General features: G+C 46.1%; 2 protein-coding genes across 2 annotated transcripts; both read right to left on the reverse strand.

The window, feature by feature from the left end:
* Positions 1-13453: 13453 nt before the first annotated feature.
* On the reverse strand, positions 13454-14271 carry LOC120840060. Its single transcript, XM_040210503.2, is given in 3 exon segments — positions 13454-13562; positions 13564-13589; positions 13591-14271. Coding segments are annotated over 3 exon segments (816 nt in total).
* A 6513-nt stretch (positions 14272-20784) lies between these two features.
* LOC8039131 lies at positions 20785-78724 on the reverse strand. Its single transcript, XM_002413156.5, has 4 exons — positions 75627-78724; positions 52664-52934; positions 38913-39131; positions 20785-21060 (listed from the first exon to the last, which is right to left on the reverse strand). Exons 1-4 carry the CDS (start codon positions 77192-77194, stop codon positions 20848-20850), a joined length of 2271 nt encoding a protein of 756 aa, XP_002413201.4. The 5' UTR covers positions 77195-78724; the 3' UTR covers positions 20785-20847.
* Positions 78725-144179: the final 65455 nt, after the last annotated feature.

Consider the following 144179-nt stretch of genomic DNA (forward strand, 5'->3'; position numbering starts at 1 on the left):
AGCTTGAATGTCTTGTTTGCATCTGCAATGGAGCCTTTCGCCTGGTTCCAGACATGTTCAATGGGGTTGAGTTCGCAGTGGTAGGGTGGCAAACGCAGTCCACTGTGCCCATGCTGCTCAGCGGTGTCATCGATGCGGTATTTCTGAAGACCTGGCATTGTCAACCTAGCCCTCTCCACAAAGTCCAGAAGTTTTGCCTTCAGAAATGTTGGATCCCAGACGATGTCCTTGTCAGTGAGCCATTCCTGGATTGCTTGTTTTCTTGTGCTACAGCTTGGAAAAGTGTGGAGTCTGACCGAATGGAAAGACGCATTGTCCATGACAATCATACTGTTCGGTCTCAAGTTTGGCAACAATTTATCGGTAAACCACTTTTAGAAACATGCGCTGTCCATCTCCTCATGGTAGTCGCCCCTGCCTTTTTTTCCACGACGAACTTCTGCAGCACCGTCAACAAAGCCCTCGCGGCTTCCTGCGTGGACCATAACAAGTTTTTCTCCCTTCCTGGGCAGACTCTTCAGCCCAACTGTGATGCCCTTGTTGAATGCATCTCTTAGGGTCTTTACGGTCGTGTCCTTCCACATCTTAGACCTTGTGTAACCAGCGTTGACCCAGGTCTCTTCTAAGTAGTAGATGGTCTTGTCATCCAGGCGATGTTTCCTGATTGCCCGGAGGTATGTGGCACGCCAGAGCACCAGGTGTGTGTGCTCCACCAACAACGAGTCCCTGTTGCGCTTGATGAAATTGAATCCCAGATCCACCAGAGCTCTCCACAGCGTTGTGCGGCTGGTCTAGGTGAGCTTGTCATTGTCCCCGAGCAACCTCTAAGACCTGTAAATGTAAGTCGAAAATATTGTTTTTTTAACTTGCCTTGAAATATTGGTGTATACAATCACTTTGACTATATTATACTTGTAGCAATTTATTTTAATGTCAATTATTTTTGTTCAAGGCTTCTGCGAACAAATGAAAGCATGAAAACTGCTAGGATACCAATGTACATATGTGCATAATTTAGCTTTGTTCGGTCTCGCGATCTAGCGCTGTGGGGTGTTCAGTTGAAAGTAAAAAGTGGTTGTTATAATGACAACGCTAACAGCTTATCTCAATCGACTCAGAAGTTCAAATGGGTCGTCAAATACGTGCAGCTTTAAAATCATGTCTGCGCCATGTCATTGGAAAAACTCAGGCCCATGCAATTATGACGAGTGGCGCTCATGTGATTTAAGTAATTTAGCATATATTAGTGACCGTGTCTAAAAAACAATAGGTAGTTGAAGGTGTTAACGCGTTTCTTTCCCTCTAGTGAAGTATGTTTTGTAAAAAGCGCCCTTACCTTTGACAACGTCGTACACTCGTTGCGGCGAAACAAATCGTGCACGATGAGCCGCAACGTTCCGCGGTCGAAAGAGTCCAGCAGACCGGTTGTAGGCGGGGCAGATCTTTTTCTTTTTCCCTTGGGTGAAGGTACCGACGGCGTGCCATCAGGACTCGACTGAATGAGTTTTTTCCTCTTCAAGATCTTGGAGTAGCCCACTCTTGTCAGCTCAGACGTTCTTTGGACGATCGCCTTGGAAGACTCGTTCGGAGACTGACAACGGAGCTTGTAGTAAACGTTCAGCACAACTTGGCGCGCCTCTTTTCCAAACGAGGTTTTAGCAAATGTCGTCTGGAAACGAGCTGGCGATGGAAGTACCGGCGCCTTTGACGGCGACACGCTTGGCGATGCCGCAGCCATTAGGCAAAAAACGGCAATTTGTCAGGTGACATCTTAAACATGGGCAAAAGGTATTTGTAAGTTTGAAATGATTGCTTCCAATAAACATTTAACAATGTTTTACAGAGTGTACAAATACTCTTAAATAAAAGCTTCTCTTTGGAAGAAACATTTTTTTTAAAAATCAAGTCACGAAATGGAAAGTAAACTTGAACCAAACGCATGAAGAAACAAGCGCAACGGCAGCGTTGCCAACCAAAAGTTTATTTCTCCGAACATGCTACCTATTTATGTATTAAATATCAGGTTTGAAAGCTCTTCTCGAATACAAGAGTTGTCTTTTGCCGGTGGTACACGACACAAAAATATTAAAGTAAGGCTAAAGTATATCACGCTTCGTACTGCCCCAGGTCTTTGACGCACTACTTCGCGATGCGCAGGAACAACTTGTCTGGGTCGCGTCACAGCCCCCAGCCTTCCGCTGCGGTCCAACGTAAGGTGAAACGGAGTATAGTCTTGCACAAGTGTACTTTCAGTACGGTCTACAAGTACTTCTTTTGCAAATTTAAACCATACTTTCAGCACGCTGCCCTACTAAAAGCATCCATGTAGTATACTAAACATACTTTTAGCATTTTGATTTCTGAAAAAGCGCAGGAGATTGAGCCCAAACCTTCAAATACGATTTTCCAAAACTTTTTAGACAATTTTTAATTGTAGAAAAACGATAAAACCGAAACCGAAACTAACCTGCGAAATCACTCGTCCGCCGTCTTGTTGGGACGTTAGATGTTGCATAAACATTAGCACATGGGCAGCTTAGGCCTGCTTTGCCCAGCGTCAAAAGCACTAGTCAGGCCGTAGAGGTCGTCCGCGGAAAAAGAATGGACTACGATTCATTAGGTTGATTTCGCGCGCTGTTCTCATTTGATATGCCGGCACCGCCTTTGAGTGGACCACCCATGGCGGCTGCATTCACGATCCTTCAACATGTAGACCCAGACGCTGCTTCAGATGCAGAATGGAACAGGTTATTTTTAGGGGTGTGCGATTACGGAATAGTAGTTTTCAAATCGAATACCGAATCGAATCAAGAAAAAAAAAAGCCGAATATCGAATCGAATATAGAATAGTGATTTTATTTGTAGGATTCTTTTAAAGTGTGCTGCGAATGAGACTATTACATTTCCAGAGTATGCGCCTGGTGCAGAATATGCATCTTGTGCTGAACAAAAGCAAAAAGTGTAAAAAAAGTTCTCGTGAACAAAAAAAAGCAGTTGCTCTTGGACGTTGGGCACTAAAGATCCAATTTTATGGCGCAAACATAATCTATCTACCCTAAACGTCACAAAAATACTAAAGTTACAGCCACGCGTGCTTTTTTGTTCTCGTAAAAACACAACCTAACAACGCGACTTTTTTTAATATTTGTATATTCCAGAAAAGGGGCATTTTACGATATTTGGTCTCCACTTTAAGGAAAAAAGGGCACCCGGGATTTTAATTCATATAAATACATAGATAGGTGTTAAATCTGAGTAAACAGGTTTAAACAATATAATCCGAAGTAAGAAAACAAAACGTGGTTAGGTGGCGCAAGTCACCGTCCAACTGCCGCCATGCATCCATTTTTCCGACTATCTATCCTGCTTTAGAGAGCTAGATCTAAAAAAAAGAGGGAGCAAGCGAAACTGAAACCTTGGAGACGGCTCCTGCGCAGATTGGTCGTAAGTGCGCATGTATTGTTTTGTCGCGTAGAGAGAAGGTGAGCGCGAGCAAACGTAAGGGCCTCGACGCCTGCCCGATCGACGCTTACGCTTTCGTCTTTTCGTCACCTTCTCGGTAGTCGTAATTCAAACGCGGCTATCCGAACGGTTGGAAACCCTCTCAAATCTTGGCACACTATTTTTCCGTTCCGTTACGTTCCGATTCGGAATTTGCGGCTTGCGGTTCCAAAAGAACGACGGTGATAACTCGGCTGGTTTCATCAGCGTGGTTAACGTGGTTTTCGTTCTTGTGAGTGCGGAAAGTGTGTTTTACATCGGCGCTTAAATTTTAAACTAGTGAAAGGCTTTACTCGTGAAAGGAATTAGGCATGGCGCGGAATTCCGGCTTCCAAACAATTCCTCTCTAGAAGCGGCGCAAGCGGAATGTTTCGGTTGTGATTCATGGGTAAAGTGTGTCACGATCGTGAGTAAATCTGCGTGCTATAAAGTTCGTGGCGTTCGTTACTTTTCTTTTTTCTAACCTGTGCGTTAGATTTTTGTGGAATGGTAGGACCAAGAGGGGTTTCTCGCATGGTCTATCTGACATCACGGCGCTTACATCGGGAGAAAAAACGGCTTTTTTTGTCAGCTCCGCGCCGACCGCGCGTCTTTGGCCGAATATATCGAATACTCGAGTGACCAAATACAAGGAACTCGATTCGCGAATCGAATTATTCGGGAACTGTCTATTCGATTGGAATTCGTACTGTTCGTACGGTGCGAACTGTTTTTTAGCACGACGCGAACGATGAGCCTGCGTTGGCGACGGAGTGCGGGAATCCCCTTCCGTTGCAGACATTTCTCGATCTGAAACCGCCAATGAGAGGTCACTCTGCTGCATATCTTCGTGGTCTTTATCGCACCCCAGAGCACATCACCCATTCTCCCTACCCGGCTCTGCATGCAACATAAAATAGCCTCAACCACACACAGTTCGCAAAACCACAGACGCTCACTAACGCAGCAACGCAAAACGCCGTGGAGAAAAGAGCGTCGCCTGCTCTCGGACACAGCATTTGATGTCGCGAAGGCCCCTGCTCGATGTCGCCAGTAGAGCGGCAGCCAGCGATTCAGAAGTGTACTCTTAAGGGCCGCCGACCGGACGCGAGATTCCGCCAGGCAGAAGATCCTCCTCACCATGGGGAAGGAGGAAACAGGCAACTATGGACAGGGAAGAAGGGAGGAGAGGAGGAAGCGGGGGAAAAGTGGAGAGCGCGAACTGGTGGCCGGTCGTTAAACGTTTTTTTTCGAAATACAACTATTATTTTTACGAGATATTTTGTGAACATAATGAGGGGTGAATATTTCGTCCCACTAAAACCTTACCAGTAATTAATTATGATAAATGTTCGACTGGAGTTTTCCTTTAAGAAACCCAGGGAGTGGCAGGTGCCGAGCATCTCATTATAGCGCCGCCGCCAATGGGACTGCTGCATTATCCCAAACTACGAGCGACAAATCGGGAAGCGAGAAGCGTGAACACAATGAGCCAAAAATTGCATTTCGTAAGGTGCCGCTGTCTACGGGGCTGCTCCACATGACGTACCTTCTGCTCAAAACCTCCTCGGACGCCATGTTGATGAACTATCGACCTACGTCTTTCCAGTGTTTTTTTTTCATACGCGTTCCTTCAAAACAGGAACAAAAGCTTGTTTATCGTTTCTTCTCAATATTAAAACGAGTTCACTTTACAAGTGCCAGCGGTTCCAAAACGCAAAAGGCTGGAGTGATAGGCGGGACGCTGCAAAACTCCAAAACACCACTCATACAACAATATATGTCTAACGGATGGCCGTATTTTTGGAAAAGAAATGCGCGGTTGAGCACGGCCGACGAGGCCAACGAAACATGTGACGTTGATTCCCTTTCCTCCTTGCTTCATCCCGTCGAGCTGGTAAGGAAGACATATAGACATGCTCTCCTTATCCCCCCTCACGCCCCAACTCACTGCCTGCTCGACCTCGGCATACACAACACAATACGCGAACACCTGGACGCCCACCACATGTCCCAACTCACCCGCCTCGCATCCTCGCCCACAGGGCACTACATTCTAAACACTATAAACATACTCCCTTCCACCATCCCAATCCCCCCACTCCCCATTCCACCGCACATACGTAACCGCATCTGAGTCCACCCAATCCATCGCCACATGCACCCAACTTTCCATAAAGCCCGGCGACTAGCACGAGCCAACATCCACGCCAATTTATACCCACCATCACCACACTATACACTGATGCCACACCCTACCCTCACAAACCTGCACACTGTGTAACTGTTCTCGGCCAACATCCATCACCAAACGTCACGGCGGCCACCATCCTCACTACGAACACAACCACGGCGGAGGAAGCAGCCATTGCCCTTGCGCTCGTCCAGAGCCCCAACCCCCGATTCGTCCTGTGGACATCGCACGTCTAGTTTCGGTTTCGCCACACGTTTAGTTTCGGTTTCGCCTCCGGCGTCTGGCAACTAGAGCCTGCTGAGGTATGCCGCCGGAGGGCGCGGGCGTTTGAGTAAACAGTTTCGAGTTACACTTTCGGGATCAGAGAGACACGCCCGCACCGGGGCCAACGCGCTCATGTATTGCTGTACCTTGTGTAGTCAAGTATAATAAATAGTTTTATGTACCGGACATCTCCACTACATAATTGGTGACCCTGAGTTCCGGACAGCACACCTCGGTCACACGACCCCAAGCAACCACCGGTGAGCAAACATGACTTCCACCAACGGTTCCGCGGCTGACACGGCCGCCCAGGCACCGCTTTCCCCCACCGTCTCCACCGTCGCTCTCAAACTTCCGTGCTTCTGGCCGGCGGACCCAGCCCTCTGGTTCGCGCAAGTTGAAGCCCAATTTGCGACGAGACGTATAACCTCCCAACAAACGAAATTTCACCACGTAATCGCCGCCCTCAACCCAACGGAAGCGGCGGAGGTGCGCGACATCATACTCTCTCCCCCGGCCGACCAGCCATTCGACCGGCTGAAACTCGAGCTCGTCCGCCGCACCACCCTCTCCGAGCAGAAGCGCCTGCAACAGCTCCTGACTGCGGAGGACCTGGGGGACCGAAAACCGTCCCAGTTACTCCGCGGGATGCGCCAGCTGCTCGGGGAGAAAGCTTCGACGGTCGACGACTCGCTCCTTCGGCAGTTGGTTTTGCAGCGCCTACCAGCTAATGTGTGCATGGTGTTGGCGGGTGCCGGAGACATGACGCTTGAAGATCTCGCTGCCCTGGCGGATAGGGTAGTGGAAGTTGCGTCACCCAGCATCTCTGCCATCGACAGCTCGGTTCAAACGCTTCCAGCCTCAAACGAAGTAAAGAACCTGGTTTCCTTCACGGAATTCAGAGCCCTGCGCGACGAGGTCCAGCGCATCGCGCAGTCACTTGCAACCCTGGAAAAACCACGGCCGAGACGCCCTCGCTCCTTTTCTCGCCCTCGTAGGTCGTCGCGCGCGCCTGAGAGTACTGGAGTTTGCTGGTACCACCACCGCTTTGGCGACAACGCCACCCTGCGCTCAACAGGGAAACACCCGGGCCACGCACTGAAAGCGGCCGGTGCCCCTGGCCTCCCGGCGCGCCGCTTTTCTCCATCTTCCACCTGCCCAACTAGCCAAAATGAGCAGCGGGGGGAGCCTACAATGAATGGTTCTCATAATAACAAAATTAATTTGAAGAGTGAACATTTGGTGCCATCCCGAACGCAAATTCAACCTGGAAAATTGTCTCACATATCAGGAGTGCCTTCTCAACCACGCCTATTTTATGTTGTGGATAAAGTATCCAAGACCCGCTTTCTGGTGGACACAGGTGCAGAGGTTAGTGCAATCCCAGCTTCTCGTGTCGATCGTCTGAGGCGCCCAAGCTACAACTTCCAAGCTGTGAATGCTACAAAAATTGCAACGTACGGCCAGCGCTCTCAGACGATGGACATATCGGTCTACGCCGAACTTTTCGCTGGGTTTTCTTGGTTGCCGACGTCAGTCACGCCATCCTCGGAGCTGATTTCCTCCGCCACTTCGGTCTCCTCGTTGACATGCGCAACACCCGACTACGAGATGCCACAACGCTCCTGTCCGTGCACGGCATCGCGGAGGCCACGGGGGCGGTGACTTCAACACTACTTCGACCGCAAGTCAAGTCAGACTTCGAGGATTTGCTGCGTGAGTTTTTTTCCCTGACGTCTCCAGTGACCACAACTCGCCCCATAAAGCACAACATCAGGCACCTCATCATCACGTCGGGACCACCCGTTCATGCACGCCCTCGCCGACTACCACCTGAGCGACTGAACGTGGCTCGGCGAGAGTTCGAGCACATGCTTGAACTCGGAATCGTGCGACCGTCCTCCAGCCCATGGTCGTCCCCACTGCATATGGTCCCCAAGTCCACTCCTGGAGATTGGCGCCCTTGCGGTGACTACCGCTCCCTCAACCAAGTGACCCAACCAGACCGCTACCCTGTGCCCCACCTGCACGACTTCGTAGCCACTCTTCACGGAGCAACGGTGTTCTCTAAGGTGGACCTTGTCAAAGCCTACCACCAAATACCAGTGGAAGAAGCTGACATCGCAAAAACGGCCATCACTACGCCGTTTGGGTTGTTTGAGTACACCCGGATACCCTTCGGACTTCGGAATGCGTCGCAGACTTTCCAGAGGTTTATCGACGAGATAACACGAGGCCTGGATTTCTGCTACGCGTATGTCGATGACATTCTCGTCGCCAGCACTTCTGCCGAAGAACATGCAAAACATCTGCGACAACTCTTCGCTCGCCTCGAAGAATATGGTGTGCTCATCAACCCAGACAAGTGTCAGTTTGGTGCTAGTGAAATTAATTTTCTTGGACATCGCATCAACTCCGACGGTCTTCGCCTGCTCGGCGATAAGGTGCAAGCAATTCGGGATTACCCTCAGCCACTTAACAAACGAAAACTTCGGCAATTTCTGGGATTGATTAACTTCCACCGAAGATTCCTCCCAGGTTGCGCACGCACACTGCAGCCTCTGAACAATCTCCTGTCATCCCCGGGACCGAACACCGCTCCGTTGGAGTGGACGGACCAGGCCCAGGCCTCGTTCGTGCAGATCAAGGAAGAGCTGGCGGCAGCTGCGCTCCTCGTCCACCCTCAACAAGATGCAGCTACACGCCTCATGGTGGACGCATCTGATGGCGGCGTTGGCGCGGTGTTACAGCAGCTTGTTGGTGAGACTTGGCAGCCTCTGGCATTTTTCTCCAAGTCCCTGTCACCTGCGGAAACTCGCTACAGCACCTACGGACGCGAGCTGCTGGCAGTCTACGTGGCAGTCAAGTACTTCCACCACTTCTTAGAGGGACGGTCATTTCACATCATGACAGATCACAAGCCCCTGATCCACGCCTTCACCACCAAAACGGATGGGCTCTCCCCAAGAGAAGTTCGACATCTGGCGTTCATATCGGAGTTCTGCACCGACGTCCGCCATGTAAAGGGAACTGAAAACACCGCAGCTGACACTCTCTCACGCGCCAACGTGGGCAGCCTTACGTCCGCTACTCCCATTCATTTTGACAAGATGGCAACGCTTCAGAAAGAAGATGAAGAGCTCAGAGATCTACGTGCTTCTTCAGCCACGCTAATTTTTCAAGACGTGCCCCTACCGACATGCACTCAGCTCCTCACATGCGACATTTCCACTGGCACCGCGCGCCCGTTCGTGCCGAAGTCCTTTCGACGCTCAGTGTTCGACTCTCTGCATAACCTCTCCCATCCCGGAATCCGCGCCACACAAGTATTGGTGAAAGCCCGATATGTGTGGCCGGGCATGAACACGGACATTCGAGATTGGGCTCGCACATGCACCCAGTGTCAACGCTCTAAAGTGCAGCGTCACACTGTTTCTCCGCTCTCTCCATTCCTGGCGCCCGATGCCCGGTTCAGCGAGGTTCACATTGACATTGTGGGACCTCTGCCACCCTCACAAGACTGTTCCTACATACTCACTTGTGTGGATCGCTTCACCCGCTGGCCGGAGGCTATCCCCCTGCGAGACATGTCCGCGGAAACCGTCGCTAAGGCGTTTCTGCAGACGTTGATTCCGCGCTTCGGTGCACCTTCTAAGGTCACAACCGACCGTGGTCGCCAGTTCTAATGTGCCCTCTTCAGAGATTTCCTAACGCTCTTGGGAACACATCGTATTCGCACCACCGCCTATCACCCCGCAGCTAACGGCCTGGTGGAGCGGATGCACCGGCACCTGAAGGCATCAATCACCGCTTACGGCGAGCCCTCACGCTGGACCGAAGTGCTGCCACTCGTCCTCCTGGGCATGCGCACAACACTCAAGAGTGACCTGCAGTGCACCAGCGCTGAGTTGCTCTACGGCACTACCCTGCGGCTCCCCGGCCAATTCGTTGCAGCCAACGTAGACGAGCAGCTTCCAGATCCCCTCCAGTACGTGTCACGCTTACGGACAATCATGGACAGCCTCCGTCCGACACCAACCCGTGCTAAACAGAGTCCTACCGTGTACCTGTTTAAGGAACTTGACACTTGTACCCATATATTCTTGCGCCGCGATGCTGTGAGAAAACCCCTCCAGCCGCCGTACGACGGCCCGTTTAAAGTCATTCGTCGTGGTACGAAACACTACACAATCGAAGTGCGCGGACAATCAGAAGTGGTTTCGGTGGACCGATTAAAGCCGGCTCGCCTCGAACATTCAATCACCACTCCAACTAGTGCGCCGGCGAGAAATTCTGCAGACTCTCCGACGACGCGTGGTGGACGAAGGGTTCGTCAACCCGTACGATTTGTGCCGTAACGATTTGTGCATGTATTATTTTAATTTTTCAACATTTCTGGAAGGGGGAGTAGTGTGGACGTCACACGTCTAGTTTCGGTTTCGCAGCACGTTTAGTTTCGGTTTCGCCTCCGGCGTCTGGCAACTAGAGCCTGCTGAGGTATGCCGCCGGAGGGCGCGGGCGTTTGAGTAAACAGTTTCGAGTTACACTTTCGGGATCAGAGAGACACGCCCGCACCGGGGCCAACGCGCTCATGTATTGCTGTACATTGTGTAGTCAAGTATAATAAATAGTTTTATGTACCGGACATCTCCACTACAGTCCTATCTGATTCTCAGCAGGCCATCAGCAATTTTATTCGGAGCGCGAGTGACTTCTTCGCGCTCCGTGACGTCACGTAAACAAACAAGATGGCTGCGCTGCTGTTGAGACCAGTTGAGACCGTCGAGACGAGAAGGCGTAGCCGGACCGCGGCCCCTTTTTGGTTGATTAGTACTTAATCCAGCGGATAAAAAAGATTTGATTTGAAAGCCAAGACAGCAATTAGCGTTCCGAAGAGGCTTGTTCGTGCATCTCGCCTCAAAAAGGAATTCATCTATCAAACGGTAGCGTGCATATTGGACAGAGACAGACAGAATGTCGAGTTGAGGAGACATTCGGACCGCTCTGACCCTTTTATAATGCTTAGCCCAGCGAATAAAGATACTTCGATTTGAAAGCCGAAACATCAGTGAGCGTTGAGGTAAAGGTTTGTTCGTGCGTCTTGCCTGAAAACGAATTGATCTATCGAACGAGCGCGCCGATAGCTCGGCGACTAAAAAGTTGTGAGGAAAAGACAGCCAGTCTGCTGGCTGTCCTGCTTAGGATGCTTAGCCCAGCCGTAGCGAATAAAGATACTTAGATTGGAAAGCCGAAACACCAGTTAGCGTTGCGGACAAGGCTTGTTCATGTATACCACTTAAAAACAAATTGACGTGCAATCGTACGACGGTGTGCCGGTTTCGGCGTAGCTTCAGTCTCGCTGCGAGACGGAACCAACGGAACCAGGGAACCTCTGACAAATTTTAGGGTTTCCTGCGTTGACGAGCGGGTTCAAGAATGCTGTCTTTAATTTAAATCGGAACATGGTCAATAAATAGATCGGCCAGGTAACCTTCCGGATATGTGCACGAAGCGACTGTTCTAACCTTTCAGGAATATTAAAACGTTCGTAGAAGCTTCATAACGTCGCCGTCTCATTTGTTTTACGATCTGTCGCTCCACACGGGCCTAATTATTTATCTTCGAAATATTTTCGGCTTCTGCCACCCGTATCCATGGTCGGAAGGAGCCCGTGTGGCCCTTCGATAGTTTTCTGGTTTCTTGCCCTGTGCCCTGTTCAAAACTTACTCGATCTAACTCTAGGGTAAAGGTGGTTATCGAAAACCTACCCGCGTCCAACGTTTCTCTATTTTTGTTGTCACGTGACATAAAACGCCAGGGTAGCTCGTATCATTCGAGTAGGTTTGGAACGCAGCCTTGGTGTGTCGCGCTCCTGTCCGATATGCGCCGTTTAGTTGCTGCGCTCGGAGTATGAAACTCGGGGCGTGAGAGTAGGAGTATTGGAGCGCCGACTTAACGTGCCCATTTTCAACTGTTCCGAGAAGATCGTGACGTCATAATCCTGGCTTGATCGCGCCCTTCTTTCCCGAAAATACGGCCGTTCGTTTGAAATATCGATGTATGAGTGATGTCTTATAGTTCGTAGCGTCCCGTTCAATGTTTCTGCGGCCTTAATTTGCGAAATCCAAATGTCGGTTCTGAAATATTGTGCCGGATAATTTGCAAATAGTAAAGTGAGCGAGTGAAAAATGCCCGCGCTGGAACTAGGGATTGAGTGGCCAATATCACGTTTGCTCCAGTTCTTTGTTTGGTACTATCTTCTCATCCCTCGAAATCGGTGGTTGAAAGAGTCGCGGATAAGAAAACTAAATAGCGACTAAATTCTGGTATAACAGAAAAAAAGGAACGCCGTTCCTTCTGCCGTTCCCTGCAACACTCGTCTTTCACTGTAACAAGGCACTGTTTTCCAGCTGCTTATAGTTCTTCCGCTTCGTGGCTGACTTCTTGAACCGAGTAGTCGCGCGCGGGAAATTAAAAAAAAAAGAAAAAGAAAGACGTGTACAATTCTCTGTAATGTCAAATTAGAGCGCAGCTCTCTTGGAGGGGAACGGGAGGGTACGGAGGGGAGGGTCACATGTGACGTCACGTCACGTGTGACGTCACGAGGGTAAATTTTCCCCACTAAATCTAGCGGGAGAATTACCCCGCTAAATTTAGTTGAAAAGTTTCCCGACGAATTTAGCGGGAAATTTTTACCCTCGTGACTCACACGTGACGTCACGTGTGATGTCACACGTTACGTCACATTTGACATGAGACATGACATCACGTGTGACGTCACGAGGGTAAAACTTTCCCGCTAAATTTAGCAGAAAAATTTCTCCCTTTTTATTTAGCGGGAAAATTTTCCCTAATTGATTGGCGCCACGACTTACATCACGAGAGTAAAAGTTTCCCGCTAAATTTAGCGGAAGCCTTTTCCGTGGGTCTTAGCAGGAAAATTTTGCCCTCGTGACCTCACACATGACGTCCCGTGTGCGTCATTATGGTAAACGTCCCATAATGCAACGCGTGGTTACGCCAGCGGCGACGGCGACGCTGCTCAAGCCGGAAACGGGCGCCTTAGAGCTGCGCTCTAAAAAGAGGATCGAGTGATGTTACATTCTTATAGATGCCGTATTTTATTTTGACATTAGACAAGCCGGCGATCGAGAAGCCGACCTGTTGGGTGGCCGAGATGGCCACAGCAAATGCCGCCACAGCGATTTCAAATGAAAACAAGTAGTAGTAGTTAGTGGTGAGGGTAGCGGAAAGCCGGAACATGTTGGCCACTCCTTTAGTGGGGGCGAGTTAGTTCCGGGGAAGGGAAGGGGATGAAAGGGGAGATCAGAAAAAGTTAAAGAAAGAAGAGAGGTAAAGAAAAAGAACGGGGATTGAAAAGACAACAGTGGAAAAATGGCATGAAAAGGGATAAAAAAAAAGGAGAAAGAATAAAAAAAAAAACGATTGGTCAGCAGTTTTTGTGACTCAGTGGTTGATGTGTTGCCATCGCCCAGTGTATGTCAGACACCGGAGTTAGAGGCGGTCAAATAAACTGGTGTCCTCCAAGAACTTGAGAAGTGCGGCGAATGTTCTCGAGACATCACCTGCAGAGCCTGGGGGGAAAATAATGTTTTGTGTTGTACAGGCCGTCGAGAAACGATTTTTTTTTTGTCCGCTAGAGTAGGGCAGGTCCAGAGGAGATGGTCCTGGTCCTCGGGAACATCACAGGATGGACAGTTTGGGTTTATTGTTGGGTCCATACGGTGAAGGGCGTTCGCAGTAAAGGCACTACCAGTGCGAAGTCTGTGCAGTAGAGAAGCGGAGGCTCGGGACAGCTTCGGAGGCACGCGTGCGGGTGGCTTCCCGGTAGAGACGCGCGTGTCTGGATGTAGTTTCTCTATTTCTTTGTGAATAATAAGTCTGGCCTCATACATCTTTGGTATAACAAGTGTTGGTACATGAATGTGGTGAGCTGCATTAGCGAGACGATCGGCTGTCTCATTGCCCGATATACCGACGTGTGATGGGAGCCATTGGTATGGTATGTGCCATCCTTTAGACTCTAAGTTTCTTGTCATGTGTCCAATGTATCTGGTATATTGTGGGGCGTCTTCAAGGCTACCGAGGAGTTGTAAAGCTATTCTGGAATCTGTGAGGAACACTGCTTTTCCACTGTGAGGGATACTGTCGAGGATGTCAAGGCCTAGCCAAAGCGCGGCAAGTTCGGCAGTGGTAGATGTAGTGTGAAAGCTCAGTTTCCTTGATTTGGCCATTTTTAGTTCCGGTATAGAAACTGCTGCAGTGGATGATTTGCGGCTATGAAGTACCGAGCCGTCGGTATATACACGCATCCATCATATAAAATCCACCTCAATTCGGTATTCTGCGGGGGTCCGAGCGACAGCGTTTGCTTCTGAGTTCCGGAATAGATTCACTGATGTTCAGCGGCGAGGCGTAAGGTGGTGGTGCCGGGTAGATAGTATTTAAGGTGCCCACAATTCCTTCAAAGTCTCTAGCGAGAAATCCAAGGCGAGATTGAGGGCAACTTCGAATATGGTTTAAGAGGGGCCCTGTTGACCGGCAGGAGGTTGTTTTTGCGATGTGGCGAAGTGTCAGCTCTCTGCCGTGGTTCTCGACAAGGTTGACCCTCGCTTCAACCAGCGTTGGAATGTTCGCGGAGTATCTCGGTAAACCCAGACAGAAGCGAAGTGCAATCCTTTGCAGGGTCTGAATGGCTGCAGACTTTGCATTGCTCACGTGAGTCAGCGGCAAGGCGAATAATAATCTCGAGAGAATGAGGCCTCTGTATAACTGTAGCATCATGACCTGAGACGTTGCCCACCTGCTGCCCATCATCATTCGAATGGCGTTGAGGTGGCGGCGACGTCTGATCAGTGTTGCCTTGACTGCAGGCTTCTAGGAGATGCGGTCATCCAGAAGAAACCCCAGGTATACGAATACGTCCGGACACGTGCTACGTCTGTTCCGTTAATTGTGTAGATTCTGTTGATCGATGCTCCAGCCGTTGGATGATATTGAAGGGCAGCTGTTTTGGAGGCGGAAAGCGTAAGGCCTAGTCTAGAGATCCCGTCTACAACTATAGTCAATCCGTCCTGGAGGGTTTGTTGCATCTTGGTATATATCTTAGTCGGGGCGGTAGTCCAGAGGGCCACGTCGTCAGCGTATATAGCGATGTTAATGACTGGTCCCGATGACTTCATACGCCGGAGGGCCTCAGGCAGTGCCGCCATAGCAGCGTTAAATAAGAGAGGGCTTATAACACTGCCCTGGGGAACGGCTTGGGTTATCGTACGTTGAGAACTTCGAATTCCACCTAGGCGTACGTGCATAGACTTTCCTGTAAGAAAGGCGCGTACGAATGCCAGAGCTCGGCCTGCAACCCCGAGCCTTGTAAGCTGAGCAATAATGGTTTCATGTGGAATTTCATCGAATGCTTCCTTAATATCGAGAAATATTGCTGTTGTTGCTTGCCTTGTTGCCTTCGATTGTTCCATGTCTGATACGAGGCTGCCGATCGCGCCTGTCGTACAACGTTGTTTGCGGAAGCCAGACAGCTGATTAGGCAGGGCGCCCGATGGCTCGAGCTGCCAGTGAAGGCGCCGTAGTACCATTCGCTCCATCACCTTCCCTAGACTACACGTAAGACATATCGGTCTGTAGGAGCTGGTGGCACCTAGCGGTTTTCTTGGTTTATGGATGGGGACAACCTCAGATCGGAGCCAGGCAGGAGGAATATCAGACGAGCGCCAAATATGATTTAAGTATTCCAGAAGGCCAGGAAGCGTCGTATCGTCAAGGTTACGAAGCGCTTGAAAAGTTATCCCATCTGGGCCTGTTGCGGTGCTTTTCGAGAAGAACGCTGAAGAGCATTCTGTAGTTCACTCAGCGTGAAATCGGAGTTGCCGGCAGCCTGCGCTGGCGTGCTGGTAGCAGTGGCTACGACAAATCCCGGTGGCGGGGCGGGAGCAGAGGTGAATTCATCAGCAAGGAGTTCCGCGGCTTGAGGCAACGTGATGTTCTGCGCGATAACAAGGCCAAGGACCGCTGAGCGGGGAACAGCATGACCCGCCAGGATGCGGGCCATTCGCCATGCTTGCCTTCGGCCACTGGGAGAGTGAAGGGTCTCACATCGCTGTCGCCATTGTTTCCGTTGTTAGCGCTTGGTATGCCCTACGAAATGCCGCATCAATCCTTCGATACCGTTGTATATCCTCTTGTCTTGATGTTTTCAAGGCACGTCGTTGTGCTTTGCGGCGCGAGGCACGTAGCCTTAAGTATTTTAGGTCTGGGTTGGGTCTATATATAGGAACCGTAACTCTCCGTGTCGCTTTGCAGAGCGCCTGAGAGATGGCGGTCGTGTGATCAGTGGTGCCAGTAGATATTATATCTTCGAAGTACACTCGGAAGGCATCCCAGTTTGTTACACAACAAGTCTTGTGGGTGACAGGTCTTTTCTCTGGGGAAGTAACTATAATAGGGAGATGGTCACTGCCCCAGCTGTCGGGTTCGGCGAGCCAGAGCGCACGTACTGCAGCGGTGGCGAAACTTAGGTCGAGCACACTACACCAGGTCTCACAAAGGTTGCAGTGCCGTCATTCAGACACCGGAGGCCAATAGCTGTAGTGGTATCCTCTAGAGACCGGCCACGAGCGGACGTTTGCTTGTCCCCCCAGGCCTCGTTGTGGGCGTTAAAGTCCCCAGGGATCAGCGTGGCCGGCTTACACCGAGAAAGGATAGTGCGTAAGATGGAAGGACTCCATGGAGTACTAGGCCGAATATATACCGATACGATTGTAATGGCGTCCGAGTTGTCTTTTTGTATTGTGACAGCCACGTATTCTGCGCTTTGGTCGCAGAGATCTGAAAGATCCACTTGGAACTTAGGTAAGTCTCTGTGTATAAATAGAGATGCCTTAGGTGCGTCTGTTGTTGATGTTGTTCGGGGAGTACTAGTGTAGATAACATAGGGGGATAGTCGGATCGCTCCTGACTTCAAGTTGGTTTCCTGAAGGGCGAGTACCTCGACTTCGTGTCTCTGTAAATGTTGCCGTAAGTCATTTATCTTGTTCAGAAGCCCATTGGCATTCCACTGTATTATTGTGGGAAATAAGCTGCTTTTATTGCAGCGAGAAAGTGTATTCTTTGTATGTTTCGTTTTTCACTTTGCGATGTGTTGTTCCCGATGAAGCAGTCTAGTTGCACCAGGAAGTGGCAAGTGGAACAACAATGTCGATAATTGTGATCATTGCTTGAGCGATGGGTGACTGAAGAAAAGTGAGGAAGGAGCGCAACAACGTGGCAATTGTGCACAACGCATTACCAACGCTTTGAGACTTGGGCGTTGCAACTGATCTTGGCTTCTTTTGAGCTGGGTATTCTCTTGCCCATTTTCTTGGTACTTCTTGGTTCTTAGAAGTATTTTGGGTCGAAACAGCTTCTGCATTCTTGGCTGAAGACTCTGGCTGCTCTGCAGACGGGATCGTTGGCTTCGGCATGATTTCTGATGACGGCGTATCCAACGGAGGAAAATCGGTTTCATTCATCTCTGGGATGATAGCTTTCTTGTCTCCTTTCAAGCTTTGCTTTTGCTTGTGGGGAGGTGCGGTGCTTCTCCAGTCCTCGAACCTTTTGTTCATTCGTGATGACAGTTTTGGCAGACATATAGTCGACATTGTTCGAGCTTCTGTAGTTAGTTATCTGCTTTTCAGCTTTCTAGGCTGGGCATTTCCGGGACTTGGCATCGTGGTTTCTCTTGCAGTTTATGCACCTTGGTTGTTTCGCTTCGCACTCGCTGACGACATGTTCTCCACCAGATCGGCTGCAGCGTTGCGTTTTGGAGCATGTGCTCGCCAGATGTCCGAAGCGGTTACACTTGGGACACTGCCGCGGTTTTTCGAGGTAGGAAAGGACACTGTATCGTGTGTGCCCCACAAAGACGTATTCTGTTGAGGTTCTGGTGGAAAAGACAAGCTTTACCGCCTCTGTCTTGCCGAGTCTCCTCACTTGAATAACTGGTGCTTTTTCCCTTATTGATGCCCAGAGGTCCGCGTCTGTGATTTTGGCTCCGCGAATAGCGCCAACATTGGAAGATGGGGGTGCTGGCTCGTACGTCTGAACTTGGATTGTGCCGAGCTTCTTCAGTTGAAGAAGGGACTTCGTTGATTCTATATTTCTTGCATCTATCACCAATAGATTAAAGCGATAATTTGGTCGAATTTGGATTACTCCGTCTGGTGCCAGGTTTTCCAGCATCTGTTTCAGAGCCAGAGGATTCATGTTAGTGATGATTGTGGTCGGATTAGTAGGTTTGATAATGACCACAAGGTTGTGAGTCGGCTGAGTGATGATCGTCGCCTCACTCGAATTGGATCCGTGGCGTCGTTTGTTTGCTACTTTGGTGATCCATACACCTTCGTCATCAGACCCCTCCATGACGTTATCAGGGGAGCACTCAGAGATGTTGGATGATTCGGCTGATTGGTCTGCGCTGCATGCTTGTGGCGGTGCGTTTAGATGGCTCATTTTCCTTAATCCCCGTTGGTCGGAGACGAATCACTGCTTCAAGACCGAGGACAGCTGCCCCTCGTTGAAGAACGAGGGGTTGCGGCAAAATCGGTGGCAGATATATATATATATAAAATTGTTATTTACCTCTAGAGCAATGTAGACAATGGTCCTACCGCACTCGTCGTCGTCGTCGTTTTTTTCCAAATGAAAACAACAATAACAACAGAGGGTTTAAACGGTCCAAATACGTTCCCGACTACCTTACTGAGTTCTGTCACCGACGGAGTCACTCGCCGCACTTGCGCGTTTCACCAACTCCAAAAAAGGCGCCAATAGCTTAGCGTCTGGATGTAAAACAATGGGGAAAGGGGCGGCTGCTGTTCATCAATATGGCGGAAGTAAAAACGCGTTCCGTGTAACCGCCCTATACTGATTTTGAGTGCCCATGAAAAGGCATTAATGTGTGTCCAAATAGTCGCTGAAACATCACTAACAAGTGTCAAAGAATTAGTAAAAACATAAATGCGACTCAACATTTGGTATTTTTTTCGCGGTTCATGTTAGTGCTTGAGAATCTGCCGCTAAGGGCTTCATTAACTCACTCCGTCATTCTCAGTCTGGGGAGTGACGACACTGCTCGAGAAATCTTGGAAGTGTTAATGAACACATTGAGGCACATCTTTGTTAATGAAAGAAATGTATTTCGTAATACGTAATATTTTGCACCTCGCGAAGGTGAAAAATATTCCGCACGATGCATTCTGGCACAGTCAGTGACGGAAGTCCCAACAACACCACCGCCTGACTCATTTCCGGAGCGTGTCTCCTTTCCCCTCCCAAAGTCATCGGACGAACCCACACCGCAGCACCCTCAGAACTGCGCCAGTCAGCACTCGTTCGTCGAGTCGAACTTCAACCAAGCACCCGTCGCCACCAGGTCACGACTCGCTTTTCGTGTGGCTACCGCATCTGCAGCCAAGCACCGCGCAACAGACGTTGAGGGTGGCAGAAGAAAACCTCCAGGAATCCGAGTGGTGCCCTACGCCAGGCACCATGGGCAGCTGAAGTCGCCCAGTAACAGTCCCAATGAAATTGACTTCTACTAATGGTCGCCATGATGACTGTGCTCATTATGAGTTTCTCAATAATTAATGTCCGGATTCTACAGTCGATGGTGAAGCAAGATCAGTTGAAATGACTTGTTTCGTGAGCAACTCGATTTTGCAGCCCTTAAATACAAAGCGATCCACCGATGAGCACACTTCACGTGCTTTGGAAAACTTTCTTGATAGAGACGAAGTTTGTATTAGTGATGTAGCAGCTGTCTTTGCGGGTTGTTTTTGTTCCTTAAAAGGTCACCGGATTACCCTTTCCTTCCTTACGCCGTTGATAGCTTGAGGAGATTTATTTGTTGCAATTATTTGTTCAAGGAGTTTTACAAGTCGGTGATTTGTGCCTATGCATTTAATGACTCCAAAATATGTTTATTTTTATTCAACGACCTAGCAATAGGAGTCGACACTGTTGTTTTATTTGGTTTGTTGTTTTATTTTGTTGCTTTATTTAGGGATCACAATTCTGTATGCTTGCGACCGATCGGGACAAGCCCTTTTCTGCCAAGGATAGCAACGCTAAAACTGTATTGTCTTTCCTGTATAATTAAATCTGCCTATATGTTGGAGCCCGATGTGATACTAGGGTCCAGTATACGAATTTTTAAGGTTTTTTTCTTCTTCGCAACTTGGTCGAATCCATGATCCCAATTTTTTTAGGGATGAAGGTACTGGCTAGCGTTTCGCTCATTCTACTCCCCGATTACAGTTTTGTGACGGTACGTTTTGGAACGCTTAAATCAATTTCGCGCTTTCGTGAATGGAGGTTATGAAAGGTCAATACATCTCTCTTTGGCGATGGCACCTTATTCAATAAGGTTCGGGAACACACAGATTCAATTTCAACATACCACCCCTATTAGGTCATTTTATCATAATGGGTAAGATGCATGTTCAAGAAGGTAAAAAAGTGTAGTTGAACACAGTTCGGTTTGCTCGTTTTTTCAACATTTCAAGGAACCTTTGGCGGGAATTGTGCATCCTTGAGAGCGCACGCCCGGGTTCATGCATGCGAAAGATATGTGCATTAAAAGAAAGTTTTGAGGTATCGCCAATAGTCTCTGTGAGTAAATGTGGTCTTCGTTCAAAGTTGTCTTTGTGCTTTCATTATTACAGTGCTCGCATCGCTTGTTTTGTTCTGAATTTATTAGGGTGTACCAGCCGTAAAGCGTTTAGCTGTCGGTGGACATCTTCAGCTCAAGAATAAATGCATAAATAAATAAATACACAGACCCGTGAAGCATTTTATTTGCAGAGGCTGGCAGTGTTGCGTCAACGTATGACGCTTTAGGCCTTGGGCAGGAGGGGTCTTTGGGCGTCGATAAATGCTTGCGGTAAGGAGCGCCTGGGGGCGTCCGGCATGGCCCTGCCAGTGGCCACGGAGGCTAAGGCCGACGATGAAGCCGACAGGGACGCGTGCAGCGTGGTTAGGTTTGTCGACGCCGAGCGAGGACGGCGCTTGTCGCGGGTCTTGTCTCGGCATTTCAGCGTTTCGAGTACCTGCGGATGGGCCGAAGCACAGTTTACGAAAAGCTCCCATTGTCAAATCGTAGTCAAATAAGGCAAGTGGTCGGCTGTATTGCAAAAGTAAGATGTTGTTTTCGCTTCTATACTTCGTATCATCATAGATCCGAGCGCAGTACGTGACAGGCTCGAACCAATACAAATGCCAACCCACCTACTACACGTCGTTTCACTGTAACCTGGCAAAACATGAACGATACAGCTCATTGGAGCCAATTGGAGAAATGGAGGCGACGCACGGTGACAGCCGCCACATAAGGTACAGGAGCGAGAGCGTAACCCAATTATTCGGAGAAGAGAGAAAGGGGGTTACTCTTTCTTACACTCTTTTCTGTGTCCCGGACGTCGTTTTTGTTTCCCTAGAAGTATAGACAGTCCTTCCCACACCGGAAAGATTAGTTTAAATTGCTCTCCCCCTCGCACACCGCGAAATGGTAACAGAGAAAAACTTTGTTCATGAGCTAGCGTCACGGGTCAGTTGACACGTGACTCATTGGGGCACGACACAAGTGACCACGCAACCCATGGTGGCACGGAACATCTTACCCGGTAATTATAGGGGAAGAAACCACTTGACTCTTTTAGGTATTGTACTTAAAACACACTTCTTTACGTACGACCATAGTGCTGCAAAGAATATTTTCAGTGTGTAAGGTAAGGTATCAGGGTAGCTATATTTGAGCAGGAAGACCTTGGGCTTATTGCATGCCAAGCACTCCGTCCTTTCTCGCATGGTGCTACGAAAGACAGCTTGGACCGTTTATTCTACTCAAACACGAAATTCGTGTTTCCGGAAGCTCTAGATGTTTTATTGTGGCCGTCATCAGGACCTAAACGGCATCGATATGTTAACGAAATTTGGCTTCATGTTTGGCGGAGGTAACCTAAAAAAAAAAAAAAAGAAACAGTAAAAATTGGGGCATCAATTTATATTTCGTTTCACCGTAAAGGGGTTTAGGACACAAAAATTAAATGGGTAGATCATTCTTAAAAATGGATGCTCATTAGCTACTTAGTATATACACCAAGTGTGGTGATCTTTATATATCGAGTATTTTCAATAATGAGTTTAAGACTTTTGATCATTTTCATCTGACGACCACGCAACACTGCCCAAGTTCATCCCATCATAGCGTTCATAAACCATTTAATGATCAACGCTCTCTCATTCTATGCGGCCCCATGATCGCCCAAGCTGGCCTCGCCACCGGTACGAACGAAACCGCTCACACAACTCGGCTGTTCCAACGCTATTCTCGCTCTCGCCCCCGCCCCTTTGACCTTCCACCTCACAGGCACCTTCGAGATTGTCACGGACGACAAGGACCACGGCGAGTTCGTGCGTGACTCGTCGTCGCTGGAGCTGGTCGCGAGCGGGTCGTGGTAAAAATGCCCAGCTTCCAAAATCTCTCGATAACAATCCCTCTCATTGCTGCGGCGATCAGCGCCCAAGAGTTCGACGAAGCCAGCGATTCCGTAGATGTAATCGTCGGGAACCGCAGGCACGAAAGGCGGAAGGTAAACGAGGAAGCTGAAGCTGGGGTCGACAAGAGAGCCAAGGTTGGGGGACATGCAAGGGACGCAGCACGTTGGGCAGGCGACATCAACAACCCAACAACCGCGGCGCCCTTTTCGAATGGGGTCAAGCTCAGGGTCCCGCTTAAGAATCCATTTACCGACCAAACTATCGCGCCATTAAAAAAAAAAAGAAAAATAGCACACATATAGGAACGTACAATGGACCCTAACAGTATATCATACCTTATTTCTGGATCGTCCCGACCCTTTTAAGTCCGGACGTGGCCGTGGCTACAAGATGATCGGACCAATGAAAGAGCCTCAAGAGAGCACCATCACGGTGTATTGTTTATTTATGCATTTTATATATATTGATAGTTTCAGCTATTACAGGGTTATTACAAAAGTGTTAGTATGCTATCAAAAGGAGAATATTGATGCACACAGAATTAACATAAAAAGCATCAGTACATTCATACAGTGTGGTGTTACCGTGCCTCGATAAGTTTTTATGAGGCACGCATCATCTCTGTCAAGATGACTAGCATGCATTACGCGCATGTCCATCCGTGATCGCACGATATCCAAGCTGGGAAGATGAGAGCTGTGGAAGAAAGAATTATTCTGGTTCGGCCGGGGTCAACCCAACCTTCGGACGTCTCAGGTCTTGCTTTCACCCCAGTGGCCTACGCGATATGATGTCCGAAGTGGGATGACACCCCTGCCGTTCCTGGTCGTCGTTCACCCTTCCTTAGCATTGGTCGCCGTTTAAGGGCAACCAGGCATGGTCGGCGAAGAAAGGGACATGGGCGCGAGCCAGGCCTGTCAAGTTTTACACACCTCAAAGTTTTAGCTTCGATAAAACGTCGGTATGGCCAGCCTGGGTGCTAGAATTCGACGACTGCCGGTTCGCCTCGGGACTGAACGAGCGGACGCAAGAAGCAGAGGTAAAGCTGCAACAGAAAAGGATGAGCACTAGTGGCCCAGGCAAAAATCGGCCCATTTCCAGTTGGATTATGGAACTGAGAATGAGGCAGTCCAGCTGGATTCCGGCTGGACCCGGCTGGACCCAGCTGGAATCCAGCTGGACTGCCTCATTTCCAGTTCCATAATCCAGCTGGAAGTGGACTGATATTCACCTGGGAGCCGATGACCGGTGCAGCAAAATCGCGACACGTGGCTCTGTTGTTCCCGAGCGCGCCGATAGCGAGAGTCCCAGTGACGTTCCATGTCTCAACGCGGGGGTTTCCGGTAGGCAATTGAGGGGTACTATAGCGTTCGAAATGCGGTCTTTAGGATGGGCTGCTCTCTTCCGGCCACCCCCGCGTTGAGACTTGAAACGTGACTCGCACTCTCGCTATCGGCGCGCTCGGGAACAATAGCGCCGCGTGTCGCGATTTTGCCGCTCCGGTCGTCAGTCACTTGTGCTAATTTTTTTTCGTTGGAGCTGTGCAAACTTTGCTGTACACGCTGGGACGGCAGGCAAGGAAGATTTTTGAAAATTTCAACTTATCCAAAGAGGAGTCTAAGGGACTACGCCGTAGTCAAGAAAACGTTCAACGACCATTTCGTCGTGACACGCAACTTGCTCTACGAAAGCGCTTGCTCCCACAGCTGTTCTCAAGAACCAGTTGAGACGGCGGACCAGCTTGCCAGGGCGCTTCACACGTTGCCCGACCGGTTTGACTTCAAAGAAGTTCAAGAGCACATGATTCGTGACCGGGTTGTGGAGGGCCTGATGGGCGCGAAGCTGTCCGAGGTTCTGAAGATGGACGCGACATTGACGTTGGCAAGCGCCCTCACCAGGGCATGCCTGAAGAAGACGGCGCAACGGCAACAGATGCTGCCCTTCCGCAGAGCATGCTGCGCTGCCCTTCCGCAGAGCATGCAGAGACCGCCTCGTCAACTGCCAAGGTGGACGCAGTTCTCGGGGAACCGCAATCTACGGGGCGTCGCCCGTGGAACAGTCGGCGAGGTAGACGCAACGACAAGTCTGCTCACGGCAAAGGCGGTCTGAAGTGTTCTGCGTGGGGAAAAGGTCCACACTCCCGGCCTGCGTGAGCGGCCAGAGGAGCGGTCTGCCACAAGTGCTGCAAACAAGAACACTTCGCCGCCGCTTGCTTCACGCCCCCCAAGGTAGGCTTCAACGATGCTGGATCAGGGACAAGGACTGCTATGCGGTTGAAACGTAACGGTACTTTGGCTAGTACTAGCTCTGCACTGTTAGAAAATTCCATCAATCTACGTGGAAAAACCGAATAGAACATGTCCCGTTTTCTGGCAATGCATCTAATGTGCTGTTTGCGTTCAAAAACTGGAACGGTACCATATGCATTGAAACCTGCTACTTAGGCAATAAGCATAAGCTGATCCGAATAAAAAAAAAAGTCTTACAAGGTTACAATTTATAGTCGGTTCAACTGGTATACAGAAATTTAACACGTCCAGAAGTTCCAAAAACCCAGCAATTTTTATGGAACTCTATCAGACCGCGGAAGCACAGCGCCCGTGAGCCGTGGTTCGCCGCGCGCAGGAAGACATCTCTCTCTCGCGCAAGCGCATTGCGCTGGCGTCTGGCGCGGAACCGCGGAGTAGGCCCGCTGCTGGACTTCGGAATCCGAGCTCGACGTAGCTATCGCGTGTCAGCGGCGTTGACGGCCTCGTTTTCTAAGTTAAGTAAGTAAAGTTTAAGTTTTGTTCCGAATGCAGTGTTGGCTTGCTCTCTCTAAACGTTTCGTATATTCCAAGTTCGGTACGCCCAGCGTGTAGCGTCTCGCCTTCCCATGCGCATATAGCTAGGCCTTGTATAGGCCACAGCTAAGTGCGCGACTGCTTAGCGCGAGCTAATAACGAGCTACCACAATTCATTTGCAACGTGCATCCGGCACCATCAAGATTGCCGGTCCTAGCAATGCGAGCTCGTTTTGAGCACGACCACTCAAGCAGGCGATGGAGCCGACGATGTAGCAGACGATGGTGCTCATCCGGGCTACCTAGGAGGCGCTGAGGGAATCTACTAGTGATGACGTTTAGAGGAGGAAACGCGCACGCCTTGTGTTCTAAGTGGTATTGGCTATTGGGGAGGAGGACAGACCGTTACGCCCCAAGCGCTTAACTTATCAACTACACGGATGGGGACAACAAACACAATGACGCAGCGCTCGGCCGACATAACCGAACGCGGCGTCAGCGTTCGACCGGAGTTCGTGTTCTCCGGCGAGGGGGAGGAGGGGCTCTTTTGTTCCACGACGGCCTGCATGAACAATGCAGCATGCACGATCCCAGCTTAGCACAAAAGCCGAAGTGGGTCAAGCTCGCATTCTCAGAAGATAGATCCGGCACTTAACGTCGCTTCGTCGATTGTTAGTATTTTTTACATTAAACTGTGCCCCGCGCTGTATTGTAGAAGATGGCATGGCCATGCCCATAAGGCCTGTTGGAATGTGCACAGGCCTTGTGTTGAGTAAACACCGAGCGTGGGGAAAACAAACGGGTCAGAGCGCCCCCTATAGTTCGATCTCCTGCCCAATAGGCACGACGCGAAACTCGTTTAAAACGAATGGTTGCGAGTTTCCCAAGCGGTGGCGTAGTTCAGTGGTTAGATGTCTGCTTGATTCGCAGCGGACCCTATATATAGTTCGATCGGGTGTAGCCCGAAACAACCCATTCCCGTTTGAACCCGTCCCGTTTTGACCCATTCCCGAAACGACCTTCCCGTTTGAACCCGTCCCGTTTCGACCCATTCCCGAAACAACCTTCCCGTTTGAACCTGTCCCGTTTCAACCCGTTCCCGAAACGCCCTTCATATTTGAACCCGTAGCCAAGAAATAGTTTACGTTTGAATTCGTCCCGTTTGAACCCGTTAATTGGTAGAAAACCCCGCGCATCTCAACCTCTTCGCAAAAAGTGTCCATCGTTCTAATCCTGGTTTGAGCAGTTTTTCTGCTTAGGAATATGTCCCGAAATCATGTTAATGCAATTAATAAAAAGGTGCAGGCGAGCAATTCAGTTATGTTGTGAAATATATATGCTTGTAAACGTATTATTAAAATATGCAACACTTTCAGACAAGCTCCAAGGAAATATATTTCTACTTGAACCACTTAAAATGTTTCTTTCAAGATGGTCCCCAAAATGTGTAATTACGAAATGGACTATGTAAACTGCGCGACAACGTTACCACGAACACGATCTTGGCGATTTTTCGAATTTTACTTCGAAATGGTATTAGAAAGTATCACATTTTACCGCTTTGGTTAGTGGCCCAGATGAGCACTTTCAAATACACTAGTAATATTGATGGCAGTCTTCTGACTTTTTTTGTAGACAAACAGCTAAAACCAACAATCACTTGTTCGCGCTAACGGTTTCGCGCTCTGTACAATAACACGGAGCTTTCGTAGACCGTTTTCGAAGTCACGCGACGCTCCTTCGCAACCCGCTACGATACCCAGAGCTCTACAGTCAAGGCCATCGGCGCGCAGGCGCAGTAGCGGCTTCTTCGTTGCGGAGAGCTTAGCGAAAGGGGAAACGCGGTCTACGAAAGCACCTAATGAAGTCTTAGAGTAACGCAGGCAAGCACGTTGAGTAAGCAAAAATTAGCGTTGCCTAAGTTTTTATATCGCGACGCTACTTTTAGGTTACCCAAAGCGCTTACGTGCGTTATTCTAAAACTTCCTTATAGTGAATGGGATCCTTTTTAAAAGTGATAAATCATACAGGCTCGCGGGCATATAATTGCGACTTCATTTTTTTACAAGTTCAAACACAGAACCATCGCGTACACAGCCAAAACTCATAAGCCACAAAATGCTGTCGCCTTGGTTGAGGAAGTCGAGAAGGAAAATCGCGCCATCAGAAAGGCGGCACTCCAATTGTGATAGTTTGCAGCAGTCACCTGGCCGGCACGGCACCACCATTTGCAAGCTGCTGCAGCGATATCCTTGCAGGTCGATGAAGTTGTAAATGTTCGGGTGAGCCCTCCCTGACACAGCGTTTTTCTTACGGTGCCATGTCTCCGAGGTTGTTTCGGGAGAGGGAGAAGTGATGTGAGCAAGGAGAACAGACTCTTGATACTTGAACCTAATCAACTGTTAACGAACAATACAAACTAACCAAACGATGGCCGAAGCGGGAAGGTTGTTTCGGGAAAGGGCGAAATGGGAAAGGATGAAATGGGAAGGTCGTTTTGAGACGGGTCGAAACGGGAAAGGATGAAACGGGAAGGTCGTTTTGAGACGGGTCGAAACGGGAAGGTAAAACGGGAAGGTTGTTTCGGGAATGGGTCGAAACGGGAACCACCCGTTCGATCCCCCGTATGAGCTTAAATTCTTTTTTTTTTTTTTTACATTTAGTTTTGTCGAGCATTTGGCGATATATACATTTCCCATTTACAATAAACACTAAAAAAAAAACGAATGTCATCATTGAAATTCGGCTTAACTAAATGGTATGGGACTCCTTTTTCGGTGGTGCAATCGAGGACAGCGGCGCGTGGGTTGCTGGTGGATGCCGCGGTAAATAGTTTTGTACTTAGCAGCCGCCAGGGATGGGCAGTATTTCAAATAGAAGTATTTGAAATAGGTATTTCATATACTTTGTGTATTTCGCATGTGTATTTAATTATAACTTGGGTAATGTATTTGACGATTGTATTTAAATACTGAAACGTGGGCATTTCAAATACAATTGTAATTAAATACAATATTGTGGGCAAAAATATATCCCTCAAATTTATTGTCACGACCATTCTTGTTTTTATGCTTGTGGTTGTAAGATATAGTCTCCATCCTTTATTCGGCCATGGGATTTTTCCTTTTTCTCCTCTGGCTGTATTTTAAAGGCGCTGCCCAGAGCAGGAAGAAAACTACGTTCTGCACTGAATGCAGTGTCTCTCAGTCAGGCACAAGTGTTGAATGCTTTGCGATTACGGTGCGAGTCCAGGGCGAGAATAGTGACGAATCGACGGTCACAGGCAGACTGGCTAAATAAGTGTCTGTGACAACTTGTGATGCTTTCCAGCCTGATTTCCATTCATATTTTTGCCTGGAACATTCTAAATACGCGGTCGTCCAGGTTTTCATAACAAATTCTTTAGGTAGTGCTGCGCGTCTTGGTCGTCTCGGTCTTTGTTGGTCTATAGCAAAATGTAATCGACAAAAAAGCTGATTGAAGCTCCGTACTTTTTCACCTATTACGTTCAAGCTGATCACATCTTTTTTTTTTGTGATTAAATTTCTGTTACGTTACTAGACCCTCGCACACTAACTCCCGAGTGTACGATGCAAAATTAAAATGAGGTACCTAAAAACCCGTTGCAGGTGCCCTGAAGTCGCTGACGTAAATTTTGAGGAATGTATTTGGAAAAGTATTTGAAGGAAACCAAATACGTTTGGTTGTATTTGTATTTTGTACTTAAATGCTTTTTTGAAAATGAGATTAGATTTGTTATTAATTACATTTTTGACGAAGTATTTTGTATTTCGATACATATTTGCATGTCTTTTGCCCATCCCTGGCAGCCGCACACTGTCGCCGCTTCGCGGCGTGAACGCAGGCCGGGGGGGGGGGGGGGGGGCGAGGGTGGGGAGGAGGATGAGGATGATGATGATGATGATTAACGAGCTCCCCGGTGATACACGCGCCGTCCGAAAAGGGTTACTCAAATGGCATGACCTCTGCGCGTCATGCGTACAGCCATTTCCGGTCAAGTTGCACGACGTATGGCATATGGCTTTACTTTAAATGCATCTGAAAGCATGGTGGAGCACTGGTTTCCTCTGCTACTCGACAGTGTGGTTGATCTTGGCAGCTTGCTCAACATGCGGTCAAATAAAGGTGGTATCTGCTTGATGCAGAGAAATAATGCAGACTTTTGCTTCTTAGGGATAGTAACGGATTATCGTCCAATATTTTTAGTCTCCGAGTGAGCTTATCCACGCTAAGCCAGTAATCAGTTATCGTCTTGTTAATACTCGTGTGCGTGTTGCGGATGCTCCGTGGCTTCGGGTGATCTGTGTACTAAATGGACGCTATTTTATCGGGACTGATATGCCCGAAACAACTTGACCTTTTAATGAATGTACACACTTCGAAGCTACCCCTGTCGAGTTGAAACCTCTATTGTAAATAGTGGTATTCACTGGACGCCACGCTGCAGCTCTATTGCCTTCAGCAGGCGCTCGGCAGCAAGGAGCACATTTATGGCCTCCAGTGCACTTCTTGTGTTCACCGCCCCGGACAGAACGCCAGGGTTATCCTCTCCAAACAGTTGCTCCTAATGCTAACGCATTTTAATGCTTTAGCATTAAGAGTGTCACAGTGGAAAAACGTGTGTGTTCTTGTGTCTTTGTGTTCCGGCAGCCGAATGACAACTCATAAAAGTGCTAACCTGTAGACAGCCGAATGACAACTATGACTTGGTGCTTAATGCAACAATTTTGTGCGCTAGGTCATGGATTGATGTAATTTTCACGAGGTAATACAGTCAGATGTTATTTTGAACACTGAATACTGTACGTCTATAGCAGACGCATAATAATTCCTCGAACATATGGCAGTATTCCAATGTAAAGATTAAAGGTTTCATTCAGCTTGGTCACACTGTCGCTGAGGCATAGTCAATTACTTTAAGCAGCAATTCGGAAAAAGATTTGCTTATAGAGCAGGCACGTTCAACAGCAACCTGGAACATGTTGAAGCATGTTTTTGTTCATACTTTACACTAAGAAAGGCAAAGGCCTGCTGTTAATGTGCTGCTTTCTACACATCCTTATTTACAATTCGCTTGGAAATGTTCTTTGCTCAGATTAATTGGAGGTGCTGCAGTAACTGCGTGACCTGCTCGGGAGGACCATTCCTCTGTAAATCATATTGACCATGTTGCAATATAATGTGAGTCAACATGAATCTGGTGTTCAGATATATTATCATATAAAACCAATACTATAGTATTGGTTCTATAGGTCGTAAGATGCGTCGTAGGATGCATACGCTCTATAGAGCATATGCATCCTACGACGCATGCGACCTCTATTTTAGCCAGTCTTAATATCACTAGGCTGCAAATGCAGGAGCCTTTGTTCTGCAGGCGCACATAAATATACTTTTGACCGGGCTATGCTTCTCAGTTAGAATTAGTATTATAAACAAAGACATGAAATTTCAGCATTCTAATAATAACCACAATATTCTGCTTAAGCACTTCAGGCAGACTTTTTTGCAACATTGCATTGACGGGTACTGTGAATTCTTTTTTTTAACTGAAGTATCTTGTACAACTTTATAGGCAGGCGAACTGGTTAATATGGAGACATTCTACAACCCAAGACAGAGGCTACAAAGAAGGACAAACACACACGTCTCAATTGAGACATGCGTTTGTCTTTCTTTGTCGCCTCCGTCTCGGGTTGTAGAAATGTCTTATCGTTGTGGGCTGACATGTGTCCAGTTATTAATGAGAACTGACGCCAGTGGGCTGAAACGTTTTTTTTGTGTACAGTCTCAATCCGTCTTGATGGAAGGGTCAGACTTTAAGCTCGTAGTATGCGTACGGACTATCCAAATTAAGGACGTTTGTCTCGGCTTCAAAGTATACTACAGACACGATTTAGAACTCGTCCGGATTGGATTACTAACCGGCACCGACACTGAAGTTGAAAAAGGAGCCAGGAACTCCTTAGCTTCTGTTATACATCTCCCTCTAAATATTCCAACCCATTATTTAAGTCCTCTTTCTTTCAGGCAACTGGTGGGAATGAACCCAGAGGAGGGGTCCCGACAGACATCAAGAAAAGTTGCTCTTGTGCATCCCAAGGTGCAAGGAGCCCTTCAAGAACTCTCGAAGTTCAGAAAGAAGTGGGAAGAAAATTCGGCGCTTGTCTAAATTAATCTTCATTTTCTATTGTTAATAGTTCTATTTGTTTTCATAGGCCAAGATGGCTTATGAAACAAATTTTTTTTTCATAGGCCAGCCTAATTTTTTTTTTACATTTTTCTTTGGGAGACAATGCTCACTTTCATCTTTTTTTAAAGCCTAATAACATTGGCTCAGCTGCCCCAAAATATTTGTGGCACGGTGTGTTTTCTAGTAATTTAAACGAAAAATAAATGTTAATACTTATGAAGCAGCAAACTGTTCGCTCTTCTTCACAATGGGTTCGTTGCTATGGTTTGGAACCAACAGCATCAAGCGTGAACTTAGTTTCATGAGGATGTTTACAAATGTTTACCTGCCTTTATCCCGGTCACTGCATGTACTATGCTCCCTAAAATTGAAGTAGCATGTGAAAACCTTCTCATAGCATTCCTGGCTGTTGAGTATATATATGTCACAGATTCATTGTTCTGTTTTCAGGATAGTGCTCGCATTAGATAAAACAGTTCAAATGTTTCATACAAGTTTGGGGAACATTTGCGCATTGCAGGTAATTATATGTTGCAGACTTGCATCAAGTTGCGCCTTCAAACCGTCAGGACATCCCTGTTTTGCATGTCACCTATTAACCTTTTCAAGGAGAAGCTTGGCATGTGACATACAAAGCCCGGATGTACTCGTGATTAGCGGTAGTATGGTGCCTGGATCGTGTCTCCGACTGGTGTGTTTAGCGTCCTATCCCGCCCATACATCATAAGTGGTCCCAATGTGGCAACAAATGACGTCACAGAAGCCGGAGTGTCATGCTGTTGCCTGTCGCGATGCTGGAGGTTGGCTTTAGTAATGCTTGCGAAAAGCACGAGCGAACGCGAGTGTCGCTGTCGTCACGGCGTCCCAGACGTCCCAACTTCCGGCTGCTCTAGCTTCCGTGAACTGTCACAGTGGAGAGCGACCTGCAGCAGAACAGGCACCTGCCATATCCACCACAGCTGCTGAGACACCACCAGGGTCGCGACCGGCGAGAGCATGACACTTGTATGACGTCATCAGGCGGAAATCGAGGGACCACTTTTTTGGCCACGGTAAACACACCAGTCGGAGACGCGTTCCAGGCACCATAGCGGTAGTAATGTAAAATGGGGCGAGTACCATCACAAATGAGACTGAACTTTTTCCGTACGTACAAGAAATGTAACATTTGCTGTTTTGAACGCATTGGAACATGTGATGTACCTCGTAAAAGTGGTATGTGTCCTGGCATGGCTTGCAACAGAATATGTACTGCTGTGTGCCATGATGGTACATTTCCTGTAGCATACAGTACTTGTTCGGTAATGATGATGTACGGAACTTGTTGTGGCTGCCCACACAGCAACAACATGTCCCATACTAAAGAAGTATGGAACATGTTCTGTAGTCCGGTAACACAGTACATGTTGTGGCAACAAGGTTAGCATGTATGTGTCCCATACTTTGACAGGAGTTTTTCTAACAGTGTAGAGCTCTTATAATACAAGTGTTGCTAAACGATACAGTTGTATCCGCTTAAGTTAACTCTGGAGCTGAAGTATGAGTAGTTTTCGTGTAATTCCCTAGCTTGCAAGAGAAGCTTCAGCGTTCCGATGCCATTTTAAAAGGGCCAGGGGATGGCGAGTGGAAGGTGAGAGGAACGTTTGTCGCCGCCATAAGTGGAAGCTTACTTAACGATTTTTGGTGGAATAGGTCACGTCGGTCATACTGGTCTCACCAGCGATCGAGGCCTTGGGGATCATGAAGTTGATTGAGCTGGTTTTGGTTTACCGTTCGGTGGGGACACGCTTTCCTTCTTTGTTCCATGGTCTCGGAACAATGAAAAAAGAGTCACACATTCGTCTCAAAGCAGACAGTGAGTCCTATGCCATTCACACAGCCCGTCCTATTCTGATCCCGATGAGAACGAGGGTAAAGAAAAAAACTAGACAAAAGGGAAATGAATATGGTCATTCGAAAAGTTGAAGGCCCGAGTGAGTGGTGTGCGGGCACAGTGCCAGTCTTAAAACCCTCGGGCCAAGTGCGTATTTGTGTCACCTGACCCAACTACACAAGGAAGTAAGATGAGTTTTATATACTTCCGACGGGTTTAGTTGCATTGCTCAGTGGAGCAGCGAGGTTTTTGAAACTGGACGCAAACTCGGGAATCCATCAAGTGAAGCTGGCGAAAGAGTCTCAGCTGTTAAAGGAGCTGTGCAACGATATTCAATTGGAATGTTTTTCTCTCTACACGAGCTTACTGGCACACCTGGGACTCAAGGATAGTCACACGCAACGCCATTGGCCAAGAAACTCCTTTGTTGCGGTGTAATTTCAAGGACAAAAGCGATTATTTTCATTAAACCTCTCCTTTGCAAAATTTGATGACGTAACTCGGGGATCGCAGTACACCCAAGTGACGATATTCGAATGCGGTTCATAGATTGGACCCGAGCATTGCGTGGGCACTCGACTTGGGCTCGTGACAATTGCTAGCTCGAGAAGCATTCGGGTTGTGACCCGTGTCCAATCGCTGCAACGACGACAACAGCCGAGCCATAACAATGTCTGGAAATCAGCGCGTGTCCTGCGCTTTGCCAACCCCAGCGCGTGGCTATGATCAACACTGGCGGCATATAATCGGTTCCAGATCACGTGGCCGCTTGTTCTGGCTGCGAGGTGAGGGGGTGAACGCTGCTCGTTTTTCTTAAATTTTTTTTCTGGGACTTCTATTGCGTGAGGCGAAAAACGAACGCGTGTTTCATAGGTCATTAACGTTAGGGATCCGTTTTAAGCGGTATTTGCGCAAAGTACAAAAATTGTTGCATAGCTCCTTTAACGACGTCCATCACGCCGTACGGCTGTTACTGCTTCGAGCGGCTGCCGTTTGGCATAATGTCCGCACCGAAGTTTTTCCAAAAATGCATGAACGAAATCCTTGATGGAATGCCGGGGGTTGTAAGCTCAATGGACGATGTGCTGGTCTTTAGTTCTGATCAGAAAGAGCACGATGAGCGGTTGTATCGCACACTGGAGAGCCTGGCCCAAGCAGGTGTAAGTATTAACAAAGAAACATGGGCTTTCGGGTAGGCGAAGACGTCGTACGTCCAGATCCGGCGAAGAATCGTGCGATCGGTGGTATAAAGGCATCTGAAAATGTGTCCGAACTGCGCAGGCTTCTTAGCCTTGCGCATCGGTGCTCGCGGTTCATCTCCAATCTTGCGGATAAGACTGCGCCGGTATGTCAGCTGCTGCAAAAAAATGCATAATGGGCATGCAAATCCGCACAAGAGAGTGCACTGTCTTATCTAAAGGGGCTATCTGTTGAGACAACTTCGTGGCAAAATATGACCCTCAGTATCCCACGACTTTTTCAGCGGACGGTTCGTCATATGGTCATATGGCTTAGGCGCGATTTGGATGCAACTGTAGCCTGACCAGAGCGAAGGAATATGGTTTTTGTTTCGAGAGCAATAACCCGCGCTGAAATGCACTACGCGAAAATGGAGAAGAAAAATTCTACTTTAACAAGGGCCGCTGAGCGCTTTGAAGGCTCATTGAGAGTCTTGCATTTCACAGTGGAAACAGACCATAAACCGTTGGTCCCTTTGCTGGGAAAACTCCACTGGATTTGCTTCCGCGAGGCATTCAAAAATTCAGGATGCGTTTGATGCGCTTTAGCTTCGAGGTTGAGTACATGCCAGGAAAAGACCTAGTTATTGTGAATGCACTCTCACGAGCACCTTCTCGTGGAAAGCGAACAGTGAACTTCCTTTTAGTGGAAGGAGTAAGCAGCTTTGTTGCAACTTTGCTGTCCGACGTGAGTGTGACAGACAGCATCGGGTTAGTTGCTAAAGATCAGGCACGTGATGAAAACCGCCAACCTATAGTTCGCTACACCCGCAAGGGGTGACCCAGCCTAGCCTTTTTACTGGCAGCTTTGAAGCCCTATTGGCAAGAACGTGCGACATTCAGTGTGCGCAAATGTGTTCTGAAAACCAGCCGTCTTCTTGTTCCACAAGCACTATGAAGTCGTGTATTTAACCAGCTTAATGAAGGCCACCAGTGCACTGCACAGTGCAGAACGAGAGCATATGAGTCCGTCTGGTGGCCAGGCTTAACCTCTCAATTCGCTTCGTTGGTGACGAACTGCTGTGTTCGTTTGCAGCTCCGTGACCAACTGTCGGAGCCTATGAATTCAACGACGACTCCCTCTAGGCCGTGGCAAAAGGTGGCAGCATACATCTGCCATATTAAGGGGCGTAAGGACTTGCTATTTTAGATTTCTTCTCTCGGTTTCACGAGTTGTGTCTTTTAGAATCGCTTGATAGTGCTCAAGTCATCGTTCATTTTAAGATTTTATTTTTGAGACACGGTGTACCTGAAGTGCTGAAGAGTGACAATGAGAAACAATTTGTGAGCCCCGTATTTCAAAAGCTGACATAAAACTACGACTTCAAAAGCGTTACATTTAGCCCGAGGTATCCGCAGACGAACGAGGAGGTTGAAAAGATGGTCAAGACAGTGAAAGGGCTATTGTCGAAGTCTCATGATCCCTACTTGGCTTTGCTAGGCTACAGAGACACCGCGGGACCACTAGGAAATACGCCAGCGGAGCTGTTGATAAGTCGGCGGCTTCACACCACCCTACCTCTTCACCCCAAAAAGCCGGAGCCAGGTACTACCAAGCTGAAGGAGCACCGTAGGAAGGACATTCTCCTCTGGGACTCACAGCGCTGCTTCTACAACCGCCGCCACGCGGCACGACACCTGCCCGAGTGTTGGGATCTGGTGACTGCGTCTGGGCGAAAGACTATAAACAGAATGGCGCCATCCTTCAGCTGAACAATCGACGCCGCTCGTACGTGGTGAGGCTGCATAACTAGCGCCAGATCCACCGAAATCGCAGAGCCTTGGTGCGGCTCAAGTGTGGCAGGGAGAGGGTGATATCCTGTATAGACAATCACAATTTTCCAGAAGGAGATGCTTCCGATGATCTACCGACGAAAGAGTGCATGGCTGGTCACAGTTCCCTAATTGGTCAAAATAGTCCGCTTCAAGAACAACAACCTAGCGTCCCGTTAACTGCGGTCGCTCCGGCATATGTAATGCGATCTGGTCAACAAGCAAACAAAGCAAATTGGTATAGTGTCGCTGAATATAGTGTGACTTTCAGTTTGTTGTGAACCTCGAGTAGTAGCGTGTTGTCTTATATTGTAAAAACATTATTTTGTCTCGGAAAGGAGGATTTGGTGTATCGTTGCTCGAGAAGTTACCATGAGGCACGCATTACCTGGGGGTGTCAAGATAACTCGCATGCATATACATGCATGCCCATCTGTGATTAGGCGACGCCCGAGCTGTAGAGATGAGAGGTGTGAAATAAAGGATTATTCTGGTTGTGCCGCTGCCAACCTTCGGACTTCTAAGTTCTTGCTTTCATCCAACTGGCCAATATGACGAACAGCATAGAAATCAAATTAATGCCATGTAGTCAAACACCATGGTTTCTGTTTTTCACAAACTCGCAAACATTTGTCAAAACGTCAGGCTCATTAGGAAGTTCGTTCATTCTCTTATTGCCCTTGGAATGAAATCAAATTTAAAACAATGATTTTAACGGCTTGTTCCTTATTGTACTTATATGCTATAACGGTGCCGCGCACATTCAACAAAGCACACATCCATGTAGTTATCCTTCGGTATTTTACCTAAACCATAAACAATTCCAAAAATGAATCTTAAGTGATCACACTTCGTTCTTAACTCAAGAGGAGGAAGTTGGGAAGGTCTACCAGATTCAGGTGTGAATGAGAACGATTGTATTTGTTAAATATGAACCTGGATGCAAGCCGTTGGACTTAACCAATTTATTACGAATTTGTTACCTGTAGGTGGATCCAATACTATTTTTGCATATGCGAGAACAGATCTGATCAAAGTTTTCTAATTCAGTTTTTTTTTCATATTTTTAGTGAAGCACTTCCAAGAATTATTCTTAGATACCAGCTGGTTAGCTTTCGTGGAAACATTTTCCACGTACTATTCCATCGCCTCGTGAACGGCGATCATAAATGTTTATTTTTGTTTACAAGGAAAAGTTTAATATCACCTGTTACTTAAAACTTGTTTTTTTTTCTCGTTATTGATATAAAGAAGGATGTCCGAATGCTTAGTATTTTTGGCCAATTGTCGCACCTATGCTTGATTTTGAGTGGATTATCGTTTAGAGATTAATTTGATCTTGAGCAGTTTTGGTTTTGTTGTAAAATACTGGACAATCAGCAAACAACTTAATTGGGACTGATGTACCGCAGCAAATGTCGTTTATGAAGAATAAAAACGAAATTGTACACTGTGGCAATCCTGGAGAAACAGGAGCGAGCCCAAAACCCCAGCCTCCAGACCTCATAAACCGTAATCTTGATGATAGATGTAAGCGAAACCAATTTGTAATCCTTAGGTTTCTAAAAGAGGCTTCAATTGTGAGTAATGATTTAGGCTGATACACTTTATAGAAAGCTCTATCTAAGTTCGATAGTATTATGTCTGTTTGACCGCGACCATTCATAGTGTGGGAATAATCATGCAGGGTTTCAATCAGTCTGGTTGTTGCAGAGAAATTTCACGGTATCCGTCTTGTTACTGACACAAAATATTGTTATTGTAAATGAACGTTAAAAGATGCTTCGAAACAATGTGTTCAAGAAGCTTTCAGCATGTACTAATTAGATATATGGGCCGGTGATTATCCACCTATGAACCCGATCCTCCCCTGAGTATGGGAATATCTTTGGCAATCTTCAAGCGTTTTGGTGCAACATCATTATTTATTGAGGACAAAATTTGTAATAAGACACTTAGCGGTCCATTCAGCGTACAATTTTAAAAATACATTTGGAATTTCCGTCAGGACAGGGACTTTCTTTCATGACAATATTGAGTAAGAGATTTAAAACTCCGTGCTCTAGAATAATTGGAGGATAAGCTGAACAATATCTGTCTACTGGAAAAGCTACCGTATCATAAGTAAAGGCAGATAAAAAGAAAATTTAAATTCGCTAACTCGTTGCTGGCTGTTATCGGAACTACGTTTTTTCTTAGCTTTGGGATTAATATATGGGCAAAATTTAGCCGGGGCTTTACTAAAACATTCTTAAAGAGTGATATCGCATAAGTTTTTCTTGAAATATCTGGTGAGTCTTTACAGTCTGTGGCTTAAGGTTCCAAGTGTCGCCTTTCTATCGCCACTTGTTATAAGCGCCTTCGCTTTCCGATGACGCTAACGCCACCGCTGAAATCTTAGCCCGTCACCGACTATAGTTACTTCGTTTCAGTATCATGTCTGCTATAGGACGCTAAACACACCAGTCCAAGGCGCATTCCAGGCACCATGGACACAGCCCAGGCGCTGTCTAAGACTCACCATGTTGGCTACACTCTTCTTGAAGGTGAAAGCGAGAAAGATGAAGGCTCCGTGGAGACCGCATAGCACGATGAACGGGAACCAGAGGAAGCTGATGCCGCTGATGGCAGCCGCGAAGCCGAAGACCCACGTCAGCCCGAACATGACCGCCAGCTTGACGTACAGCACGAACCGCACCTGGTCGCCTTGACGACGGCTTTGCCGGTGAGCCACCTTGGTCTGCAATGCGGGCAGGGGACACGATCGATGAGGAACCCATATGTCTACTCCGCCATCCCCAGATGGCACAATACAAAGCAGAAACGAGATAGCTTTTCTGAGATAAACATATGCGATAGCAAATCCAGTAGATCCGACAGTGTGTATGGTACTACAGTGGCTTAAAGGGGTATAATGTAACGAACGAAACCGGAGTAGCGGCACAGCGTTGGAAGACGACCGCCTGTGGCGCTGGTGATTGCAGTACCGTCGTTCCGGCTAAGGCTACGGCTTGACGCTTGACAAGCTTGACTCCCGCCAGCTCCGGCGATTCGCAGCTGCCGACTTTGTTGCCAGTTGCGTGGGCGCTTTGTGTGCATGTCTTTGAACGGCGGGCGGCGTTTTTTTTTATTGCCTGTGATCATCAGAATGAGCCATGGTCACTGACGCAAAAAAAATGTTTTAACGTGATAGCGAACTACTCCGACAGACGCTGGAGCAGACGGGACAGATCGGCCTGGATGTATTTATCTCAAAACACTTCGTCTTTTACAGACCACTACAAGCGCGAAAAAACAGAAAGCTCTCAGACCGGACAGAGCACATGATCGACTTTCCGGCTACAGAAATTTCGTGTGCTAGTTTCACATTTTTATTCACTTACGAGCACATACCATATCTAGGAAGTTCACTGGAGACAAATAACTGTTTCTGAGGTATTTATATTAATTATGAAGCGTCTTAGGGTGCCTCTATCTATCAGCCGACGGAGGCAACCTATTGGAGCTGCGGATCGAACCGCCACCTACACTGTTTCCAAGAAGCGGCTGTTCCCGATGCATGGCGGGGGCTAGGCGGTAACTACACTACACCTTTAAGCCACTGTAGTGGTACCATCTCTGAGGGGGGGAGGGAGGGGGGTGGCACGTGCCCTATGCGCCACGTGAGGTGGACGCCGGGTTGGCGAGTAGCCGAGGAGAAACCCCTAATACCCGTGCAGCACTGTACCAGTGCAAACGGGGGACTCGAATGCCATTTACAACGAGTGACATTACTGTGATCGGGGAATCAGCTCACAATCTGTCGCGCGTGGAATGCGCTACGCCCGGAGTCTCGCGCGCTGATTGGCCGTCCGCTCAAATGGCATTCGTTGTAAAGGGCATTCGAGTTGCCCGTGTGGCACGGGAATTAGTTAGGCTTGGCCGGAGGGCACCGACAGACTTTTGTGATCGCGCTCAGTTGACTGTACAGAGAGAAGAAACTTAGCAAACTAAATTTGCTTCAGCGCAATCAAGAATAGTTTGTTGTATTAGTTAAGCAGGGCCATGGTGTATTTATTTTTTATGTATTTAAATTATGAAGCAGTTTTTTGTTTATAATCCTGACTTTTGTTTCTTTTGCCACAAAAGTGGGCGCCAGGGGTGGATTACGAGGTGGTTTCACAAGAGCTTATCAAGTTTGGTATATTTCTTACGTGTCTGTTGAGTATGAAATGTATGTAGTTGAAAGAATGTGCTTTGACAAAGCTAAACCACTTTTATGGAAACGAGGAATATTACATAAAATAATCATCATCGTTATCATCAAGGGCGCCAAAAAACTACTTGCCTTGGGGCAACCATCTCTAGGTAGGCCACTGCGCGAAACAGGCGGTTTTTAATTTCTTGGCTTTCTGTGCATAGGTTTTCAGTCAATCTGAACGCTCATTGAGCCGTATGAGACGGAGGAGGGGGAACACCGGGGCCTTTTCCGTGGCTTCCGTGCTTGGACAAAACGGCACATAAAGAAAGGAGACTGAAGACAGGATTTTTTAGGCTTAGATATTTTTCCCCGAACCTCCACTCGTGAAATTTGAGTACGCAGCCACCTAAAGACATCTTTGTGAAGTTTCAACGCGCACCGCTCATTGGTTTCTTTACACAAGATCGTTTACTCAACAAGAGCGCTCAGAATAACGAGGTAAGAAAGCGAGATGCCATCATCTCGGGAAACACAGAAAGCGGTAAACATTAACGTTATTAGCAAACAAAAAAGATGTGCTATCGGTATGTATTATTTTTAATACAGCAGCCTGTACCCAATGTAAATACAAAGTACCTTTCTATACACAAATAAAAAATAAGTTTTCATTCGTCGTGTAAATTATTCCATTCAACGCGGCACCAACGTCGGAGCCTAAATGTGATTAAGTGAATCGATTGCTTCGGTGCCGTCGCTCTATTCGAGGGTATAAAATGGGCCCTACGTTTCAAGCCTGAGAACACGGAAATTGCGAAAATTGGAATAACTGTATGGTGTAAGTGGACGTAATTTTTTTAGTACAACACAGAAATGTTACTTTTTCTATGCTAGAGAGCAATCTCAAAAAGGCGGACTTTTCGCTGAGCGTGCATTGAAGTTTCTGTAGCTCCTTGTTGGGCTTTCTTTAAGAAAATAAATATATTTTTTCTGTGGTTAGGCAGCTATATACTTACCCTGAAGAAAAAAAATGATTAAAAATAAAGTTCCTCACACAGATTCTGAGAAGCGCTTTGCTTTCTCTTCGTTTTGGTCGTCTAGAGTATTCTAGTAAATCGTACCTTGAACTTGTCCAGCTCTAAGCTCGTTATGTTTTCTCTTCCTTGTATCATTATACTTCCCCGCCGGAGGAAATGGCGTCTTGCTGTTTTGCGAAAGAAAGCACGGTTTCAGTCTTGGGACGTGAATAGTCTGAGATTGGTCAGCGTGTTGGCTCTCACTTCAGACACCACACAAAGCTCAAAAAGGTAATTGACGTCGGCGACTTGACGAAAAAACCGATATGAGCCTTGGTAGCGTGGAGCGATCTTTTATGCAAAGTCAACGCGTCGTTGGGGTGTCCACAGCAGGACCTGTACACGTTTCTAATAAACGCTCCTAAGCCATGCCATGTTGCTGATGGTGATGCCTTTTTTGTGACTCTCGCGTCCCGTAGCAGCGAATCATCTGCCACTATCTTGGACTGCTGAAACCTGCTTAGCGCGATTCTCAACCTATGTTTTTCGGCTTCGCATTTAAATCTTTACGGCCTTTCTTGAAAGGTGTCAGCTCATTTTCCTTGTGCTTGCTGCGTACCCTTTTTGTGTTATTTTGTGAGAAATAAGGCTGGTCGAGCGGAAACATTTTAATGACATGCCATTCAAACGTTTCTGCTCGACATTCACGGGAAATGAAGGAAGGGAAGAACGGCCCTCGACGCGATTTTGCGAACAACGGCAACCATTCTTCGTAAAATCCCATAGACCATTCCATTCAGCCTTCACAGGGTGGCGCCATTTTCTTCGACCGCAACGCCGTCTCCACACATCTGATAAGTTTAGCAGGTTCGGCGGGGTAAAACGAGAGAGAGAGCGCGCGCCTGATTCCGTTAGCAGACGAGAAACCGGAAGGTTGCTGTTCTCCATCTTTGGGTTGTACCGGCGGGCTGTAGTACCCGGTATCGAACTCTCGCCCTTGGCTGCCGTTGTGAAGTGGTTCGCGTTCTTAGAATGTTTGCGAGTACCCCCAGATCAGCCTATAGCGCTCTGTTGTTTTATTTCAGTAAAGGATCAACTAGCGTATCTTGGTTCCGTTACTTAATGGATTCAGCCGTGAGTACTAACCTCAACCACTGCGTCTATTGCGTCAGGATAGCACGTTTTTATTTAATATTACCGGCTTCCCCTCAGTGTCGCTAAAGGCCTACAGCAGTGCAAACTCTGTATAGTGAAAAAGCTACAGCAACCGGAGTTACTTTTTGTCAGAGCGACCGGCCACTCTGACACAAATTTCCCATTTTTTTATTTGCACGCAGGTAACAGCGCAATAGGGCCCGGTTAGCTTTTTTTTTTTTTTTATCGAGCATAGCACTACACGATTACTTGCATATCAAAATCCTAGCTTCTGTGGTTAAAATTTCTAATATGACGTAATTTTAATCCGAGTTTGAACACCTGCCGGATGTTAAGTACAGCCCACTCGGCGGAGCGCGCGACTCGCTGAGTGAGAGGGGGAGGCCATTTTTCCTCTCTCCACTCTTCTTAGTCGAACGGTCTATATACTCAAATGTAGCGTATAACTCCTCTCTCTACGTTTTACTCCTTTCCATTGAGGGCGACCCGCGAGGTCCACAGGCGCATGCGTAGGCAGGCGCCTATGGGTGTCGAGCTGTACTTCTTTGCTATTGCATCGGCGGACTAGGAAACCTTTATTTTTTAAATACGAAGACAGTTTTTATTAACGTGAAGAAAGTAGAGTTTGTGCACCTTTATTGGAGTTCTAAAGCACTAGAAGGTGCCTTGATCGGAAAAAGCAATCACGCGAGCACATTTGGAGTCTATCGAGTGTGAAGACAAGCTTTCTCCAAGCCCGCTGAACGCAGATGATTAAAAGAAAAGCGATTGTAGTCCGAGTATTTTGGGACTTGGACATGCGCTGCAATAATAAATTGCTTTTATCCGTTTATTCCAGCAAGTTCTGAGAGCAGGCACACGCTAAAATGCATATCTTCCTGCGTGTAACTAGAGAGTTTTAGTGGATTGCAGGCACTGGCGTTGCCAGGACTCCTTTAGGTGTGTGTGTGTGGGGGGGGGAGGGGGGGGCTGCTGAGGTGGCTTGGATGTCCATGACTTGGGGTGTGGAGAGGTCAAACTGCATGTGTATACACGTTTCCACAAAAACGCTCCTAGGCCGCCGCAATGTTGCTGATGCTGATGCGGCTGGTGCGACTCTCGCGCCCTTTATCAGCTACAATTTTTCTGCCACTCTCTTGGACTGTGAAGACCCGCTCAGCACGGTTCTCTACCTACGTTTTAGCTGTTTTGCATTCGACGTTTTCTCGCCCTTCTTGAAAGTTTCCACTTAATTTTGGTTATGCGTGCTGCGTACCCTTTCTGTGTTATCTTCCATTGTGAGAAATAAGACTTGTAAGTGCCTGCCATTAAAGCTTTTCTGCTCGACATTCACAAGAAACAAAGGAGGTGAAGGACGTCGAACGGCCCTCGACGCGATTTTGCGTCGAGGGCGGTTCGTCGGGCGAGGGCAGTGTACAGATTTTTGAATGCATCAGGTTGTAGTTTGTGCGTTATCTAGGTTATGAAACCAAGTGTGCGCCTAGCTTTGGAGGCCACCTCGCAGATATGGTGTTAGAAGTCCAGTTTGTTATGGAGAATGATACCAAGCAATTTAGTGTGGGACACTGGGAGTATGGAGGGGCCACCTAAGGGGGTTTAGCTTGTTTCTTTACTGTGTGGGAGAAATAGAGAAGAGAGTTGCCTCAGGTACGCTGCCCTGGGGGACGCCGGAGAGATTGGCGCTGGGGGAGAGGCTGATGTCTGAAAGACCGCTCGCTGAATGTTCCTGAGAAATGTTCATGTATCAAGTGGAGCGGGGCACCCTGGATTTCTTTGTAGAAATTTAACTGTATTAACTAACATCTTCTAAGGGTGAGATGTTGGTGTGCCCATCCTGTCTCTACGTTAATCCTCCCTTGTCTTTGCGCTAATTTTACAAAAATGTGTACAGACATAGTTAAGGTTGTCTCGTATCTTTGTCCTTGCCAGAAGCCGTGCTGTGGCTTGCATAGTATATTGGTTGCATCAAGATATTGTAGAGACCTCTTGTTTACAATCCTTTCCAGGGTCCTGCACACAGCTGATGTGGAGGCAATGAGGCGGCATGAGTTTGTCAGGTCGGTACTGAGGTCCTTTCTTTTGAGGACCGGTGTGATATGGGAGTGTTTCCAAGCATATGGGACGGCTCCAGAGTCTACAACGTTTTTAAAACTGGCGGTCGGCATTTGTGTTAGGGAAAAAGAGGAGAATTTTAGGAGGGATAATTGGATGAGATCAAGGCCAGCATTTTCGGAGTCCTTGAGTAGAGCGAGAGAACTTGTGAGGTCTTCTTCGGTTGTTGGGATCGATGATAGGGAGCTGGTTACTGCAGGCGAATCGACAGAGGGTGCCAGGAGGGGATTTTTCGGAGACCAGGGTAGCTAAACTCGTCAAGCACAACTTCCTGCCCGAAGTTTGCGGAACGCGCTAGTTAGACTCTCGCAACGCTGACGTCTCGCCGAGCGAGGTGTCAATCATTCGAACGCTCATTTCTTTGAGAGAGGCAGAATGTAGCAAAGTTCATCAAGGCGCGCGTGCGGCGCGTGAGGGGCGCGAGGAGCCCGCTGATTGAACGGCTTCGCCGATGACGCAGCGCCCGTTTGTCCCTACATCCCTACGCCAAGCTAAAATTAATGATTTGCAGATTGTCCCTAGCCGACCTGCTGACGCTCCAAATCCCTCCAAAGTTTGTGTAAAAAAAAAGTGATTAGAAACCTGGTTTGTCGAAGTTGTCGCTGACGTCAAAGTGACGTTTCCGAACTTTGCGAGAGCCTTGGTCTAAACTCGAGATCTTCACTTCGGATCGAGGCGAAGTTAAACTTTGTCAACATGGCGTGCCGTACGCTGCGGCCAAGCTTATCTTCCGCCACCGTCGGCGTCGCTACCGAGACCACCGGGACGCCTTTCAACTCCCCGACGACGACTTTCGGCGACAGTACCGGCTATCGAAAGCCGCTGGGCGCTGACTCTGCGACGAGCTTCGTTCGGCGCCCGGAATCCGAGGCGGCGGACAATCGCGTTTACCATGACCGTGGAACCACAGGTTCTCTGCGCGCTCCGGTTCTTCGGAACCGGTAGCTTTCAAAGCATGGTGGCGACTTGCAAGCACCTGTCAGTCTCCCACATGTCTGTGAGCCGGGCTGTCAGAGTTTTTGCGGCTGCCATCGTTTTTCTCTGTAATAACCGGAGAGGTACTAATAAGCTGGTATACGATTCAGAATGTTGGAAAACAAACAAGAACCGGGGTAATTCGTGAGTAGGGTCGAGTCTCCCGGCAGCCGGCAGAATTATTTCCCCGAACTTCTACTGGCAGTCGTCACTCATTGGCGGCCAAATCAGTTCATCGAATGACGTGTCATCGACAGATCGTTTCATGAGCACGCGATGCAATCACATGTAAGAGATTTTCTTGCGTTAGATCTATATACACATTAAACCTTTTCACACATTTATACACGTAAGTGGGGTGTCTCATACCTAACACCCTAATAAGTGTAGCGATAGACCTTATAAAAAATGTAAACCTCACACCTTTAAAAATATGATTTGTTAAACAGGTTTTTTAAAACGTGTGATAATGCACTACACCTTTTTATAAAGATGTAAAACAGCAATACCCCTTCTCGTCAGGCACGTAGTCAGGGGGCGGGGCCCATAAGGCCCGCCTTCCCCCGCCCCCAGAAATCTTCCCTTTTGCTGGGGCCTCTCCCCCCTCTTCCTCGTAAAGCACTTTGTCGTGGGCGCCCCCCGCCCCCCCCCCCCCCCCCCCCCTTAAACACAATCCTGGCCACGTGCCTGCTTCTCGTCAAGGTGTAATTACCACAGTGGCCCGGGACCCGGGCCACTGTGGGGTGTACACAGTGGCCCGGGACCCAATAATATGACTGAAGAAATAAATTACACAAACGAGTCGCCGAAATAGCACGTTGCTTCTTGGCGAGTCTCGAGGCAATTTCGGTGGAAAACCGGCTTCAATATTGGCCGGATGTACGGTTTTGCGCCTCGTCCCGACATCCGGCAGGTATGGGTGTACCGATACAAATAAACGATTTATGCCTGATAGCACTGACACCACTGATCTTTTAGGAGGCTGGATCGCGGATAGAGGCCTGTATTGCTGGGGACGAGCGGCACCGCCGGCAGTCATCGCTTGACACGATCTAATGCATGCTATAGGAGAAACGGGAAAACTCAATTTTATTACTTTAGTAGGTTGTTCTCGATCATGAAACTTCTATAGTGTTTCCGCAAATAACAGTAATTATTGTGGGCAAGAATATTAAACGCGTTAAAATACCAATCTTGTTTAAATAAATGTTGTGTGGTTGAGGGTCGAGGGCGACGTTGTTGGGAGTTAACTGTGATGTGTTTAATGAGACAAGGGCCACCGAGAATTATTGTGGAGTCATCCGTGATTTCGGAGTCGTCAAAGCTCAGCAAACGATAAGTTAGAAGGCCTTCGCTGGGGGAAATTTGCATCGTTTTAACCGCTTGTACATAGTACTTTATGGTGAAAGCTTTTTCTTTGAACTGCTGTGGAGGGCTTCCGTGACAAACTGAAACTCGGAGCGTGCCGTTCAGTCGCTGAACGTGCCATTTATTTAGCAACCGAAGCAAGCGACGTCGGTAAAGCCGGTGGTGCTCCGGCCCATTCTTTTTTGTCTTAAATTGATGTTCAAACGTTTGACGAATGTCTATTTGATCTCCAAGAACCCAATATAATCATCGCAGCACGTCATAAAATGCTCGCCCTCGAGCACCACGTACCCTCGGAGTGCTGCACGGAGGGAAGGCCCCGAACGAACTTGCCGAATGCACCGAGTGCAGACTGATGCTGTCGCCATAGATGTAGAAAGTACCGACCTCAAACCGAAACTAGCACCTTTTTGTTCAACGTGATGGGCGGGAATGCGAGAGCGCAGTCGCTGCCATTGTTTATCTATAAACGTTGGTTGCTGCAACATGTAACTCATATTTGCGATGACTTCCAATTAAGTAACTCGGCTGTCAAAGATATCTACAGACGGCGTAAGTTTCCGAAACGAACTGACTACAAAACAGCATAGACTTGAGAAAATTGATGGCACTGTACGCGCAAGAGCTTGCTTCGTTTTAAGCATAGTATTATGAGTGAACCATTGAAAGGATTCGGCTTAACTCTAGTTCTTTGGAACATCTAGCAATACGTTTCGTAAGACTTCTTATTTCCCTGGTGAGGGCATTGAAAACGAGAGCTTTCTCAAAACAAAATACGACGGGGCAAGATAACTGCCGTTCAGATATGACTTTGATTGAGCCTCGGACAACGTCTCCATGTTTAGCCTTCCCGGACGCTGAGTGAATGCGTCGCAGATTTCTGCTGTGGGAGCTTTGTCGAAAAATGTTCCACTTTGCATCCGCACATAGATGATGCGAGATCTCGCGGCCTCTGTGTTTGTCCTGGGCCTTTCATTACACACTGCTAGGTTTCAGCGTCTGTACGGCAACAAAACGACTCAAATTTTGCAAATAAAACACGGGCCGTCGATTCCTCCCTTCGTGAAATATCAGACGCTTATAATTCAAGCTCGCATTTGAGTTTGTGGTCCGCGGGACGGGATTTCGAGCAGAAAACCAACTTTTTCTTTCACTTCCGCTGTACGAATGCCGCATTGTAGCAGACGAAATTTCGTCGTCTGTACTCGCTCCTTGCCTGGGCGAGGCATGACGGGATTGTAGGCGCTAGAGAGCTCAAAGACAACGTACAGCGAGCGGCGAGAACGCTTGCCTCCCCTCGCTGTCTCGTGCTCTCGTGCACCGCCTAGGGATCGCGGGGGATTTTTCGTCAAAAGTTGCGAAGTTGAGAGCGCGCAGGGAGGAGGAAACTTTGCGACGTTCTTTTGGCCGCTCCCCCCGCTACGTCAGAAAGCGAAGAATGTTTTGCTCCACGAGTTTAGCTACCCAGAATGATGAAAAGTGCTGGTTGAAGAGATATTACCCAGGCATCAAGGAGAAGGCAGGGATCGGTGTTCCACGCGCCACACGCGCACACCTTGCCCGTATAAAAGATTCGAAGTAAATAACCAAATAATGCGCTGACGAACGCGCGTGCAAGATGTCATTTGTTTTAAGTATTTGCTTTTGAAAAGTTACTACTGCTGAGGTCAGCACGTGCGGCGCATGGAGCACATATCCCAGAATTCCCCTTAATGCTTGGCTAACATTGCAATTGGCGACGTGCGCGACCGAAAGCGTCGCTGTGGTCGGCCTTCCACGATTGGCCCAAAAGCTGACTATGACGTCGGAAAGGGTATAGCATCGACAGAAATAAGAGGAACAAAAGAACTTTAATTTTGACGGTGTTGGCAGTGTTTCTTTCAGAGCGCAATGATTTCAGGCTTCCACCATGCTATTTACAAACACCATCGAACTTGTTGTTCGCAAGGTAATGACGTCACAAGGGGGAACCATAGGAGGGCGCCACCAAAACATCTCGCCGCTAATAGGTCTAGTGAAGTTGGGTCGGTGATGGACAGGTTGTTGTAGGTGAGGTTCGGTCGGATGTTTGATAGTGCCGTCCGGTAGTAAGGAAGGATTAGTGGTGATGAGTAGGTCCAGGTGAATTTTCGTGATGAGGAGGACGTACATGTGGGATCCGAGCAGCGCTGGGTGAAGCTGAATGATTCAGTGAGGTCAAAGAGGCTCTGCCAGAGTGGGTGACAGGGGATTGGTGACGTCATGTCTGTCCGGTCTATGTGCGTGTTAAAATCACCCGTCAGATCGATGCTTGTATATCGTGATCGTTGTATGTTGCGGATGAATACTAGCAGAACCTCGAAGGAGGATGCCTGAAATCTAGGAGGGGCATAGACGCATGAACGCCAACCAGTGGCAGAGTATAGTTGCCGCTTCTAATTTAAATGAACACGGCCCCTGAAGCGTCCTGTACGAGGTCGCGTCAACGCCTGCAGGGTAAGTTTTTTGGAGTTCTGAGCATAACTCCACCACCGCGAGGGGTCATGCGGTCTTTCGAAAAATTTGAAAATGGTTACTGTCCGCTATTCGACCATCATGAGCTGACGGGTCGAGCGAGGTTTTGGTCAGTTTGAAAGCGGTGCTGGGCGAAGACTCGACTAGAGTCACTGTAGTTTGCCTGAGTAACGCTTTCGATAGCGTCCGCTGTCACTCTTGAATTTTAGCTTCGAACGGCCATTTTGGCGCCGAAACATGTACGGTGCTAGGGGTTACCAACCCCTCACTCCCTATCAGACGCGATGTGAATTATCGCCGAAGTTAGCAACCACCCAGGTGGGGACGTGCTACCAGAAATCAGCGGTTATACATGGTTGCATCCAAACAACATTAATTGTGCCACAAAACTTTTTAAACTAAAATTTTATGAAAACATCACGCTCTTCTGATTCTGTAGCAATCTCCATTAAAAGTTCCTACAAAAAAAAGATTTTTCGTTTTTTTTTTTTTTTTTTGCAGAAACATGCTTTTTAGGCGCTGACATAGACAAGAAACGTTTCCAGAACTTTTGAGCCTAAATAGTAGGTCGGAACTTCTGACAAGGCCGTCTCAATGGTTCTCATAGCGACTAAAGTTAAAAAGGAAAAAAAAAATATATTGAGCTGTCATTTTGGCGCCATTGATCTGGGAGCTTTTTATACTCTGGGAACCCATATAGTGACTCTGGACTCGACAAAAGAACTCAGTTCTCGAAGCTTGTTGTTTATGCGTACAGCCTTTCTCGGTCATCGCAAAACGAGTTGTTCAGGTTGCTGTGGGGAATGAACTAGTGGCGTCCGTACTTTGCTTTGGTGTTGTGAATAAATGGAACATCTCCCCAAACGTGCACCAAAAAGTCCTCTTCGATTCCATCCAATCGTCGAGATATAACTATCGTCGACATTGCTGTTCTGCGTTATTTCATATCTTAAAAAAAAAAAAAAAATAGATTCTGTCTTGCATAGCGCTGCACCGTGTGGCACGGACAATATATTGTTGGAACGTTGATATTTGTAAATTTCGTGTCCGAGTCCTGTCGTGTAGATCGGCAATCACTTCATTTAGGCGCGTGAAAAATGCATGCCTTTCGGGTTTCCTCTAAGCGCTTTTGCGGATTAACATTGCTGAAAAGGCGGGGACGTTAAATTTCAGTCGCAATTGATATGCTGCGTACGTAGCGCCTCGCTACACCCCAAAATATTACTTTACTTTTTTTGTTTAAATGCGGTACAATGCTTTGTGAATGTCCTCGGGAAAGTATATATGATATAACCCCCCTCCCACCCTTCCTCAAAATAAGAAGAAAGACTGTGGGAAAAAGCGAGAATTTGGCCACAAGCAATATCTGAAATGTCACCTATCGAAATACACAGGCCACTCGATCAGTGTTACTAGGAGCGCTGGCGAGAAACTAGCCGCAAACGCAGTGAGTGGGCTATAAAAAGATTATCTTGTCCCATGGACTGAGTGTTTCTTAAAAAGGTGCGTAGTCTCCAGGGGAGCAGGAGATGGCGTCGTGGCGAATTTGCTCATAGTGAACACATGGGAGGTCTTGCGAGTCGAGCGTTCGGAAGAGTGCCAGTTGCCGCAGTTCTTCAGCACGACATGTTGTTTCAGACGCGCAGTCCGTAAACGTTGACTGGTGTTACAATGACAGAAGAGAGTCAATCATGAGGGACGGTTCACGGCCTACGAGATAGTCAAAAGGGGAACAACCGGTTGTGTCGTGGCGCGAACGGTTGAAAACAAAGGTAGTAGCGAGTTTTAGTAGACCGCGTTCGTGCGCCCGTTCCGCTCATAGGGAGCGGCACAATCGGGACTGCGCATGCGCGGCCGCTGTGCGTTGCCGGCTGCGCAGTTGGGCAGGCTCGGAGAGGAGCGGAAACTGAAAACGATATACTCCCTAACATATGGAAGAACAGCATTCCGAAAACGGTGGTCAGGTAACATGTACATACAAATCATATTAGACTGCGTACTGTTGTTGCGTTCTATACCATCTAGTTGGTTTGCGGGCGGTACGCCGTTGTACGCTTGCGGATTACGACGCAGAGGCGTAAAATTTTACCAAGGGGTTTTGAAAAGAAAGGACGACCATGGCCGAAAAGGAGTTCTCTTGGTGTAGCATGCTTCAGAATGACTTCGAGTAGCATCAAATGGGTGACGTCGACAACTGTCCCAATCAGAAGTGGCCTTGTAATCGCGTAGCGATGATTATGATAAACTGCTACCGCGACCCAGCAATTACCTTCCTGCTGATGTTGCGGACGGCATTTTCTGACATTGCCAGGAGTCGCAGGAAGCCACGTGCTGCTTCATAGTACAGTACATATTTTCTCAGAAGAACCGTTCTTGTTTCCCGACGGCGTATGTGCGAATGACGCCCGAATGGCAAGAGTATGACGAGTCATAAAGCTCGGTGAGCACTGTGGTCTGAAAGTGCTTGGGAACTGCTATAAGCCGAGGAGCACTGTCAGTCATAACATTTTTTTTTGGTACAGGGTGCCGTCACGAATGAAGTAGAGGCCACGCAATGAGCGACTTGAAAAAAGCTTGCAGAGCGCTGTCGCGGCGTTTGTCCCGTGTGATGCCATACTGGCGCACATGCAAAGCAGCGGGACTGTTATACTATCTGATGAGGAGTTCGTTGGAACAACCAAGTGTGGAAAAAAGCAGTAGGCATTGTGGTGAAACTTCATCGATTTCGTAACGCGCGACTGCAACACAACGACACTTGTCAAATTCAGCAGCAAAATTAACCGCTAAAAGTAAAAAAAAAAAAAAAATCCTTCCTGCTAATTATAGCAAAAAAAACAACAAAAAATAACAACAACATATTGTTTGCTTTGTTTGTGACGTCACACACGTAAGTGATAACATTTCATTCACGACGTTACTCCCCTTTTCAGGACCTGAGCAAAGAAACGTATTTTCCAGAGCTAAATCGGTTCTCACCTGTTGCTCGGTTCTCTGTATGCTGTGCGCCGTGAGTGCGAAGAGCACCAGGTTGGTGAGCAGGAGCAGCAACACTGGCGCCCCGAAGAAGGCCGCCAGGCTGAGCGGTCTGTTGAGCCAGCACGAGGGCCGTCCGTACGCGGGGCTCAAAGGGGACTGTGGGAGCAGGTGGTCAAGCAGCGAGGCGGACGCGACCAGCAACACTGGGCCCAGCCAGGCGTACAGGGAGTAGCCCAGGAAGGATCTCCAGCTGCCGGCGCGAGACGAACCCCTACGGAACGGAGAAACAAAAATTGAAGTAAGCTTGATCGTGCTGAGAAGGACTGTAGGGAGCACCAAAACGTGTTCAGCGCAAACTATCACCCACAAAAATTGATGTCACTTGACTTGAGGTAATATGACGTGGTCGTCGCTTTAATTTCATCACTAAAGTTAGAAGAGAAATTGACTTCAGGTGGTATCACTTTCCACGTCAAATTTACAGGGGAAATCGAAGCCGCGTGACATGAAGTCGGTTGACATCACGTGACTCGCTAAAGTTATCGGGAAAGTTAACATCACGGGAGAATAATTTCACCGCTAAATTTAGGGGGCAAGTGACGCGACGGTGTTTCATGATGGTCTTCTCATAAAATTCGACTGATAAACCATTGTCTTAAAAAACTGAAGTACGGTACATAGAAAAGGGGCTGTATATTGCAATGGGCCGTACAGTCTTAAAAACAAAAGGTATATATATTCCTTCATAAAGAGAAGAACGATCTTGTCTCATGTTTCTTTAGAAACGAGCAACGCTCGTCCCTGCAAGCGGGAGCAACGTTCCTCCCTCGCCCGCGTAGCAATATTGCGGCTCCGAATCGAGTGAATCAAGCTCAGTAAGGCTTAACGAGGACGCCAGGACAATACGCATAGCGGAGTTCTTTACGCGCAACAGTGCCGCGATTTAACCGAAACGAGCCAACCTAGTCTTCGGATAGGCAACTACCTCGCGCAACCGCCGCCCCCAAGGCTTGCTAAGCAGCTATCGCAAGAAACGTGTTCAACCGCTTCTCGCACATCCAACCAAGTCTCTACTTTCGGAGTGAGAGCTCTAGAAAATGAAAACGCAACACAAGCTGCTAACGACCAATATTTGCTGCCGAAGCCTGCTTCCTGCGCCGATAAGGAAATGTGTATCGAACGCTGGCATTCAGTCGTTTCGTTTTTAATACTGCGATGTTAAACCGAGACAACCCCAACCCGGCAATTGCACACACAAAAGGTCTAACCTTTCCACATCCCCTCAACACATTTCATTATTTAGCACCGCACGTCAGAGAGGAATGGTAGCCATTCGTGAAACTAAAAGTCGTTCCCTAAAGAGTAAATTTAAAGCAACACGTACTTGGCTCATTGCACTGCCTAAAAAAATATTCGAAACATGAAAGAAGGTTAAATCGGTATCCACCAGAATGCAGGGACCGGCAGAGTAATTGCAAATGTCTAGGCTAGGTGGCGATAGATAAAATCCAATTCAACAGCCAGAAATAAATGTTTTGCTCTTCTGTCGCGATTTACACGTCTAAATCATACACACGCCTACACTTCGCATGCCACTACATATGATACAGCACAGTTCACATAGAGAAATAACATTCATAAGCACAACACATACAAACATCAACATGACCGCACACAATACCCCCTTCACTGACTTGCTACAGTACGCTTCCGCCTGCTGTACTGGTCGTTTTGGTAGTACGAATTTGCTCGATGACCACTTAAGCGCTAAATATTTTCCCCAGCGTGTTGATTTTTCCTCAGAAGTGTCATACCTCCGAAAGTATATTAAATGGCTCAGGAGATGAATATCTTAGTAAAAAGTAAACGCTCATGTCGTGATTATTCGAAAGCCAATAAAACAAGCCGCTCCACTGCAGTTCCAAGCCATGCGTTTGCTTCCCCGCATGGCAGTCGTAGAATGGCGCCAATGGATCCCAGTTTGTATATCTAATTATTTGTTTTTATATTTTCGCTGCTCCCGTGCGGCTGGAGTTGTCGTCTTGAATATACCTTTTGCCGAATTACCCGAGCGCCGAAGAGAATGCCGGGAACGTAGGTACACGTGCTGCGGGTGCTGGCGTCTGCAGCTGTAACTGTTCGGCAGCAGAAATCTAAAACAAATGGCAGTTCGCAGGCGTGTTCATCAAACGCTTTATTTTGGTTATTTACTTCGAATCTCTTATATAAGGAAGGCGAGAGCGTGCAGCCCGTGTACCCATGCTCCTAGCATTCTCTTTGATGGTTGGGTTTTTTAGCGAAAGGTTTATTAATCTCTGTAGAGGCGGCATTGACTCAATTGGAAGCGATGCTTTACGGGCACAGAATTTGCATTTCGACCAACATTAGCGCAGTCAAAGCCGCGACTTGTGGCGAGCGTTAGGTGTACGGAGCAACACGGTGGTGAGCTCGAAAGTTTCTAGCGCTAATCTCAGTGTGCCACTATAGAGGAAAGTTTTGGTCAGGAACTGTAGAATATTTAAACATCAAAACAAAAGATAGCTTTTCTTTTACTTTTTTTTTTTTGCTGAGTTTAAGACTGCTCAGTCCTTCCCCCAGAGCGCTATCGCTCTGAGGGAGGGAAGAAGACATCGCAGACGACACTCACATTGGCCTTACAATTGGAGCTACGCTTCAGAACAGCGTTCCACATGACTATCTACAAGTCGATCGATTGCACCGTAGTCACTCAAGGCGTGCAGACGTGCTCTTTAATGTAGAGCAAAATGCCAACCTACGACAACCCACCATATGGGATCACGGCCCGACCAGCGGCATCAATGCCCGACAGTTTACGTGATCTCATCTTTCTCTTACACCAGATACGCGAACACATGGTGCTCGGTAACATCGGCGACAATTCCAGTCTTCCTTCACAGCTCAGGGCACTGCTTGCAATCACGATGTTGCTGCTATGTTGTTGACACGCGGACGCAGTTTCCGAGATTTCCATAACACCGTCAACGTCGTAACGTCGTTCCCCCTGGTTCCGCAATCTGGAAATTACAATCTCAGCCCAGTGTACAAATTAAATCACATATTTAACCTCTCGTTAAAAAGTGGTGTTTTTCCATCATCGTGGAAAATGCCTGTTGTCATACCAGTGCAGAAAAGTGGTGATGTTTCTAACGTAAATAACTACCGACCAATATTGCGACTTTGCTGTGCGCCTCTTCGAAGGTATTTGAGATGGTCATCTACACTCGTGTTTCGTATTATTTTAGACGGAAATTTAGTAGGGCTCAACATGGTCTTTTAAAGGGACGCTCCGTGGAAAGTAAACTAGTTCATTTCTTGGTTACTCAGTTCCTATAGTTCTTTCTCGAGGCCAGGTCGATACTGTTTATTTTGATATGACAAAAGCCTTCGACAAAGTTAATCATGATTTACTATTGCTAAAGCTCTAATTGTATGGAGTATCGCCGACCCTTTTGAACTGGTTTAAGACTTACTTAACTGATCGTCGTAGCAGTGTGAGAATTGCGAATAGCTATTCCGACACTTTTATCCCGACTTCTGGGGTCCTCCAAGGATCTAACCTCGGGCCCCTACTGTTCCTCGCAATCACCAACGACATTAAAAAGTGCATAAAAAAAGTCACTTGCTTTTGTTTGCTGACGAAATCAAGATACTCACGAATATAAGATCATTTGACGATTGCGGTGTATTTCAAGATGACATTTTTTGCGCATATCTGAGTGGCACTCCGCAAACTTGTTGGTGCTTAACAATGACAAAACAAAAATCTGATCAATGTCTCCATAAACGCGATATATTATCTTACTCTTACGTTCTTAAATCATCTACCATCCCACCAGTCACCGAGGTTCGCGACCTTGGGATCTACTTTGACACTAGACTTTCCTTTTCTTATCATGTTTCAAAGATTGTTGCCTCTTCTGTCCGAATGATGGGTTTACTATACCGCTTATCATGCCACTTCACGAACCATTTATGCCTTGTCCGACTGTTTTTATGTCTGGTACGTGCAAAACTTGAGAAGTCTCTCTCCGTAGGTGCACTTGATGCTGGGGTGGCATGCACGAACTGCGCTGCAAGAATGAGTTGGGAAAGCTCGTACTGGCTCAAGTTACACCACTCCAAAGGGTTGAATTCAGTGTCCTCGATCTACTGCAAAGAAGCCACTTGCAGGTTTCTTCTACTTTCTTGTGGCTTGTACGTTTTGGGTTTTCTTTGCCCAAAGAACGTTTTCTGCTCTTTCCCTGCCAAACAAGAACACGCTTTCCCGGGACGACTGATTCTCCTGCATTCTTCACTTTTTTTAAAGACATTTTTGGCAAGATAGAACGCTCTAAAGCAATCTTTGGTGAGAATCAAATCTTTCTTGACGTGAAGTACCATTTTCTCCTCGATTGGCATTCTTTGTCTAAGAGAGTAGTTTTCTCCCTCAATACATTTGATGATGCACTTCATAGTATCACTCACTAGTTTACTGTACAGTGTGCGGCACACGTTTACGGGCCGCCTCGGCAAATGTTGTACATCCGGACACACGGATTACCGCATCCGATCCGCATCCGATCCGCATCCGCAGCCTTTGGATTCCGTATCTGATCCGCAATCCGCCAAATCTGATTCATTTTCGCGGCATCCGCCAGTTTACTTGGATATCTGCGGATATGCAGGGTTCTACTGATATGCATTGTCCCAGCGGTAATGGGGGTGCATCAGTTATTTTAATAAATGGCGGTGAATTTTGAATGCAGTCAAGTGGCCACAGAGTCGTTGTTTTACTCTCGCTTATGAGTTATTCAGCACAATCAACGTAAAAGAGAATTATTTGTATCGGTCTTAAAGCCGCCATTATTTCACTAAAATAAAAATGACCGGATGACGTCTTGAAACACTTTCACAAGACTATACGACATTTGTTTATTAAAAGATGGTGAATTCTTGTACTCGACCTCAGAAGTTGGGAATATTACTGGGAAGGCCAAGGACACGAGCGCGTGGTTTCTGAAAGAGCTAAATGTCACGGAGACCCGATTGGGGAAATTTACTTTGAAGTCGGGATGTTGTACTTTCCTCGGAAATTACCAGAAAAAAAAAATGCGTTATGTAAAGTACAAGTACATTCTCAGAGAATGTATCTGAAGTAAAGTACACATTTTCAAAACCTACTTATAGTAGCACTTTAAGTACGGTGCACTTAAAGTACTTCCGAACACTGACTTTAGATCCTGTAAACAAAAGCGGGAAAAACGACCTCAAGGTTCTGAGGCGGGCACGTCTTAGTACCTTAGTACTCACTCAAACGCTCTTGCGAGTTGCATAAACTCACGTTTAAATTGATCGAACGGCAGAGGCCTAATCCAAAATCCAGTAAATGGCACAGTTACGAGAAAAAAGAAATCTCGGCAAAAGCGATTGATGAAACATCCTTTCTTCAGCACCGCGCCATCGGTGAAACTGGGGCTACCAGAAAGTCTGTCACTACGCCAACCATTATTTTGTTTTTCGTTTTCAAAATGCTTTTAGCTCGATTTCTAAATAGCACCATTATAATATTTAAGGTTTGCTCAAACAGCATCAAAGGTCTTTTCGCGAGCTTCTTTGTAGAAACTAGCTAGGAGAAACACTTAAAAATAAATATACATCTTTCTTGGGATGTAAATTATGGCATGAGACCAGTGTTGTAAGCGTTGACAAAAAAAAAATTAATAAAAAAACAACAACAACAACGAAATACATTATTTTTTATTTGCAAAATAAAGGGACATGTTACCAATCTTCCTTTCATTAAAATAAACGGAGCGCGTTACCGTTACCGGTACCGATGAAACGTAAGGCACTTTAGTCTTGCCTTACTTTTTATTTATCAATTGACGTTATTAGCTTTTTGATGGCGACAGCGTTTTTCGTCACTAGGACGAAAAACGTGTGCGGCTTTTATTTTTTCTAAAGTGGGACTTTTGTTTCAGGAAAATACAGGTAAACTTTGGATGTTTGTACGTGGAATGAGTGCAAAAATTAATTACTTGGCGCCTATACTTCGTTTCAACTTAAAGAACACAAGCAAAGAGAAAAAATACATTTTTTTAGACAGCTTAGATGGAAAAAGGATGTCATAAAACGATTTTACAACGAAGAAAAAAAAATTACAGCTATATTTACGGCGTTACACGAATTTGTTTTTGGCGCTCGCGGGAGCCGCCGCTGGTCACGTGGTAGGCGCGCGCCGCCGCGCTGCGTCGCCGCCGCACGCTGAGCGTTGTGCGAACGCCGCTTCAACACGTTTCTTCACGCCGCCGTCGTTGCCGCCGCACAAGTTGGTCTGCTTCGGGGCGCCGCCGCCGTCGTGTGACTGGCGCAGAGGTCTATCACGTCTGCTTGCGCTTTTTCAGGAGTTTCTTTTGGGGTCTAAAAGTTACCTATTAATCTTAGTTTTTTGTTATACTTCAAAGATCAATAAGTTACGTTTAGACGCGATACGAAGGTTCCGAAAGAGCGCAAGCACCACGTGATAAATAAGGGCCAGCCACGTGATAAATAAGGGCCACTTTTCCGCGGCGGCGGCGGGCGCCAACTACAAATTCATGTGGCCCCGTAAATATAGCCCTAAAAAAATGTTTTTCTTCGTTGTAAAATCGTCTTATGATATCCTTTTTCCATCTAAGCTGTTTAAAAAAAAATGTTTTTCCTTCGCATGTGTCCTTTAAGTTAAGACGCAGTCGACGTTATACGAGCTAGTGGGACTGGGCCAGCAGCGTGAAAAGCGCAAGTCATTGGTCCTCTTTTGCTTATAATTGGATCTGCGATAATAATAAAAGAAAAAGTACAAAAACATGACGATTTCCATGATGGTGTCCTTTTGACTATCTAAGTGAACCCACCATCTCGTAGAGTCGGCTGCGTCTGTACTCAAGGTAGAACGAAGAATGAAAACACGAAAAAAAAAAGTATATTTTTTAGGTATTTTGGAAGACGATATAACGCGTAACGTAACCAGGTTACTCGTTACTTGAAAAAGTGACGCAACTACGTCACGCGTTACTTTTTTCGAAAACTGACTAGTACGTTACTACGTTAGCGAAGGAAGTAACGCGTTATCGATAACGCCATTACATGGAAAGCGTTACCGCCATCACTACATGAGACAATACGTGGGTCACGGTGGAATCCAGCCAACAAGATCAGCTTGGCCTACTCCTAGCCACTGCCGCGGTTCTTTGGCGCCGCGTTTTCTGCTGTTCGCTTTCAAGTCCTCTTTTTATTACTCTGGTTTGTTTTTTCCGCTGTGTCGGCGGTATCCTTTGGTGGTGGAGCATGGTAAAGTTTCGCGCTTCCACCGGTTTGTTACACGTGTTTACTCGTCCGTTTCAGTTGTAATATTGCTGCTTTGGCAGGAAAGGAGAGAAATAGAGGAGTAGGATGGGGGTGTTTAAGGCCCACCATCTGCATAAATAACTGTTACACCCGAGTTAGCACATATCGCCCTGCAGCTGAGGTTACAGCTGAATTTAAAAAAAAAAAAGCATCGGTATAGAAACTCGAGGGGCACTGACTTGCGCAAGCCAACAGGTAGACAGACGGAGACAAGACATTTTGCGCGAAGTTTAGTTTAAGGTTCATAAGTTGCGCTGCAGTTGCGGCAGCCCGGAACTTCGAAGGGGTAATGCTCGAACAAAGAGCTCTCGGTCACTTTAGATTTGAGCTCGGCGTATCTTGCTGCCGGCATGACATCTGTACAATAGGAAACAATTGATCGCCGAGGTTTTCTTGAAGTCTTATCTATGTTTAGTTGCGTGTATGCTTTACTCTCGTATGAGCCTCATGTTTCAGCGCGGCGATTCCCCATTTTATGAAAGAGTAGGGAATATCCTTGACACAAGCAGCCAAACAGTCACATTAGCGAAACATCCAAGGCAAGCTGTGTGATGTGTTGTGTGAAAATGTATTGCATAACCGATTAAGTTCATTTCCTGATAGGCATGGCCTGCTAAACGCCGCACAATTCGGCTTTAGAAAACATCTATCCACGGAAACAGCACTTTTAGTACTAAAAGAATTTATATAGGAGAACTTTGAGAATAGAAAGCTAGTTTTAGAAGTATTTATAGATTTCACCAAAGTCTTCGATTGTTTAAACTATAGTATCCTACTTCAAAAACTTGAACGTTATGGTTTTCGCGGTCGTGCGCTGACGCTTTTGAGTTCATACTTAAAACATAGACACCAACATGTGCATTTAAGTGGTTTTTCGTCTTTGGGTCAAACCAATTACTTCCGGTGTTCCCCAGGGTAGCATATTGGGTCCGCTCCTATTCAACATATATGTGAATGATATAGTTAACATAGATAAAGAAGCTAAACTTGTTATGTATGCTGACGATACGAGCTTATTTTTTTCTGCCGACGAGCCAAACTCACTTATCAGTCTTGCAAATAAAACATTATCAAAATTAAACGCATAGGCAAATGAAAACTCGCTGAAAATTAACACAAGCAAAACGAAAGCCATTATATTTCGTCTTAAAATTAAAGAAGTCTCGTACAATACTAGCCTTACCTTAAACGCGTCACCTATTGACATTGTGTGTTCTTTTAAAACGCTCGGTGTTCTTTTTTCTGAAAACATGTCGTGGGACTGCCACGTAATTCACGTTATCAGTAAGTTATCTTGTATCGTCGGGTTGGTTAATCGAAATCGCTCTGTCTTGCCAATTTCTGTGCGACTACATATATACAACTCTATTTCCTACTCATACTTAAGTTATTGTCACCTCGTATGGGGAACGACCACGTCAACAAATTTAGGTAAGATATTTTTACTTCAAAAGAAAATATTCAGAATTATATGTAACGCTCCTTATGACTCTCATACTGCGGACTTCTTTACGCGCCTTGCAATTATTACTGCACATAATTTATATAATTACAGGTTGAGCGTTAGTTTCAAAACCAAGAAAAAAGGAATTCTCGATTTCTAGCTAAACTTTCAGCACTGACCAAAAATATTCAGGGGTATCCCACTCGTCACATTGAGTATTGGAAGATGATCCCTCACAGAACAAATTATGGTAAACAAAGGCTCAAACACACCCTACCGTTTTACTCAACAGCCTCACAAGTAATGATTTGAACCTTAGCTGAATACATGTGAAAATTGTAATGTTCATGCTAAAAATGTAATCATGAATGACTGTCAAGCCACTGTATTTCATTCTTTATTTCCCTTCCCTGTTTTATAACTTGTTCGTTGTTCTTGCTGCCGTCTGTCTCGCCACTGTAGGGGGCCGGAGACTCGTCAAGCTTTTCCTTTGCAGCTTTTTTCTCCGGTCTCCACTTCATCATTGATGAGAAATAAAACTATTATTATTATTATTATTATTATTATTATCTTTGGCCAGGAAAATTCGGGCTTCTTTTGCGACAACGCGGAGTCCTCCCCAGGCGGGAAATCATGATGAGTGCTGCAGCTCTAAGATCAAAAGTGAATTGGAAAACGCTCAACGTCATTACCACTTCGAAACGTTCATGCTTGTCTTCTTCAGTTTCATGTTGGATAAATATTTCGGTACCCGTAGAGTGCGAAGCAGTTATACACGTGCCCTAAATTGGAGTGCACTGATGTTCTCGTATATTGTTGTTATAGAAAGCCACTCCGCATTTCTTCCCCGTCTATTATTTTACTCGGTGCTACGCGCACTCTAATGCCGGCCCTTAATATTCTTATTTCAACGACATATTTTGCAGAAAAATAACAAGTTTATATCTCTGGAACTCTACCCAATATCATAAACACCCTTAATCAGTGTTTGTCTTCAAAGACCTGCCCGGCGCGGCGGAAATAAATTAAATGTGTTTATTTAAATCGGCTTTGCGCTCTGCTGGTACAATTAGTTCATAAATGTTAAGAAACGCTTTAAACAAACATTAAACTTGTTTAGTCAATGTGCCCTAAATAAAAAACGGTGTATGGTAAAGAAGCAATATTTTGTGGCAACTTGCAGTAATTTTGAAGATGCGTTGATATCACTGAACCAATGAACTACTTTTTATATACTTAGTGAAGTTACACATAACTATGCTTCAAGATAAGTATAAGCGTAGATAAGTGCACTTATGAACGCGCCATATACCTTAATTAATTGTAAAATTACCTATTGGAGTTGGCAAGTAAAACATTCCGTACACTTTAGGTGAACTTAAAGGGGCGGTGCAACGATTTTAAGATTAAAAGAATTTGCATCTCGTCATTTTTACGTTGTTTATCGTGTCCCAGAGGATAGAGAAAACACTTCCTTCATTGAAAATGTCGCGATTCCCCTGCATAATCGCCAAGCAAAAGTCGAGCTTTTTCCCCCACCTGCAGCCCCAAGTGGTAGCCGAAGGAACTACGGCGGAAAGATTACGTGACCTCGCACGGCTCTAAGCTGCAGCATAACACCCGCTAATGTACGCAGAGAGAAGGAGGGGAAGCGTCCTCCGAGATAGCACACGGGAAGCTACACGGCACTCCGAATGACGTCACTGGGAGTGCGACCAGGTGTGACCCTGAAGACTGGGAGTGAGTTGAGGGGTGCCCGAAATGCCAATCTTTATTTTTTTTTTACGCAACAACTAGGACACCCAGGCGAAATCGGTTTTCTGTTCTTTACTTCACAAGTGTCAGGGGGCAACTTCCAGAAATCTTTGACCGAAGTCCGAAAATCGTTGCACCGCCCCTTTAAAGGGAAATTAAAGTGCACCTAAAGTTAATTTATAGCATACTTATGCATTTATACTATACGTATACTTGCATAGCTCATATTTAAAACATTGATAGTATAGTCTCATTACAGCTCGAATATGCTCAAGTATCTGTACTATGCCCGTTTTCACCCCAAAAACTACAGTAAAAAAAAAAAAAAATTCAGGATGCTCGCAATGTATCCTTAATGCTTCCTTATCTATAGAGATAAAATATATGTAGGTGCACTTAAGATTAAATATATTTGTTATTTTATCAAGACGTATGCGCTTCAAACGACGAAAGCGTCGTTTTTTTCTCTGTCATCCAAAAATTGCAAGGACTAGTTTGCGCAGCGTACCAACAGTGCGCTGAACTTGATTTTTTCTTAAAGGTTAATCCAGTATAGTTTTGCATTTACAAGTGTCTTCTTAGTACTAGCCACAAGTACACCTTTTGTGCAGTTCAGGTATGCTTTTGGCGAGCTAACCTACAAAAAAAAATTCTTAGCATACATAGTTTAGTTTTAGTATCTTGATTTTTCCAAGGGCTGTTCCATCGTCTTTTCGACGGGCTACGTCAATCGGATGTATACGGCGCGTGGAGGAGCATACTCCAAAATAGAAGGAACGGTTCACGTTTGTTTATAATTTTGCTATTTCAGAACGGAAAAAAAAAGCAGAACAACAACAAAACAGGGTGCATGTTGTCTTTGTGACTTCTTCGCTCTATTTCCTTCGTTTTCTGAACTCGCAGAGGTAAGACAGAAGAAATTGAGCCAAATTCCAGTTCACGTGCGGAGCGTATACGAGCCTGCCACACAATTCTCGTCGCCGCGTGGTGCAGTGTGGGATTGACACCTTGTGGGATTTTCTGGAGAGGTCTATAGGAGCTGTCTTTGAGAAATAATGAAAGCAACAAGCTTCATTGGAAGAAAATGTTTGACTACAGCTTTATGTTCTGTTCCTCAATGAACCGCCCGGTAGGATCTTTGCCTCAGAACAAGACTTGTACGGCACTCATTACAGGTAATCAAATTACTCTTAATCATTAAGTTTTTAGGATGATTTGCTAGTAATTCGATTACATTTATTAGAAAGCAATCACAAGGGTAATCTGAATATTTTTGAAAGTTTTCAACTTAGTAGTAATCGTTGGGTTCTTCCCTCCGGTTTCTAGTGGTGCCATTTTTTCCTCGTACGAGTTTCCTACCAAGGAGTCCTCAAGCCAAAATGCCGACACGAGGAAGGTCTACCAAAATTATCGGGCTAAAAAGGATAACCAATTCATAATTCGGTTTTTAACGTTTTTGTAAATCTGAAGTCAACGGAGAACTACAGGGTGTCACAAAAGAAAATTCACACGGTCTTTTTTACCGCAAAAATGAACTAGGCATCGCCGAAGGCTCATTCTGCGCCCAAAGGTAGCGCTAGAGGTCCCAACCAGATGCCAAAGTTCCAGCCCAATCCGATAACTTAATCAAAAGTTATAAGTGATTTTTTGACATTTTCAATGGAAAAATGACAGCCAACGGAGTTTTTGAATGCATGGGCTCTATGGGCTCCAGACACCGAAAACGGGCGAAAATGGGCTCCATTTTCTCATTGAAATTTTCAGAAAATCACAACTTTTGAATAATTCATTGGATCGGGCTGAAACTTTGGCATCTGGTTGTGACCTCTAGCGCTACCTTTGGGCGCAGAATGAGCGTTCGGCGATGCCTAGTTTATCTTCACGGTGAAAAAAAGCCTGTAATTTTTTTTGTGACACCCTGTATTTAACGGTTAACGTTTTCAAGTAACGGCCAATTATTTTGGTCTCGAGCTAGGGGGTAATGAAATTGATTATCTTTTTGCGCAAAAGTTTTTGTTACTTGTAATTTATTGATTTTTTCAACTAACCTTTACGAGACTGTTCACAGAAGCACGCATTTTATCTCGTTTCTTTTTCCTTGCCGGTACGGGGACGTTTTCAAAGTTTTTCCGTGGCCCGTATGTCCCTCGGAGTTTGGTGAATACCAGCCTGGGTCCTCTATTCTCCAACGTAGGCCCGCTAAGCCCAACAGTTTTGTTCCGACACCCAAAATTAATACCGAAAGTACTGGATCTGCTGAAAAATATAGGGCCCTAAAATACCAAAAAATCCATAGCCATGGGCGTACCAACCGGGGAAGGGGGGGGGGGGCAAAGGGAGCGCTTGCCCCTCCCCCCCCGGTTCTCAGAGTGGGGGGGCAAAGCATGTGTTTTGCCCCCCCCCCCCCCCCCCCCCCCCCCCTGAAACAGTCGCCACTGGGCAAGGCATACGCTGGCCGGCGGCGCCCAAGGGATTTGGCCGTGAAGTATTTGCAATTCGCTCTGCCATCTCGTGCCGCCTTGAGTTTCCATCGGACGAGGAAATTCCCAACAAGTTTTGGATTATCCTAGCGGCTCCGTGTCGTCTGGGCAGTCTGTGCAGAGGACCGTTGAAGAAACCAACTCGTCTCGACTTGCTGGCAGACCCGATGAATGCGTTTGTCCCTGCGACAAGGTCAGCGCGCACTTCTCCCGAATCTGGACGGCATCGGGGAATCACGCTTCATTGACGCATGTACTTGTCTGCAACTGCGGAAAGCTGAAAAAACGGTGATTTTGAGACTGTCTGGAGGCACCACATGGTGAGCAGATTGGGATTATTCTCGTAAGCCTTTGCAGTGCGAAATTGTATCTAAACAAAAGGCGAAGCTGTTTTTATTGTTTTTTCGTTGAAGGGAACTCTTTTCCAAAATCGGAGGAAGATTAGAGTGCAAAGGCCTAACAATGGCAGCACCCCAGGCTATCTGGATTCTCAAAAAGTTAATATTTTCGCAGAAGTTTTGCTGCGAGATCATCTTAAAAGGCGCAACGAGCTCCTTCGATATATGCTGTGTGATGTTGACGTTGTCACAGTAGACATGTATTTAATCAGTGTCTATTTTGAGACATCGGGCTCTTCTGAAGTACTGCTTCTATATCCCGCTTTCATCCCGAGTCGCCCTCCACCAACGGTGTCAACTTCTCGCTCCAGACGTCTCGGTCATCCGGTCGACCCTGCTCTCTCTGAACCTGCTTGCTCCAAGTAAATGATGTTTATAATCTCGTTGAATGTAATATGTTTGAGGGCAGCTGATAACTACTGATATTTGTCTTGTCGCGACTTCTGTACCTTGCTTATGTTCTGTCCTCAGTAGGGCAATATGGTTGTTCGAGCTCAAATGCCCCCCCCCCCCCCCCTCTCCTATTTTCTTGCGATCAAGTGAGGGGCGTTTGGATCAACGCCACTTCATGGAATGGCTTTCGAAGGAAAGGTGTTTGATTAAATGTCCCACCAGACTCATTCACTTGCGTCAGCACCTGGAATGATTGCTGGCATGTCCCATTTCGTATCGTATATTGCAGTTAGAGTTGGATGCAATAGAAGTCGGCACGTGGAAATTATTATTATTTACCTTTACCCCCCTGCCTTGATAAAAGCAACATCGAAGTTAATAAATGTTGTCGTTTAGTTAGAATAATCGGAAGTTTGTTTCCCGAAATGAGAAGCTGTCGATTGAGGCTCTCCGCGAGAATATACTTTTTGATAAAGTAGAGCTGGACAATTAACCGATCAACCTTCCGATTATTTGGTTAAAGATTTGATTTTAATTAATATTTTAACTGATATAGCGGTTGAGAACTGAACAAGAAAAAATAAAAACACACAGTTTCCTTATGCTTTCTTGTTGCTGCCGAGCTCTTCCAAAACATAAGCTCCAACCTCCAACTCCATGGAAAGCACGTAAACAACGCCATTAGTCATTAGGGAGTTTTAGTAGACTGTGTTTCCCCCTTTGCTAAGCCTTCCGCAACGAAGAAACCACCACTGCGCCTGCGTGCCGATTGCCTTGGCTGTAGAGTTCTGGGTAGCGGAGGGGCTTAGCTGATGGGGAAACACGGTCCACTAAAACTCCCTATTGTTAACTTGGGACTTGGTTCAAAAACGAGACAAGTTTGACCGATGCTACGCGACCTTGACGACGGATTTTGCGTCCTCAACGCTGCGATGTCAAGAAGGAGAGGGAAGATTTCGATGTTGTTTCGCCTCCGGTACAGCTTCACCTCGACCAGAAAGCTCGACAAGGTTGTTATGCAGTTGTTGACCGGCTCATCAATAAAGTGCAACAATGGTTCACAAAGGATGGTTCAAACTTGCTCCTGAGGCTAGAACAAATCCTCGCGTCCCAGGGAAAGGGAAAGTACCGTCTTCAGATGGATTCAAAGAGCGCCTGGGGATTCACGCTTCATACTTTAGCCTGATGCTGATTCTGATCAGGCTATTTTAGTGACTTCGGAGAGATCATTCAGCGGCCTCTGGTTGACGATGTCCCAGTCCCGACTTACTCATCTCATTCTCCTTCATGTTCACCGAGAGAGAACTGCTGCGCTCGATCCAGTGCAAGTCATGAGGAAGTTCGTCTCCACAACCACAGGAAAAAAAAGTCACAGCTGGAAGCGTATAACATTCGGGGATCCCAAGCAGTGCGAATACTATGTCGAGTACGTTAATTTCTTTTCTTTTGGTGTTTTAGTTTACCTTTCGGATCTTTGCATGCGCGGTGGATTTATATCAGCAATAAACTTGTGATTGTGCCTTTTCCGCCCTTGGAATTGTATCTTGTTGTCTTTAATCACTAAACCCCTAAATTCCACAGACCAAAGAAAATTGAATGTGTGTTCTCCTGTTGCAGAATTTGAAGTGTAAAACGCGCTGATTTCACGCGAAGCCGACGGACAAATGAAAGCGCTGCGCTGGCGCTCCAGATCAGCTAAATAACAGCGAGGGAACCTAAGCCACGTGCAAGTGTTAATATGATCACCAGTAACATCAAGTTCTCTATTAAGCGCTGACAATCCTAATTAATGCTTTAAGAAAAAAATTCGAAAAAAAAAAACCTCCGCAAAACAGATATCCCTACTTAACTCTACATCATTGTCTACGTTTACATGAATTCGCATCGACCAGTAGCCGCACCTCGTGACCTTTCGATTGTTTCCGGGGTCTCCGGTTTGCCCAGCGTGGCGGAAGTCGCAATTCAGCTCGCAGCGGCACCTCGGGGCAGCGCAAATGGCTGACAGTGCAGCGGAGCTGGCGTTCTGTTTGGTATTTCAGCAACTTTATTTTGTTTCACTGGTTGTCGCGTGCACAAACCTTTATTATGCCGTCTTCGTTGCCGCCTTTCTTCAACATTAACACCGCTACCGACGCATACGTTGCGGCATTACGCCGCTGCGTCCTTTCCTGACCAGCGGCTGGACCTCCCAAGAGCTGGCTGTCATTAAACTACTACGTCATCTGGCGTAGTTGAGGTGAATGCCTGTGACGACTTACGCATTGTCTAGCTTTACGTCCGACGGAACCCAAAATAGAAATTAAAGTTACATCCGACGTAACTTTACCCCAAGGTTTCAAGTTACTTCCGACGGAACTCGAAATAAAAATGAAAGTTACGTCCAAAGGGAATAAAAGTTAAAGTTACGTCCTCTTTAACTTACGCAACATTATTCGAATGTTACGCTTTACGGCCGATACATGACGTAAACACAAAAATATCGTGAATTACCACGGCTGATGCAGCATTCGTCACTTTGTTAAAATCGCGACTCCATCTGTACCTTCGGTACACATGCTTGTCACATTATTTTTTCTCGTTTTTTTTTTATTTTTAAGACAATTTTTTTTCCTTTGAGACGATTTCTTCTGACGCTTTCTGAGCACTCGCGGACATTCGAAGCAATCATTAAGAAAAATAGAATGATAATGTGATAAGCAGGGTTCGTTGCGCTGCCGGCGCGAGTCCAGTAATGAGCTAACACTCATTTCACTTATTAGTGCAAGGAATGTCTCCGTCTCCTTGTGAGTGAAAACCACACGGGGAAAGTTGCCGCCACCTGAATTTGCTGCCGCCACCGGTCGTCCAGGCCGTCCGCATCCGCTACCGGCATGCAACGAACCGTTCCCGTGATCTCTCGCTCGAGCGCTCGATTCGATCCGCTAGCGTATACATGGAGAGCCTCGATTCACATTGAGCATCTCAAACCACCTCGTCCAAGCGGATCGGATCGGATCGGATGCGAACCGAGCCGTTTACATGGAACCTTTCGATTCCTTACCTGGATCCGATGCGCTGCTGTCGCATCCATGTAAACGTACGTACAGTGTAAAAGTTTGTCTTCACTCCATAGAAACCAAGGGCACCACGCCGGCCCGGGGGAGGGGGGAGGGTCTGGTTTGCCCCCCCACTCAAAAACAAGTTGGTAGGCCACTGTCCATAGAGCTGGTGCGTAGTCACAAAATACGCTCAAAGCGCTTCATTTGCTAGGATATGGCTCGTGGCGGCCGCTGCGAACCACCTTTTAAGGTGAAGCACAGTGAATCAGTGATGATATAATAAAGGCACCAAAATAACGGGGAAGCAGGAGCGAGGTGCACGCAGATGGAGTGCCGATTGACAACATGTTTACAAGCCCAAGTTGTATGTAGAGACAAGTATTCATCCCTTAACTCTTGTGCACACGGGTCAGACTATACGCTAGGGTCGGATGCACCGATGAATGCCATAATATTAAAAAAAAAACGCAACCAAGAGAGATATAACGCACTTACCCCTTTTTTTTAAATGTTGCAATAAATTACGGTGCCATAAGTTCGTAGTCTGTTTCACCGTGTCGTCCCAGGATCGGCGTCGGTGCATTATTCGCTCTCTGTCTACAAACGAGTTTTACTCAGACATGCTCTGTTTGTGTATATTTTATTCCCAGTCGCTTTTATATTTTGTTATGTTAATATTTTGAGCCAAAACTGTATGGTCATGGCGCTCACCTTTGGGCGCTTGCAATCACCACAAGCTCAATCACGGATAGCGTATTCGCCATGATCATGCGTTTTTTTTTTATGAGCGATTGGTTTACCCGGTGACGGAAAGCGCAAAAAATCGACGAGGCCCATGACGTTGCATTTTTATTTGGTGCTGCTTTGTTAGCTTCATCGGCTGGTAGCATCAACTACGGTCGGACTGAGCACGCAATAAAATATTGGTATTGATATCGGTATTTATTGCGTGCCCAAAACACCGTGAAGGCTTTTGGGGATATTGGTGCACATAAAATGCACAAATGAGTTCAACATGCAAAGACGTCAAAATGCAGGAGTGAAACATCAGTCATAATAAAACAAATTACATACACAACTCGGTATTTAAAGTACAATAAGGCATGGAAAAGAAATCATGCTGCATAAGGCTATTATAAAAAATTTGAATTCTATGCATTGGTGACCCTTCAATCCGCTTGTCAGGATAAATGTATCGCAGAGTCGCGTGTGCTTAGCTTACACACGTGAGCTTGTACTGCTCAGAAGATCAGGTACATCGAAACAACCTTGTATGAGTTTCTGTAAAAACACCACATCCCGGCAATGCCTGCGGTCAATTATATAGGGTTCTGAGGTTTAAAACTTTCACAAGAAAAGTATACTCCAAATAGAGTCTCCTGTTAAAATGCCTATCGTAGACTATGCGTATCAGACGCCTTTGCACCATTTCAAAGCTTCTGCAATCGCTATATGAAAGAAGGTTCCATACAACAGACGCAAATACAAGTTGTGGCCTAAGCAAAACACAAAATGAGCGTAATATAGTATCAAGTGCCTGGAAGTGTTGAATAAAACGTGAAATCATCCCGAGCACTTAAAGACTGGTAGCACAAATGTTAGTGACATGAGATTCGAACAATAGTTTACAGTTTACTAGCACTTCAAGGCCCCTGACTGCCTCAGTTCGAGCATTAGAGTGTCAATTAATTTGCCCTAAAAAATCTTTCCCATGAAATGAAGGCTGTAGAAGACACGTGCATACCAGCAAAGCCACCCGCTGATATGGCGTGCAAGCAATATCAGCACGCTTTTTAACCATGCGCAAATGTTCTACAGCAATTTTTTTTTTGTTTTGGAAATCGCTTTTTAAGCTTTTTATGAAATGCCCCGGCATCTTGAACGCTCTTGGTACGCTAAACGTTTCTGCGTTAAAGTGTAAAAACTGTTGTGAACACTTCTTGAAACATGTTTTGTGGACGTCCAGGAATTCGTCTATCTAATTTAAGACCAATTCCCGTAATTTTCAGATCCAAGTGCCGACTTCCCGCCAACCGGCCACCCGCCACCAGCCATAGGCCTTTTTGTAGCATTAGTGCAACTCAAATGCGTCTGTCTTAGTTTATAGATATACACATAATATAATATAAACGTAATATATCACTGTTAAGTGTATCTGCCGTTCAGAAACTAATGTATCACATCACGTTTGCTGGCCGCATTTCCCCTGTATGCGCAGCTCCAAGAAAGTGTATACAGTAGTAAGTACTGAACCAAAGGAAAAAGAGCAGCTGAGTGCTTGGCTTCGGTAGAGAAACGACATTTGCTTTCCTTAAGGACCGTGTTACTTTAGCGGAGACGAAGCACATGGCTCCGACTTTTAAATAGCCTAGGCATTGCTACGGTAACTGCATATGTGCGAGGTCACTTGCTCCGATTGTTTGTTTCGTGTCGTTGAGCCCTGCACACAATACATGCGTGCCGAATGTTTTTTTTTTTTTTTTGCACGGTAGTACGTATGGTTCGTCCGGAATGCTATCGCATTTAAAAGCATACCAGACTTCGTGTTTACCTCTGAGAGGGCGGTGTGAGCGCTCGACGGACCAATGAAGCGAGTGCCTTTCGCCGTCTGTTCTGGTTCTCTGCACGCCTTTATAAACGGGAGCATGATCACGTGGCGAAAGACCGACATATCACTGAACCAAAGAGTACGTAACTTCCAGCGCCCACTCAGCTTAGCGGTGAACAGATCATAAAGGCTGCTTTACATTCCCATTGGCTCTTTTAAGTTACGTTGAATTCCAGCCAGCCATATCGCTCTGATCTCGGTGGCGATGGAACGCTCAGAGTATTCTTATTTCTTTTTTATTTATTTCTATCTTTTTTAATATGCATATTTGCTGCTTTACTGAGTTTCTACACCCATACAATCCGGGAGAAACAAAACAGATCAAAAGCAAACAAACAGGACATTTCAATAAAACAAAATGTAATCGAGTCTGCAAGACCCTTTGTTGATAATTACAGAATAAAAATCAAGCCTTAGTAGATAAGCTAATATTGAACATTTGCTAGGTGTACACGATATTGGCAGCGGATATCGCAGTGATTACACAATACAGGTTGCCCACACAGTCGTAATTAAGCGGTATTTGGTCTAACTTTCAGGGAACGTGCACGTGACCTGAATACCAGAAGAAAAAGAAATCTAGTATTGATTGGAACACTAAAACAGATAAACACTTGCCTCACCACGTCTCCTCGAAGCTGTCGACGACGGTTTTGACTTAATAAGTAATCTACGTTTCTCAGTCCCGTTTCGTCTAGTTCAGAGTGGTGTATAGAAAACGTTTGATCAATGGGAGGCGCCGGCAGAGAGAGTCAGGGCGTGCACTAGACGCAGAAAGAGGGCTTGACATGTTCTCTTGGCCGACCATAAGCCGAAAAGAATCTCCTAGCGGTGGTAGCGAGAAGCAGTTTTAATAATTTAATAAGCGCGTAAGACTTAAATATAGTAACCCTTCCTGGTTGAAAATAGGGTGCACATGATGTTTCGATCATGATCGTGCAGAAAGATGTAAGAAGCAAATGTGCCGCTCAAACTCTGTTTTGCTCGGACAGAGTGTTACAGCTCGGACGGCAGATTCCCGGCCCTCGGCGCCTGGCGTACGGATTATGTCGACGGTTCTGCTAGTTGCGCTCTTCTACCATGATCTCGGATGACTGTGATTAAAAGATCACGCGCACAATATTTTCAGCCAGCGAGAGTTACCCTGACGCACTTATTAATTTCGTTTCTCGCGACCATCGCCAGGGCATTATTTTCGGCTCCTGGTTGGCCACATTCGAACGGCCAATTGCGTCTCCTCATTTGCCTCCTATACATCCCAATGAATGGCCAAACCCTCTACTTACGCGGCTCTAGTCTAGTTACCCTTGGTTACCTTATTTGTATACATGGTGTTTTGTTACGCTTTTCGCGGTCTGTGCAGGTGAGGTATACGATCAGGGGGTTTAATAGAGGGGGCTAATCGTCAGCAGAAGTCGGATAATTAACTAAAATGTGTCCAGTAGGTTTTAAACTATTGAAAAGAGACAGATGCAAAAAAAAAAAAAAGAATACAGCCGGAAGCAGATTTGAGAGGTAACCCGCTACAAGTAACGGATTTCTTGTAATCTGTTACTCTTTCAAGTAATTCCGTAATCGCCATGTTAATTTCTTGCATTAGTAATTTGTAATGTAATTTAGTTACGAATGTTGTGAACGAATTACTTTAACTATTCGTTACATTAAAAAAATATTAACACAATACAGAAACTGGAGTAATATGAGCAGGCAATTTAGGTACACAATAAAAAATCAGCAAAAAAAGAAAAAAAAAAAACATCGAGAAGAGGAGAATAATTGTAAAGAAAACACGATTTTTTTTTTTGTATGACCGGTCACTAGAAGCACTAGGAAAAACGTGCAAGGAATGACGAACACGCGAAAAACAAATCTCAAGAAAACCACGCCGAGTCGGCGTTGTCTTCTTGATCTCCTAGCGGAAATAGTCGCTGCTACTGAGCACGCGCAGCGCTAGCTTTGTCTGCACAATTTGAGGGATCGTTTCCGGAGGCCGTAAGCTAGCGGGATGGCTGGTATGGTGGCAGCTTTCGCTGCCTTGGCAGCTCACAGTTGAACGGAGTGTACCTGCATTCTTTCTCCTAAATACAATATTTCATTTTCAAGAGGGCTACCATAACCCGGGCGTACGCGAAATGGGAATTAGCGTTGCATCACATTTTTTAAAGCGTCAGACTTGTTTCTATTGTTTTCTGGATAAGTTTATAAGGAAAACGTAACGCGAAAGTAGTTGGTAACCTAGCGAGTAAAATAATCCATTAGTTCTGAGTGAAGGCACTTTTTAACGGTAATTTATTACACTATTCAACGACCGGGCACAAGTGTCGCCGAGAATCATCTAAAGCCACCAAATAGTAAATTTCAGGAAGGTCTGGGTGCGTGGTTAGCGTGGGTCCCCCCACCCACGCTAACCACGCACCCGGACCTACGTAAAATTTACTTATTTGGTAGGCTACCACTCTTGCGAAGCGGGCAATGCCGGCGGGTCAAAAACGCGGTTGATAACAGACGGAAACTCCGCAAGGGCGTGAATATAATGCTTATAATGCAATTAAAGGCAAAGGTGTGGTTGTTTAGGTTTGCGCCTGTTGCACGAGCGCCAATTCAAGCCCGTAAATGAGTCTTTCATGGGCCCCAAATCTTTCGCGAATTTACATATTTAGTGGGTGTCAGCGACTTTTTGTTCAGCGTCTTTTTGTTAAGAACCATATAATTTTCTTTATAACTAAAAAGTTGATTAACAAATATTTTTTTTAAATTAACGGACTTGTGGTGATTATGTCCCCTTGGCAGTGTATCTCCATTAAAATCATTTGGTGGGCTAGTTGGCTATTTATGTCATAGTTAAATTTAATGCAAAGACAATGTAAAATTAGGCCAAAGAGAAGGGAATCCGGTTGTCCCGGTGTCCTGGATGTCACTGTCGTTTGGGATAGGTTGAGTTCGATTCATGCAAATGTGTAACCCAGCCATCGAACTTAGAGCTTACCCCTTCTTTTACTTCTCTCTCTTTTTTAGTGGTATTTCTCTTTCTCTCCCCCGCCCTTTTTTACTGGCGGATACTCATGCTTTTTATTAGTTCATTTTCCTCCTTTTTATTGTCACCTCAATTTTGTATGTTTTCCTCAATAAAAAACACCAATTCTAAGTAGACCTCTACCCCCTCGCTACATTCTACCTCCCTTGTCTTTGGTTTAATTTTAAAATATAACTCACTGCAGAAACCGCATCCCTGCAGCTTTCACGGCTTTTTTTAAAAGAAATATGTAAATCCTTAAAAACACTCTCTAAATAACACCAAGTTGTATAATTACGCGGAAACTTTTCTTTCATTGATGAAAACAAGCCGTATCAGGACATTTTCGCTCACAAGCTGAAGTTCGTAAATCATCTGCACGTGCTGGTTGATTTATCATATTTTGTTTTTGTATATAGCCCCACTAGGGCGTTCTCCCATCACTCACCTGATACCAGCGCGGAACGTGCGCTGGATGTCCACTGCCATCGCATTCATCCAGAAGAAGGCTGCCAGGTGCCCTCCGTGGGAAACGATCCCAAGGGCAGCGCATAGCTTAGTATTGGGCATGAAGAGCATCCCACCAGCGACGAAGCTCGCCTGCGCTACAAGCACAGATACCGCAAGGCAGAGGAGAAGTCTCGAGGGACCGGTACGAAGCTTGGGTGCTAGGGCATACGCCGCGACATGAAGGACAAGGCAGATCACTGAGATGAGGAGCACGACGGTCGAGAGCACGTCCTGAATGCCAGCAGTAGGCCGAAGGGCGCTCATCCTCGGAAGGGGAAGGCACACCAAGACGTGGTCCTCGGAAAGTTTGTCTCCTTGCATATCGGAGATGTCGAGGGTTAGCTCCATCTTAGGGATCCTGAAGAACTTCCCATGGTCAGAGGGAACAATATCGTCTCTCGAGAAACGGGTCCATTCGCAGTCCTTCGTGTGGCACACGTCCGGTGGGCAGCTCGAGTGATGGCAGGTGAGTGTCAGCGGGTCGAAAACTTGTTCGCGACCACAGCGGTTGAATCGAGGCGCGGACGCCATCTCGCGCCTGTCGTCGCTGTCCCCTGCGCCCATCCAGTTGCTGAAATCCATCACGATGGCGTAGGACATGTAACCGTGTATCTTGACCTCCGATCCTCGCGGCTCCAAGAAACCACAGCGGAGGTCTTTCGGTTTGCGGCCGTTGCATAGGGCACAGTGAAAGTTTCGATACCTCAGTTGAGTCTTCGAGTGTTCGATCAGACTGGTGTAGCTGTGACACTTGGACCTGATCACGGGGTCGTCGAAGCTTGCGGGACACGTCCAAACAATGGGCTGGATCACACAAGGGGTGAGACCGAGCACGTCGGAATAATTTTGTGGCAAGAGTTCATGAGCCAGGATGCGACATCGAGTTGAGTGGTTTTTCCAGCTCACAAAAAGAAACCTGGAGTTAGTGGAGTAGGTCATAATTGCTTCTTTTTGGGCAGTACCGTCGGAGAATGCCTGCGTGACTTCCTTCGATTCGCATTCGAGCGACAGCGTCCACGGTAACAGGTCGCTTGTGTCTCCGTTGCACGACGCGCAAAAGACGTTGCGGTAAACTTGCTTGGATTTCCTGCTTAGCACCGGAATATATTGAAGGTAAGTGTAATTCTTATTCTGGACACCTTCGCACAAGAGCAGAGTCTTCGGCTCCTTCCACGAGCTGGGGCACAACGCGACGGCCACGATTTCTCTGTTGAACGCCGGCACACACTGCAGGTTCGGCCTCTCTTGCTCGGCGTAGTAGCGGTCCGCACAACAGTCTCCCCTGAGGGCACACTCTTCAGGAGGTCGGCAGGCGCACATGGTCACGTTAGATTCATCCCGTGCGTCGCAGCGATCCAAACATTCCTCCCCAACGATGCCCGCCTGTATGCGATCCTCAAGCGCTTCCTCTGCTGGGGAGGGGTGAGCCGCGCCCGCGCCGCAAACGAGCCAGAGAGAAACAGCAGTGAAGAAGAGAAGTTGACGGCTCTTCCAAACAACGGCCATGGCTACAACTCCGGCTGGGTCGGCTCTGACCGCCTTGGAGCTCCGCTCGTGGCGCCCGGGTTCGGCTTTCTTTATGGTTTGCGGCCCCGGGTCGGCGCCCGTCTTAGCGATGTGTTTATTGTACTAGGTCACTATGGGGCGCACTGCGCAATTACCACGGGGACTGCCATATTTCGCCGAACGGCTATAGGTTGTAGGCGGCGTCGGGATGAGTCTTCGTGCGATTGCCTCATGAGGCCGCCCACGACGGCCATCAGTGAAGACGTTTATTTTGTTATTTAGAGGTTTTTTCCCGAGAATTTTGAGAAGAAATCTTTAAACTCCAACTGGCAAATTATTTTCTGGGAATAAATTTTGTCTTCCATCCGAAGTTATGGGTTGAATTATTATTCTGGAAATTGGTTCAACAGTAGAGATACAATTGGATAGTTTGAATAAAGCGTGTAAATTGGGTAAACAAATTTTTCACGAATTTTAATTTTCTTTGGTCTTTGTGGGGTTGGCATAGGGCCACTGCATAGTCCAAGACAAGCTTTCGTTGTAAACTTGTATCTTTTGTGGGGTGCTGTTATCTTTCAGATAGAAAGGCGTCGCAAGGTCTTATCGGTTCAAAGGAGCCACGTGTTTCTCACTTCGCCGACTTGCGTTAACACGGAGTTAGATTTTCTCTGTCGTGGCTTCAGTTGCAATGGCCCGCTTGGTTGTCGTGATAGTAAAGTGCAAGTAAAAAAATATGATCCGTTATCGAAAGCCCCTATGTTAGAGGAAATTTAAGGGGTTCATCATGAGACGCCTGACGAAAATTAAAAAGAAAGTGGGTGATGATCACACTTGCTTGCATACATTCTTTCGAGACAACATACAAATGTTTGGCAGGTTAAACAAAGTGTATTTTTTATCTTTAAGCTAAATTTACTGGGACGACTTAACTCTTTCGTCAAATCTAAAAAAAACTTTACCCTGAGTCCTGACGCATAACTCTGGTTCGTTCTTGAAGCGTATGGGTAAGATACAAAATAACAAACAGATAATTCAGTAAAATATAACCTCAATGCTCAACAACCTGCTTTAGGCACATCAACAACGATTATCTACGCATAACCAAATGCGGTACTTGTTATCACCTCTGTTCATCCTCTTGTGATATTTCGTTTGCAACCACAATGTGCCCTGGTTTGCGGTGAATGTGTCGCTTGGACGCGATAAGTCAGTACGCAAGGTGTCACTCACACCACACAGGATCACGACACCTTCCTCCCAGCATCCCTCTGGCACTCCGAAGTGACGTCATCGTAGTTAGGCATCCACGCCCTACCTACCTCAGTCTAATTTATGCCTACCTCTATCTCTGCTGCTCAGTTTCACGACGACGCTGATAAAGCTGGGACGTTGGCACCGATACAAGTTAACTTAATGCTCGCACTTTGCCAATTCTGGACGAATGGTCTTCGCTGCCTCCTTCATAGTTGCAGTTTCGATCTCGACTTGTTGAAGACATACATATCCTTGCCGAAGGCAATAGCACCGCTTGAAACGCTGATAAGCGGTTACTAGACGGGTGACGCCGTTTCCGCTAGAATAGCGGCTTATCTTTGGCCAGTTTTCCGCCTGCGGATTGCGAGAGTCCCACTATCCTTCGAAACGATGCGTCAGAGGCAGGGCTTCACCTCTAGACGCTATATATCACGCTCCGGCAGAAAACAACAAAAGAAAATGCCGGGAAAACGACGGAAGGGCGTTGTAGGTGACGCCAGAAGGTTCTCGGTGGGTTAGGAGGGAAGGGAGGGCTCGACATGGGACGTTGTGTTTGATTTGGTGGTTACGATGTGTCCTCGTCGGAAAACTGGATTGTTGACTCGCGCCTAAGAGAAGCGCGAAAACAAAGATTTGCTTAGTTTGATGAACGCAGGAAAGGAGGTGTGATGAAAAATGATGCGATGAAAGATGAAGGCGGCGGTGTATTAGTCTGGACGCGGGAAGTCTCGCCGTTGGCGGAACAAACAAAAGCGTATTCTGCAACAGATGTTTGGAAATAATAGAGTTAGTGCCACATGAGATTAAGATATCAAATAAGGAAATAAACGAGCGGAGTGGAAATGACAGCTACGATAATGATAACGCGCTTTATTTTGCTTTTGACTTTGAACAACCTTATTGATCTCCTGTGTGGTGTATTGTACACTGACATCAAACAGGTATCCAAGTAATAATACTCAAACAAAAAACACAAGGTAAAAAAAATAAAACAGATGTGACACATGCCTTGGCATACTCAGAGAGATATCAACCATTCCCTCATATGTAGTTGAAGATAATAAAAATATATCGAGTATATGAAATGCATCTTGATGTAGATATTTACAAGCATTCTTAATTTCTGTGAAAAAGAACAGAGACTGACCCGAGGCGAAACATGAAAATCGATCGGCCGTAATAAAAGCATTGATTGAGCTTTGCCTTTTCCGTTTTTGCACAAAGCACAAAAAACAAAAACGGAGTATCTAAATTGCTTTTTGCAGCTAATTAATATAAATTAAAATGGTGTAGTAACGTTTCTTAGTGATGAAAACACCTCCTTATAATTGTTAAAGAAAAGCTGATCAGTCTCCTAGAGAGGTGAAATACTTGTGATCACATTTCGAGACATACCGTGAACAATGCGATTTGAATTGCACACAAAGCTCTTGTTTCTCCTCGACCACTTCCGTTCGTGAAACTATGACTGATGTAGTTATAATTATGCATGTGTTGACTACTCTAAGAATTTCTCTGGCAGTCATTGTAAAGGGAATTCAGGACACTTCAAAAACGCGCGAAGCGACACTTCTCCGCATTATAAAGTGCAGCGATTCGCTTCCGCCAGTTTTCTTTTTCCAGCGAGCCCTACTGAAGACATATGTAATACTTTATATTAGACTATACGGGTTTATACTTGTCACCGGTGTAACCGTAGCGGTCACCTCATACATATACCGGTTCCCGGTACATGGGTACGGATCACCCGGTATCGGACACAGGCCGGCGGCATGTGTTTGCTGCTTGCCTATAAGGGAATACGGATACGCCGGTAAAAGGATAGGGGTAAAGAAAAACCACACACATAAGCGTCCGGTAACCTCGTACTGATACAATTATCGCGTACCTGTGGCCTATACCCACGTCCGGTGGCATATAACCACGTACCGGTGGGCTATTATCACATGCTGCTGGGCTGTACCGGCATGCCGATATGCCACACAGGTATACCTATATTGAATTTGGAAATCTCACTTGGCATTCCGTCTGCGGGTATCTCGCATTCAATGACGGTTTGTAAGGGCCCTTAAAAGTTTCAAAGTGTGTAAGGTAAACAAAACTAACATATCTACAGCTGTAACCTCTAACAAAGCGACGCAGTGAAGGTGGATGGATGAGTAAAAGAATGAATGGATGTATGCTAACGGCGGTACCCTTTATATCAGGCTTTAGCTTGCGCCACCTAGCCTAGAAATTAAGAATAAAAAGTTTCCTTGCCGAATTTGGATCAGTTTGATACATTAGGCCCATGGTACAAATAAAAAAAAAAAAAACTAGAAGGCGCGGGATGTCCAAAAAAAACACGGTTTGTGTGTAAGGCTCGTCAAATTATGAGGCCCTGGAGAAAACCAGCCTTCTGCGTTAAGTCCTTATTTTGAACTCTTTTTGTTCGCGTTCCGCCCATTGAAAAGCATGCAAGAAGCGCCTCAGCACGCGCCTCCTATCGCTGCGCCGCAGTTTTCTTCCCCAGCATAACGCCGCCTGCTTTCATCGCCGTCACCATGGCAACGAACGCCGAGTGGCCTTTTTGGATGGCGCGTGTATCACTGGGTAGCGTGTTAGACCACCCCACCTGTGTTGACACCGCGTTGCGGTGACGGTGTGAGGCTGCTCATTACAAAACTATTAAACTTTTGCTGGCAGACGACGTTCCGAGGCATTCGTTGACATGGTGACGGCGACGAAAGCAGACGGCCTTTGTGCTGCGGAAGAATACTGCGGCGCTGCGATACGAGGTGCTTGCTAAAGGCCTTCCAGCAAGGTTTTCAATGGGCGAAATGCGAACAAAAGGAGTTCAAAATAAGGACTGAAAGCAGAAGGCTATTTCTCTCCAGCGCCTCATGATTTGACAAGTCTTACACGAAAAGCATGTTTTTAGACCGGAGCTAGGAGGTAGCTTTTTTTACAACAACATGGGGGTGTAAAGTATCAATGTGCCCAGTTCGCTCATCCTCCGGAATTTTTTAACTATCACCAGGCGGTGCGTGATATCACCAGGATAGCCTTTGAGGGTCGGGCAAAAAAACAAAACTAAAAGCATACCCCCCCCCCCCTTTCCCCCCGCTTCTTCCCCCTGGTGGAAGTTTCGATTTCCCAGGGTTTCTAGACGGCGCCGAAATGCAAAATTTATTTAGGCGCACAGATATTTGTATTTCAGTAAATCTAGATACATTAAGTCTTGGGAGAATACAAGGACGTTTGTATATTATTCCGACGAAGATATGTTTTAACACTAATGAATTTGAATCCTCGATCTGCTATTTTTGGTTTTTAAATTTGCTAGGCCGACCGAACAAGTTTTACCACCAGAGGGCTACGACAAGAAGCCGGATGTCGACGTCGTAAGAGGTAACCTCGTGTTAGTATGTTCCATTTATAAATGTCTAGAGTAGGTACGTGTGTAGAAGTTTATCGTGTTCTTCATGTGCACTTTTAATAAAGCTTTTTGTCGTTTGTCGTTCATGTGCACATTAAGCTTTTTGTCGTTGAATTTAAGGTATAATCTCAGTTATCGGCCGTTCGGCTTTCCTGACCGGACGATCGAGGTTTTGAAACAAAAAAAGTCACGTGCGTCGAAATTTGCGCCAATATTTCTGCGCCCCTTTGCTGTGGCCATGAATTCACCCTCTAAGCTGAGAATGCATCCATAGCTGCAAGCGCGAGCTAGCCCGCGTTCCTGGATTTGAGACGTGAATTTCTAGAGGCAGTGCTCGGTCTGCGGTAGAACGCTTTAAAGCAGCCACATCGTGCTTGTGGCATTAGCTGCAGTCTCAGCTTAAGGATGAACTGAGTATAATTAGGATTTCTTTATAACGATTGATCGAGGGGATTGGATTGAAGTGCAAAAGTGTAAAAACCCTTTTCAACTTTAGAGCCAAATAAGCACCCATACACGAATTAAAAAAAAAAAAAGAAACAGGTTTAGACGTTCTGGAAAGACAAGATCTTCATTACAGGTTTTAAACTTCTCAATTTGATTAATTGCTTTGATGCCTTCCAGCATACCAAGGCTCGTGGCAAGGAAAATGTGGCTCTATTTTCAGATTTTGCGCCTTGACAAACACAAAGGAGACAAGTCTTAAGTAAAATGTGGTCTGGTATACCGATATAATATATCAATTAAAAATATTAAAAGTGAACTTTCGTTGCATATTTTATTGTTAATGGGCTCCTTCTTATCTCTGTCGTTTCTACATTACCTTTTTAAGCGGTTCAGTTTAAGTAGCTTTATGCTCTCCTTTGAACAGGCGAGTGGTATGCATGGAGAAAAACCTGTAGGCATACAGCTCCTTTACGCATGCAGGCCCCGTATAAATACAGGCCCGGTATTGTATGATTACTGGGAATCCATTTTGGATACAGGTTCTGTATCCAATAACACCATATCAAGTAAACTGGTCAGCCCTTATAGATATTTCCGATTCCAGCGAAACGGACGGCACCAAGCGGGGAAACTGGGAACCAGCCGGAACAGGTCGCTTTGCGCCTCTCGGCATCTCTGCCGGCTTTCGCGGACACGTGTTGTCGGCGCGGTAGCGAACAATGTAATTTGACGAAGGTTCGAATATTTCTTACGTTTTACTGAGTGTTCATTAGTGTGATGAAGCCTCAGAAGATTGTTTCCTTCCATCAAGTGTTTGAAAGCCCGTTTACTCCACAACACACGGTCGCGTGCTTTCGATTTCTTGGATGGAGAGGAATCACGCAAAAACGTTTTGATTTTTTGTCTGTCTCGAATCACATTTAAAGCGACAACTATTTGATAAGTGATAGGTGGCTTCTTTATAGGGTTGTAAACCAGTCGACTGAGGACGACAGACGAGGTGTTTCACTGAAGGGAACACCAATGTTGCAGCCAAGTGAAGGGGAAGGTTCGATAGCTGCTTTTCTTGGGTTTAGTTGTGTTCGATTAGTTTCAAGATTGAGCCACCCACGCCGGTCGGTGCATTTGCTTTTCATCTTGGCTGCCTTTCGTCGAGAAAGCCTCTGGACCGCATCGAAGGAGCGGGGCTAATTTCGCAATTATTTGCTTCCGGAAAACCTGCTCGCTGCATACGATTAATGAGGGAAATTGTCTACTTTCAAAAGGTAGGGGACGCGTCTCGCAAAGTTAGAGGGTGTCACGACATGATGATGTATTGCGCCCCCAATATTTATATTATACGCCCGTCGAAGCCAGCAGCAATATACGTCTACATTGCCTCAGGTTGTCCGGCAACAAAAAATGCTAAATTTTTCCGCTCAGGTTTCGAAGTCAAGTTCAATGCAGGTGTTTTGCGGGAATCTCCGATGAAGACTCTCTTCAGTTTGTCCGCATTCGTTTCCGTGCTACCGGCTAGAACCATTTGGTTGACTTTAAGTAGTATCTCTCTGCCTTTCAAATATACTTTCATTCAGCAGTAGTATCTCTCTGCCTTTCAAATATACTTTCATTCAGCAGTTCACCTAACAGATGGTCAATTAAGCTCATATTTCGACCCGAAGAATATACAATATCACTTTAGTGGGACATAGTACGTAATATAATACATAACTTCAAAATGACTTCTCGATTGCTACTAATACCTGAATTGAAATACGAGTATCAGCTGCTTAGTGGGGCGGCAGTGGGTTAACATGCTCCTTGGCTCAAGAAGCGCTTGCTTAATTTTCGTAATTTTCCTGCAGCCTGTGTTGTTGACCGAGCAGACGACTGGAGCTGTTTCTTAAACGCGGATACGCTCAAAAGCTCGATTTCGCGGACAGATTAGTCGCATGGTCGAGGCATGCGAGTTAGCTGGAAAATACTCTCGGTGGAACAATTCTGTAGTCATCCCCGCTTTCCTTAGCTGGTCAAAATCGATTACAGTTTATTACCGTCTCTCCGGAGCCCATATAGTTTCGGTTTTGAACTAAATCTCGAAAACAAAAGTTTGACATAAAAATAACAAAAACAGCCGAAAAACAAAACTATGCTCTGCAAGTTTATGTGCACCGGCTACACTTAACCGTCGCAGTTCGATTACCTATAAGATAGGGCATTAAACAAAAAAAAATCTGTTACATTGAATGCGCCACTCGATCAGGCTGCCCGGCCGAGCCGACGCGACATGTTCCCAGCCGTCATGTGTGCTTGGTGGTGGCGTTCCCTATAAGTCACTACAGTCGCCAATTCATACAGGGTTTTCACAAAGGAGAAAGAAAGCTTTCACTCGCCAACGACCTCTTTTGTCCTTCACGGAGGGCAATAGCATGCTCATCACGTGGGTCCAGACATCACACGCTCTGTTGACTGCCAGTCAATCACTGAAGGACTCTGCTACTGTTCAAGTCCCGAAAAGGGGAAAGATACAAACGCGCGACAGAACAGATGGACAGGCAACAGACTAACGCCGCCTTGAAGGCAATGCCGTAGTGATGTCATTTTGGGTCCTTAGAGAAGGCCAACGCTGGACACAGGTTGGAAACAAGTGCTGCGTCAGCGCTCGGTTCGAATCAAGTATGGGCCGAACGTTGGCGCAATCGTCGTGTCCAATCTGCGGTCAGCATTGGCCTTCGCTGATGACGACATCTCTATCCGCACTACGGCTTTGCTACCTAAAAGACTTTGGAGAGACAGACCAATGGCAGGTGGCGTGGGACGTCAGTTGTGACGATAACCGACGCCGAAGAAAACCAGACGAGACAAGCAGGAAAGCCGGGATGTTTGCCTGGTGGATGTCCAAACAGAAGATGGGACCGCCGGACTTCGACTTTCACTTCATATGGCGGAGAAGTGCCGCCTCTGGCGTTTTTAAGTACCCTGTTTGGAAAGCCTTTTTAAGGCGGCGTACATTTTCCATGCCTAAAATTGTGCCAAACGATCCGTTTTAGAAGACACTGCTAATGACTTTGTAAAGAAAGTAAGAAATATGTGACTTATGGGCGTTTAGATTGTAAAAAAAAAAAGATTCGCTTAAAGCATTTGCTTTTCTCTGTAAGATTTAGTAAATCAAACAAATAGCCCGATAGTGTTCTATGATGTGCTTTCTCGAATCCAAAACAACACGTAAATAAAATTTTGATTCTCTGTCTCAACTTTTTAAGACGCTTGATTTTGTGCCATAATTATTTATGGTACAAAACAATACGCTAAAGGTACACTGATTTCGCAACTGTATGAAAGAAACACGTACACACGAGGTGTTTTTCCGGTGTACGGAGTTTTTTTATTATTTAATATATAGTGTGCTTTGTTGTCCAGCGGTCCAACTCATATAGTGTACACTCAAAGTATAATACAGTTCTGATAGTATGAAACTGGAAATGTAATTTATGTACAATTTCGGAAGAATGGTTTTTCAATTATTAAACAAAGTTTCCCCAGAGCACCTGTCTACAAGTTTAAAACGCAATATCGCATATAATAACTATCTGTAGGAGGAACTGGTTTTTTCTTAGTCTTTTTCTGGTGTCACAATTCATTATTGACCTGAATTCATTGCGCATTCTTATTTTGTCGTACCAATGCCTCTCCAGTGTTGTTATTGGACATCAACGTGGCGTCACAACGAAAAACTCCATCATAAACGAGGGTGCCATACTGTTCTCCAAGAGTTATGTTTGCTGAAATCGCGGCATATCTAGAAATTAAACTTGTATTGGTGACGAGATGTTTCGGTGGCTCCACTTCGCGGGCGCCCTTTTGTGACGGAACTGGCAGGATGCGAGCAGAGGATGCGCTCTGTCAAAGCGCGGACTGGCTTTGTTAGTTCGCAAGTGTGCCGATTAAAAACTGTTCATTTAATAAGGAAAGGTGTCTGACGTTTTTGTGAGTGATCTTTCTAACGAATAACAACGCTTCAAAGCTGCTTTTTATATTAAAGAAAAAAAAATTATGCGTTTACATATCACTGTAATGCGACACAAGAGCGCCGCTCTTGAGGAGTAGGAGAGGAGGGTCCGGAGGGTCAGGTTCCCCGCAAATTCAGTTTCCCCGCTAAAATCAGCGGGGAAGCTGAATTGATGTTGAGGGCCCGTGACGTCAATTTCCCCGCTAAATTCAGCGGAAAAATTTAAGTCACCGATACCTCAACATCAATTCAGTACGTGGGCGTCACCCATGAACAAATTCAGCTTCTCCGCTAGATTTAGCATGAAAATAAATGTCACGTGATCTGAACACCAATTTCATTTTTCACTAAATTTAGCTGGGTGGATACGCCGATGCCCTCGCCGCTCAACCCGAAAACGGGTGCCTAAGAGCTGCGCTCTAAAAAGACATTTAAAATGTTCGAAAACAAGCTTGGAGCTCCACATTACAGCTTGCATGGCGTGCGTCAGGGGTTTTCAAAGCATCACTAATTCTTGTTTTTTTTGTTTTTTTTTGGATTTGTGGAGGTTGATGCGGGAAACGATTTTGCATTCACCAGAGTGAATGACAGTTGTGTTGCAAAGCGCCTCACAGTAGTTTTAGCTACATTGAGCTGGCCAATACCGACGCTTCTAACCAAGTGTGACCCCACAGTTGCTGACGAGCAACTAAACTGGAGCTTCGCTCCTCCGGCATCGAATACGTAGCAAAGAGGTTTGTCACATTGCGAGTTCTGCTCGAAAGAAAAGCAGAATTTTTTTATAGATTCCCAAATTGTCGCACATAGCCCGGGAAATTCAGGCGATTGATTAATTTGTTACACAAACCAAGGAAAGAATTATAGAGACATGGACAAAAAATACGTGTCCATCCTTTACCTTTGCCTTTTATGTTCTTCCCTTTATTTACATTACCCTTACCAGCACGCTCTCCATTCCAAGTATGATTAATTTGTTGTATTAATTTTCCCTTAAAAATTGTATACAAATCTAAAGTCACTCGCTGATAAGCGCATCACGCATTATGGGCTTTTGTGCCCGCAAAGTTAAACGTACAAACGATAGGAATTCATACTGTGGGGAATAACAACTATTTATTTATAGAAATGTACAACAGGTGGCAGTAGCATAAATATTTGTTCTATGCAACGATATATGGCGACACTTGCTCACATATGGCCCTTAAAAAAGCGAGAAACGGCTAATTAGCACAGAAACACTGGCATGTAACCCTTAAGACGTTGCGTGCTTTTTTTTATTTTTCTTTGTTCAAAAGTCAGTGTTATAGTCGCCAAGGTGACGTGGACGTCTTGTAGCACGTCTTGGGCGGCTCACTTCGGTTGGGAGGGGCGGTGTTTCCTTCTTTTTCCAGTTGTCGCAGCGAGTCGAGTGTTGCTGCTCTGTCGACAAATTCTGTCACGGAGGAGTAGAGGTCAGATGCAAGCGGGATCGACCACTTTGTGTCCTTGATGTCGCCGATGATCCTCGATATGCGTTCCTCGGGGGTCAGGGGATGTGGAGACTTCTCGAGGATGGCGTCCTTCTCGAAGATGTACTGGACCAGGGTCTCGTTCCTCCTTAGCGTCCTCGTTGCCTGTAGCTCGATGAAGTCCTTCATTGAAAGTCGTCGTCGAAACCGTTCAATGAGAACTCGTTTCCACTCTTCCCACTCGTGGTGGTGTTTTCCGTTCGTCTTGTGCCAGTTGGCTGCGAGGCCCGAGAGATGAGATGTAGTGTTCAGGATCGTCAGTGCGGGGGTCCATAACGCTTGAGCTGCGATTCATTCCACATCTTGGGTCCATTGTTTAGCGTCGTCCAACGAATGACCGGTAAATTTGGGGATCGCATTCGCGGTATCCGCCGTTGATGTAATTTGTACCGGCTGTCTTTGGCTTTCGGCCAGCTGTTGTACTGTTAGAGCGAGTTGAGCGACGATGTTTGTCAGACTTTGGATGTCCGTCGGTTTCATTTTTTTGGCGGATACGTCGGCTAGGCTTAATGTGGTTGACGACGAGCAGAAAAGGTGTCACGTACTGGCAGTTTCACGAAGTAATCGGACGTCTTGGCGAGTGTTTGCGGGGTCGTTTGTCGAGTTTCCGATGTCCGGGCACCAAGTCCTTCTTGCGAGCGGGGGCTTGGAGGATTAACGTAGCGTTGCTGTCCGCCGTAACGGTTGCGGTGATTCTGGCTGGAAAATGCGCTTCGACGGCGGCTGCCGAAGATGCGACGATGAGGAGCGTTCGCTCACTTTGCGATGGCGACTTGCGTGATTTGCGGGAGGCGGGGTACTTCGGCGCTTCGTTGTTCTGGTTTCGTTGAGGTGCCTTATATTTGTTTTGCAGCTTTCGCCGAATCGTTTTGCGACGAAAAAAGACTCGCTATGTCGACTGCGCCATGTTGGGTATAACAACTATTTATTTATCAAAATGTACAACAAATGGCAGTAGCATAAATATTTGTTCTATGCAACGATACATGGCGACACTTGCTCACAATACCAGGTGTATTCCTCATGATTTGGGACGCAGCAGTGTTACTGACTTGCTAGATTTAAGACTTCGATCGTGAGGAGGTTTCGCACGTTTCGCGTGCACCGCCGGTGTATAAGCAGGGATTTAATTGAAACAGCTCCGGAAGCCGACCATCACTTCTTTATGCGAGTTATTTTGAGAAAATGAATATTGATTAATTTACAATATTAAAAAAGAATCAATTTCGAACTAATACGAGACAGCACTCAAAGAACACGTCAGAACCAACAGGATACACGGAGTTGCTTTCACTGAAGTGTATACTACACACGCGGAAGGTTCTCAAGTTTCGCTTTCCTACTTTTAGTTTTATGAGACATTCCTTTCTCAGTTTTATTTTGTCCGAATAAGTACTGAAAACAATTCACCCAATCCGCTGTGGTAGATGCTGAAGTGGGATAAAACGCTGTACACTTTATTTTCATCATCCAGCTTTTTGTACTGTGCTAGACGACAGCACACTAACTTCCGAGCGCTTGGACAGTTCAGCGCCAAAAGTGTTTGTTAGCACGACTACACGTGCCACAATTTTAAGCTTTGGTAAAATGTCCTACTACAAACATCAGTTCACACAATAAACACGAGTGAAACAGGCTTTGCCATGCGTTACTCAAACAATGCATGAAGTGAGCTGCCGAGACGATGGATTCAAGCTACCATCATCAGCAGTCTATCCCACCCGTGAGGCCACAAACGCTGATGATGGTAGCTATAGAAGCGCCCCCTGTAGTTTGATCGCGCCTCAAATATAGAATGCTTTGAAAATATTAATAAAATATAGATGTAAAAACGGAAAAATCATATATCATTTGCTTGATGTATGTATCACAACTCGGATAACTTATATAAGGCTCATGCAAGGCGTATAAAAGTTCTTATATGTTCTTATGTATTCTCACATATTAACTAGACAGATTCATATCCAATGTTTTCACTAAGGGAGAGGCTGAGACTTCCCCAAAGTATTTTTATTTCGCGAAGCTCTTCCTTGTTTTGTTCAGACAGCATGTCCACGTTGCTGCGATTAAAAAAAAAAGATTCGCTAAACAACTGCTACGTACATGAAAAGGATATAGACAGAATAGGTGTCTGCTGGCCTCCGGAAGTATGTAGTAATGCCAGCATTCCTTGGGATATATACTAAAATAAGTAAAAGGCTCAAAGTTGCGTTCGGCTTTTTAATTGTAGCCCCGTTGATTAATAATGATAGAGCACAAAAAGCCTTGTACTTTTGTTTAATGAGGCCTTATAAGTTTGAAAGTGGTACAACTTATTATAAAAATAAAATCACCTCCCCGGTTCCGTTGATACCATGAGTGATCCTCTCCACTTTTGGAATTGATATCCATAACCATTTTGAGTTGCCCGCTGCATCCAAGCCACTCTTGTTTGTTTTTACCCTATCACTTAGTTAGAAATTTACCGGTCATGATTACATGTACCTACTCTCTCTCTCTGGTTCATTTTGGTCTCCGAATGTAGGGCCGAAGAAAAGATAAAAAAGCCCCTGCGGGCTCGTGATTCAGAAAGTTCGGAACGCTATCCATCAGAAGAAAAAAACTTCAACCATTCTCGAGGCTTCAGCGGCTCCTTATTTCTTTTTGTCTTCACTCCCTGTTTGACGTTTCGTCACGCTGTGATAATAGTTTACTTATTTCAGCGCCGAATGCAGAGGTGTCTCGCGACAAATGGCGAAATCATGCCCGGCTGAGAGCACCGGGTCAACAAGTTGGGCGATCAGCTTTTCTGCATTTCATAATAGGTTCACGGAATAAGAGGACTGTATGAATTTTTTTATCTTATTTTATAGAGTGTAACCATTTCTCAAAGTTTCGTCCCTTTTTTGTTGGGGACGCCGCAAGCTTGATCCAAAAACAGCGTAAAAATTGGTGTTGTCTCAGTGATTGTTTCGTGACCAAGGGGGAAGTATATCAGAAATCGAACTGCCGCTCAAATTCTGCTCGTGCATGCACGATCGTAGCTCAGTTTTTTTCCGTTAGAGAACATTGAAAGTTTTCGGAACGACGCGCTCGCCCGGGCATTTTTACTTCGTCCGCGACAGTACACGGATCGACAAGGTCAGCGCGAGTTCGGCATAAACAGTCCTCTACATCTTGCAAAGATATGGTATTCTCGAGAATCAAACTTTAGCGCTTCAGTTACCAAATTTCCGTGGAACTAGAGTATAACGAAGTGAAAGGATATCAGCGCACTTTTTAAACTAAGGGTGAAAAGGTTTTAAGGTCAAAGGCCTTACTTGTCCCATCACGAGAAAAGCCGTCGGCCACCGTCCGCGACAAAGGAAAGCAGAGCAACGTAGATGCTTTGTCACGGAAGCAGTCGTAAAGCCGGCGAGGTTCGCCGCGCCTGTGAAGCGTAAAAACTGCGCTGCGTGTAGGAATGCTTTTGCATTTCTACAAGTAAGGAGCCTTAAATGTCTTCGGCGAGTTTTTTCGGTACTTCAGCTTTCACAGAAGTGAAGTATCTTTTGCAGGCAGAAAAGTAAAAAAAAAAACTTTTTTATTCCGAAGACACCAGGATTACACAGGCGACAGTCATCGGCCACTAAGCACGATCGTTTTTACTATACTTCGGGCTTCAGTCAAGACGCAGCTGAGGGACCAATAAAGCACAGTCAAAATCGCAAGTAACTTGGCTTTCCATATTTATGATTCGTCCCGCGATGATAGAACATTCGTCCATCATGATGGCGCGCTTTTGGCGCTGTCTTATTCATCCCATTAACTCGTAGCGTCGGGTACGTCTGAATAAGGTAAAGCGAAGTTGAGTAGTCGCAAGAGGCTGTAAAAGGGGGGAGGGGTAGTCAAAGTTTATGTTTTCGAAATATTATTACATATTTTTGCCAAATTAGTCTCAGGTTGCAATGTCCTGCGATATGTACTAGTTACACAGCAGCACCAAAAAACAAAAAAACACGATTAGATAATTATTTTAGACGTCGCAGTAAAACAGAGAGAATATTTATAGTGTTTAATCATACGGACTCTAATTTCCAGTGTTTTCGTGATGAGACGAGTTTGGCCGTGGCCATCCATGAGCGAACACGAAATTCATGCGGGTCGAATCTATTGAAAATGCGAAAATATATCTATATGTTTATTCGCTCGCTTAATGAACTACTTGGAATTGATGCCTCAATGCTGTGCATCTGAATATCAATGGAAAAAAAAAAGTGTACGACGCTTTGTTTTTTCCGCATCACTGTTATTCGTGACAAACGATCATCTGGTTTGGCTTCTTCATGCATTAATTACGCGATGCTGGGGCGAGAAGCTTAGAAACATCAAACGTGGAACAGGAAGAAAAAGGTTTCTGGACCATTTCGCCCTACTCTTGGAAAAATATATATATTCCCCTATGAGGCAACACCAACACAATTGAGAAAAATGAAGAATTATGTTATTAAATATTTTTTGTTTCTTTTAGTAGAACAGGTCTCTTCTTGGTAATAATCCTAACATTTTTGTAAACTTTTTCAGATGTATCTGATATCATTTTCCAGAGCTTGTTTCCATGGAAAACGACAGCCAGCGACTGCTTGCGAATTCATTATTCAAAGGTCCAAATCTGAGGCGATTGCAAGGTCTGTCACTCAAACCTCGTGGGAAAATATTATTGCTTTATATTTTGATGCATTAGTAGTTAAAAAATTCATCTAGCCCGCGTTTTTAATTTTGACTGGAACACATTAGCTCTAATCTTCAGGCCATCATCACTTTTGTTTGAAAGAAGTATACTCGTGTCGTTTACATAGATGACATATTTGCAGCTTAAATTGACATTCACTATGCGAATAATCTAAACTAAAAAGAAGCGGTTCCAGGGTACTTTCCGGGGCGACTCCTGACAATATGATTAAAGGTGTTGACCTGTGGTCATTATTGGAGCAAAGTTGGCGCGATAGCGTAGGTATGATTTATTCAGTGCAAGTGGAAGATCAACAATACAACCAGAAAGAAGATTGTGCAATGAAATAGTTTGAGTGATGTGGTCAAGGCTTTGCTAAACTCCAAAAATATTCAAATCGCCTTTTTTACAAAGTTTTCAAGTATTTCTATATAATTTTAGAACCAAGAGCGCTGTATCTATTTTTTTGTCTATTCCATATTGAAATTTTGTGCTAAGGGAGTGATATTACAAACATTATCTATACGCCAAATAGATTATTCTTTTTACACTCTTAGAGAACATTCGCAGAATTGTATTGGGAGGTAATTACCTCATGAATTTTTGCCATCAGATTGGAGCAGAGTTAAACCTTTAGCGGTTTGCATTTTTTTTTGGTAAATGGGCAGATAATATTGATAGGATGTAAACGTATGCTATATATGATGTAATATTATCTATTACATACTTTTAAGTTTAATTTGTATATCATTTGCATAATAACTGCTAATGTTGCTAAGAGTCATAATGACATGACAAACCTCTGTGTCATCAGTAGGGGATATAAGAAAAATATTACGTGATTGTGGAAATGTTTTTTGACGACTGGGGGTTGTAAATGCTGCTTCTTATATTTCCAAAATGTTGTTCGAACGTTTGCCAGTTTTGAACCACTCAAAATCTCGCCGTTATGTGCCAAGATGGTGGCAAGAAATATATTATAAAACTGACTTTTTTTACGCGTTGTTTTCAAAAGCGCCGCGGTGAATAAAGACTTCTGCCTCCTTTTTAGCACATTTTAGGATTGACACAAAAAGTCATCGATGTAAATTTTCCTAAATCTTTCAAGAAACATGTACGTTCTATTTACGTCAACGCAGTGAAGTATATCACTTTAATTAGGGGCAATTAGAAATGAGTCTGAATTCTTCGAGCGTACCTGGTGTTATCTGTTAATAGGTCACAGTTGTGTCATATTTACGCAGTTCTCATGTGTCAGGTAATATAAATATCGACAGATGGTCGTTGATATCTGAACTAATGAGGGGAGCGCTGACCCTTACCTTGGTATAGTTTGGGCTGGATAAATCAGTTAATATTGTCACATGGTTGTGCAAGTGGAATGTGCATTAAAATTATAAAGAAAATAAATTTTTTCGGGTATAGACCAGTGTCCGAAATCCTTGCCCCCAGCGATAAAAATGGAAAAATAATAATCTCAAAAGCAGACTGTGGGTCTGCGCATAAAACAACATGTATGCTTTTTACAGTAACTTTCGCGTCGGTGTTCGGCTTGGAGCTCCGTGATTATGCATTTGTGACGTCTTGCATTACAATATATGCGAAGGTTTCTAAAAAAAAACGGGGTCTCGCAAAAAGCGCAGCCTTCCTAATGTGTCCTGGCGTCAGCATAAACAAACATGGCGGCGCCCATGGAACCGAGCAAACACTGGTCTATAATAACAACAAGTTAGCAAGATTCGAGGTATCGCTTGATGTATTAATGTTTGAATAACCGTCAAGAAAATAGTTCATTCTCGCTGGTTGGCATAACATATAGCACATTATAAAAAAATACGAATCCTGCAAATTTGCCGTTTAGTGGGAGGTACACAACAAAGAGCATGTAAAGCTTTTGTTTGTTCATAAAAATACTTTCATTATATTTTGTCACAGATATGCATTCCGAAAAAAAATTAAGAGAATCACTTGCGATTAGCATGGCAGACACTAAGCCCACGTAAAGAAACACGCCTTTGATAGCAATGCTGAAATTGGGAGAGAACAAAAAAATCACTATTGTGTCGGTACCATGTTTGACGCGAAATGAACATTCAAATGATTAGAAAAGAAACACCAGACCAACCTACTCAAACCTAAATGATCAAATATTCAAGTGAAACACCTTAAAATATGCAATTTGTTTGAACTTTGTCATTGCAGATATCTTCTGGTAATAAATAAGCTGCTACAGCCATGTGAAAGCGGGCAACCGAAAGTCATATGAATACAAGATAGTTTGACTTTGCATATTTCAAGGTGATTCTCTTTGGTATAGAGCAAGACACCATCCTCTTTGTCAGCTTTGCAGGCTAGGATCTTGCTATATCGACCCCTTAGGAATCTCCTGCCACAGTCGCGCTAGGACCTTGCTATATCGAGCCTTTTGGAATCTCCTGCCACAGTCGCGCATTTTTGCAATCGCCTGCCCCTCTTTTTTCTTAAACTTTTTTTCGGGTAGGGCATAGGGGTTTGTTAACAATGATGGATGTGGCAGAAGAAATTACCAGGTCTTTACCACCATATACTGTATATTTAGTACTGCACCACTGTACAAGGTGACCTTAATTTTATTTTTAACTAGAAATAAAAACTCGGGAACGACAGTGAACGTTAACAAGGTACCACCACGTACGGTTTGCCAAGAACTGCGTCCATTCTTTTGCACTTCAGTAGTGATACGGAACCAGACTCTCAAGTAACACAGGGGCAGTATGTTGACATATTTTTATTGTAAACCTTTCTTGGAAGGCTCTCGTAAAGCATGTTGAATCGAGGGGTAACCAAAATTAGGATGAAACAACAACTGTAGTGTTGCCTTGTGAATGTTCGTACAAACGTTTCAGATGTGATAATTATCATACCAATAATTAGGTAGGCCAGTGGAATTTGAAATTATTTTTATTATGTGCTTATTGACTAAATTGAAAGAGCGTAACACTTAGCCGCAATGCTTGTTTTTGGCATGTATGGATATGGGGAAAGCATCAGTGCCATGAAAGAAATTAAGCCCTTTTTTACGTAGAAAATGCCTACGGTCAAAGGTAATGCATAACATATACTTGAACGAAACAGCAATGCACAAAAATAGGTATGAACCATATTTTATTTCGCAAATGAATCATGGTTGCGAAATTGGGGAATTCAACTCTAGAAGTGAAGTTTTTAGATGCTTATTTTCTCAAGCACTCTTGAAGAATGGATACAGCTACGGAGTAATATTGTTTTAATGTTTTCTAATTGCCTGTTTTTCAATTTAGGTTAACAAAAGTGGTAATGCCTTTTGTTAATGCTATAATTAATGTATATATTTTTGTACGTTTGTGTGAATATTTGACAACGTTTGTAAATCTGTACTTTATCAGTTTCTTGAAACAGTACATCTGTGTGCTCCGAGTTCAATTAGACAAATAAGTAAATACCACATTTGCTTGATGGAAGAACAACATTTTAGTCATTTTTTTGTTATGTGGCAGTGTTTCTGAAAGCGTGTACATACTTTTTTCCTGGGGAGAATATATGTTAGTAAACACAATAATGAAAAAAAAAAAAACGGATCAAGGCGGAATTTGAAAAGTTGTTTATGCGGGATCCTTCGGAATTTGCGGTGGACACTGAAGTTATTTAGTTTGTTTGTTATAGCGTGTTATTTTATTACAAACTCTGTCCTTATTTATGTAATGGTGGACATGTCTCAGATTTCTTGTTTTTTCCCTTTATTTCTCTAAGGCACTTTACGAAAATTACAACGCACACGCGTGACAGAATTGGCTTAGGTCAATCTTCATCTCCTTGGAAGCACCCTTTGAATCAAATCAAAATATAAAAAAAACTTCCACCTTGGCGCATTGGTGCAAAAAGTCGAGCCCGCAATCCTGCGATTGAGGGTTGGATTCCCGTTTCGGAGCATTTAAAATTTCCCTCTGTCTTCTCATTTGACCAGTCTTTTATATAGATCTTCCTCTGAGCTACAGTCTTTGCCAAGTGTGTAGAGCCCACCGCGCACGCGGCCGGAGCGAGCTGGATCAGGAACGAGGTCGCCCCGGCCGCGCACGCGTTGGGCTCCTAAATTCTGACAAAGACTGTACGTTTTGTAACGTGTTTTTTCTCGTTACGCCACACTTTCATCTGGGACCCCGGCCCATAAAGACATTCTGTGATAAACGTGCGTTTTTTCAGTCTTTTTTTTTTTTCAATGCCCACGAGTTTAGCGTGCCCCGCTGTGAAACACCCCGTATGCCATGAGCTCGGGCAGCAAGCAACAAAGAGCGCATAAAGTTTGCGCCTTCCGTTGGTTACTCTTTCAGACTATTGCGTCTCGGCGAAAACTGCGGCTGAACAACGGGAGGGCTGTTCTCAGTGCGGCCTTCATCCCCTTCGCATTTTTCATCCGCGCCCGGTTGAGCTAAATTAAGACCACCCCTCGGGGAAATGTCTTGTTTCTGCTTTCGGGTGTCGATGGCAACTTACAAGTTACAAGTGCCTTTTGCTGCGTGAGTTTCGAGACGTAGCCGACGTAACCCGTTTGCTGGTCTACTTTGTCGGAGCTTGCTCTTCGTGGGTGGGCTACTCCATCGTGTAGTGTAGTGTAGAATTATAATAAAATAAAATACAATTACGTTTCCCTTCGTTTTACACTTTTCAGAGAAATGGCTATGTAATCCGAAAAGGCTCATGTGAGGGACGGGGCAGCTGCGGTAGAAGGAAAAAGTAACTTATAACGACGGCATATTTTGAATGCTCTACAGAATCTCAGTCTAAACAAACACAAATACAGCAAGAACATTGTTTTTGTTTAGCACATGATGTAGCAGTTTAAACGTGTGATATTTAGGCACCAGAGATGACAGTAGTGACGTTACTGTATGGAACTAGAGCAATTAAAGGATTTTTTGTGGTAATGAGCAATATAATAAATTATTCTTCTATGCTGATATTTTAGTGATTTAATGAATTACTTCCGTGCAATGATTTCGAGAAAGTTCTTCATTACGTTTAAAATTACGTTTGTCCTAGAAATAACAGTTCGTTGCAAGCTTTATATATATATATATATATATATAACGAAAGTTGAGGAGTTCCAGGAAAGGCCTGTACTACACCAACGTTCCAAGCGTGGACCGCTTTTCTTCGGGGTGGGATGGTGTGTGAAATGTCTTCTTCTTCTTGTTGATGTTGAAGTGGAAGAGGAAGAGTGACTATGAAGCGTATTAAATATATTCGGAACAGGAGCAACAAAAATATTGTCAATCTTTGAAATTAGTAATTATAAACAATGTTAATTCAAATAATTAAAATTAAATAAATTGATTTGCAGTATTTCCCACAGTCTTTGTTACAGCTCTTCAGCACAATCACCTCCGAGCAACCGGAGCGCACACAAAAATAGCAATGAGGATGCTTTCGGGATTAACACCGCTTCGAGAGCGGTGATCTAGACAGCACAAGAGTTCCTTGGTGATATTTATGAAGTATTTATGACATATTTTAATTACCCTGTAGAAAAGCGGTCCCAGCTTGAAACGTTAGTGCAGTAAAGGTCTTTCCTGGAACTCCTTAACTTCGGTTTTACGTCTAACCGGCCCGTTGAACCTTCTCTCAGTGTATATATATAAATTAGTTTGCGAAGTGAAATCTTGTGAAAGAGCAAATAAACGACGGCCATCTGACCGCACCGCCTCCTACGTGCTACACGACGTACGCACGAAGGCGGGTTTGAACAGCAAAGGAAAAGAAGAAAAGATTTCGTATGAAGACATTTCTCGAAGGATACGACGACTCACAAACACCAGGCAAGACAGAATCATGGCGTCACGTCATCACGATGTCACTATACTTCATCTCACAAATGCCTTCAGGGAAACCAAATGCACAGGCGTGTGAGCCTAGCTCAGAGGTATGCTTTTGTTTCTGCTAGAACTCGTGCATGGGAGGCACTTTCCATATCCACGCCTTCGGGCTCATGCCTTTGTCTGCACTGAAGATGTCTGTGACATGGAGTATATACTTACCTCATCCCTGAGCTGATAGTGCGATGGGTGTTACGAGCTCACCGAAACCAATCAACAACCATTCTTTAATCTACTGACCCCTTCTCTTCCCGTGAGTATAAACGGGAGCGTGATTACGTGGCAGAAGATACACGTGTGACTGGTCCAACCAGCACGCAGCTTCCAACATACTGCCAGCTTAGGGGTGAGTGGCTTACCCTGTTGACCTTAGAGGTGGTATGCTCTCCGCATTGCTACAATGCGGAGGGCATCCCACCCCTGAGGTCAACGCATTTTAAAGCCTGAGGGGACAGGACACGCAGAGCCCCAGCCTTGTTGCTCTTTCGTCAGCCAAGGTCAAACCGTAAGCTTCGACCATCGTGAAAAACAAAGGACCAGAATAAGTACTTCATAATGAATGCATTGTCAAGGAGCCAGAACATTTTGTGCGTGTCCTTTACCTTGGTAAGTAAATGTGCTTTTTGTAGTCGGAAAAGACGGGAATCGAGCAAAGCTGGTTTCGCTCGTGGTATGCCTCTCTGCCTCTCCTTGAGGAGACTTTTCGAGAATAAGCAAGCAAGCAGATATCGTTACCGATCTGTTGGCAGGTATGTACACATTATAGGAAATTCGCTCCATCTCTTTTTCCATCCGGCGACGTTTCTGCCTAGCAAAACATCCAGCCTGTTTATGTGGCAATGCACAATAACTTTGGCCCTTTCGGGTGTTTTGTAGCAATACTCCTCGAGAGGAGTGACCGAGAATTCGCGAAACAGTGCTCTTTGAATAGAGAAAAGGATTAGAGTGCATCCAAGTCGGAAAGAAAACTTTACACATGACGGCTTCTTGTAAGAACGAGCTGGCATGGCCCCACGTTACAGACAGTACTATAACTTCTTCAAAATCTGAATGATGGAATCATATCAACGTTTGATTAAGGACCTTCACCGTAGAATTTAACAGCGAAACCGGAAAGTCGAGTGTCTTTGTGTCACATGTAAAGAAGCTATGCATCATGGTTGGTTAGCTGTTCTCTCGTGTGCGTCAGCGGGACGATTGTTCAGTTTGCTTTACGTTGAGGCGCTCGATTCTGTTGCAGTGTAAACAGAAAGATCTAAGTTCTTGCACTTATACTGTAAATAAAATAAAAACAAATTACTTCCTGATGATCATAAAAAGTAACGTCAAAGTGGCTTCATTACTTTTGTAAAGCAATCGCTATGTAATATCATTACATTTAGCCTGCGGTAATTTTTAATGTAATTTTATGTTCAGTGTTTTCATAAATGGAATACGTAATGTAATTTCATTAACTTCTTAAAAGGAATTTCGGTCTCTCTGCCAGGCACTGTTTAACGAAAAATCAGCAGATTTGTCTGCCTGGTACTACCACACCCACCAACCCACCAACAGGTTGTCCTCCGCAATGCCTCTACTGGAGGTCGTGACCCGTTACGGGCTTAAGCTGCGCAAGTTGGTTCATTGCTTGTGAATGGGGCCAGCTGAATATAAAAAGCACACAGAGAAAAAATTATAACCTTCGCACCGGCTGGACTAGCAACATTTAATAATGCCTCTATTTCCTTTTCTGTTAATCGTTGATTCCGGTTTTCTTTTTCTATACACTAACTTATATTTTTTAATACTTTACAGATGATTTAGGTTTTCGTTTTCTTTACACTGAATTCGGAATTTCTTTTCCTGCAATACATTGACCTTTCTGCTGTCGGAATGTTCTTATTCCTTCTTTTCTGTCTTCTTTAAGCGATCTTCCTCTACCTTTGCCTGAAACTCATGTCACTCCGAAGGAAACTCTTCTCTGAGTTGTGTAGTGCAACGGAAGGGGCACTAACACAGTCCTCGCCCTTTTCATCAATGGCTAGGGCTTCCAGCAGTTCACGGGCGAGCTGATTTTTATGTCGCCCCACGATGTTGACGTTGCACAACGTTGCCTCGCATTGGCATGCGCGACAATGGGCTGCAAGGTGTCCTGCTGCTGTCAAGTTTCGTAGAGATGTGGCATGTTCCCTGGTTCTATCATTGATACAGCGCCCTGCCTGCCCAATATAACACCTTACACGTGTTAATGGAATGTTATAAATGACTTCTTTTGACTTTGGGCGTACCTTAATTAGTGTGCGATGTTACATGCCTCTTGCAGCCTACGCTGGTTTTCGTTTACTCTGCCGCACATTGAATACCCCCTGCTCGGCGCGGAGCTTATCGCTCGGACACCTTGCCGGCTTGCGATTTTTTTTTTTTAAGCCGGTGGGGGGCTTGTTGTTACGTTACGTTTTCTAACAGAACTGCAGGGGAACGGCGTTTTTTGTTTGTTTATTCATATATCTGCTTTTTTTACTCAATTTTGACAGGCATTTAGTCTTTGTATGACTCATTTCAACCTGCAACTTCAAGGGATGGGGAAGTGCCCAACAGACAGCCGGAAAACAAAGAACTGCAACAAATGCGATCGCGTGGCGACACGACACGTAGCCCAATGCGCTTATTTTCACTCTTTTGTTTTATTTGATGTATAAATTATACAGTTCAATATTTTATTAGTATGCGGGAATGCCACGTTAATGTGACGAAACGTTCTAATACTAGAAATGCAGTGAGAGCGCGTTCCTTTCGAATCAATGGGACTTCACTCTAAAAAAAGGTAGTCACCTTTGGGGTGGTAAAAAGTTGTTCCAAATATAACGACCCCTAGGGTAAAAATGACGACTCCACACGTAGTCAAAAAGCAGGTAGTGAAGTTTGACTATCCCCAAAAGCAACATGGCGGACGGTTAGCGAGGCTCGGATTCCCCGGTAAGGCCAAGCGAACAGCACGGCTTTTCGGCCGAGTTAGAGAATAGGGCGCATACGCCTATTCGACGTCTTCCAGGCGCCACCAGACACTCTAAATATGCGTCCTGAGACACCGGTACCGTACCTATTAGCGGGGAGGACGGCGGCGTGTTTGCCGGAATCGTCGCGATTGCACCCGACGGCATCTCGCTAGATTGACTGTATTTTTACTGCCGGCGGAGAACGCTCAAAAAAGAAATCGTAACGCAAGGAATGGGTATGCTGACTTTATTGAAGACAACGTATGCTTGTCGTTTGCGGCGATGAATCGCTGGGCACCTTTGTCGACACGACGGGAGGCGTTCAACTCGCACCAACGCCCCGCTTTCTTTCTTTTTTTTCCCCCTATCTCTTCTTGTTTGGGCCTACCCCAACCGACGCGATTATCCATTGCTGCCTGCACTTCGCAGCTCTTCGACACAAAACAATAATTTAGGTGGCCGAGTGAAACAATTATTACGATTGTTTTCAATCTGAGAGGCACGTAGGGAGCCCAGTGGACCGCAGAGCCCGGACGGCTGGACCGTAGCCAGCTGTTTGTAGTCAATAGCTACAGGACTTCACAACACTTAGCTTATTCAATCAGGCGGCAGATAGGAAGTGTTGTAGTAACCGCTAGATGCACTAAAAAAATGCTCATTCACTAACTCTCCTGAGGCTCATGAACTACGTACGTACTGCACCTATGACAACTCATGCGCCAACACACACCAACCACGATACCGAACACTGTTAAGGGCACATACATATGAACAGTACAACAAGGCACAAGCGCGACTCTCTACTCTGACCACCCTGCCGACCCGATCCGTATATATGCCCTACCCGGTTCTGACAAGGATTAGGCAGGTGACTGCCGCTGTTTAGTTGATGAATACAAAACATATCTGCAAGTATTATTAGTATAAAGTTGTTCTGAGTATTTAGATTGGCCGGCTAGACACCTCTCTTAAACTAACGCTTTGAAAGGCAACATGATATGAAAGTAATCGGCTTAAGTAACACCACATGGCATGCTTCCGATCAGTTTCGGTTTCAGATTCACGCAGTGATAAGCTTACTAATGCCATGTTGCCCCATGCTCGTTCCGCGCGTGTAAGAACAGCAAAGGTTACAATAATATCTGCATTCCTAGTCAGTAATCGGCTAAAAGGTAGCATATTTCTTAGTCTTGTGTTGTTAAATACCCCACAAAGCCCAGCGTATCATATTTGCTACGTGGAGTTTGATAACTCAAAAAGTGACAATAAATTGCGTGAAGCTGAGACCATAGCGTTATTATTGTAATTAGGGGTGTCGCGAACTTTTGTCGAACCAGATTTTTAGGTCGAACTTTGGGGGTTCGACTGGATCGAACCGGTTCGACGAACGTTCGAACTTTTCACCAGATTCGACCGGTTCGACTTTGTGGACACTGTGGCCAGAATTTGATACAAGCATGTCTAGGTTTGGAGAACTTTTTTTTTGTATGCAATGGGTTATTTTATTTTATGAACAGTTGCAATTTAAAGAAATAAATTTTTATCACTGAAGAAGTAAATAACTTAATTTTTTGTAGTGAATTAACTGAAAGAACCAATCAGCGCTGCCCTTGATTCATCACTTAGCCATCACCATCCAATCCGAAGCCAACTGGTCAGCCTGTCGCGCATGCGCACACGAGTCGAACCTCAATGCAAGCTTCGCCGAACTTTTCACTAAAAGTACAAAAACGTCGAACCTGGTTGAACTCGAACCGCGGCCGGTTCGCGACACCCATAATTGTAATAACTCTATGGCTAAGAACAAAGCCTGCAGTATCGGTTTTGATACGCTGACAGAGTTTTCCGATTTGGGTAGTTCAGCAAGGCCCCGCCAGGCTGCCGCTGGCAGCTAGAGCAAGATGGCCGCACGCAGCAGCTCGCTCGAAGGCATACCGTCGGCGTCATTTTACTCGAAAAACAGTAAGCCGTAAGCCGTCCTATATTCGGCACTTTTTTTTTTTTTTGCTCAGAAAGTGTTGCGCAACCACATTATTTCGTTCGCTGTTTTTTTTTTTTTGACTCCCGTCCGCTTAGTAACATTGCTTCAAATTTCTGCGTATCATTTTCGATACTGAGGGTCGTAATTGATGGCACAATTTTTGTACCAATTCTGATACGATTTCTTGGTAAAGCTTTAAATGGTACACGTTTTAACCGTTTTTTTATTGATTTTTTCCTTCTAATTTTAGGTTCCTAAGTTAGGAACATATTAAACAACATCGTCACCGGCGAAGATGTCTGCGATTTTAGTGATCTGTCGGAAAGTGACGAAAATTAGTCCCGCCGCCGCGGCTGAGCCTTCTGAGACAAGTGATGATGAAGAAACCGTAGAAAATTCCTTCGGATCATCTGTAGCTTTGTCTTCTCGTCCATACCACAAATGGCGAAAGGAATTGCTCCAAAACAGTCATGCTGAATTTTCCAAAGTATTCTTTGAGCCGGTTGCCATAGATTCACCATTGTTCCTTTTCCGCCAGTTTCTAAGTACTGATATGCTCACTATGCTAGTGGAGCAAGCAAATGTGTACAGTACGCAGAAATACGGCAGCTCCGTGAAACAACTCTGCAAGAGCTGGAGCAGTATATTAGAATATACCTGAAAGTGGGGCTTACAAAATGCCGAACGTCATATACTACTGCGAGAATGGGACAAGGTATTCTCCTATCGCTGACAAGAGGTTGAGAAATCGTTTCTTGAAGCCGATTCAATGCATGCATGTTGTAAACAACATGGAAACCACCAAAGAAGCGAAGGAGGACAAGTTGTGGAAGATTCGTCCTTGGATTTTGTTATTCCAGCACAACCCCTAGAGCATTGAACAAGAAGAGTTCAATGCGGTGGATTAGATAATGGTGTTATTTACAGGAAGGAGCTCGCTAAAACAATACATCGCAAACAAACCGACGCCGTGGGGTTTCACGCTTTGGGGACGGGCAGGCACAACCGGTGTCCTTTACCGGTTCGAGGTATACCAAGGCCACTCCAAAGAAAACTACATTTTTGGACTTGGGGTGTTACTGTCCTGAGCATCTGCTCTGAAATACGTTCAAATGAAGAGTTCACGGTTGCAGCGGACAATTGTTTTAGCTCTTTGAACCTTGTTGAAGGGCTAACGAGAGGAATACTGTACGTTGGAACTCGGAGGAAAAATCGGCTAAGAGAGTGCAAACTCCAGGGTGAGAAGACTCTGAGAAAAGTTGGCCAAGGCTCACATGATTACAGAGTTGACAATGACAAAGGAATTGTGGTAGTTCGCTGGTTTGACAGGAAATCTGTCACCCTAGTGTCAAACAAACTTCGTCTCTGTTGAGTCAATTCAGCAAGTCAAACGGTATGACCGGAAGACCGAACTCCACATTGACATCACACGCCCGGCAATAGTTGGTATGTACAAGAGTTTTAGGGGGGGGGGGGGGGGGATCGACCAGCATAATTATCAGGTGTCGCTGTACAAATACACCATTCGGTCGAGGCGCTGGTACGCGTACCTCATATATCATGCTATCTTCATCTGTGTCGTGAATGCCTGGAATATTCACAGGCGCCAAAGCCATCAGCTGAAGGAGCGGCCACTCAAGCTGAGAACGTTCATTGCCAGTTTATCAGAAAGCCCAATCTCTACTGGAAATGCGCCAAGAGGACGGCCGGTTAGTCTGCCTTCGCCTCCGATGAAGAAGAGGAAGCTCACGCCAAGTCATCCCCAAGATGACGTTCGAAAAGACGGGGTTAGGCATCTTCCAACTATGGTGTGCAACCGACTTCGATGCAGGAACTGTGTGCCCAGAGTGAACACATTTAGCACGGTTGTGTGCGCGAAATGCAATGTAACTCCGAGTCTGAGCAAGCGACGCAACTGTTTCTTTGAATACCACAAGCCACGAGACTGCAGCTGGCAAGGACGTAGCAGAAAAGCCCAGTGTATCATATTTGATACGTTCAATAATTTTTTACTGGTTTGAAATTTCATCGTTCTTTTTGTATGAATGTACTTACCTAAGCCATAAATAAAGGCACACAAGTTTCTACAATTTTAATTTGCCTAGAAATATGTTTGGGCTTAAATTTCTCAGGCACTTAAATTTAGTGCTTGAGAATAGGTGACAATTGTAGCGGGCAAACGCTGGCGGCACGCTTTCCCGTGTTGATCGTGTGACCGATGAATCGCTCTACTCGCTCTTAGAGTCCCCTAAATTATACTCTTGTGAAGAAAAAAAGGATTGGGTACCTGTAAAAGAAACAAAAACAACTAGCATAGGCAAGGTTTCTTCTTTTTTCTATGCTGTTTTTGGGGAACAAGTACACCGATATCGAATTATTTTAAATCTTTCAGTTTTCTGTTGACAACAAAAGGTTGGCACTTTTCAAGTATGGGGACACTTGATATAAACAGTGTGTTAAACTCAAAACATTAGGACCTTACAACCAAAACTATACTGTGTATATATATATATAAAGTGGCCATAATGAAGACAAAGTGCTCAGGTGGCAATTGTTTGTATTCTTTTATTTTCCAAACCTGATTATACAATTTTATATTGAAAAAATTTTCCTCTAAAAATAAATAAAACTCATAAAACAACCTTGTAGGTACTTTTGACACATTGTGGAAATGGAAATCTGAAAAGGAGTCTTTTTCCAGCACCGGACTATCGAACTATATTAGTTATAGTAATGATACTTTCAAAGGCCAGAAACAACCCTTTGATTATGAAACAAAGCAGAGAACTTACATGGAAACAGGGAACGTTTAAGCAAAAAGAATGTTATGTATGCATTACAAACATATTGAGTCATCAAAATATGCAACATCACAGTCACTTCACCATTCTAAAAAAAAATACCTGAAAATATGTATAACACAAAAAGGGATATGGTCTACACCAAGCAAGATACTGGGCCATAAAACCAAAGTTTCAACAATAAAAGAAGGTATGAGTGGGTACCCAAAAATAACCGGAATGAATTTCAGGAGGCCGGGCATTCGTAGTACCAGCATCCACCTCTTGCAGCACCCTTCCCAAGTTAGTTTGCCGACCGGCGTCGTCTGCTAAGGATCTAGCGGCATGTTGTGAATTTTTTCCCCAAGCGCTTCAAAATCATTCCTTGTTTTTTGCAATGTGTGACTTGAAGGACCTTCCACATCCATAAAATGATTTCCTTTCAAGACTTTTCATACGGGTAAACAGAAAAAAAGTCACACGGGGCGAGGTCCTGAGAATATGGGAGGTTGAGAAGCGGTGTCATGCCAGGACAGTGTCTGCTGAGGCATTGTTGTAATGGAACTATCATTCCCCTTTTCCCTCATATCGGGGCATTTCTGCCTTACTGAGTTTCGCAAGTGTCGCAAAATTCCCCGGTAAAACACCTGGTTAACAGATTCACCAAGAGGAACTAACTCTGAGTGATCAATGCACAAATATTTTTGTGTTCTTCTTCAGTTGAGGAGGTTAAAGGTCGCCCAGAACTAGGTTGCTCATCGATCAAAAAATCACCAGTCTTAAAGCGAGAAAACTACTTGCGATTTCTTATTGGCATCTTCCTTGTAAGCTCTCTGAAGCATTACATGAGTTTCCGGCACAGTTTTACCTAAAGCAATAATTCACAGACCCGTGTTGTTTTTTCATATCAGACATTGAAAAAAATTTTTTTTTTGAAGTGCTTTGGAAAAAATATTTGCAGCAGACAATGCCAGTCGCCAAACTCGCTCGGAAGAGGTGCTGCAAAGCTCTGCTAGCGGCGGAAGCCGGTACTACAAACATCCCGCCTTTCAGAAATTCATTCCGATTACTTTTGCATACAACCTGGAACGAATCACTGTACCAAAAGCTTTCGATATATGCCATGTTTAAAAAAAAAAAAAGATGGCAACCAGTCAAAGAGGTTCAATAGACCTTATGAAAAATTGTTTGGTGATCTGACAACACTGAGAGCGTCGCAATTTTAATATTGGCAAGCGTCGTCGGTACCATAGCACGGTGGAGGCATCGGAGAGAGCCGTACGGGCAGTGTACGATAGCGCAGCAGCTGTTTTCCGCCTTCAGACCATGAAATGTGGACAAACAGTTTAAGCAACCTACCGAAACTGTCTGATGAAGCTCTAGGAGGCCTGTGCACGCTGGCAACAACCTCGTCGAAGCAGCGGAGCAAGTCCTTCGCCTTTGCTGTACAAGCTTACAGACTGCGGGTTGTCGCCAGCGTGTGCACAGGCCTCCGAAAGTTTCATCAGACAGTTGCGGTAGGTTGTTTAAACTGTTCGTCCCCGTTCCATGGTCAGAAGGCGGAAAACACAGCTGCCGCGCCATCACACACTGCCCTCCACCGTGCTTCAGTACCGACAACGCTTGCTAACATTAAAACAGTGACGCTCTCAGTGTTGTCAGACTACCAAGCAATTTCGCATAAGCTTAATTGAGATGAGGCAATTTTCTCTGTAACATCAAGAAACATCAGCCACAGTGTGTGCCCAAATAATGGCAGATTTCGATAATTGGTGCTGCAGCTACCATACTCCATTCACCTCTAAGCTGAAACTGTGGTGGAAGCTACGTCCTCGTTAGATTAGTCATACACCTCTCTTTTGCCACATCTTCACGCTCCCGGCCATACCCACGTGCAAAGATTTGGGTCAGGTGATAAAAGCAGTGATGTGATTGGTCATAGCCATTTTGCAGCAGCTGTTTGAGCAGCCAAAAGTTCATTTTGGAGAAGCAAAAAGAGCTCTTGGAGCACAACCGCACACTTCATTTTCATTTATATCACTGCAAATGTGAGGAGAGATGGTAAATATTAGGAGAACAAACACCAGCAGTTTAGTTGCTTTTGGAAGCACCAGACACAGCAACAAGACGACGACTGATGAAGAACAGCGCAAACGGCTGTGGATGATTATTTTAGGTACAAAATCTTACTGCAAAAAATGTTAAAATACAATCATTTTGAGCACCTAGATTTATGTGTCCTTAAAGTTCTAAGGGGGGTTGTAACAGAACTGCAACTCTTAATTCAGACAAAAAAACATAAAAAATAAACCTACAAGAGTCCATATATACCTTCTTGCACCCCGTCTCGCCCTGGAGAAGTACCTTTCCACTTAGTACGCGGGTGTGCTGCGGCGAAGCAAGACACGCAACATAGCGACGCCTAATTCGCAATTGTTGCTTCACTGCATTACACCACGCGCTGAGAAGCGCACTCAACAAAGCTAACTAACCCACCAGAACAGGCCACGAACACGAGACTTGTTGTGAAACTTCTAAGCACTGTCAGTGCTTGGTGCGAAATCAAATCGAATATTATGTTATTTGAGACGATTATCGAAAGTCCTGAAAACCCGCACGAGCCTGCACTAACGATTCGCCCCGGCAGCGAGGCCTGCAGCTGTTTATTTTCAGTATTATTCAATTGAACTTAAGTTCTTGTGCAATGTTGGTGCAAATTCCTCACATTTTGATCAAATGTAGCAAGTGTAGCAGAATAAGCACTTAGGCACAGTTTGGCACATATGGCGCAGCAATCACATCACTGGGTGATAAGAGGGAGGCGGCTGATTGGTCTGACAGGGTGAACATAGTATAGCTGGTGCACACTTTTGAAAAGGGTCTATTCAAGGGTAGCTGACAAGCTGCTGTTGATTGCAATACAAATAGCAGAAGCGCATACTGCAATGTTCACTCGTCTCCTATGATTTTGATATAGCCTTTGTTCTTCTCATGGGCAACACTGGATCCCACCGGTGCCGTCATGTCGTGGTCGAGACAGGTTAACGACGACAACTGATTCATGGCATACAATACGTGGTCCTGTGGGTTGTCGGGATGGTGGCATCTATTACATGGTGGGCCTTATCTGCTAACCCTCTTTTGCATCTTTTTGCTGGTGCTTGCCACATGAGGTGCTGTGCTCGGCGGTGGGCACTGGTGTTTCCCACAACAGTTCTAAGTCACTATAAAAAAACAAAACAAAAAAACAGGGTGACAAACCTGTAACAATGTACCAAACAGATTTGTTTTAGGCTGGCTTCACACGAAAAATCTTTTTCAACATTTTGACGTTGCAAAGCGAACAGAATTCTGGAAGTTTCACGATCTAAACCAACAAGCACGCCCCCCAAAGGATTGAGGATCCATTCCACCGCCTGGCCATGGTCTGACTAGCAGCTGAAATCTCGTTACATCTTGTAGTAGCAATAGCTGCAATTCCAGGCTCCCGAGTTCACGAGCAGCAGCCGCTGAAATAGCAACGTGCTATTTCTGGTATGATCACAATCCGAAAATACAATTAGTTCATGCTGTATAAACCCAAACTTTCGGAGTGATCACTTGCAACTATGCCTATGTCTTTTGCTGATGCACCTAGAACCATAAATTGCAAGACTATAAAAAAATAAAGCAATCAAATTTTGTTGTCAATTAACCTTCTGACCCTGCAGTGATAATGAAATTAAACTACAAGCATATACAGGTTCATTAAAAAAATGTTTAGTATATATCTCGAGTGAATTGCTATATTTTTATGGTGAATGTTCCATTCTTGCAAGCACATATAATGCAGTCATTGAAATGTGACGAGACATCTTGGGACATTTGGGATACGAGTCACCTTACCACGGCCATTGCTAGCCTGGCTGCAAGCATGCCAGTTAACAGTGTCACCAAATACTTCACCAGGAAAAATACATTTGTCTCCATTCATTTACGCTGGCGCACCCACACTGCCAAATGTTGTTCTCCTAACGGTGTAGACATCACGCATCTGAGAGAATGCATGAGCATCACACCGTCCACACTGTATAGCAGTCATGACGCACCAAGGGAGAGAGCTGCCATGGGCACGCCGAGATACTGGGTTTGCCGAGACAGCAGAGGCAGCTGTCTCGACTAGTGCTACAGATGTCCACAACCATAGACGGGAACAGTCATCTATTGTTGCCATCAACTCTCCCAATAGGCAGATCTCACTAAGCGTTCCACGCATGGGTGATGCCGCCATAACTTTAGTTCACAGGAGGCAGTGCACGAGACGGCTCGTGTCGTCTCGTCACGTGCATAGCTCCAGCGGGGTTCTCCCACATGCAGATTGTTTCTTTGATGCATTGTGGCAGCGGCGGCTTAATGAAACTGGCTGGTGAGATTGGTCTATTCAAAGGCAAAAACCCCGAGGCTGCTGCACATCCAGTCGTTCCAACCATGCAATGCCTCTTTGTGTCCAAGCCATTGGATTCTCATGGGGTGAGATATTTTCATAGTAAAGTATCTGGTGTCGTCATATCACACCCTGGTGGTTTTCAGCACCCATGGGCTATATAATTCCTCTTCACTCTCAAAGATTTCTGTTACATCAGAAAGATGAGAGGTTGAAAACAGGGATGGAGAAGAACGTCAGAGGAAAGGAGTGGTGAAGCAAAGCGACTGACCGAATCGTCCTAGGCGAGCCAACGCAGGACAGCTGTTTGTGCAGGGCGTGGGCTGGGGTGGTGTGTTGCCTAACCTGAGTGGCCTTTGAAGGAAACCTAGCCCGGGCTTGGCTCAACTGCCAAGACCCCAGTTTCATCAGACACGGGGACACCTAGCGCAGCCAGGCTTGCAGGGAATCTGAACCCATGCTGGGCTCGGGGCTCATGGTGATTAGTGACACCACTCACCAAACACCCACAAGCGCACAAGTCTCCTGTGGCAACGCAACCCTGTAAAAAGACATTCAGTACATGAAGTAGATACTGATCAAGCCAAGCGAGAGATACACTTCAGCCGAAAAAAAAATGAAGGCTCAGCTCAGACATATGATAGATTCCGAAGTGCGGTTGACTGTCAAAACCAATGTATTTTACATGCTCCAAGTGAACTAATAGTTATCATAGATAAACTCAAAGCTACAAAGCAAAATGTACCCAAAATACTGAAAGCTGAGCTAAAGTATGCACAGCTTTCTAACCAAAATACCTAAGAATTCTTTTATTTCACTTGTCTTTCTAATTAAGTGACACCTCTTTTTCAGCTACAAATGGAATGTGCTCATGTGAAACCTATAACTTCATGCTAAATCTGGGTCATTCCTCCTCTGCAGTGTGCTGGCTTGCTCAAAATAAAATCAGGTGGCCTTATCTTGGTCTCAACAAAAAAAAAATTGTCAAGGCTAGTGCTGCCTTAGCAAAGCTTTTTCTTGAGGCTTCCTTAGATAGACCGACTGAGCTACTTTCGGAGAAACCAGCCAATAAATAGGTCATGGACAAACAGAATCAAGATTACACATTCCACTGAAACGAGTGGCCAAGTGAAATCACCAATTAGCTGAATGCTCAGGCGGTTGTAACCTGACAACTCAGTAGCCTTCAACAAAAACTCTTTTCATTGCATCAGTTGGCAAAGTAGATGTGAAACACGTGCACGACAAAGACAGGCATTGTATGATGGTTCCCACATGAATCGTAGCTGGCGTCCTATGACACTGTGACATGGCACGTCCCGATGTCGCATTGTGGGGAGCTGGCCGACGCAAGCAGAAATTGCAACCGCATATTCTGGTCATTTCACTGCAGTGTCAGGTGTATGCAGTTTGAATGTTTTTGTGTTCTGCGAAGCTACTGCAAGCACCATGAGTGACAAGGAAGGTGTTGTGATATCACCATCTCAACTACAAACAAACAAAGCATTGCAACATTGACAATGATGCCGAGAAGCGGTGCTAAAATGCTGAAAGGTAGTGCATGCTTTGGTTTTGCTGCATAATTAGTTTTGTTTTAAAGTTCAGAAGGTGAAGAGTAATTGCAACAGCCAGGGTCCTCTGAGGTAAGAAACGCTACGAAGTCACATAAGCACTGTGGAAGGTGTTAGCTGTGCCAGGGCTCACGTTTCATAATGACGCACTGTGCCTGTTGTCAGGCGCAAGTCACTATATACGTCAAGCAGTGCGAGAAAGATGTGCGTAGGTAAACAGTAACAGCCAGTCAAGCAGCACCAAAACAGGACCTGGAAGGGTACATGGGCTCATCCAGCTTTGACACCAGAGAAGCCTGAGCCAAGCTGGGCTTTGAGTGGAACCTCAGCAGAATCCACGAAGGAGGACCAGACAAGCCTTCCTTCATGTACGTCACAAAAAGGTGCCTACCACACACTATTAAGTATATAGGAGGTCGAATTTGGGACGCAGTCTTCCCTCAAAATAAGCTTTAGTCACTTTCCATGATCCCGAGTGTTGCTTGGGGTCTCGTGAAATGACAGCCCCGGCAAGTTCTTGCCCACAGGTACCACGACAAATGCCAAAAACAGCACCAAGAATACAAGAACGCACGAGAGGCTTATTTTCATTCACATTTTCTGCTTTGTATAGGAAGGCGACACACCCTTGTAGTGATAGCTGGCAACTGGCAATTGAGCAGGCATTATCAGTATACAGGAGGCCATGCTCCATGACGCCTATCCTGGGGCCCTATGTTGCGCTTTTCGGACTCCCACGGCGACTAGGGAGAGGAAAGTGACGTCAAACACGCAGCAAACGCAGATTGGATGTTGATTGGTGAGAGTTGCTGATGACGAATTTCCGCAGAAGAAAACCAAGAAAAAGTGAGCTTTGTTTTCTTCTGCGGAAATTCGTCACCAGCGACTTTCACCAATTAACACTTAATCTGTGCTTGCTGCGTTGTTGACGTCACTTCCTTGTTCCTAGCCGCCGTGGGAGTCCACAAAGCGCGACATAGGGCCCCAGGCAGGTCAGTCATGAAGAGCTTGGCACAAACCACCTTCTGGAACCCTGGTGTTGACAAAGACATTTAAGACCATGTAAGAACGTGCGAAACATGTGCCCAGTCGTGTTAAATGCCCCTGGTGCAGGTTCGGGTCAGCTGATTGGACACCAAGCAACGCTGAACATGGCTTATATTATGCCGTACAGCTGGAGAGTTACGTGATACTGATCGACACAAAGCAGATAGAAGCATCGGCCGAGACCACAGTGGAAGCCCAGTGCGACATCTTTCATCGATTTGGACAGCCAAGGACACTTGTGTTTGACGACAACAAACCCAGATTAATAGTACTGTTTTCAAACAGTTTTTACAACAGTCATGTACATCACCCCACCACCCCTTTGTATCACCCGCAGTTCATCAGGTTATCCGAGCATGCGATATATGGAGACAAGGGGGAATTTAAGAGGTTCAACCTCACAGTCTTGGAACCAGGCTTGCAAGCACTTCCCCGCTGTTGTTGAAGTTCCACTGCTGCAGAACCTCAGCAAAAGATAGGAAGTATTCGTCTTAACTGTTATTTGGCGACCACATCAGATCCCCGATTGAGTTTTGTCTATATGCATTTGGACTCGTCCCCGCACATGGGAGGCAACCAACCTTTTGGTGTGGGACAAACTGTGTGGGCGCGCAGTTTAGGCTTAAGGTGGATTCCTGAAATTGTCTCCTCACTTGATGGCATACGAATGATAACAGTAGGCACCTCAAGAGGACAGCGCCAACACCAGGCAGATCAGCTCTGGACACAGCTTCCCCAAAAGTGGGCCAGCCTACCTGTAGTAGTTTTTTGACGGAGAGGCAACAATGTTGGAGGTTCGGTGGTTCAATCATCAGGCTGCTCCTTGGCAGCAGGAGACATCCAAAAAGCGCTGGTAGAGCGGCCAGGTGTTGGGGTACCCTGATGGGAGACGAGTAGTGGCGGTGTTCACAGTCAGCGCGAACCTTGCCAAAGACAAAGCAGAAGGGATTGACTTTTAGGTTCAGATTTCATTAATTATAGAGCAGAACATCAGAACTGAAGAACAAGAATGGCAAAAGGTGCAAGCTCGGGCTCGAAATTGCGCTCATAATAGAGCAAATAGTGTCTGTGACGATGTAACAAACTAGTGAAAGCCAATTATTAGATTCTCCTTTCTTTAATTTTTTTTAAACAAAACCCCAAGAAAGACATTAAGGGGGTACAGAATCAAAACTTGGAATATTTCTAGAACACTTCAAAACAAGTGAAATATGATCCACGATATCCGTAAATGATAATGGCACGCTTGTATTTTTAGCAGATGGCTATATTTTGTGTTCCAACCGACAGATTCTGGCGAGCGCTTCAAAAACAGCTATCGAGTCGGCTCGCAAATCTCGGGATATTTACCCGTGACGTCACGCTCGCAACGTCACAGGCCCATACGAGGCCAAGGGTATAGTAATTACGATCGCCGTCACTAGGTGGCGCCAGCTTTATTGTCAGCGCGTTACAATTCTGACAAGTCGGAATGCCCGAGGTACGGTGTACTATAGTCAGTTACAGGTTAAGAAGGTAGCGGCAAATGCCCCTCAAAGGGAATCAGATATCCCTCCGCCACCTCCGCATCCAATAGCGTCCCACCGTTTCCGTGACGTCGCGGGCAACGCGCGAGGAGGGTCTTGCCCTTCTGTACATATTTGCTTTATCTTTCGACTTTGACTTAGCATTGTGGAAGCCACGAGAGGGAGATTAGAGTTTTCCCCCACCGACGAAAACAAATACGACTTTCGGGGATTAGCTTCCCCCCCGATGGATACAAAGGCTGCTTTCAGGGGATCGGTTCCCCCTCCGATGAATACAAAGGTCGCTTTCTGAAAAAGTGGGATCGGAGACAAGTTGGAATCCATTGACGCGGAACAGGGAGCGTTTCCAGTGAACTCTTCTTTCGACTGCGGAGAGATTTGAAACGGGCGCATCACCGCTTATGGGAGGAGCTTCTCCTACCTTCTTGACTTGTAACGGACTACAGACCTGAGACGTGCGCCAAGCGTCGCTCGCTCCCGCACGCCTCCATCGGACACGCCACACTGTGGTGTAGCTCCTGATGGGCCCGTGACGTGAGACATTCCAACAAAGCTCAGACCTCAACTACCAGGTGGTATTAGGACATTTTTTTATTTGTTTTAAAATTGCTTTTCTTGCATTTATAGACGAAAGACTGCTGTTTGTGAGCTGCTGTCATGAAGCAGACCATGTCTACACAAAGAAGTAGGCGCTAGAATGTTGCTTCCATACCCCATTAAAGAAGATCGAAAAACTACTGCTCTTCCATTCTTAATATTTTTTTTAACAGTAGCTATAGGAAGACTACAATAATAAAGATACCAGAACACAACACTTATCTTCTAATACACACAAGTGATCAATGAGAAATGATATTGGAAAAACTTCATATCCGAGGAAAGTTTGTCAGAATTGAGATAGTCGCAATCAGAAAAATGTTGACTTAATGGCGGCTGTTGTGGTCACAGGCATTTATAATAAAAACGTTTTCTTAGAAGAAAAATCGAAAGAGAAACAATTAATTTCGCAGCACTGCGATTCACCGAAAGCGCCCGTCTAGAACGGAGGAGATGCTAGCTCGTCCGCGTACGGGCAGCCATCGATAAAGCTTCGTGTCGCATGCTGGTGCACGCTCGTTCTTCAGCATATGGTTTAGAGCGAAGAGGCCAATGAAGACAGCGGCCGTATTGTAAACACCAACTTCTTGGGAGGCCGGAGCCGGGTGGCCATCCTGCGCGCTGACTATATTCCATTCATCCCTAAGCTGAAACTGCGGTGAAAGCTACGTCCTCAATGGACTAGTTATACACCCCTCTGTCGCCACGTGATCATGCTCCCGCTCATATCCACAGACCGAGGACTGGGTTAGGTGATGAAAGGGAGGCGGCTGATTAGCTCGGCGGGCAAGTAGTTCCCACTGCAGTCTCAGCAAAGAGCCGTGTTTAGCGAATGTTTGGTCAGTGCTAGGCGCAGGCAGAGCCTGGGCATGCACCAGAAGCAGAAAGTGGGCTTGACATTCTCTCTTGACCAACCAGAAGCCTAAAAGTATCCCTAGTGGTAGTAGCGAGAAACTGTTTTAACCATAGGTATATGTTGGTGTATGGTTTTAATGGGCAAGTAAGTGTGAAGTGTAGTGGCCCTTCATTTTTTAAAATAGGGTGCACAGGATGTTACAATCATGATCATGCAGAAAGATGTAAGAAACAAATGTGCCGCTCAACTCTGTTTTGCTCGGGGAGAGTGTGACCGCTCAGACGGTAGATTCCCGGCCTTCGGCGCACGGATTATGTCGATCGTTCCGCCAGTCGCACTCTTTCACCGTAATTTCGGATGACCGTGATTGAAACATCACATGTACCACATTTTCAGTCACCGAGAGTTACTCCGACACACTTATGAATTTTGTTTCTTGCAGCCACCGCCAGGGTATTATTTCCGGCTTCTGATTGGCCACATTCGGATTTGTGAAGACGCCCAGGAACACGCCCAGCCTGCTTTCGGCCAATGGCACTTCCTCATTTGTCTCCTATACTTCCCAACGTATGGCCAAACTTTCTACATATATGGCTCTGTCTCAGCTTAAGGGTGAACGGAGTATAGGGCAGCATGTCTCAATGCAATGAAATTTCGTAAAGTCCAAAACCGGGTACACCAGAGCGACCGGCTAAGGGGAAAAGATCAGAAGGTTTGAAAGGCCCCGTCTTGCAAGGCAGACAGACTGGTAAACTGAACAATCACGGGCGTTGGAACACTGTGAAGAACATCAGGGGCTTATTTACTGTTCTAAGAGAACTGAAGGAACACAAGTGTTGGAACACTGCAAAGAACCTCGGAAGCTTATATACTGCCCTTAAAAAAAAACACAAAAAAAAAACTGAACGAGCACGGGCGCAAGAACGTTGTGAAAAACCGCGGGGGCTCTTTTTGTGCCCAGAAAAGAGTTAAACATTCGAAAAAACGGGACGGGCCGACAGGCTCGGCCAACGCATTAAAATATAGCGGTAGCTGACGCGCCGAAATAGAGTGGTAGCTTACGCACCAAAATGTAGTGATCCTCTGGTGGAGAGGCGACGATGATGGAGGTTCGACGATCCGGCTTTTACTTGGCAGCAGGAGACATCCAGGAAGGGCCGGTAGAGCGGCAGCGCTATGGGGTGTCCTGATGGTGACGAGGCAGAGGCGATTGACCTTTAGATTTAGGTTTAATAAATCATAGAACAGAACATCAAACCAGAAGAACGCAAACGGTGAAAGAGGCGCAAGTTCGGGCTCGCGCTGGCGCTTGTAAAAGCACAAATAGCGCTCGTGACGACACAACAATCTAGTAAAAGCCAATTACTACACTGCCACTGAATCTCAACCTGCTACTGAATCGGAAAGTTCGCGCACTACGTACGTATAGCCAGAAGATCACAACCACGACGGGTGCAGCTCAGGAATTCAACCAGTCCGAGATTGATGAAAACAGTACGGGCGACACAGTCACATACCTCTGAGCATGTTTACCCTGCCGATCCTCGGTCCCATTGTTCAATGGTTCAACACGATCAGATATACAATTAATCATTTTTTTTATATTCTTTGCAATAAAATAGGGCAGAGAGATATCCTCACCTCAGTTCGGAAAACACCCATCCCGTTTGTTGTTGTTATGATGCCACAGCTACACCCCACCACGGTCCACGGCTGTCGAGACCAGTGTTGCTGCTCGCGCTGACAAAATGTTTATTCCACCAATTTACTCGAATGGCACAACAGATGTGATCTTGGCGGATCTTAAAAGATCACGAAAGCTAAGGAAGCATATCATTTATAGTCTTCCAGTAGTTATCCAAGTTACTAATATCATTTACGACTGCCTGCACGTGAATATCGGATTCGAAAGTGACCACACACCGGTCGTCATCTGCAGAAAGGCGGTCATTCCACAGCGGTTTGGGGTCGTCACTTTGCCCAAAGGCTAGTAACTCGCCTTTTGGGGTAGTCAAAGCCTCCAAAGCGCCATTTGACTACCCAGGGTAGTCATTTTTTCTTAGAGTGCTGTAACGGGAACTCGTTCCAGGAGTAAGAAGGAACGAGAAACGGTTTTAAGATCCTGATTTGTAGGAACGTGTACAACACTGCCACCACCGCCAGTCACATGTGACCCGCCGCTCCACGCTACTCAGCGTTTCAGAGCATATAGTTACGCTAGATCACGTGAGCGGCTCTCCGCCGTTGTAAAAGGGCCCGCGCAGAAGCACGCGGGGGTTTTTGGTACGCGGCACGCGAGGATAACACTCAATCAATGACGTGTTGCTAAACCAGTGCGTGGTGTCTTTATCCGTGGGGGTAGTAGTGAAGGAAATTCTACGATGGTATAACCTGAGATTTGAACAGGTGTGAAGTCGGCAGAACTAGATTTCTTTTTAATTCACTGTCGCCTATTGGCTAGCTCTAATGCGTGTTTGGCGCCTCGGTACACAAGGAGGGGCGCACAAATCAAAGAACAGCGTGTGGTGACGAAGTAAACCGAGCTATTTTTTCTGGTAGGGGGTAAACAAAGGCACGTGGACGGATTTCTGGGTAAACAATCGCACGACGTATAGAAACAGCGGACGAACTTCAACGGCGTATGAGTTCTCGAAGGTGAGCTACCCTAGTACGCGGTCATTGGCCGCGATTTATTGAAATGGCGCGAGCGTATCTTGAGCCAAACCATTCAAGGCCAACTAACAAAGGTCAATATTGCAGCATAAAGTTCGTATGTAAATAATACGACGACGATTCTAATCGGGGAAAAATGAAATGCGAACAGAGGAGTGCGTGGCTCGCGGTACAGGCTGCGCCACCTGGAAGTGAGCCTAGGGACGAGGGTGTCTGGCCTACCGCGATGTGTTTACTCCCTTTGCTCGGCGCTCTCCAACCTTCGGCATAGCGCCTCTTAGTACGCTCAACGCTATTACCGCCATCTTTGCTTGCTCGGCGCGTGCAGCGTGAGAAAGCTCGCCGCTACACTTTTTTCACTTAGCGTGCAACGCTGTGAAAGCTACTGGCGTGAGCATGAGTCTTGATCTCGTTGATCATTTGAACGCGTGCTCGCGCGAACGAAACCATAAACAAAGCAACGCGCTCGCGCCAGTAGCTTTAACAGTGTTGCATATTAAATGTGAAACGTAGTATAGACGCTTTACACACGCGCCAGAATACAACCGCCATTGCTGCCCTTCTCTTGTTTTACCGAGATACCGAGGCACTGAAATTGGTGTGGACGAACCTCCACAAAAGCCAATGCTGGGGAGAAAGACAGAATAAAATTTAAGATGGCAATAACCTAGCCTGCTATGGTAATAATGAAGTAAACGTAATAAGGGGAACAAAAACTGAAGGTCAGTTATGGCGGTGCCCATGCACAGCTGCTGCAAAGTGTCTATGGTGGCAGCTAAAGCGCGCGCTGTATAAATCTTTTTTATTTTTTTGAGGAGGGGGGGGGGTAATTTAGCATGTGCTTTAGCTGCTACTAGCGGCGAGGTTCCTCGCGCCGCACGCGCCGAGCGAGCAATGATAGCGGTGATAGCATACAGCGCACTAAGAGACGCAATGCCGAAGTTTAGGGAGCGCCGAGCGGAGGGCGTAAACACCAACGTTACTGGAGTAAGCTCAGTTTCGCAGCTCCCTATTCTCGCCTGCAGAGGCGAGTGGCCCAGGTGGCGGGCACGAGAACTAGCGGCGCTGCAGTCGGATCTTGCTTCCCTGTCTCGCGCGTCGTCCACTTCCATCGCGTTGAGAGACTCCTTTTTTTTTCTTTTATTTTTTTTTTACTTCCATGTGTATAATAGCAAAAAAAAAAAAAAAAGATCAGAAAGATAAAGTGTAATACGCCACAGAGAACAGAGTCAGCGCATTGTGAGCGTCCATTTCTTTGAGTGTTTGAAATTTATTTTTGTGTGCGTCTGTTTCCTTGCACTGTGAAGTGTTAGAATGAATCAACAACTCGTACAAGCTCAAGTATTGCTATTCAAACTTCGCGGGCTGGACAATCCGGAAGCAAGACTCGACTGCAGCGCTGCTAGTTCTCGTGACCGCCACTGGGCCCACGTCGCAGGCGGAACTGTGAAACTGAGCTTGCCCCAGTAACGTTGGTAAGCACATCGGAGAAGGCCACGCACCCTCGCCCCCAGGATCAGTTCCAGGCGGCGCAGCCTGTACCGCGAGTCACGCGCTCCTCTGTTGGCGTTTCATATTCCCCCGGTATACCCCGAACATAAAAGCCAGTTGTTTTAGGTCCTGCTATAATCTATATTTTTTTAATACGGTCAGACGCGAGATTGTGAGAGCTCTGAAGAGATCGGGAGCCCTCACGTTGCAGAAAAAATTAATTCTCAATCCTCATTAAAAGGGTCACGAAAAGAGTTTCCCACTTCTTCCTCCTTAGCTTTAATCCTCAACTCAAATGCGAATTGTGAAATCACGTAGTCGTTACATTCCTTCGGGCGGTGCGATGACGCCTAAGTTCCACCGTGCTTTTTATACACACCATATAACTTGTCATTCCCCAATGACGATAAGTTCCGTCAGGGCACTCATAGGCCACGAGCGCGAATCCGAATATTCGTTGACGAATTGATTGTTGACGAGCGCATACGCCCGAGTGACGCAGTCCTCGTGTCCAATGCATGAGCTGGGTTCGGCTGACGTCAGGTTGGCACCGCTGACGCGCTTTGGGAACCGTGGGTGTATCATTGTGAAAAGGCGGAGAGCTTTCGAAGGAAAGAAGGTACAAAATAGTCCGCTATATTTTCAAATGTTCGTACCGAAAAGCTGGCTGTTGACTTTCTACCCTCTTTCCTTTGGCCAACATTATGCGATTAGTAAAGTCCTAATTTAAAATCATTTATCCCAGCCCAAAATTCGTTTCGTGGCCCCTTTAAGATGGATAGTTCAACAATTTGCTGCTGTCTTCAACATGGGATTAAAGCGCCCCAGGGAGCACACAGTATTGCGCCGATATTAGAGTGAAATCTGAAAGATTGTGCCGATATCTTGACCCGGCCGATATCTGTGAAGCACCGGAAAAGACGCGCTGACGTCATACTGAGCCAACCTACCCATCGCCGTTTTTCGTTGAGTCTGGGGAGTGTCGTTTCTGAAGCGGGCTATGTTGGCCAGGTATTCGGAATCCTTGACCAACTAAAAACCGAAATTAGAAAAGAAAATCCAAACGGAAAATGCCTACTTTTAGCTCGAGAAGAAGAGACAAATCCAGCTGAAGGAGCGTAGCTGTATTGTCTACCTCCCTTCGAACTCGTCTTTTTTGAAGCCTCCCCTGTTTCTCTTTTTAATCTTTGGCTGTGAGCAAAGGCGACTACCGCTTCGAGCAAATTACAGGCGCGGAACGAAACACGTGACCGCTCTCCGTAGTACAAAAACCCAAGACAATGACGTCAGGGGGATGATCCTGACTGTAACACTAGAAAAGTCCCGTCCCAGGTTATACTGGGAATGAATCCGCAAACCACGATATCCATCCCAGTCCCGGCAACAACTCCTTAATTTAATACTAGATCAGCTATTCACCGTGGGACGTCTCACGGGGCTACAAAGAAAGGACGTGCCACAAACCCCGCAACATGTTAGTTTTTTGTTTTTCAGTTTCTTTTTGCGGCTGCTTTTGCTTGAAGAGGAGCATGAACCCTTGTGTCGTACGTTTTGAACGTCAAGTTTGCATTCTAAGCAGTATTGATTGAAAGTACAAAAATATTGCACAATCCTTTCTGAAGCACGGAAAGTGCGTGGCGGTAAAAAGGACAAACCGCAACAGGAATCTCGCAAACATTTATCACACTCCTAACCGCCAAAACCTTCCGACCAGCCCACCCCACCTTCATCAATATGAAGTGATGCATTCCACTCATCAATAAAAGTGTTTGATCTGGTGGTGATTTGATTGCTGTAAAGACATCGAATGCGGGCGAGGGACTACATACTCAATTTCACGTTTTGCCGCAGCCGAAGATTCGACTCCATGGAGCCACTCAAGCAGTGTAAAAAGTGGATCATCAAGGCGCTCGTGTATTTTGTGTATGTTTGGTATCAATAACTGGACCAGAAATTTAGAAAGAAAAATCGGAGGATATGGCGGTGAATTCATTGCGTGATTGGTTTAGTCGGGGATCGCAAACGCTCAAAGTTGATGATCGCCGTTACGTTGCACCTTTGGCGCCATTTGATTGGCTCCCCAGGATCGTGGCCTCCGCTGCGGTCGGACTCGAAGCAAAAAGAACCGTATAGCGATAGCATTTAAGACCTAAACAGACAGGCGGGCGGCGTTGCCGGTGGTTTTACGAGCAGCGCGCTAGATGGTGGCAAAATTCGTGGGTACTTTTATTTATTTATTTATTTACGACGTAATGCCGGTCATCGCGGGCCCAAGCAGCAGGGTACTGCCTATTTCTCTGCCTGCTGGAAACTTTGTGGCCATTTTAATGCTCAGCCGTTACTTCTCTAGCGTGACGGCGAACTATGTTACTGATTGGTCGTAACGTCTTATATACGGCGATCGACCGGGAGCCGCGCAATCCGTCTGTTGGGGCGGCGTGCGACGGCAACTGGAGGCAATTCCGCGGAAAGTACAGCGAAAAGTTGCAGTCACTGATGATGGCCGTGTCTTAGTATATAGTTTCACGACTCCTGCTCCCTGAATGGTCCTTCGTCGTTCTTATCGCATAATGCTTCAAAGTGATTGGGTGAGGACTAATGATGAGGTGCCCGTGACTCGCCACTCTCTGCGTTTCCCAGGCTGTGTGGGACTAAATGCTCAGAGTGATTCGTCTGCTTCTTGCGCAATGGTTGCGGTGACGTCGGACCCACGCCGATATCTGATTGGCTTCGATTGAGAAGATACCTCAAAGCTACATGCCTTGATGCATAGTTTCTGACTCTTCCAATCAGCCTATAAGAGCTCGACGTTCTGACGTCATCGCAAACCCCTGTGCGAGAGCAGACAAACTTGAGCTCCGCATAAAAGGACACGATGAGGCGCGCACGTTCTTGATGGTGGATATTTCACGGTCGCGGTATTGGTGTCAATAAAGCGTTGCGTGAATGAGTGATATTCTCGACCGTCCTCCGGAGACCACCTCCCCATTTTTATGGCTTCAGCCATTGTTAGGGAGTTTTAGCAGATCGTACCAATAGCTCTGAAAACGATAGCCGATATTCCGCCGGCGCCTTTGCGCGCGCGCATCGTATCGTTATTCGTGGTATCGGAACGCTCTACTAAAACTCTTTGAGCGAGGTTTCACAGCGGGTACTCGGATGCATTTCTTGATGGGTCGTCGCGGTCAGATAATTTTTTTCGGCTAAGTTTATAGGAAATCATTCGGCGCTAAGTTTAGCCGGCAACTTTATCCGCTTAACCGCACCATTTTACGTGACGTGACGTGACGCCACGACATCACACGACATTGTAAAATCACACTGTGGCGTTCCGCGACGTCGTCCAGTGATGCAACGGCAGGTGACGCCGTGACATGAGACGATGTCACGAACGTGATACGATTACGTCGTATGATGTCATTACACTGTTAGAAAGAAAACGTAAAATCACAGGGAGCGCCAACGGGTCCAGAGCCGCTCGCGAGCTGTCGTTGCCGTTTTGCCGTAAACCCCACCACCGCACCCGGCTGAACAGACATACATGGCGCGCTGCGCAAGCGCAGTCAATGCAGCCCTTTTATTCGGAGAGCCGGAAGATCGCGTTAACTTCTTTCCCGCGCTCCCGTGGGACGCTGTCCGCGTGAAGGCACCCCTGGCGCATGCGCAGTGAGCGAGACCAGGCAGATCCCGTGAAATTCGGCGGCTCTGCGGACGTGCTTTTAGTTCGCCGCACGCAAACCTGGAGATTTCACGGTAAGTGCATTACATCGACTTCCTTGAACTGTTTAATGAATATCTGTCGCACCACTGTTTTGTTAGATGAGTCGCGCAGTTGTCTCGATTCACTATTCTAGTATGCATTTCTCGCCACAAGCGTGTGCGGACGGTGTGCGCCTCGCGCTGGAGGTGCGTATACCGTTTAGGGTAACGTGGTCTTTTCCTTGTGCTTTTGAGTGCTTCCTATGCCCGGAGCAACTCTAGCATTATCATGAGACGTAGTGTTTCGTTGTTCTACGTATTTCTTGCTCCCTTCTGCTCGTTCGATACCACGTGCTGCTCAGGTGCAATTTGTTTCGAAACATGCAAAGAGGCAGAGTGCAATGAGGTTAAATTTGTGTTAGACCGCGTCAAGTGCTCACAATGCTGTATACTATATACGTTTGCCCGAAGTTAAAAAAAATTTGTGCCAAAATTCTTTTTTGTTTTTTCTTTTTGTTTATGCCGACCCGACGTTCAGCTTCCGTGCACTCTCATATTGTTACGGTAGACTTGTGCGAATTTAGGAAATTTAAAATTGATCGATTCGACCTTTGTGTCTAACACTGCCAGTACTCGGGTGCTTTGCAATACGCCTCAAGGTCCGTGGTCTTTTTTTGTTGAGTTCCGTTGAATTTAGTTTTTACCACTCGTTGGTGCGCTGCTGTGTAGCGACGCCGCCGGACTTTACGTATTGAGTCATGACTGAAACAAGTTAGCGAAAAGCGGCCGAATTTCATGAAGAAAACGAAAATTGGACGGCAACTTACTTCATATTTTCTTTTTTTTTTGGGGGGGGGGGGATTCGTGCTTTTGGTTTTTGGACGGGAGCACTCGTTTCGAGATAACCAAGGAAACCCGGAGGGGGACGGAGCGATATCGCAACATTACTTCGGGAGTTCCGTCCGTTCCGTCCCTCTCCGGGTTTTCTACGCTATGGCGCAGTGCCGCAGCCGCCGAGGCTGGTTGGGTGTTCGCGGTATTTGATGGGCTTTGCACGAAGACTGCGATTATCGCCCATCGTTGTCGTGTATGTGGTGAACGGAGCACTGCGGAGACCGAAAATTACGGGAGCTGTTCGCTGAGTTGTGACACAAAGCAAGATCGCGGTGAGTTTGCTCGTGTACGTCGGCCGATGCTCGTGTCGGTGCATATCTCAACTAAACATCGAGCGCCGATTGCGGCTGACTCCATGCATGTAAGAACGAATTAATCTAACAGGAACTTTATGAACAAGAACGAGACAAGCGTGTGGCTGTAGAAGGATGTCGTGGCCGGTGGCATACGTACACTGGTTTCCGCACATTGCTTTTGTTTACTTTATTTGTTGTAATCGCAGGCTTTGTACCGGTGCCCGAAGGCCTCGGTTGCTTCGAAAACCAACGCTGATGCAGCCAGTCTCTTTTTATCCGATGATTCTGTCAAGTCCTAAACACGACGTTACTGTATATGTCCGCGAGGCCATTAAATCATCATCAACAAACTCGGGGGGGATTTCGCGGTGTTCGCTCGAGGAGCCATCTGTAAAAAGCCATTATGTTACTTTCATAAAGTGTTCTTTGGATTGTGTCTCTTACTCGGCGTTACCTAGGCTGCGATGTAACAGTTGGCGACGAGACGGTGACGCAACCCCGCAGTTTGTCCTAGTTCCAGCCATGACAGCCCGTCCACCGCAGTTTGACGAGACAACGGGTTCATGAAACACTTACAAGGTACCGCTGGAGGCCTACTTCGAAGGCCACAGTACCGAGAAACCGAAACGGCGGGCATTATTTGTGGCTGCCCTCAGCGAGAACGTGGTGAAGGTCGTTCTAGGCCGTTGTCACCCCAAAAAGGTTAACAAGCTAAGCTACAAAGACGTCGCAAAGCATCTGGAATAGTACTATGCCCCGTAAGTAAGCGAGATCGCAGCAAGTTACAATTTCTTCATGCGAAACCAAGAGGACGGAGAATCCGTACAAGCATTCGTAACGGAGGCGCATAGACTGGCCGAAGACTGCAATTTTGGCGAAATGCTGCACCGCATGACACGAGATCGTCTGGTTTGTGGGCTTCGTGATGACAACGTACGCATACATCTGCTAACCAGACGGACACTCACCCTTGAAGAGGCTGAAGATTTTGCCATTGCATCCGAGAAGGCTGCATGAAGCTCACGGCGCATGAAGAAGCAGGAGGCTAGCGTATAAGAGGGCGCTCACCTTTTTCAGTCAGGATGCTACCGAAAAACAGGCCGAAACCTGGAAAAAAAACCGGGGATAGCCGAGGACCCTGCAGAAGGTGCGGTAATGAGTTCCACCTGTCCCAAGACTGCACACACCGGCGGGCTTCTTGCTCCAAATGTGGAAACCGCGGACATCTCGCCAGAGCCTGCCGCGGTGCCAAGAACGAATCTCGCTACATGCACAAGACTAACGCACTGGACGAGGATTACGCTTCCGATTTGGATGAGCTGGATACGCTGGTTACGCTGGTGGCGCACAAGTAATCAAGCACCAGTACAGTGAGGCCCATTCATAGAACAATCACCTGGAACAACGTGCCACTCGTGATGCAAATTGACCCTGGATCCCCGGTAAGCGTTATACCGCGAGACGTGTACGAGAAGCGCAAGTCCGAGTAGCCCACTTTGAAGAAAACAGAGCTGAGACTTTCGTGTTACCTGGGACCTATTTCTATTGCGGGAAAGATAGAGATGACAGTGAAGTTCAGAGGAGAAGCAGTGGCAGGATCGCTAACGGTGGTGAATTGCACGGGGCCTATCCTTTGTGGCAGAGACACGATCAAAGCATTTAACCAGTTGGGCGTGCCTGTGCTTTCCTCGGGAAACACACTGGCAAACTTGCATGTAGCCAAGCCTGCTGAGGCCATACCGGACACATTGAGGATACTGCTGGACAACTTTGCTGACGTGTTTGAGCCAACTCTAGGTCTTTGCAAGGGACCTCCAGTTCACCTGAACATAAAAGATGGAGCCACTCCGCGTTTTTTCAAGCCACGTACAGTGCCCTATGCCCTTTGTGAGAAAGTGTCTAACGAAGTCGACCGACTGGTCAAGGAGGGTGTACTGTCAGCGGTGACAGTTTCCGACTGGGCTACACCCGTCGTGCCATTGGTGAAAACGAACGGGGACATCAGGCTCTGTGGAGACTTCAAACTAACAGTCAACGCCGCTACGAAGTCGGAACAGTATCCCCTGCCCAGGGTGGAAGATATTTTTGCTGCGTTGAACGGCGGGAAAGTTTTCAGCGCCCTCGACCTTAGGAATGCCTACAACCAGCTGGTCTTCGACGAGGAATTTCGGAAGATGACGGTGCTCAATACCCACAAAGGGATGTTTTGCTTCAACAGGCTCCCATTTGGGATTGCGTCAGCGCCTGCTATATTTCAGCGTCGCATTGATTCCCTGTTGAATGACCTACCGGTACTACAAGTGTACCTAGACGATATCATTGCCGCAGAAAAGAAGAATGATGAAACTGCCCTCCGCCGAGTGCTTCAGCGATTGCGAGAAATTTGACTGAAAGTTAACCGAGAGAAGTGCAAGTTTCGACAAGAGGAATTGACATTTTTAGGCCATCGCAGTGAGGCCAAGGGTGTGAACCCCACAGGAGGCAACTTGTCAGCAGTGTCCCAGGCGCCAAGGCCTTCTGTGACCGAGCTAAGATCATTCCTTGGCCTCATAAATTATGACAGTAAATTTCTGCCTAACATGTCCACGAAGTTGGCACCTCTGCACCAGCTGCTAGCGAAAGGTGCGAAATGGCAGTGGGGAAAAAGAACAGGAAAAATCGTTCACTGGGACAAAGAAAGCGTTGGAGACCGCGCGGTTCCTAGTGCATTTCGACCCAAACAAGCCCTTGAAGTTGGAGTGCGATGCCCCTCCAAAAGGGGTAGGGGCAGTGTTGTCAGATTGCACCGATGGCACAGATTATCCAATTGGTATTCGGTCGAGGACACTAACGCCGGCCGAACAGAACTATTCACAGCTTGAGAAAGAGGCCCTTGCTTTAGTCTTTGGAGTGTCACGGTTCCGAGACGATTTGTATGGACATAAGTCACAGAGTGTCACAGACCACAAACCTCTGACAGGTTTGTTTCACCCAGACAAGGCAACACCACAAATGGCTGCGGCAAGAATCCAGCGCTGGGCCTTACTCCTAGGATCCTTCTAGTGCAATCTGCTGTATCGCCAGGGGAAGGACAATGCCAATGCCGATGCCCTTAGTCGGCTGCCAGTTTCTGACGAGACGCCATGTCGCAGCGATGGCGAGCCCGCAGAATACATGTTGTACACCCAGAGTCTAGATGCTGTTGTCTTAACGGCTAGGGAGCTAGCAGACCTGACAGAGCAAGACCAGTCGCTCTGTCAAGTGAAGATCTGGATTCAGCAGGGGTGGCCAGGGCACCTTGCTGAGACAGAGAAGAGCTTTCAGCCCTTTTTCAGCAAGATAAATGAACTGACTGTCAGTCACGACCTGGTCTACTGGGGACATCGAGTGGTTCTGCTCCAAGCCGCATTCTCCAGGATGTTATCGGCCCTCCATGACACCCATCCAGAAATGTCGGCCATGAAAAGTGTTGCTCGAACTGTCTTCTGGTACCCTGGAGTTGATCGAGACATCGAAGATCTTGTAAGGAGGTGCGAAACTTGCATCCAGGCCTGTCCAATGCCCCCAGCTGGAGTACCCACCAGCTGCCCGGACACCAACCAGCCGTGGTCACGCCCTCATGCAGACTATGCTGGTCCGCTGGAGGGTCAGATGATACTAATTGTAGTTGACTCAAGCACCAGGTGGATAGAGGCGGTACCGATGAAGACGGCATCGGCCGAGATCACAGTGGAAGCCCTCCGCGTTATTTTTGCGCGGTTCGGGCTGCCGAGAACGTTGGTGTCAGATAATGGAGCACAGTTTACCAGCGCTGTTTTTAAACAGCTTTTGCAAGACAACCACGTACAGCACCTGACTGCGGCTCCATACCATCCGCAGTCAAACGAACTAGCCGAGCGTGCGGTGCGCAGAGTTAAGGAGGGCATTCACAAAGTACTGCCTGGCAACCTTAGAACAAGGCTTGCCAGATTTCTCTTCCGCTCCCGGAGGACCCCAACAAAAGATGGGAAGTGTCCATCCGAGCTGTTACTCGGCTACCGAATTCGGTCCCGGAGTGACTGCTGTCTTCCAGACCACTCGCACTCACGCCCGTCCAAAAGCAGCAGCCGTCCTTTATTCGCTGGCAGGACCGTGTGGTCTCGAAATTTCGACGTAGGACATCGCTGGGTTCCTGGAGCCATCCGGTCGTCCGAGGGTGCCCAGATGGCAACGGTGGATACTTCACAAGAGAGCAGTGGCGGCATGCTGGTCAGCTCCGGACACGAGTTCCCTCGCCAACAGGCCAGCCTGCGACGTTCGAGTGCAGTGGATGACCAAGGGACCACCTCACCAGTGCCGATTCTCAGAAGATCGACCAGACAACGACGACCTCCTGAGCGTTTAGATCTTTAGGGGGGAGAAATGCTGTATATATCCGCGAGGCCATATAATCATTAGGAACAAACTCGGGGAGGGGGGGGGGGGGATCTCGCGGTGTTCGCTCAAGCAGCCATCTGTAAAAAGCCATTATGTTCCTTTCATAAAGTGTTCTTTGGATTGTGTCTCTTACCCGGCGTTACTTAGGCTGCGATGTAACAGACGTATATATATATATATATATATATATATATATATATATATATATATATACATACATACATACATACATACATATATAAAAGAACACTACGATAAACGAAAAGAAAAAAGAATGGGTGTTTGGTGGTGTGTGCGTTCATTCTGCGGAGGACGTTGCCTTTTCCGCTGGATCAGTTTCCTCGTGTGACTTGTCTACCAAAATTTGCGTGCAACAATTTTTACACCCTCCGAGTTCCGTTCTATAGTCGGTTTCTTTTCTTGCCAGTGTGTTTCAGCCTTAACGATTCGCCGCGGCTCAGCTCTGTGTTCAGAGAAGAAGCATTCTCAGCGCAGCAGGGTGCACGAAGCGCGTCGTGCGTTTAGAAAAAATGAAAATGAAATCGGGCATTTAATGATTTGATAACTGCACCGTAATGAGTGGCTGCCAGTGGTGGGGAAAAAAGAAAAGTTGCCTCACCGTTGGAGTGAAGTCATCTGTCTTATTGTAGTATTTGCAGTAGAAAGGAGAAGGAAACAAGATGCCTGGGCCGGCTTGCTAGAGGCAGCGTCTCAGTTGAGACTGCTCTAAGAAAGCGCTGCCAAGCGTCGGGTGCGCGGACGTCTCAGACTCGAATTAAGCTCGAGCACTAGCCTTGACAGCGCTGTCTTTGGGCAGTCTCAATCGAGTTTCTGCTTCGTGCAAGCCGGCCTACATCTCTAGAAAACCAATTTTCTGCCCCTAAACGTGGTAAAAAAAAAATATATGGCGAATTGCTGTGAAATTGCGGGGCGTTAATGTGAAACGTTTTCGCGGTATAATGCATCGCAAACAAGAAAACATAAAATAGCAAAAAAAAAAATAAACGAAAATTAAGTCAAGTGCGAAAGGCTAGGGAAAGGAAGGTGGGAGAGGAGAAAACGGATGAATAGCTGACAAGGAGAGGAGGAAACTCCCTTTCTTTGCCAGCGCTGTTTCCTTCCTCCTTCCCACGTTCCTTTACCTCGTCCTTGGTAGCAGTTTGAATCGAATAGCGCAGCGTCATCCTGGGTTTCATTCACTGCATGCTCAAGGTATGAATGACAAAGCGCTATACCATTCGAGCCCAGTTCTGTTCACCGGACCTCTCAAGCCAGATGCACAGAAACGAATACCTAGCCGAACGTTTCACGTGAAAATTACAGGGGCCATTTATGTCACTGCCCAATGTTAGCACGCTGGACTGTAGCTCCTCATGCCTCAGGGGCAACTTAAAAGCACACGGAAAAATAGTTTTGTATGTTAAAGGGCCTTTGACAGGCCAAGTGCCCGCCAGTGCCCTGTGACGTAACAGTGTACCGCAAGGTGTCGTTGCGGTCTGAAGGGACGCATCGACCTACGCCACTAAATTGTATTCGCAGGAAGTCACGTGAGTGTCACTCCTTGTGCTTCCCACAACCGTGCCTAAGACTTTTTTTTTGTCTTCTCCACGTGCGATTGTAGAAAACGAAGTTTAGGTTCCACTATCTTTTTATCACTCCACCGTTGGTGAGTTTGTGCACTGTGAAAGTTGAGGACGAAGAGTCAGTAGATCGTCGTGATGGAGGTCAATGATGAAAGCGTTGCGAGTACGAGCCAGTGTTTGGGTGCACGCCATCAGTCCGATAGTGCACGCCATCAGTCTGATAGTACAGAGCCTTACTGGGCACAAAACAAGGTATCGAGTTTTGAAAAGAAACAAAATTTATAACGCTTGCAGAAATTAGGATGTGTAGCATACGGCACGCCCGTTCGCATTGCTGAAGGTTCAGGCACAGAGGTCGTCAAATAATCGAATCCTCTCCTGGCTGAAGACGTTTGCTGCCTAGAGAATACGACCTGGTGAGTGTACAAAGTACAAGTAGACGTCGAGCATAAAGCATATGTTTTGTCTAGAACATTAGCAGCACTTTTTTACTAGGTTCACTGACTCCATTTCTTCTACTGTTACAGCAACATTATGTGATGAAAAGCGAATAAAAGAAACCTTGTATGCTTGGATTGCTCGCGGAGGTGCGGAGAATGACAAAAATATAAAAAAAAAAATATTACACGCGGCCGCGGTAAGAACGAGGAGTTATCCAACTCACGTGAATTCCGGTGATGCCTCCCTTCTGACCGCCCCGACTCTTGCGGTTCACTGTTACGTCACAGGGCATTGGCGGGCACTTTTAATTGGCTTTGTATTTCTATATTTTATAAAAAAAAACTACGCAACTATAAAGTGAAACAATTCTTTGGTGATATCCTGATACACCATTTTAACGCCTAGCATGAATAAAACAATTTTTTTTGGGGCGTGTCAGAGCCCTTTAAGACTGGACGTCAAGGCAACACGCACACTGCAGGTGGAGACAGGTAGGTGCAGGTGTTCTATCTTCCTGGAGACAGTAGAAGCATATTACCTTCAGATTAACACAGGAGATTGAGAATGGCTGTTTTGTACTTTGGTTTAATCAAAATGTTAGTTTTGAAACTTGATGAAAGCTCACATTAAGTTCTTTATAATCCTTACTGTGTACGTTTCTAGATAGGTGTATGCTTTTGTTGTGTGTCATTATCTCCACAAGCACAATTGATTTAATGCTCATTGACTTTAGTTGTGGCAGGAATAAAATATTTGGGGTCAAGGAATTGCTTAGAATATCGGCTAATGTTTCAGGTGCCTTTAATAAAAATGCAATGAACATGTGTTAAAGTACAAAATCATGGAAAGAAAAATTGGAACCTTGCAGCAGTTTGCAAAGTTTTTCCTGGGATGTATGCTTGAAAATATTTTTGAACAAATGTACCTTTTTAGAATGGCAGGATATGTTAAGTTTTTTACAAGAGTTATTCCTAAAACAAACATGCACTATTATGGTCATAAATAGGTGCTTTGAACGACGGATATGATTGCTACTTTCACCATACAGTGGTCCTTGCATATTTCATTCCTTTAATACATTGCTTTTTGCAAAAAAGTATTTCGATTACTAAGATTTCGGATATGAGTAGTTAGTGATAACATGAATTTTTTAAGGCTTGCAGGCCTCTGTCTGGACGGAAAATTGAGCCTGCCCAAAGATGTCCTCCTCCTCGTGACATTCCTACGTTCAAGCACCAAAAATGATGCTGTGCTTGAGTGAAGCCTCAAATTCAACAAGGCCGAGGCGGAGTTCAAAGATCAAAACGCAGCAGCTGTCCGCCTCATCCCATTGCTTGCGTCCTACTTTCAAGAAAACCTCTGAGAGCTCTTTCAGTTACATCAGGTAGGAGCATTCATAATAACCAGGCTATTTGTTTCCGAAAACAGGTCCTCGTGACCTTGTTATAAAGAACTTCCTGGAAGTGTCACACAGGCAGTCAACATTCCACTGAGAAACTATGCATCTTGGAATACTAAGCGTTTCATTTTTGAAATATTCATTTATATCAGTCTTCCTCTATACCATAACATACCGGTCATGCACCTATGTCCGAATAAGCGACTACCCAGTACTTTTTAAGCATTCGAGAAATGCCTTGTACTCTTTCTGCAGTTTCGCTTTCTGACCGTCAATCCCCCCCCCCCCCCCCCCCTTCTTTTTCAGAATTGTCTGCAAAGTCTGGGTGAACGCTTTCTTGGTATCTGACAACAATCCTGATAATAAGCACGTAAAAAGTGAAATTACTATTGCTCCACGAGGAGCCAAACCTTCCTTAATCTTTTCCTGGCTGAGGTGGCTCAATTTAATATATCTCACATTTCAGTGGAATGGGAAGGCATTGTAGCGCGTTCGATGTTGAGGACGGAAGAGATGTTGCGACCGACTCCGAGCTTAGGTGAAAACGTTCTGTTTAATCCCCGTGCCGTTGGGCTCGCGCCAAGGAGTTGATTCATTGTCTTTCTTGGTGGCGACGCTGGACGTATTGACTGCTACAGATAGCTCCCCCCTTAGAGACGTCGCCTGTAGGACTGCAGCAGGCTGCAGGGGACGGAGCGATTCCGTGAGCAGCAGGCGATGAAGCTTCCAGGAGTGGCGCTGTTGCTGTTGGCGTGCTGCGAGCAGAATGACGCGGTAGAAAGCGGTGGACGTTGAAGGCAGTGTGCGGGGACCGGGCAGTTTCTGGTTAAGGTTGAGGTCAGGCGAAATAGAGACAGCGGGAACAACGATCCGGTAGTGCTCTGGCTCCGAAGTTTAGCGGGCTCTATTTTCATTCGGGCTCCAGGGGAGATGGCGGCCAGCTGCGCGACCGATGCAGTGTTATTCCCGGAGATGACGCACCGAGTGGAGAGCAGATGCCTGACCTAGTAGTGATGAAGAGCCCTTGGACGGTCAGCGACGTGCCTTATGAACAGACTGGTGCGCCTTGACTTGCCATGCCCCAACGTGGCGTGGTACGGCACGCCCCACATGTTGTGGCAGCACGCGACCGTGCCAGGCCAGCACCACACCACACAGATGGGCATGACTGCCGGGGCGACACCAGGAGCTGCGGCAGTGGTGAATATGCCAACGAACGTAGACTTGCCGTGCCGGCGGGGTGAGCGAGGTGGTCGCAGCCCGTTGCCGAGAGATGCCGGCGGCAGACGCGACGGGACAGAGGCGGTGGCGGAGGCTTCGGATGCGGTGGCTGTGGGTAGATGTGCCTCCCGCTTAAACATCTGAAATGCCATGTCGTTGCCATGCCCCGGGCCGCGGAGAACGTTCCCCTGGATGGCAGGTGCTCGGAGTCGATAATCACGTCAGGGTCACCAATTTGTAGCGCGTTCGATGTTGAGGACGGAAGAGACGTTGCGACCGACTCCGAGCTTAGGTGAAAACGTTCTGTTTAATCCCCGTGCCGTTGGGCTCGCGCCAAGGAGTTGATTCATTGTCCTTCTTGGTGGCGACGCTGGACGTATTGACTGCTACAGCATGCAACTCTAGGCTGTGTCATCTTATATTATGTTGTTCTACACATATACTCAACTAAACCAAAGGGGGAGGGTGGTGAGGACTCACTCTTGCACCCCTTACAGCTGCCCCTGCTTTTAATGGGTTCACATGATGTTTTGCATTTTTGGGATCGAGTGTTAGAGTTTACACAAAGATTATGTTGGAGAAGTAACTAGTGACAAACGTTTGTACTTCCACTTGGACTCCTAAGTTAGGATCATTTTTTTTATATTAGCAACTTCCTTGTCCAGCTGCAGCTGCAGCTGCAATGGGGATTTGTGACAGATATCAGCAGATACATTGATGCATAATTAACACTGTTTTTTAACCATTTTGTTCTTAGCCCGCGACTAAGGCAGGAAAAGAGGAAAGTTTCAAGGTAGAAGAAAAACGAACAGTCGAGGACACGTCTCTAACACAGCTAAAGACAAGTTTGTTTGGTCACCCACTTATATACACTCCACGAACTTCACCACAGAACCTTCTCGACCTTCAAAGCCAAAAGATAACAAAGGTCTCATCTCTTTCCACCACAATTGTCAAACGACCTTGAACAATCTTGACGTTTTCCACAAAGCAAAACACCCTAGCTTCCCTCTCCCGGAAGATAATTGACTGAACCTTCGCGTACATAGCACGCCCTCCCAATCTACTCTCCGGCCCACAATCCCAAAGCATCCCGGCAACAAAAGATACCAATCCACCTGATCCCCACCCGAAGACACAAGGGAGGAAACCACTTACACCCTTTCATATTCAACAACCACTTTACAAAACTCTCAAATCCGCAAGAATGTTTTTTCACTGCTGCTAAGCTGTAACGACACCTGTTTAATGCAGTTGCCCAAAGATTTCATTCTTATTGTTTCTTTTACAACCCTTTTGATGTCGTTGAACTCCCTGTGTATTATGTCTGTTTCAGACCAGCGTGGTATACAATTATTACATTTTTGAACATGTTTCGCTTTTTTCGAATTAGCCACGTTGTTTGTGACACTTCTTTTGTGTTCAGTCAATCTGTCATTTATACACCTTGACGTCTGCCCCACATTCCTACAGCCACATTCCAGGGGGATTTCATATACCACTCCATTATCACACGTAATAGACTTTTCTTGATGCGTTTTTGTACATTCCCTTACACTCTTGTGGAAGGGTGTGAGCTTGCTCAACTTGTAATCCGAACTAAAAACCAAATCCACGTCGAACTTTTTGAGACATTTTGTGATAAAACGCAATTACAATAGTTCTATTTTTGTCTTTGGTTCTCCTTTACATTTCTCTTCGAATTTTACAGATAACTGCTTCTCTAGGAATTCATCCTCATAACCAGCACTGTTAAGCCTTCTTCACTGTCTTTCTACCGATTCAGCCAAGAAATGTGTAGACGATCTCTACATTGGATTTGTGATTAAAGAATTCACAATACCCGCTTTCACTGTTTTTGAATGGCAACTTTTTTTTTGACAGCAGCGGTTTTGCCGTTTTCTTTTCCATTTTCCCAACATAGCCATTTTTCATTGTGAATCTTAAGTTCTAAAAACTGCAGTTTAACATTCATGGGTCGTTCGACCCTAAACCTCAGTTCCGGGGCTGCCGATCTGATCAATGCTTCCAGAGTGTCAGATAATCCCTCCCGAAAAGAACAGATCAAAATGTCATCGACATATCTTTTCACAAAACAGGTCTCCGACGTCAGCTCCTGCAACCTATCAGATACTCTACAATCCAAAGAAATCAGGTAGATTTCCGCTAACGCCGGTATGTTGGGATTATGGAAAAGAAAACGCAAAAGCGCTGCTGCCAAAAAAGAGTTGCCATTCAAAAACAGTGAAAGCGGGTATTGTGAAATCTTTATTCACAAATGCAATGTAGGGATCATGTACACATTTCTTGGTTGAATCAGTAGAAAGACAGTGAAGAAGGCTAAACAGTGCTGGTTATGAGGATGAATTCGTAGGGAAGCAGTTATCCGTAAAATTCGCAGACAAATGTACAGGAGAACCAAAGCCAAAAAATAGAACTATTGTAATTCCGTTTTATCACAAAATTCCTCACACCTTAAAGGCTTGTGCCAAAAAGGTGGACGTGAATTTGGTTTTTAGTTCGGATTACAAGTTGAGTAAGCTCACACCCTTCTACAAGAGTGTAAGGGAATGCACAAAAACGCATGAAAAAAAGTCTGTTCCGTGTGATAATGGAGTGGTATGTGAAATCCCCCTGGGAATGTGGCTGTAGGCATGTGGGGCAGACGTCAAGGTGTATAAATGACAGATTGACTGAACACATAAGAAATGTCAAAAACAACGTGGCTGATACGGAATTAGCGAAACATGTTCAAGAATGTAATAATTGTATACCACGCTGGTCTGAAACAGGGATAATACACATGGAGTTAAACGACGTGAAAAGGGTTGTAAAAGAAACAATATGAATGAAATCAATGGGCAACTGCATTAGTCAGGTGTCGTTACAGCTTAGCAGCAGTGCAGAAACATTCTTGCGGATTTGAGAGTTTTGTAAAGTGGTTGTTGAATGTGAAAAGGTGTAAGCAGGGATGGGCAAAATACATGCAAATATGTATCAAAATACAAATACAAAATACTTCGTCGAAAATGTATTTAATTACGAATCTAATTACATTTAAAAAAAAAGCATTTAGGTACAAGATACAAATACCTCCAAATACTTTTTTAAATACATTCCTCAAAATTTGCGTCAGCGACTTCAGGGCACCTGCAACGGGTTTCTGGGTATCTCATTTTAATTTTGCATCGCACACTCGGGAGTAAGTGTGCGAGGCTGTAGTAACATAATAGAAATATAATTACAAAAAAAAAAATGTAATCAGCTTGAACGTAATAGGTGAAAAAAGTACGGAGCTTGAAGCAGCTTTTTTTGTCGATTACATTTTGGTATAGACCAACAAAAAACCGAGGCGCCCAAGACGCGCAGCACTAGCTAGAGAATGTTTTATTGTTGCAACTCGCACCAGTTACGAAAATCTGGACGTCCCGCGTATTTAGATTGTTCCAGGCACAAATATGGATGGAAATTAGGCTGGAAAGCATCACAAGTTGTCACAGGCCCTTACTTAGCCAGTCTGCCTGTGAACGTCGATTTCGTCACTATTCTTGCCCTGGACTAGCACCGTAACCACAAAGTCACTAAACGCTTGTGCTTGAATGTGAGGCACTGAATTCGGTGCAGAACGTAATTTTCTTCCTGCTCTGGACAGTGCTTTTAAAATAAAGCTGGAGAAGAAAAAGAAAAAGCCCCATGGCCGAATAAGGGATGGAGACTATATCTTACAACCACAGGCATAAAAACAAGAACTGTCGTGTCAATAAATTTGAGGGATGTATTTTCGCCCATAAAATTGTATTTAATTACAATTGTATTTGAAATACCGATGTATTTAAATACACACGTCAAATACATTACCCAATTTGTTATTAAATACAAATGCAAAATACACGAAATATTTGAAACACGTATTTCAAATACTTGTATTTGAAATACTGCCCATCCCTGGGTGTAAGTGGTTTCCTCCTATGTGTCTTCGGGTGGGGATCAGGTGGATTGGTATCGTTTGTTGCCGGGATGCTTTGGGATTGTGGGCCGGAGAGTAGAGGGGGAGGGTGTGCTATGTACGCGAAGGTTCAGTTAATTATCTTCTGGGAGAGGGGAGCTAGCCGCCCTGGCTACCCGCCTCATACAGCCTATCCAGAGCATGCTTTAGTGGCGCCCTCTCGAACCGTCTACAGGGAGTGCGGCAGCCGTGAGCGCTCGCTGAGCTCACTGCCCCTCGTCTAGTTCACGGCCACTCAAACGACGAAGGATGTCATCAAATAGGTTATTTTTGCTTGTTTTTGTAGTTTTAATTTCCATATAACGTTTAAAATGATGCGAATTAAAAAAAAAGAGAAAAGTTTCATTAAGTTACAACGTTCAGAGCGCCAGGTTTGGAGAAAATATAAAAAAAAAAAACAGTACAAAGTCCTTGAGCGTGGTAGAAGCTACGAGAGGCAGCTGCAGGTTTTTAGCGTCCCTGCCAAGCACACGCGCTCGTGCAATGCAAGCACTGGTCAGGGCCATATGCTCGCGCTTGCAGCTAGTGCCTGGCTTGCGCTTAAAGAGAACGGAGTATAAAATACCGCCTTTTCTTGGCGCGTGCGTTCGGTGGCGCTCGCTTCACTAGCAGCCCTCCCGAGGCAGAGAAGCTGCGTAATCGGTGGAACATTGGATCCATATTACCTGGGGTGGGAAGAAATTTAGTCAAAGGTTACATTGGTGGAAAGTGGCAATCTTTGGGGTTCCTACCCTCTCCCCCTTTTTTTCTTTTGTATCGAAGTGCCTATATAACCAGATTTCGGAAAATGAACATTTCAGCTGTGTTAGAGACTTTTTAGTGTTGTGTCGTTTGCCCGCAGTCTCGGGGTTTTTTCAACCATGAAGAAATCAAATCGGGGTTTTCATGGAAAATATAAAGTTTTGCAATGGTCGGTGCAAAAAGATCATCGTTCAAAAATATTCCTTCTTCGTTGCCAACGGAGGAGTTGAAGCCGGTGGCGCAATGGAACGCTATTCGCCCGCACCTGATTACGTGCAGGCTAAAGTCACTGAATGTTCCCTGGATACCGCATGGACCTTTCCCGAGAAGCGTTCTGCGCACGCGCGAGCGCCCAATGCCAAGCGGCGGAAGTCGGCACAAACAATCGAGGAAATTCGGAAGGAGGCTGTTGATCAGGGAGTAGAACACGTAAATGCAGATTATGTATAATTGTGTTACACAAAAAAAGAGAGTGGACGAGTAAACTTTCCGAGGGAGAGGGGGCCGGTCAGGATGGTGACGACCAATGATGGTGTTCGCGCGACGGAAGTCCCCCGGGAAGTCGAATAAGAAAAAAAAAAACTAAACGTTGTTCGATCCCGCTGGACACATTACGACGTGGTTGGTTTACGATGGCCACTGTGGCCACGTTTATTTTCAAAACAAAACGACAAGTCAACGGTAATATAGAAAACTTCCAAAATTAAAACCCCATACTTTAGTCCCCCGTCTCAAGAGCCGAATCTCCGAGAATCCTCTCGGCAGCCCGTTTATAGACTCGTAGGAGCCTCCTTTCCCTCCCGAGACGGGCCAATCACTTCAAATTTGCCCATTGTCATGTTGTACACACTTACCCAATGACCAGCGAGCTGTCAACGTGACCCCCCTCCGACACTTCAACGGTCAAACCCAAATTCTCTGTAGAGTAACCACATGCTTTCCCAGCCGTCTGGCTGGCGCCACCAAGTTAAGTTATTGCGTCGACTAAACGCGAAGTTTTTACACTGAGCGGCAAAATGCGCCAGACACAAGCACACCCGCTTAAAAGCCACAAGTGCGGAAAGAAGCCCAAGACAGGGGTGTTCCGGCGCCCCAACTGAAACCCAATCCGTTTGTTAACGACCGCGGTCCGACTCTTCCCTACCGAGCCCTGCGGCTGCTCGAAGGCCCCCCCCACCCCCCTTCCCCCCTTGAGAGAACAAGACGACTCCCCGTTCACGCTCTCCCCACTGCCGCGGGTCTGCGAGCAAACGCCCAAAAATGTGGACACAAACATAGGCCATGTAGTGCCCGAACATGGTATTCAGATCGGTAGAGAACTGTGCCCACGACTCCTCCTCTTGTTTGCGTGCGACATGAAACCTCAGCTTATACTCATCCGGAGTCATCCTAAACTCGTCGAGGATAATGTCTCGTAGCTCCTTGTACTGCAATACCCGTCTCTCTGCTCTGTTTGCCACAACGGCTCTTGCTTTCTCGTTTAGAAAAAGCAGGATGAGTGCCCCGTGTAGGTGTTGTGGAACCTCACAACTCGCCAACATTGTTTCAGCGCCTCTAAACCATGCAGGTACCAATGTGTCCGTCTCGGGCATTGGCGCCAGCACCACACGTAGCTCCTTTGCATACCGTCCGGCTCCCCCCGTACCCCTAGTGTTTTCTTCATGAGGCTGCCCCGTTATTTTGAGCTGCTCTAGTTTTATTTTCTCGAGATCTATCTTTAGTCTCATGAGTGTTATCTCAGCACTAAGGTCATTCGAATCTGTTGGCTGCCCTCCCTCACTGGTGCCAGCGTCTGGTTCCGAGTTGGCGCCACTGAGGGAAGACCCTGGGGTCTTCGATCTAGTCTCTCTGGTCATGGTGAGCCTCGGAGAAAACGGGAATGGGACTCACCCACTGTTGTTTGGCAAAATCCAATTAGCTGCTCCTCCAGTCGTCGCCACCCACTTGCCGCAGTGACCCCACTCGGCCTGGCGATCGTGCCCGTCATCTGGAAGTCTCAGCTCCTTCTTCGTTCACCGAAAAGAAGAAAAAAAAAACATCACACGCAAAGAAAAAGCGCACAATTTTCCGGCACCACAACGAAGTTCAGCACTGCAGCGATGATCTTGTGTCTCCTCTTAAGGCTTGCCCCGATATTCTGTCGCCGCTCGCTGAAGATGCTTCGCCGGTCCGCAGGTGAAGCCACAGGTCGTCCTGTCGTCCGACGTAGATGACGCCCAGGACCACCTGTCAGCTGCCACCACTCTTTTTGGGTAACTGTCTCCCCCGGGCTTCTCAGTAGATATTGCCACGGTCCTCACTCCGGCAGGAGCGAGCCTTGTCCGCAGTCCAGCAGACGACGACTTCTTTGGGTAACTGTACCCCCCGGGCTTCTCACGTAGATATTTCCACAGTCCGCGCTCCGGCAGGAGCGACCCTTGTCCGCAGACCAGCAGACGGGACCCTTGTCCGCAGTCTAGCAGACGCGACCCTTCCCCGCAATCCAGCAGACGAAACACTTGTCGCATAGAGCCCAGGTACGCTCCGCCGACCTCCGTTGATGCCGTCGTTTTTGCTCACTGCCCGTCGCAGGAAGTCAGCAGGACCCTGTCGACTGCGCCAGTCAACGTTCCGAGGGAGAGGGGGCCGGTCAGGATGGTGACGACCGATGATGGTGTTCGCCCGATGGAAGTCCCCCGGAAAGTCAAATAAGAAAAAAAAAAACTAAAAGTTGTTCGATCCCGCTGGACACATTACGACGTGGCTGGTTTACGATGGCCAGTGTGGCCACGTTTATTTTCAAAACAAAACAAATCAGCGGCAATATAGAAAACTTCCAAAATTAAAACCCCATACTTTAGTCCCCCGTCTCAAGAGCCGAATCTCCAAAAATCCTCTCGGCAGCCCTTTTTTAGACTCGTAGGGGCCTTCTTTCCCTCCAGAGACGGGCCAATCACTTCAAATTTGCCAATTGTCACGTGGTACACTCTTACCCAATGACCAGCGAGCTGTCAACGTGACCCCCCTCCGACACTTCAACGGTCAAACCCAAATTTTCTGTAGAGTACCCACATGCTTTCTCAGCCGTCTGGCTGGCACAACCAAGTTAAATTATTGCATCGACCAAATGCGAAGTTTTCTACAATAAGCGGCAAAATACGCCGGACACAAGCACACCCGCTTAAAAGCCACAAGTGCGGACAGAATCCCAAGACAGGGGTGTTCCGGCGCCCCAACTGAAACCCAATCCGTTTGTTAACGACCGGGGTCCGACTCTTCTCTACCGAGCCCCGCGGCTGCTCGAAGCCCCCCCGCGCTTGAGAGAACAAGACGACTCCTCGTTCACGCTCTCACCCCCTGCCGCGGGTCTGCGAGTAAACGCCCAAAAATGTGGACACAAACAAAGCCAGATAAAAAAAAGCGATGCCGACGGAACTGTAGAAAGATAGACTTTTCTAAAACAAATCTTACTTATTTCTAACAAAATCCTTCGTTACTTAACAGGACGGAAAGAAAAATACGACGTTTGGGTGGACGCCACGAATGCGCCTTTTTAAAGTCGCGTTGGGCACGCGCCGCTGCTCAGAGAGCGAAGAAACTGGTAGCGTAGCTCGCATTATCGATTGGTACCCCAGGTAGGTTACGTCCTCGATTTTTAGTTCGAGCAGCCACCGCCTTGTGCCGTCGGTATGTGGAAAAGGTCCATTCCATTCAGTCCGGTTACCGGAAGTGAATCCCGCAAGATCTAGTTCTTATTGACTGGTTGAACCCGTGACGGAAGTTTTCAGTCGATCATTTTGGGTATCAACTCAAAACGATAAAAAACGTGAAACGTTTCCGCGTTACCACGGCTATGACGGGTGCGCACGGGTAAGAGCTCTCGACACGGATGAGTTAGAACCGAACGGAAGGAGCGTTGATTTTCTCTGTTTTCTTTTATATAAGTAGCCAATTATCAACTTAAAAAAAAATTGTCGAGCTACCGGAACGAGGATACGCGAGCACGCGTTTGCTCGTTCCTGTAGTGTATGGTTTTACGTTTCAATCTCGACACCCCAGATATTAAGCCTAACAATCGACATCGATGTGTTTAGGGGTCAGAGAGAGAGACGAGACAGCAAGGAGCAAGTTACGCTCCACTCAGAACGAAGGAAAGAACTCTAATAAAAAAATAACCAGTGTCGCCACAGGCCAGGGGCCGCTTGCTAGAAAGTCTTGACTCAACTCTTGGCTCAAGTCTTGACTCAGGCGCCTGGCGGTCTCGGCTGAGACCGTGACTGAGACCAAGACGGATCCAGTACGATCTCCGGCGCAGTCTTGACTCAAGTCCGGACTTGAGTCTGGCACCCAGACCACCAAGAACGGAGTGAGCAGTACCTAGAGAGGGAATCTAGGGAAAACTGAAGAAATATCGGAGGAAACAGAGGGTGCGTTCCAAATCTAGTCGAATGGATCTGAGTTACCCTGGCAGATCATGTCACGTGACAACAAAAATCGAGTTATGCCGGACGCGGGTAGGTTTTCGATGGCAAAGGTACAAAACCTTTACCCTAGAGTGAGACCGAGTAAATTTTGGAAAACGGCCGAAGATTCCGGACGTGGAAGTGACGAGTTGTGACCTCCTGTCCAATAAGAAAGCGCCGGCGACGCGAGGCGGCAAGCGAGAGATCGTCTGCTTCTGCTACGCTGCGATCGGTTTGGGCAAAGAGAAACGACGACAGTCGCAAAACTGCGGCACATGTCTCGTACATACCGTGGTTCTGTGCAAAATAGAAAAAAAAAAAAAGTCAGCGATGCACGGTTTTGGGTAGAGTTTAGTGCGCACCAACGCTGTCATATTGCTTCGTACGCTGTCGTCTGTCACCATCGTCGTCGACGTCCAGTGCGTACGCGGAATAAATTTGTCTACAGAAATGCCTGCGTGTCCTTAGACGCCCAACTTTTCAAGAAAAAGAAATGCGCTGGACGTATTTTCTCGGAAGCATTTGCAATAAAAGTTGATAATTATGTTTCGATCATTAAGTTAGCAGACGACCGTCTGAGCTTGCTGCACGCAGACATGAATGTCGCCGGTCCATCACGGATGCCTCCCAAGGTAAAGAAATCAAATTGGTCCGAAGATGAGAAGTTTCAATTGGTTTACAAAATCGAGAAACGAAAACGTATAATTAAGAACAAATTTAACAACAATATTACAAAAGCTGCTAAAAGAAAAGCG

The sequence above is a fragment of the Ixodes scapularis genome, unplaced genomic scaffold (genome assembly GCF_016920785.2).
Source record: "Ixodes scapularis isolate PalLabHiFi unplaced genomic scaffold, ASM1692078v2 PGA_scaffold6__148_contigs__length_123643588, whole genome shotgun sequence".
NCBI lineage: Eukaryota > Metazoa > Arthropoda > Arachnida > Ixodida > Ixodidae > Ixodes > Ixodes scapularis.

Bases quoted from the DNA above. Each gene is read 5' to 3' on its own strand.
- LOC8039131 (XM_002413156.5), bottom strand. From the start codon at position 77,194: ATGGCCGTTGTTTGGAAGAGCCGTCAACTTCTCTTCTTCACTGCTGTT. The intron at 52,935-75,626 runs GTGAGTGATGGG...TCCGTTCCGTAG, and splicing joins ACGTTCCGCGCTGGTATCAG to GGGTTCGTCTCGCGCCGGCA. The intron at 39,132-52,663 runs GTGAGAACCGAT...CCCGCATTGCAG, and splicing joins TACAGAGAACCGAGCAACAG to ACCAAGGTGGCTCACCGGCA.